The sequence below is a fragment of the Ochotona curzoniae genome, unplaced genomic scaffold (assembly GCF_017591425.1).
Source record: "Ochotona curzoniae isolate NIBS_2020 unplaced genomic scaffold, NIBS_Ocur_1.0 scaffold_274, whole genome shotgun sequence".
Classification (NCBI taxonomy): domain Eukaryota; kingdom Metazoa; phylum Chordata; class Mammalia; order Lagomorpha; family Ochotonidae; genus Ochotona; species Ochotona curzoniae.
The window spans coordinates 4308219-4444372 of NW_024467101.1; the positions used below are offsets into that span (position 1 = coordinate 4308219).

The following is a 136154-nucleotide window of genomic DNA, read 5'->3' on the forward strand; positions in this document are numbered from 1 at the left end:
GGGGTGTCATGTGTGGTGTCTGTGTAAGGGGGTGTCATGTGTGTGCCTGTGTGTAAGGGGGTGTCATTGTGTGGTGTGTGTAAGGGGTGTCGTGTGTGTGTAAGGGGGTGTCATGTGTGTAAGGGGTGTCACGAGGGCCGTGTCTGTGTGCGTGTGTGTGTAAGGGGTGTTAGAGGGCCGTGTCTGTGTACGTGTGTGTAAGGAGGTGTCGTGTGTGTGCGTGTGTAAATGTGTGTGTGTAAGGGGTGTCATGTGTGGTGTCTGTGTGTGTGTAAGGGGTGTCATGTGTGGTGTGTAAGGGGTGTCAAGTGTGTGGTGTCTCTGTGTGTAAGGGGGTGTCATGTGTGTGGTGTCTGTGTGTAAGGGGGTGTCGTGTGTGTGTATGTGTGTGTAAGGGGTGTCATGTGTGGTGTGTGTGTGTAAGGGGGTGTCAAGTGTGTGGTGTGTGTGTGTAAGGGGTGTCATGTGTGGTGTGGTGTGTAAGGGGGTGTCAAGTGTGTGGTGTCTGTGTGTGTGTAAGGGGTGTCATGTGTGGTGTGTGTGTGTAAGGGGGTGTCGTGTGTGTGTATGTGTGTGTAAGGGGTGTCGTGTGTGTATGTGTGTGTAAGGGGGTGTCTGTGTGTAAGGGGTGTCGTGTGTGTGTGTAAGGGGGTGTCGTGTGTGTATATGTGTGTCTGTGTGTGTGTGTAAGGGGTGTCATGAGGTGCCAGACGCCCGCGCAGTCCCCAATCTTGGCGCAGCCCTGGGGGCGGGGCGTCGGGAGGGCTGCAGACTCCCCCTCCCCCTGTCTTGGAGCGACAGCGCTTGCAGCGAACCGGGGTCCGAGTCGCTGCGTGCCGCCCCGCCCCTTGCCGCGCGGCCCAATGGCGAGCGCGCCGCCGGCGGGCGGGGCGGGGCTTGGGCTGGCGGCGGTGGCGCGCGGGCGCGGCACCCGGAAGTCGGCGGCGGCGGAGGCGGTGAGTGCGCGGCTGGCTGCCGGGGCTGGCGGACTCGATTCTCGCAGGGGCCAGCCGGGGTTCTGGGGAGCGGGACGCCCCAAAGGCTGAGGGAGCCCGGGTGAACCTAGGCTTGCTGAAGGGCGTAGCGAGCCCGTACTGCCTCGCCCTGCCTCAGTTTCCCCCTGCCGAGGCGGAGAATGGCAGGGCCTGCAACTCTGACGATTCCAGTGGACACGGAGTCGCTGCGTGGGTGGTGGAGGCCGAGACCCCCGGGATGGGGGCACCCTGAGCTGCGTGGTCACTGCGGGGTTGAGTGGGCTGCGGCGAGGCCAGCGGCAGGGACAGCTCTGCAAGCCCAGTCATGCTCGCCCCCTCCCTCCCTGCGGCCTGCGGCGGGCAGCGGCGATGACAGCTGGCGGCTGTCTGCGTGGACAGTGGATGCTGGGTCATCCCTGTGCCCTGATGCGGCCTTCCTGGGGTGGCTTGGGGAACTGGGGGAGGGGACGCTGTTGGGGCAGGACTGCACCGTGGCCAGCCTGGGCTTTTGTTTTCCTCCTGGTGTCATGAGTCCCCCATGCCTCCTGGTGTTCCATGCCCTTGGGTAAGGCCCCGAGCCACAGGTTCCCCCTTCTCTATGGAACTGTCACATGCTGGGCACCTGCTGACCGCCCGTGTTTCCCAGGCGCCACTCTGCCTGGGCTCGGAGCCCTTGTTGGGGTGTGAGGTCTGTGGCCCAGGAGCAGGCTGGCTGAGTAGCCCTGGGCAAGGCTTTTCTTGTGTTGGCCTCCGGGCAGCGGCTTCATCTGGCAGATAGGATAGGACTTCTCCTATCGTGTTCACAGGCAAGAAGAAAACTCAGGGGCGGGGGAGGGGACAGCTGCTGTCCCCAAGGTCGTTCGGGGCCTGTTTGATCCCTGTGGCAGGAGAATGCAGTAGGGGGGCGGGCAGCAGGAGAGGGTGGCCATGTTGGAACGTGGGTGTGTGGGGCCACTGTCCTTCCTCGCCCGGGTTGCAGCCCTCTGCCCCGCACACCTCCTCCACCTGCTCTGCTTAGAGGATCACTGACCTGCAGCTGCCCAGCCCTGGGCTCTGTCTGGGTTGTGAACTGACCTCCCGTGGATCACTTGCAGAGTTGTAGGGGGGTTCTGTCTGGGGGCCCCCCGGTGCCTGCCCATGGCTGCTGCTTCCGGAAATGTCCCCAGAGAGACCTGCCCCAGAGAGAAATAGCACAGGACAGGGGCTAAGATGCACCTAGTTCTGGCTGCGTGTGTCACAGGGGTCACCCCAAGAGCAACCAAGCTGTCCTTCAGGGTTGTCGGTCAGTGCTCTCCCACCCCCTTTGCATTCTCCCCAACTCCCATATTCTCTAAATTGCATGTGTACCAGTGTGATAAAAAAAAAAAAAAGTATTGCTGGTGCACCTGCTGATACGAGGTGGGCAGGGCACAGCTGAAGTCTTCCTGGTGGCAGGCTAACTTCCTTGCTGCCTTTCCCCTCTTTGGCTGGGTTAGCCTGAATGCCCACCTCCCCTCCCCCACCAGCTCACAAGGCTGCAGGGGCACCCCAAGGATGTGAGAAGCCCGTATTGTTAGGAAGGGGCTGAACGCCACCCGCCACCCCCAACAGCCCTGTGTCCAGAGCTTGCCAGTCATGGTCACGTCCCAGGTGTGCTGAGGAGGCAGTGTCACTGTTAGGATTGATTCACAGTAGTGAAAAAAAAAAAAAAGCACCCGGTGGGGAGGGCGTGGCCGGACAGGGCAGAGCCCGCCCTGTTGACCGCTGGCAAAATCTCCTTGCATCTGAGTGAGCTCTCAGCCAAGGCTCCGGGAACAGCGACACCGTGTTCCGTGTGTGTTTGCCTCCTCTGCCGACAGCCAGCCGCTGGGAACCCACGTCCTGCGTCCGTCTGTGTCCCTCCTGCCCTTCAAAAGGCAGCTCCGCCCCTTCCCTCCCCCTCTCCCTTTCCCCACCTCACCAGGGGTTGCCACCACCAGCAGCCAAGGAACCAGTGTGGCTGCTCAGGCGCACTGCCCCAGTTCACCCAGGAGGACCCCTGCTCCCCTCTGTTGGCATGGCCTCATTCAGTGGGCTAGCCGACCGAAGGCCTTAGCGAGCCGCTGGCACCTGTCCCTGGCAGGATCCAGGAGCCTCACCAACCCAGGTGTCTGATGAAAACACCTCCCTGTCTGCTTGTGTGTGTGTGTGTGTGTGTGTGTGTGTGTGTGTGTGAGTGTGTGTGCGTGCACCTGCCCTCGCTGCCTCACAAGGCCTTTTGGCAGAAGCAGTGTGTCCCTCTGAGAGCCTGTCTGCCTCCCCCAACCCCCTGTGTCCCCCAGGGTCACCAGGTGTGATGTTGCTCGCTGTGCAGGGGGACATCCACCTGCCAGGGTTCTGGTTCTTCCTGAACCATGTCCATATGGGACCCCGGCTCTTTGAGATGGAGGATTAGCCACCCCCCACCCTCTGACTGCTTTCCCAGGCCACAAGCAGAGAGCTGGATGGGAAGTAGAGCAGCCGGGACACAAACTGGCATCCATATGGGATCCTGGCACATGCAAGGCAAGAATTTAGCCATTAGGCTACTGCGTTGGGCCCAATAAATAAATCTTACAAAAAAATAAACAAAGATAGAGCCATGTGTCCATCTCCTGCTGAGGCATGGATAGACAGGTTGGCTTCCATTGCCTGCCATGTCACCTCAGGAACCTGCCAGCAGTGCCTGGCATCACCAGCAGGGGGCGGGGAGCAGTGTGTGATACGGGTAGTCCAAGGGACGACAGAACATGGGCTGGAGTCTGCGCTTCTGAGGCCCAGTGACAGGTGCAGGGCCCTGTGGGGCCCACTGCTGGGCTGTGGCTGAGATGGGGCAACCTGAGTGGCAACCTGCACCCCGTGGGTGAGCACATGCGGGCCTGAGACCAGGCCTCAAAGACAGCCAGGAGAAAGGGCTCTTACTGGGGGGGTGGTGGTGGTATTGTTTTTAAAGATGTATGTATTTTTATTTGAAAAGCAAAGTTAGTGAGAGACAGATCTGTCCACTGGTTCACTCCCCAAGTGGCTGCAAAAGCTGGAGCTGAACAGATCCAAAGCTAGGAGCTTCTTCCGGGCTTCCCACATGGTTTCAGTATCCCAAGCACTCAGGCCGTCCCCAGGCACATTAGCAGGAGGTTCAAGTAGAACAGTCTGGACTCAAACTGGTGCCCATATGGCATACTGTTGCCACAGGCAGAGGCTTAACCTTGATATACCACTGGGCTGTGAGATAAGGAGAGGTTTTTCAGCAAGATGGAAGCACAGGTGCCATGCAGTAATGGCGTGGAAATTGCTCCAAGAACGGGCAACCCACTTGGCAGCTCCACAGGCAGAGCTGAGAGACGTGAGGCAAACAGAAGCCTCAGTGGCAGGTCCTGAGGTAGGTGTGGGGATGACCACACCTGGCCAGCTGTGTCACTGCCCAGGGAGACAGGCATAGGAGTTGATAAACATTGGGCAGGGCAGATGGGTGGCCTGCAAGGGGCATAGCTGTTCAGCCACCGGGTGGTGTCAGAGAAGTGCTGTCCCCACATGCCAGCCCCGAGCTGGGGGCAGTGCTGTCAGCTTCCCCTGCTGGATAGTTGTCATCTATTACAGAGCCGAGTACCTCCTGGACCTGGCCAAGGAAGGCCCTCTTCGGCCTGTTGGCAGAGCATGTGCCGGGCCAGACGCTAGCCAAGCAGGGCAGCAAGGTGGCAGGGACACAGCACAGCCAGTCGGGGAACTCAGGACGTTGGAGTCATGTGGCCTGTGCACACTGGCGTGTAAGTATGTGCACACCAGTTTGCCAAACAAGCTCCCACAGCCCTCCGGATGGACATCGGCAGAGATGTTTGCGTGATCGTGATAGCAGGAGACGCCTGGGGTGGAGCTGGGAGCCTGGGCTGCGACATTAAATGGGAGAGGACCACTGGGGAGAGGACATAGTCAGGGCCGGAGGGCACAGGTGGGGACAGGCTCCTGGTGGATGTGGTCATCAGTGCCTGGTGCCAGTGAGCTCCCACCCGACAGGGCAGAGTTGGCAAGGGGTGGGGTCTACAATGGGCAGGAGGTGGCCGGGAGAAAAAGGCTGGCGATGTGAGCTCCACCGGCAGCTAGGTTTGTCTAGGTTAGCTGGAACAGTGAGCCCGTTGGCTTGGGCTTCTGTGAGGTCACTGGCCCAACCTCCATTTCACCCACTTGTCCTTATGACAGGTGCTGATGCCTAGTGAGGCAGTTGCTTGTCGCTGGTCAGAGTGTGCCAAGCCTTGTGCAAGCCTCGTCCTCACACAGCCCTCATTGGAGTCATTGCCGTGATTACCATGTGGCCTTGGCCTGTGGCTCTGGACTGTCTTTGGCCAAGCCAGACTATATCTTTCTATGTCATTTTTTTTTTTTGGTCCTTTTTTTTTTTTGTCCCCAAGATTTAATTGTTTGTTTGAAAAACAGAATTGCAAAGAGAGAGAGAGAAATTCTATCCATTGACTAACTTCCCAGATGGCCCTGACGGCCAGGGCTGGGCCATGTCAACACAAGGAACCATTATCTTCTGGGTCTCCAATGTGGGTACAGGGACCCAAACACTTGTGCCAACCTCGGCTGCTTTTCCAGGCCATTAGCAGGGAGCTAAATTGAAAGTGGAGCAGCAGACTGGCTCCTGTGTGGGATGCTGGCACCACAGGTGGAGTCTTAGCCTCATGTTCTTAATGAAAGGGGCTGCTGGCTCTTTGGGGAAATCAGGAGAGGAATGGGGAGCCCAGGCTGGAGAGGGGCTGCCTGGAGGGGCAGGGGCTGGACATCACAGGCAAAAAAGCGGGCAGAGAAGCCAACGCATGCTGAGAGAGAGTTCTCGAAAGCATTATCAGCAGATGGGCTGGGAGTACCTAGAAAGCTTCTGCGCTTCCCAGCCAGCGCCCAGGCTAAGAATAACTGAGCCAAATCCAGGGCGCTTTCTTCCTGTTTTGTAGAATTCCCAGGGTTGTGAGGCGGGGTGGGAGGAGCGGGAGCCATGAACCTTGAGCAGTCCCTGGTGGCCGAGTGAAAGCTCTCTCTTTGTTTCTAGCTTGACCGGGGGTCCAGGTGTGCCACGGGCCAGCAGGTGCGTGCAGAAAGCACTAGGGGCCATCCTGTGGGGGAGCAGCCTGCGCCGTGTCCCCGGGGGGAGCTGGGTGTGTCCTTGGTCTGCTGCAGAGAGCTTTCTGATGGCAGGGTAGGCATAGGCAGCACATGTGCCCCCTGGGCATTCACTCCAGCCATGGCTGCGGGGCACCGGAAGGCAGAATGCCCAGCCGAGCTTCCACTTGCCAGAGCCAAGTGGAACCCGGTCAGTGGTGAGGCTGGTGGAAATAGGGTGAACACTGCCTGTCACAGGGCCCTGAGGTCCACTTTTCCTCAGATGCAGACACAGTTGACCTGTGTGTGTGTGTGTGTGTGTGTGTGTGTCCTTTGCACACTTTGCAGGGTCCCGGATCTGGCGTGTAGCAGGTAGCTATGCATGACGGGCACAGGGGTCCTGCATCTCTTCTACAGGACACACCTGGGCTCTTGAGAAGGCAGAGCAGGTAATGCCAAAAGGCTTCCCCCACATCCCCACGTGCCTGGAGGGGGTTCCTGGGGCGGCCCCCGCCCCCTCCCAGAGCCACAACCAAGTGGTGCCTGCCAGGCACTTTGGCAGGATGATGGCACAAAGCAGTTGTGGCTTCACTTGGGCCTGGCTCATTCTGCCAGCCCAGGGTTAAAAGCAAGTCCCAGGGCCTGGTGGTGTGGTGGGTTAAGCTACCACCTGCGATACTTACAACGCATATCAGAGTGCTGGTTTCACTTCAGATCCAGCTCCCTGTTTCTGCACCCAGGAAACCAGCAGATGTTTGCCCAAAGACTTGGATCCCTAACACCCCATGAGTAGACTCAGGCACTCCTGGCTCCTGGCTCCAGCCTGGCCCAGACTGTTGTTGGCCATTTGGTAAGCTAGCAAGCATCTGCACTGATGCTCTGCCTTTCAAATAAATAAATACATCTTTTTTTAAAGATCTTTTTAAAAAGATGTATTTATTTATTTATTTTTAAAGATTTATTTATTTTTATTACAAAGTCAGATATACAGAGAGGAAGAGAGACAGAGAGGAAGAACTTCCAACCGATGATTTATTTCCCAAGTGACCGCAATGGCCAGTGCTGGACCAATCTGAAGCCGGGAGCCTGGAGCCTCCTGGAGCCTGGAGCTTTGGGCCATCCTTGACCGCTTTCCCAGGCCACAAGCAGGGAGCTGGATGGGAAGCAGGGCTGCCGGGATTAGAACCGGTGCCCATATGGGATCCCAGCACATTCAAGGCGAGGACTTTAGCCACTAGGCCACCGCGCCGGGCCCTCAAATAAATAAATACATCCTTTAGGGCCCGGCGCGGTGGCGCAGTGGTTAAGGTCCTCGCCTTGCACGCCCCGGGATCCCATATGGGCACCGGTTCTAATCCCAGCAGCCCCGCTTCCCTTCCAGCTCCCTGCTTGTGGCCCGGGAAAGCAGTCGAGGACGGCCCAAAGCTTTGGGACCCTGCACCCGCGTGGGAGACCCGGAAGAGGCTCCTGGCTTTGGATCGGCATAGCATCAGCCGTTGCGCTCACTTGGGGAGTGAGTCATCGGACGGAAGATCTTCCTCTCTGTCTCTCCTCTCTGTATATCTGGCCTTTCCAATAAAAATTAAAAAAATACATCTTTAAAAAAAAATAAATACACCTTTTAAAAAATAATAATAGAATGAATAAGGGGAGTTCAGCCACAGAGCATGTCTCACATGTCTGAGGCTCTGTGAGGGCCTTGAGGGTGCTGATTTCTGCAGCAGACGTGCAGGTGTGAGGGGTCCAGTGGGCTGTTCCTGGGGAGTGACCCCTGCTCCGTGGAGCCCCATAGCCCACAGGGACCGTGGTGAAGCCAGCGGCGCCAGAGGCGGACAGTGACCACAGCCAAAATGGCTGGTTTGTTTTTTTTTTTTTTCCTCTCCATGGAAGCCTCCTGGCACAGAATTGGTTTGTGGCAGTAGACTCGCTAGGGTTGCCTAGATGAGCATGGAGCTCCCCAGCTCCCTGGGCTCAGGGCCCTTGGCACAGGTTTTTTTTCTTATTGATTTATTTATTTATTTTTGGCACAGTCGTCATGCTTTCTGGGGCTTACATCCTTAACAGTGGTCAGCTTTGCGACGTATCGTCTAGGGTCGTGGTAGAGATTGTGTAGTTGTTGTCGCGTGCGGCAGAGCCGAGGTGGGGACCCGGCATCACAAGGAATGAGGCTGCTCGGCAGGGAGCCTGCGTGACCTCTGCGGCTGACCACCGGCCAGCCGAGCACCCTGACTTTCCATGCAGAGCTGTGTGGGCTGTGGTAAGAGGTGATGTGTTCCTATGTGGCCGTTCTCTTCCCTGTCATGACTCACGCCACGCCACGCTACCATGGGGTCTCGGGCACACGGCGGATGCTGAAACCCTACCCCTCACAGAATCTTGAGTTGAACCTGTGTGTGTGTGTGTGACTATGCCCACGGCCTCTCCTCCTTAACCTGGGGCCCCATTTCTGTACCTCTGGGCCTGCCGAAGACGTGGCTGTCCCATGTTGTGTGGCAGTCACCTTCAACGCATGCTGTCCGTGGGACCACATGAGAGCACAGTGACCAAGACAGCTTGGGAGGATGCCGGCTGGCTCCTCAGCCCTGGGGAGGGCCAGCAGGGGACATGGCAACTTCTGGATGTTTCCGTGGGCAGGGGTGGAGAGGGCCCCTCACCTGTGAAGCTCTGAGTGTGGGGAATGGAGCCCTTCGGGTGTCCACGCACCTGCCCTGAGTCCCAGCACTCTCCAGGTCTGGACCCAACTCTCCTGGGCACCTGCCCCCGTTGGGGTTGGTTAGGACATCCTGCCTATCATCCAGTGACCTGACTTGACCAGGTGAGGGGATGAAAAGGAGAGTGGTCGCTTGACACCTGGAGAGAAAGGCGTGGGACAATCTGATCATGCACACCCATGGGCAAACCTGGCTGTGCGTGCACATGGCTGTCATGGCCTCCTCGGCCTCTCCTGGGGCAGGCAGCACCTGGCAAAGGACATAGGCAGAGACCCATCGTCAAGACTTCCACGTCATCTCTGGTTTGCTGTGGCCACAGCCACTTGGGCCTCAGGGCCCCTCTGTGACCCTGGGCACTCCAGTCATCTTAGGTCAAGTTGGACATATGCAGCTGCTGCCAGGACAGTGTGGAGTGGGCAGGGCGGACGTGTTGGAACACCACCCTCTCCTACACAGCCCTGCCTTACCTGCTGCTATGGAACCTGTTGAAATCCCTGGAGGCCAGAGAAGCCACAGGAGACAGCTCTAAGGGACTGGGTGCGCAGGCACACAGCAGCATGAGGAGGACCCAGGGCCTGTCCATGGCCTGATTCCAGCCACCTGCGAGCCACTTGCTCATCGGCACAGGTCACAGTGCTGTGCCAGGCTGCATCCAGGGCTGGCTTTCAGAGTCCAGCAGAAGCGAGAGAGTGGCCCAGTGGACAAGGGGGTCAGAGAAGGCCTCACCAAGCACCAAAGGGGGCAGTAGGAGGCCCAAGTGTGGGCTAGGCTGGGCTCAGGGCGACTCTTGCGCCAGTAGTTCGCTTAGGGGTTGCATGGGCTCTTAGAAGGAAGGGGCTGTGGTGGAGGGAAGTGACGCAGGATGGAGAGGGGCTGGCCAGAGCTGGCAGTGGGCAGTGGGCCTGACTCGACTGGGGGGCGAGGGATTGGAGAGAAAGGCAGTTCCTGATGGTGCCTTCCCCAGGGGCTGGCTTTCCTCTGGTTCTTCCCTCCCAATGACTGCGTCTGTCTTCGTTGAGGCTGCAGCCCCAGGCGTCCACATCCACGTCCAGAGCCTTCAGCACCAGGCTGCCCGGAAATCCAGCGGGGTGGCCTTTCCAGGACCACACAGCCCTCCTTGCCGCTGCTGTCCTAGCTGGGGGGAGCAGGTCCCACAGCTGAATCTGGGTGGTCGAGGGAGGGAGGACTTTGTATGCGACCTGTGTACATCCGTGTCCAGCCAGGCCCACAGCCGAGGGACCACTGAGGCTGATGCAACAGCTGCTCGGATCCCAGTGTTGCTGAGGACAGCCATCAGAAGAGTTCTGGGGCTCCCGGCTATTGGAACTCCTGCAGGGACTCGGACCAGCGTGTGGGAGGAACCCCGGGGCAGGGGACACACCGCAGGTGCTGGGATGCCCCCCAGCCACAACACCTGGATGTGTTACTCCCATCCCAGGCTCTGCATGCTTCCTGTGGCTCCACACTATTGTGTCTAACCTGCTTCTAATTCCAGGCTTGAGGTTCCTCCCATAAACTGGTTTCCGAAAGGACCTTTTAGAAACTTTGACTTTGGTGCTCTGGGACCCTGCTGCATCTCTCTCTCTCTCTCTCTCTCTCTCTCTCTCTCTCTCTCTCTCTCTCTCTCTCTCTCGTACACACACACACACACACACACACACAACACGCACACACAGCATCCTGAAGACAGTGTTCGCAACTTGTGCCTTCCTCCAGGGTTGGGTCAACCTGCTTCTCGTCCATAGAAGTGACTTTGATGAGTGATTCTTCCTGCCACAGCTGCTCCCTCCCGCCCCCCCACATCTTTGAACTTATGAGACCTCTCTCAGATCCAGGGTCCAGTCACCAGGGGTACCTGTCTATCACTTCTCTACTCCCCTCACCCCATGGGCTTTTTGATTTCCTCTTAGAGCTTTCCTGCAGAGAACATTCTGGCTCACTACTGCTGTAGGTCCTAGAACCTTCCTACTACCACCCAGACACAGGAGCCTTCAAAGGCATCCCTGGATGCCCCAGTGTGGACACAGCTGCTCTGGGACCATCCCCCCCCCCATTTCTGTGCAATGCTGTCATTGTCCCCAGGGTTGGCTTGTGGCTATGGGCTCATCCTGCTGGTATTTTGGGGTTTCAGCTGAATGGGGGAGTCACTCTTGCTAGAGTCCCCATCTCAGTGAGGGGTTCTTGTTGCTGCTACCACTTGAGCTCCTCATGGGCTGAGCTCATTTTAGCAAGCAGCCTTTCCACCACAGTACCAGGGCTAGGAGCCACTCCTGGAGTGAAGACCTGCCTGGGTATTGGCAGGGTGACCTCTGGGCCCAGGGTGGGGACCGTGTCCACTCCTGAGCTCTGGGTGCCTTGATTGCACTGTTCCTTTAAGACAAAAAGAAGGGAGGGAGGAAGGGAGGGAGGGAAGGAAAGAAGGGAGATAGAAAACATAGGGGCCTGCATGGAGGTATAGCCGCTAATTTCCACCGGCAGCACTGACATCCCATAATGGCACTGCTTCATGTCCCAGTTGCTTTACTTCCAAACCATTTCCCTGCTTATGGCCTAGGAAAACAATGGAGTCCTTGAACTCCTGCATCCTGAGACCCTGAAGAAGCTCCTGGCTTCTGATCCACTCAGCTCCAGCCATTGCAGCTGTTTTGGAAATGATCCAGCAGGTGGAAGATCTCTGTCTCTCCCTTTCTCTGTCAATCTGCCTTTCAAATAAAAATAAAAATATGTTTTTTAAAGATAATCATTTGCAGGCCCAGTGCAGTAGCCTAATAGCTTAAGTCCTCACCTTGAACATGCCAGGATCCCATATGGGTGCCTATTCTGATCCTGGTGGCCCCGTTTCCCATCCAGCTCCCTGCTTGTGGCCTGGAAAGGCAGTCAAGGATGGCCCAAGGCCTTGGAACCCTGCACCTGTGTGAGAGACCTGGAAGAGCTCCTGGCTCCTGGCTTTGGATCCGCTCAGCTCCAGGCCATTTTAGTCACTTGGGGAGTGAATCATTGGATGGAAGATCTTCCTCTCCCACTCTCCTCCTCTCTGTGTATCTGACTCTCCAATAAAACTAAATAAACCTTTTTCAAAAAAAAAGATAATCAGGCCTGGCGCGGTGGCGCAGTGGTTAAGGTCCTCGCCTTGCATGCCCCGGGATCCCACATGGGCACCGATTCTAATCCCGGCAGCCCCGCTTCCATCCAGCTCCCCGCCTGTGGCCCAGGAAAGCAGTCGAGGACAGCCCAAAGCTTTGGGACCCTGCACCCGCGTGGGAGACCCGGAAGAGGCTCCTGGCTTCGGATCGGCATAGCATTAGCCGTTGGCGCTCACTTGGGGAGTGAATCATCAGACGGAAGATCTTCCTCTCTGTCTCTCCTCCTCTCTGTATATCCGCCTTTCCAATAAAAATAAAATAAATCTTTAAAAAGAAAAAAAGATAATCATTTGCAAGTCAGAGTTACAAAGAGACTGGGAGAGAGAGATTTTATCTGCTGGGTTTACTCCCCAGATGGCTGCAACAGCCAAGGTTGGGCAGACTGAAGCTGGGAAACAGAAACTACAGGGGTCCAAGCACTTGGGCCATCCTTGACTGCTTTCCCAGGCCACTAGAAGGGAGCTGGATTGAAAGTGAAGCAGCTGGGACCTGAACTTGCACCCATATGGGATGCCAGGATTGTAAATAGCACCTTGAGTCACTAAGCCAGTGGCTCCCCAACCCTGCAGGGTCAGGGCCAGAGGCCCATCTCCAATGGCTGTATCCCTCCCCTACTGAGCTCCTTGTGCCATGGCAGTGCCTCACCCACTCTGCCACTGGCTCCTTCCTCAGATGAAAGGTGGGTCCCTGCCAAGCTGATTCCTGAGGGAGTCCCTCCAAGGGCACGTGGGCCTGACCTCAGGGTGGTGCCAGGGTGCGGCCTGAGCTCAGGAATGGGCTTTAAAACATCTCTGGATCAGGCCACCGCACAGACCCCTTACCAAGCGTGACCCTCAGTTACCTTCTGCTAGTACGTGTAGCACTTAGAGTCCCTTGCTAGACACATGTGTCCCAGGGACACACACATGATTTTTACACACTTGGCAGCCTCATATGGCCACATACACACTGCACACACCTGTCACTCATGCACATGCCGGCTCATTGGACTCAAAACTTCCTCTTCTGCTCCTGTCAGTATTTGAACTGCTTCAGGGACCCTCTCCCTCTCCCCCCACCTCCTCCTAACTCCCCACTTCCCCGCTGCTAGCTGCCAGCACTGGTTCTGCCCTGGAGCAATGTCCCAAATGCTGTCACAGGGGCACCTTCTGGGGACTTTCCAGTCACCTTGTCCAGGACTGGTGGCCTCGGGAGCTATCTCATTTCTCAGCTCCCTCCTGGAGAGACACCAGCTGTCTCCCCCAACCCCATAGACTCCCAGCCCAGGGTTGGAGGTGTGGGGACCAGGTGGCATATGGGTCTGCACTCAACTTGGCACCTAGGCATGTGTGCCTGGGCCGGGGATGGGAGGCTCAAGGGAGACGGCACACGCACACCTGGGGAAGCACGCGCGGCTCCTGTTTTTGTGGCTGCTGCGTGCACACATATGCACACAGCACAAGGATCACGGGACAGGTGGTTCTGCCCCAGGCCGCCTCCTGTTCAGAGAGGCAGCCATGTGGCCTGCCACTTCACTGAAGTGTTATTTTCCTTTTCCTGCAGACTTGGTGAGCCACACGTGTGAGCAAAAACCACCTCTTGGGCCAGCCATGTGTATCATCTTCTTTAAGTTTGATCCGCGCCCTGTGTCCAAAAACGCGTACAGGTAACAACCCCCCTGGGCTCTGCACCTGCGCCCTGGCTCTGCCCGGCTTGCTCCACAGGGTGTCAGTTGCGGCCGGGGTGGGACCCATGATGGCGCTGGGCTGGCGGTGTCCTGGCTGCACACTCCTGATTATAGAAGGCAGATCACAGCCGAGTTTCACTCCCTGCAGACCAGGGAGTGGAGGAAATAAAGAGAGTGTGGCATTTTCTCTCCCTTGAAGAAGTAAGCAACATCAGGGCTAGGCTAGGGTCCCAGGGCTGACCCTGTACAGCCCTAGGACCATGAGCCCGCCGGTGAGTCAGGATCTGCCCTGCACCCCAAGTCTTGAGTGGAAGGTATAGCATAAAGAGCTCAATCTTAGCAGGGAATAGAGCTTGGACCTCAGCCAGGGACTGGCTGGTAAGATGCCAACAGGATACTAAAAAAATAATAATAATAAAATATAGGAATCAGTTGGGTGTTGTGACCCAGTCACTGCTTGCCACACCCATACCACACAGTCAGAGTGGCTGGTTCAAGTCCTGTCTGCTCCGCTCCTGACCCAGCTTCTTGCCAGGGCGCATCCTGGGAGGCAGTAGGTGATGGCTGGAGGACTTGAGTCCCTGCCACCTGCCCGGGGGGCATGAGCAGAGTTCTGGGCTCTTGACTTAGGTCTGGCTCAGCCCTGGCTATCGTGAGCTTTTGGGAATTGGGCTAGTGAATAGAGATCTCCTTCTCCCTGCCTCTATGGCCCTCTAGTTTTCCAATACAAATAATAATAATAGAAGTATCAGGGCCGGCAGACCTGAGTTGCAGATAGTCCCCCCTGGCTGAGATGGAGTACCCAGGTAAGAAGCCCTCTGCCCAACTCCCTAGGCCAAGATCCAACCCAGACCTCTGGAAGAGGCTGGACAGGGCACAGCCGTGGCTCACGGGATGGGCTGAGAAGTGCCCTGGGGTTTTACTCTTAGAACCTGCTGGACCTGGGAAGGGGCTGAACTGTGGTAGGTACCATACGCTGATTGGTGGGGTGGAAGCTTCTGTGATGAGCCTCAGCTGAAACCCAGTTACAGCAGCTTCAAGATACCCTGCTCAGAAGGCACCCTTCCCCCCCCCCCCATAGCTGGGCCTGGACTCCTGTCCCACAGTGTATGGTGCTGAAAGCCACCACATTTATGCTGGTGGCATTCCCCGGAGAAAATCAAGGCACCTCAGCAGGATGCCACTGTCACATTACCTCTACTTTCTTGCCAACTCAAAACTGAGGCCTCCTGTAGGTTCCGGCCTGCACAGGCTGCCAGGCAGGGCAGGGCACTCCCGTGGCGGCTTCGTGGGGTCATCATTGAGCATCTCTGATGGCTGGGTCATGACGCAGAGCACCTGCCGCTAAACCCACTAGGTGGGTACACATGCTAATCACCCCCCAGAGAGAATGCATACTCCCATAGTGCAAATACTTGTGCTTGGCTTGCACACTCAACTTAGAGTTCCAGCTCACCCTTAGATTGCCCACCCACCTTTAGAGTGCACACTCACCCTTATAATACACACTCACCCTTAGAGTGTACACTCACCCTTAGAGTGCACACTGACCCTTAGACTGCATACTCACCCTTAGACTGCACACTCACCCTTATAATACACACTCACACTTTTATGCATTCCACAGGGGGAACACAATCACCCTAGAACAGTTCACTCCTCCACGGTGTATGCCCTCCCTCAGCAGGGTGGGTCTTACTGGTGACAGATGATTGATGGCCCCAGTAACAGATCAGGATGAAGTGTGATGAGGGTGTCACCTGCCATCCTCAGGGCGCCTGCCCTGGCACCGCCTCCCAGGGCTCCAGGCAGTGCAGGTCCTCATCCTGCCTGCGCACGCCTGAATCAGGCGTTTTATGAAATCCCTGGCAATCCTCATTGCCTTGCAGCCGAGCCGAAGCCACTGCAGCATCAGACTCCCGTGACAAAAATAACCCACCAATTAACGTGGCTGAGGGACGAGACGAGCACATTCCTTGTTTAAAAATAGGCAGTTGGGCACCTTGGGGGGGTGGCTGTGCTAACTCAGCTTTCCTCCTGGCTTTCCCCTTCCCTCCTCCTCCTTGATTTTCTCTGTACTGGAAGCTTCCCCAGGAGTTGGAGGGACCCATCCCCCACTCACACTGTGGCTCTGAGCAGAAGAGGAATGTTTGGTATTTAAGGGAGGAGGCTGGGGCTTGGCCCTTGAGCCCTGCCTGCTAGCTCTCCGGACCCCTGCCTCCCAGGGCCTCCCTGTAACAGCTCCTTGGACCCGCTCCATCTTCCTGACCCCTGTCTACTATCCAGGTCACAGGACAACAGGCACTGTGTTACCTTTTTTTTTCTTTCTTTCTTTTTATGATTTGTTTCTATTAGAAAGTCTGAGTTACACACAGAGAGAAAGAGAGACAGAAAGCAAGAGATATCTGAGTTACACAGAGAGAGAAAGAGAGACAGAAAGCAAGAGAGATCATCCATCCACTGATTCACTTCCCGAATGGCCGCAATAGCCAAAGCTGGCCCAGGAACCAGGAGTTTCTTCTAGAATTCCCACACGGGTAGCAGGGGACCACACACCTGGATCATCTTCTGTTGTTTTTCCAGGGATATTAGCAGGTAGGGAAGTGGGGCAGCCGGGACTCAAACCTGTATTTGTATGGGATGCTGGCACTGCAGGCAGAAGCTTAAGCTACTATTCCACAGTGCAGGCCCAGAGTAGGTACCCGGTACCCAGCATGGTCTTTGTGGCCCTAGGGGAAGCTGTGGGCTGCTGGTTGGAACAGTGCCAGTCAGGGAGGCATCAATGCCATCTGCAGGTGGCACAGACAGGGCACTTCCACACATACTGGACAGAGCAGCTGTAGCGGGAGACTCTCGGCACTGAGGTGCACATGGGATCCGAGCAATGGATTGTGTCTGGGAACTTCCTGAGGAGGTACTGGCAGCCCATGGGTACTGTCACGGGTTTCACTTTGGAGTTCTTTTTTGTTTTCCTTTTAAGATTTATTTCTTTTTGTTGGAAATTCAGATTTATAGAAAAGAGAGACAGACAGCTCTTCCATCAGCTGGTTTGTGTCCCGGCTTCCCATCTAGCTCCCTGCTTGTGGCCTGGGAAAGTGGACGAGGTTGGCCCAAAGCCTTGGGATCCTGCACCCGTGTGGGAGACCTGGAAGAGGCTCCAGGTTCCTAGCTTTGGATCAGCTCAGCTCTGGCTGTTGCAGCCACTTGGGGAGTAAATCAGCGGACGGAAAATCTTCCTCTGTCTTTCCTCCTCTCTATATATCTGATTTTCCAATAAACAACAACAACAACAACAACAACAATAGAGGCAGAGAGAGAGAGTGAATGAGAGAGCTTGTCTTTCCTCTGCTGGTTTGCTCCCCAAATGGCCACAACCATGGGCCACGCCGAAGCCAGGAGCTTAGAATTCTGAGTCTGCAGCGTAGGTGGCAGGTTGCTTGGGCCGTCTTCCACTGCTCTCCCAGGCACCTTGGCAGGGAGCTGGATTGGAAGAAGAGCAGCTGGGATTTGAACCGTGTTATGATATGGGATACCAGCTTTGCAAGTGACACCTTAACCCACCATGCTACAACACTGATGACTTCCTTTTGGGTTTTATCTGCATCTTTATTATTTTATACTTCACCTTCACAGAAGCAACATAATCACTATGGAAGTTTTTTGTTTGTTTTGTTTTGTTTTATTTTTGGTAAAGATTTATTTATTTATTGGGGTGGCAGGGTAGCGGAAAGAAGAAGAGAAACAGATCTTCCATCCTCTGGTTCACTCCTCAAATGGCCACAGAGGCCAGGGCTGGGCCAGGCCAAAGCCAGGAAAAAGGAGCTTTTTTCTGGTTTCACACGAGTACGAGAGCCCAAGCACTTGAGCCATCGACCGCTGCTTTCCCAGGCACATAAGCAGGGAGCTGGATTGGAGGTAGATCAGTGGGGACTTGAACCAGTGCCTGGTATGGGATGTTAATACCACAGGTGGCAGCTTTACCCGTTACGCCACAACACTGGCCTGGGACTTTTTTTTTTTTTTCATCATTATTATTATTTCATTATGTGTTCTTTGTCTTATTCCAGGGGCCAGCATTGTGGTATAGTAGGTAAAGCTGCCACTTGCAACTCTGACATCCCGTACAGATGCCAGTTCGTGTCCCATCTGCCCCATTTCCCATCCATCTCCCTGCTAGTGGCCTAGGAAAGATGCAGAATATGGTCCAAAGTGTTTGGGCCCCTGTGCTCACCTGGGAGATCTGAATGAAGCTCTTGGCTCCTGGCTTCAGCCTGACACAACCCTGGCCACTGCTGCCATTTGGGAAATACCAGCAGATAGGAGGTCTGCCTGTCTGTCCCTTTAATTTTGACCCTCAAATCAATTAGTGAGTTGATTTGCTTTTAAATGCTAGTTATGCTGTCACCAGCACCACTTGGCTTCAGACCAGGTGTGACCAGCAGCCCTCTGAGCCCCTGCTTGCAGAGGCCATCACACCTGCTCATGGCGCACTGTCTGAGGCTCTTCCAGCCATCACGGCTTCAATCCTGGGGACCCCTTACACTCACACAGGCTGTTCTGTTTGTTCGTTCGTTCTTTCTTTCTTTTTTCCTTTCTTTCTTATAGTTTTTATTTTTTAATTCAAAAGGCAGAAATTAGAGAGAAGAGAGAGAGAAAGATCTTCTGTTCACCTCAGGGCTGCATCGGCCAGAGCTGCACTGATCCAAGGCCAGAAGTCTGGAGCTTCTTTGTGTGCAGGGTGCCAAGGCTTTGGGCCATCCCCTACTGCTTTCCCAGACCACAGCAGGGAGCTGGAAGGGAAGTGGAGCAGCCAGGACACGAACCAGTACCCTTTATAGAGTCCCAAGGCTAGAAGGAGGAGGATTAGCCAATGGAGACATTGTGCTGAGCCCTAGGCTATTATTTTCCATCACAAAGCTGTGGCTTTAAATTCTTTTTTCTTCCCTTGAAACCAGGGCTGTTAGAATTTTGACCACAAATGGGCCCGGTGCAGTGGCCTAGCAGTTAAAGTCCTGTCTTGAATGCGCCAGGATCCCATACAGGTGCCAGTTCTTATCCTGGCAGTTCCACTTCCCATCCAGCTCCCTGCTTGTGGCCTGGGAAAGCAGTAGAAAATGGCTTGGGACCCTGTACCTGTGTGGGAGACCTGGAAGAAGTTCCTGGATCCTGGCTTTGGATTGGCACAGCACTGGCCATTGCGGTCACTTGGGGAGTGAATCATCGGATGGAAGATCTTCCTCTCTGCCTCTCCTCCTCTCTGTATATCTGACTTTCCAATAAAAATAAAAATAAATATTAAAGGCCCGGCAGCGTGGCCTAGCAGCTAAAGTCCTTGCCTTGAACACGCCAGGATCCCATATGAGCGCCGGTTCTAATCCCGGCAGCTCCACTTCTCATCCAGCTCCCTGCTTGTGGCCTGGGAAAGCAGTGGAGAGCAGTCCAAAGCTTTGGGACCCTGCACCCGTGTGGGACACCCGGAAGAAGTTCCTGGATCCTGGGTTTGGATCAGCATAGTATTGGCCGTTGCGCTCACTTGGGAAGTGAATCATCGGATGGAAGATCTTCCTCTCTGTCTCTCCTCCTCTCTGTATATCTGACTTTCCAATAAATAAATAAATCTTTAAAAAATAAATAAATATTAAAAAAAAAGAATTTCAACCACAACTTTCTTAAAAAAACAAAAACAAAAACAAAACGACAGAGATACAAATGAACAGAGGCAGGGGAGAACTCTCACTTGTGGGCTCACACCCCAAAAGCCTGAAGCTGGGGGCTCAGCCCAGGTCCCTCACCTGGGTGGCCAGGGACCCAGGTACCCAGGGACCTGTTGCCTCCCGGGTGTGTGTTAGCAGGCAGCAGAAGCTGGAGCTGGGCAGGAAACCTTGGCATTCCGAGGTAGGACACAGTAGGCCTGCCTTCATCATTGTGCAGTTGCCAGAGAAACACATGTTTGATTCATCATGCGAAGAATGAGTAAAACACAGGGAAAAACGCAAAACAACAACAAAACCCACAAAAAACCGTGGCAGATGTCCATACACCATAGGCATTCCATGAGTGTCCTTGAGCACCTGGGGCAGGCATGGTCACACAAGGCCCACCATGGGTATTCTCAGAGCATGGGACAAGGCTTAAGGGTGGCCCAGTCTCCCTGCCAGGACATGCTTAATGCCAAGCCCAGCCTTTGCCAGCAGCTGAACCTCTTTGGGACAGGGAAGAGGTGAGTGCCAGGTGGGATGAGGCCATGCGGGCCTCGCCTCCCTATGCTGAGCAGCATCTCACCTGTTCCCTGGGGCAGGAGCTCCAGGTACGGTGCTGGCTGCCTGGCAGGTGCAGCAAGGCTGATACGGGTCCTGGTCCTCTTTGGGTCTTGCTAGGCCAAGTGCTACTGCTGCTGCTGCTCAGGCACCTCCCAGACAAGAACAAGAGAGGAGAGAAAGGGTGGTGCTTTGGTTTGCATGGGAGACAGCCACACTCATGTGCTTCCCCCAGGCTCATCCTGGCTGCCAACAGGGACGAGTTCTACCACAGGCCTTCCAAGTTAGCCGACTTCTGGGGGAGCAACCATGAGATCCTCAGCGGTGAGTCCTCCTGGGGTGGCCTGCAGTGTGCACCACAGGCCTTAGGATGGGAACTGGGGACTGTCCAGGACCTGGTTGGTCAGTGCTGGGCCTCCCCAGAAGAGTGCACTCAGTCCCGTCCACGTGGCCGTGGCTTCATGTGCCGTCGGAAGACATGGTCACAGGGGCCAAGCTGGGTGAAAGGCCCAGTTGGTGTTTCACAGAATCTCCCTGTCCCTGAGACACAGGGGCGTGCTGGGTCACTCTGGGAGACCTAGTCATGTGTGCCTTCATCTCTACATTTGCATTCCTGTGGGGGGGATGGTGGGTGAATGTGGGGAGCACAGGCACGGGGAGCTCTGACAGTGACTCCTGTCACATACCTGTGCAGTACAGAAGTAGAGGGGACAGCTGTGTCCCCTGTCCTCCCAGAGGCCACTTGTCTGGACATGGGCCGGAGTCCACTCGGAGGGTGTGGACATGGTGGATCTACCCCTGGCCCTGCCCTCTGCCCAAGTGCCAGGCTTCCCATCCAGGCTGGAGGTGTAGGGCAGCCTGTGGCCCAGGACATGTCATGTGTGAAACACACACACACACACACACACACACACACACACACACACACACACACAGAGGTGTCCATCTGTTGGTTCATTCCCCAAATAATTGCATCAGCCAAGTCTGGGACTGGCTGAAGCCAGGCCTAGAACTCCATCCTGGTCTCCTATGTGATTTATTTTTATTTATTTGAAGGGCAGTGTTAGAGAGGAAGAGAAGAAGAGAGAGATTTTTTTAAACATTTTTTTAAATATTTATTTTTATTTTTATTGGAAAGTCAGATATACAGAGAGGAGGAGAGACAGAGAGAAAGATCTTCCATCTGATGAATCACTCCCCAAGTGGCCGCAATGGCCAGTGCTATGCCGATCCAAGGCCAGGATTCAGGAACTTCTTCCAGGTCTCCCACATAGGTGCAGAATCCCAAGGCTTTGGGCCGTCCTCCACTGCTTTCCCAGGCCACAAGCAGGGAGCTGGATGGGAAGTGGAGCTGCCGGGATTAGAACTGGCGTCCATATGGGATCCCGGCACATTCAATGTGAGGGCTTTAGCTGCTAGGCCAGTGTGCCAGGCCTGAGAGAGAGATTTTTCTTCTGCTGGTTCACTCCCCTGCAGCAGCCAGGGCTGGGCCAAGCTGAAGCCAGAACACCAGCTTCTCCGGAGGCTCCCACGTGGGTGCAAGGTGTCCAAGGGCTTTCCCAGGCACATTAGCAGGGAGCTGGGTGATCAGAGGGCTGGGGCTGGATCACAGGCTTTGCAAGCAGCAGGGAGCCTGTTGCAGCCCAGTGCTTACCCTGCAATGTTTCCACTGGGTCTTGAGTCCTCCTCCTCTCTGTACCTTCCCAGGACAAGCAGTCAGCCAGTTGGCCTCTGTAAAAAAGCTGCTGGTTGCTTTTTGTCTGTTTTCAGATGCACTTACTCATCTGAAAGGCAGAGTAAGGGAGAGAAATCTTCCATCTGCTGGTTCACTCTCCCTCCCCCAGATGACCACAATGGACTGGGCGAAGCTCCAGCCTGGAGCTCCAAGTCTCTCCCAGGATTTTAGCAGGGAACAGAGCACCTGTATTGGCTGTGGGGCAGCAGCTACAGGCACCAGCACATTCTTTGAAATTCTGGCATAACCAGCTACATGACAACAGCGCCTTCTGCTGGCGGATTAATGGGGATTGTGCAACCCTGGTTCCTGGAGTGGACAGTGTCACCTTAACAGTTAACAGTTTTGCAATTTTCCTGCACCGCACCCCACTTCTTAACCAGGCTAGCTCACTTCTCTCCACAGTTTTCCATGGGTTCAGTCTTTAGGTATCACCCATTCCTTTTAAAAATGTCCCTAAAATAGGGCCCGGTGGCATGGCCTAGTGGCTAAAGTCCTTGCCTTGAATGCACTGGGATCCCATATGGGCGCCAGTTTTAATCCCAGCTGCTTCAGTTCACATCCAGCTCCCTGCCTGTGGCCTGGGAAAGCAATCGAGGATGGCCCAAAGCCTTGGGACCCTGTACCCGTGTGGGAGACCTGGAAGAAGTTCCTGGATCTTGGCACAGCACTGGCCGTTGCGCTCACTTGGGGAGTGATTCATTGACTGGAAGATCTTCCTCTCTGTCTCTCCTCTCTGTATATCTGACTTTCCAATTAAAGAAAAATAATAAATCTTAAAAAGAAAAAAAGAATCTGGAATATGTCACTCCATTCTTTCTGGCCTGTAGAGTTTCCTGTGAAAGGTCTCCTGTGAATTTAATTGGCATTCCTTTATATGTCAGTTGATTTTTTTCATGTGCACATCTTTTCCTTATGTTCTATGGAAGAGAGCTTGATTATCATGTGTCTTGGTGAAGATTGCTTTTGGTCAACCCTGTTGGGAGTTCTGTGCCCCTCCTGGATGTTTCTCTATATTAGGGGAATTATTTCTCTATATTGGGAATTTTCCCTTATTTAATTCAATACACCTTAAAGCGCAGCTTCTTTTTCTGCACCTTCTGGGCCTCCCATAACTCTTATATTTGGCCTTTTAATAGTGTATTTCAATTCTTGAACACTTTATTTAGCCTGATCCAGCTCTGCTTCCAGCTTTTTGTTTGTTTCCCCCTGGTGACAGGAAATATCTTCTAATTGTGAAATTCTTTTTTGTTTTAAGATTTTTTTTTTTTAATTGAAAAGGCAGATATACAGAGAGGAGGAAAGACAGCGAGGAAGGTCTTTCATCCAGTGGTTCACTCCCCAAGCTGCTGCAATGGCTGGAGTTGAGCCAGTCTGAAGCCAGAAGCCACGAGCTTCTTCCAGGTCTCCCATGTGGGTACAGGGTCCCAAGGCTTTGGGCCATCCTCGATTGCTTTCCCAGGCCACAAGCAGGGAGCTGGATGGGAAGTGGGGCCACCAGGATTAGATCCAGAAACCATATGGGATCCCAGTGTTTTCAAAGTGAGGACTTTTAACCACTATGCTTTCGTGCCGGGCCCTGGGGCAGGTTTCTAAGCTGTGTCACCCACAAGTCTACAATTCAGTTTTACTTATTGTAGTTGGTATATGGCTCTTCTTCGCAGTCACTTGTGCCACTCCCTCCCGCGAGTTCCAGGTCTGGTTTCTTATGTTAGATTTCCACCATGATCTCCATAGTCCCAGCTCCTGTCACCAGTCTCCACCTCCTGTGGTGCTGAGGCTGCACCCTTATCTGTACAACCTTTCTCCCACTACCGGTTGGAGCAGTTCCCAGGATTAGGGATACACCACGTATCCTATATAGCTAGTGGTTGGTGGTGCTGATCTTGCCGGAACCTATTGGCTGTTAGGTCTGAGGGCCACACGGACCTATTTTGACTTGTACGATGCCATCATCGGTATTATTTTCCCTGTGGGACCAGTGCAGTGCACTGAGCTGAGTTCTCACGGAGCTCAGCACTTGCGCAGCTCACTGTTGTCCCTGCAGTTTTAAATTCTTTACCACACTGTACAAAATGACGCCTGATGTGCCACTTGTAGAGTTCTTGATTTGCTGGCAATCAGGTCTGAGGGCTACCGGGACCTATATTGGGTGGAATCTCTAGAATGCCATGTTGTTGCAGTTCGCTGAGCCAGAAATGAGTTCACTCCCAGCTCAGTGCATGCGCAATGCTGTCCATAACCCTTGTCTCCTCCTTAAGCAAAATGGCACCGAATTCGGCTCTAGGGAATGGACTGGGTTGTGAAATCCACCCTGTTCCTGCACTGCCCATCTGGGATCTGCCGCTCTGTCTCTACTCCTGGTCAAATCAAACAGACCAGTAGGATGAGAAGTTGTTTATGTTCACCTCCTGAGCTCCCGGAGAATGTCCGTCCCACCGGGTTGCTGGTGGAATTTTGGCTGCCTGTGTGATTCGGCTCGCCATTTGCTAAATGTCACTAAGGTATCGGTCACAGTAACACCACACCGTTGTGTCCACTGCTTTCCTGTGTCTGTCAGTCTCCAGGGACCCCTCTGCTGTTGTTCTGTCCTCTCCTATTTGCTGGAATGTGCCCTCTCTGCTTCACACTAGCTAATAGTTCTCTGTCTGTTTAAGTGTGTCCTTGCCCTATTCCGCCATCTTTATTCTCCCGGAGGTCATATTTCTAAAATTACACATGAAGGACTTAGTTGACCTCTGCTCTTGGAAGGCATCCCCTTCCCTCCCCCCCACCCCCCGTAGCTTTAAGGATCTCCCTGATCTCACATGGTGTACCTGGGTGGAAGCCTAGGAGATGATGGGAGGATGAAGTTTGCCCAGAGGAGCTGGCAGTGCCCTCATCTCCTACGCTATCTGTCGGCTTGATAACAGGCATCCTTGAGCTGTGTGTCCCAGTACTCTGAGGACACGTGTGTGTGTGTGTGTGGTGGGGGGAGGCGGGGATCCCATCGTGCTGGGCACTGTCCGTGGTAATGCTGTGGTCCATGGTAGGGCTGGACATGGAGGAAGGCAGGGAAGGCGGCACATGGCTGGGCATCAGCACACGGGGCAAGCTGGCGGCGCTTACCAACTACCTGCAACCACGATTGGATCCGGAAGCCCGAGGCCGAGGTAGGGTGAGCTTGGGGCAGCACCCAGGAGCAGAGGCTGGGGGCAGGGCTGAGGCTAGAGTGGGGGGACAACTGGGGGGCGGAGCTGAGGTTGGAGGGGTAGGGTCGAGATATGCAGATATTGGACCGGATGAAGCTGAAGGGGTGGAGGGTTCAGGTAGGGCCCTTCCTGGTTTACTCTAGATGCTGGAGAGCAGGAGAGTGGGCGTCAGTTGGAAGAGAAGGGAGCGGAAGGAAGAAACATGGACCTTGTTTGGAGCCACCCCTCCCTGGCCCAGTTGGCATGGGCATACTTTTCACTTGCTTGTCCACCTCACACCGTGGTGTCCCTTCCCACCACTGCCTCCTTGCTGCCTGGTGCCAAAGGACAGCTCTGTGGGCACACACTGCCCCTCATTGCAGCCTCCTTCTACCACCCACCCCACCTTCATGCTGAACTTCCCTGTGGAGAATTAAAGCTCTCAGCGATGGGGCATGGCTGACTCTAGGCGAGAGGCTGCAGTGGAATCCCTTCCTTCTGCTCCTCCCATCAGCCTTCATCCTGCCCGGGGTCCCATGTTAGTCTTCCCTTGGAGACGGGCTCTTGCTGCCTGCTACGGCCACAGACGCCTCACCCCTGTCTGCAGGTGAACTCGTGACCCAGTTTCTGACAGCGGACATGGACAGCTTGTCCTACCTGAAGAAGGTCTCTGTCGAGGGCCACCTGTACAACGGCTTCAACCTCCTGGCAGCTGACTTGAGGTGGGTTACTTAATGGCAGGGGGCAGCTGCTCTCTGTCTGCTGCGGCCTGGGAACAGTTGTCACACATTGGGAAGGGATAGGGATGGGTTCCTGCATGTGGGATCCCACTTACTTGCCAGCTGTGGTGCCTGTGGCTTTCAGCTTCTGCTCCTAGCAGGGTGTGGCAAGCATCCCACCAGCCGAGCCTGCCCCAGATATGCCAGCCCAGGCTAGGAGCAGGACCTGGGGAATATGTGAGGGCTGCTGGCTCCCAGCCTAGACAGCCAACATGACCCGGGGACCCTGGCAGTGGAGGGCTGACCGTACTCTGTGCCCTTGGCTGGGTGTCCATTCCCTCTCTCAGGCAGCCCTGACCAGTAGGCACTGGAAGTGCCTGGACTCTCAGGGACAGCCTCAGGAGTGGGCAGAGGCTTCGTGTTTTTTTCTCAGTCAAGTGAGCACCGCTTCTCCTTCCTCCCCTGGTGCCTCATGGCACCCCAGAAATCAGCCCCCCAGAGCGGTTCTTTCAGGACAGACAAAGCGGCCAGCTGCTAGGTTAGTCTGCTCTCAGGTCCTGAAACCAGTCGCGTGTGAAGCAAAGGGGTTTGCCCAACTCACAACTCAGGAAGCTGCAGTGAAAATGGTGGTGTAAGGCTGACCTTCTGCTGTGGGGGATGGCAGAGTGTGGCAGGGGCACTGCATGGTGAGCTGGGAAGCAGGTGTGGAGGGGTTTCTGTGACAATCTTCTCGGGAGAACTGGTTACTCCCAGGGCCCAGCTCCAATGACCTAAGGATATCCCACTTGGCTCCACTGTTGAAGATTTCACTTAGCCTCCCTGTTAGTGCCACCCTGGGGACCCTGTGAGCTCCCCAAACACATGGCACACCCTCACCTCCACTCTCATGCCCTTGATGTGGATGTGAGCCAGCTGCAGCATCCCAGTGGGAGGTGCTGGCACTAGGTGTGGCTACCCAGAACCATCCTCCCCGTTTAGCACCCTTGGCAGCCTCTGGAAGACTGAGTCCCTCTGCTGTCTGCTCCCCTAAACTCTGGGGTCCCCATCAGGTATCTGAGCAGGCATCCACTTCTGCAGCTTCTTACACCCAAAGTTCAAAAAAGGCCTCCCACCTGCAAACCAAACCTCCTGAAAGCATTAGCCTGGCCCCTTAAGAAATCCATCAGGGGGATGTGAGGGTGATCTGGCTGTGACATCTGTCACCCCATTGATCGCCAGGGTTGATTCGGCTGATCTGGCTGGCTAGGTGGGGGTCCCCTTCCTCCCTCACCGCTCCATGTGCGTCCCTCCCGAAGCAGCACGCACGGTCGAAGAGGACGACCATCCCTGCTAGAGGAGGACCAGTCTTCGGTCAAGGGTATATGAGTAGCTGCGCTCCCCTGCTAGAATCTCCAGACAAGCTCTCAAGAAATCCATCAGGGGCTGTGACTAGGCAGAACACAAACCAGCTATTTGAACATGGGCTGGGGACCCTGGAAGCCTAGTGAGGGCCAGGGTGAACCCTACTTGTGGGCAAGAAAGGACCGTCTGCCCCCATGCACACTCCCACTCCCGCCTCTATATCCAGTGTCCAGTTTGAAGAGATGTCTCCCAGCTTCCAAAGTGGCCCATTTCAGTTAAAAAAAAAAGTATACATATACTTTATATGTATATACATATGGCATGATGGCCATATATATATATTCCAGCTTCTAGCAGTGGAACTGACTGTGGTATTGAGTGACTTGATCATTGCAAATGGTGCGTGAAAGTAGGAGAATGTGGTCTTTGTTCAGTCCCTCACCCCGCCCTGGTTGGGGCTGCTGCCGACAGGGGAAGGGAGCTGGTATTGGCAGGTGCAGAGCTCATACCAGTGGCTGTCACCATGGGTGGTGTCCTCATATTCCTGCCAAGGGCATCCAGGGATGCCAGGGGTGCTGACCGGTAGCCGGGGTCTCTATGACCCTACCTGCCAGACTCCCAACCCACCTGAAGCAAACCTACTACAATTGACCGGCTCTGATCTGGGGTGGGCTGGGACAGGGACAGGGCTAGCTGGGCAGCACCAGAGGCAGGACGCCCTGGGGTGCCCGTCTGACCCCCCTCTCCCATCCATCCACAGCACAACAAAGGGGGATGTTGTCTGCTACTATGGCAACCGTGGGGAGCCAGAGCCTATCGTGCTGGCACCAGGTGAGCCAGGATGGGATGGGGGCTGCTCCTGTGCAGGGGGCATCCTTAGCATTGCATGCTGGGCTTTGTTGGCTGCTGTGTGCCTTGGGATCCGTAAGACTGGCCTGGCCTAGGACACTACAAAGAGTTCCCTAGGCCCCCAGCCTCCTCTCTGCCTCCCCCCCCGCCATCATGCCATGCACCTGCCTATGGTGCTGCCACCACCCAGGGGCCCCATCTGGCACACGTACACACCATACTCTAGCCCCGCACTGATTACACTGCCCTGGGCCCTCACCTCTCCCGGAGCTATGCCTCTGTCCCAGAGGTGACTCTGCTGCTGTGCCCTTCCATCTTCAGCCCTGCTCCCCAAAGCAAGCTGAGCAAGACAGCATCCAGTCTCACATACGCCAACCTCACTTTGTGAGCCACTTTAGGATGGACTCCGTGTCTGTTCCCAGGCACGATGCTGGGACCCAGTGAATGGGGGTGGGGTTTGGTGTGGTGCTCTGAGCGCAGGACACCGTGGGGGGTGCCCTGAGCCTGGATCCCCTTCCCACCCCAACATCCCCTCCCCCATTCATGCCCTTGGCCGCACCTGCTGGTGACCCTGTGGGACCCTGCTCTGGTGCCCCCACGCTCGGTTTCTTAGCTTCCACAGGATGTTCTGAGCCCCAGGGTTGGGAGTGGGGGATGGTGTTAGCTCCTGCAGCACCACCCAGCCCTGGCTTCTGCGTAGCCACACCCCTCAGCAGCGCCCCTGTCAGGGGCTTCCTTTGCAGTCACTTAGAGAAGTTGGAGGACGCAGATGCACCCTTCCTCCAGGGGTCAGTTGCAGGACTGAGACCCCGAGTTTCAGACCCCTGGTCCCCTCTGCACCTTGTAAGGGCAGGGCACTGTGGAGTTGCCCATTGCCCATGCTGGGGTCATGAAGCCTTGTCCTCCGTGTTTTCCTTCCAACACACACACACACACACACACACACACACACACACAGTGTGATCCTGAGGCTGGAGACTTGGTTTATGGGTGCCCTGAGGGAGCCAGGACTAGAGCCATGTTGGACTCACCTTGGGGCCACACCTGGAGGTCTAAACAGGACAGAGGCTTGGGGTCTGTGGGCCTCCCTAGGACATCCCCCAGCCCTCCAGCCCCCTGTCAGCTGGGCCTTTGGAAAATGGGCACCCACCTGCACATCACATCTGTGCCCCTCCCTCCCACAGCAGGCGAGACCCCCCTTTTCTTGTGAGTCTTATACCTTCTGTCTATCTGCCCTTGGGGAACCACAGTTCACAACTGTTGCTCTGAGACCCTGGGCTGCCTGGCAGCCTGGTTGGTGAGGAGAGGGGAGTAGAGTGTTGAGATGGCGATGGGAAGGCAGAAGGGCAGTGCTGGTCATGCCATATTCCACACCCCTCCGCTGTACCCTGCCTGCTCCTTCTCTGCTCACCACGTGAATCAGGGCCCGTCGTGGTTCTGGGTGCCCTCCTTGTACCCTCTCAGGCAGCTCAGCAGTGGGTGGGGGCAGCACCCTGCTGAGTAGCCCCCTGCTTTCCTCCTTCCCTGGTTTGCCCAGTAGGTCTTTGCTTGCCAATTCCTTTGTAATCCATCCACCCAGCCTGGGGTGCCCTCTCCTCCCCTCACTGCCCAGAAGCAGGGTGTCTGGTGACCAGATGGCTGGCTGGGCCGACAGGTGAGCAGGCAGGAGTTGAGCCTTGGAATCACACAGCAGGGGGACTCTGCATGGCCAGGCTGACCCCCTCCCTGCAGGGACCTACGGGCTGAGCAATGCACTGCTGGATACACCATGGCGCAAGCTGTGCTTTGGGAAGCAGCTCTTCCTGGAAGTCCTGGAGCGGAGCCAGGCACTCCCCAAGGACGCGCTAGTCGCCCAGCTCCTGGACGTGCTCAACAATGAGGAGGCGTGAGTTGTGTGTGTGTGTGTTGTGTGTGTGGGGGGGGGCAGGGGGAGGTGGGCGGGGGGTCTTCCTGGGCTTCTGCTGTCCTCTGTTTCTTCCTCTCCACACACACATACACCCAGATTCTCCCCACTGCTTGCAGAGGGCTGGGATAGCAGCACTTCTAGAAAGTTCCAGGTGCTTAGAAAAGCGAGAGGGGTAGTAAACAGCCATGGTCACAACAGATCTGAAGCTTATGATGCTATCGCTTCTCGGCCTTTTGGCTAAGATCAAGTGAAGCTTATGATGCTGCCCAACTGGTATCCCCCTATAGGTGACTGTGAACTGAGGATTAGCCCACCAGAACCTAAATGGGGGCGGGGCATGAGGGAACGCGGGGCACCATCTCCCTCCTTGTACAAGCTCGGCCTTGGCTGTGGACAGCCTCAGATGCAGGACGCCAAGGTTCCTGCCGCTCATCAAGCTGACCATTATCCCACATGCGTCCTGCCGAGGTCTTCCTTGCCCCGGCCAGCGCACATCCTGCTGGACAACCAGCCCAGTACGCACTCCAGCCCCATCTGCTTGTTCCTCCCAGCAGTCCCTCAGAGGGACCCCCACAGCTTGCCCCTTCCTCCCCTTTCTTCTGGGTCTCTGAGCCAGCAGATCATCCTCCAGTCCCCATTCTGGCCGGGATGCCTGGCTGGGTCCACCCAGCTGTCCCCTGTTCAGCTCCCAGTCCCCAGGGTCCCTCTGTGTCATGCTGGGCAAGCTGTGATGAACCCTGGGTGCAGTGAGTGGCATCTGGAGCCCTGGGCCAGTTGTGGGAGCTGGTACGTCTCAGGGCTTGAATGGACAGATACCCACGGGGAAGGCAGGGAGTGTGGAGATGCTGTCTGGAACCCTAAGCACAAGAGAGATGAGAGCAGGAAGACACACAAAAAGCTTTGCCAGTCCCAGCACCCGTCCCAGCCCTTCTCCAAGGCCCGCAGGTCCCTTGGAAGCACCTAGGTCATCAGGACAGTAAGCAGAGCCAGTGGTCCCTGTCCTGCCCCCACAACCCAGACACTGACAGCCACCTCCTCCTCCATCCTTTCAGACAGCTGCCTGACCCGGCCATTGAGGACCAGGGCCGCGAGTACATTCAGCCCATACTGAGCAAGTACGCGGCCGTGTGCGTGCGCTGCCCGAACTACGGCACCAGGTGCGGTGGGAGTGGGATGAGGGTGGGCATCTTCCCAGCTTCCCAGCTGCCCCACCTCAGCCAGCTTTTGTGTGTGACTCCTGGGAAGTTCTGAAGGAAGGCGATTCACAAAAGGGAAAAAACAAAAAGACCTGACTGAGCTCCCTCCCTAATTAGAAGTTCAGGTCTAAGGATGGGGTTGGTCCTAGGTGGGGTGTCACTACTCAGCCCTTCCTGGGTCACGAGCTGACAGGGTTGACTGAGGCATGTGCAGGAAAGGGTGAGGCAAGCACCTGGCACAGTCCTGAGGACAGGTCCCTCTGGAACCCTCAGGCTGCCCCAGGCTGGGCTGGGCTGGAGGGAGAGTGCTGGTGGCAGGGCCAGTTGACCCGGTCTGGGTGGTGGGGAGGTGCAGGACCGGGAAGGGAGTCTGCTAGGTGAACAAGGCCCAGGCCCCAAGGAGCGAAACTTGGCTTCTCAGCCATGGCCACATGTCGGGGTCCTCAGCCTGCTTGCGAGGGGTAATGGGCAACTGAGGCTGATCTGCAGGGTGACAAGAGGGCAGGCTGAGGTGCTTCCATCTTTGTGTATTTCTGTGTGTGTTTTAAGATGTATTTATTTAAAGGCAGAGTTACAGAGAGAGGAAGAGGCAGAGAGACAGAGATCCTCCTTCCTCTGATATGCTGGTTTACTCCCCAGATGGCCACAACAGCTGGGTCTGGGCCAGGCCAAAGCTGGTAGCCAGAAGCTTCTTCCAGGTCTCCCATGTGAGTGGCAGGGGCCCAGCACTTGGGCCGTCTTCTGCTGCTTTCCCAGGTGCATCAGCAGGGAGCTGGATCAGAAGTAGAACAGCAGGACTCAAACCAGCATTCATATGGGATGCCGGTGTTGCAGCCAATGACTTTACCTGCTGTGCTACAATGCTTGCCCTGTGGGGAATGTTTCAGGGGATAGAAAAGCCACATGCCTTACTACAGAGCCGGCCAAGACCCTGATAGGTTTGTGGGTGCCAGGCCCAGCAGGTACATGGTGAACATGGGCTCCTCACTGCCTTCCAGAACCAACACTGTCATCCTGGTGGACGCAGATGGCCATGTGACCTTCACAGAGCGCAGCATGCTGGACCAGGACCCCACTCGCTGGCAGACCAACACCCATGAGTTCACGCTGCAGAGCTAAGCCCTCCCCTGGGCTAGCCCACAGGCACTGGGGAGGCACTGACCAAAGGCCCAGTGTGGACAGGAACCTCCCAGAGTCACCCTGCACTGCCGCCGTGACTTGGCCAGCCGCCCCTCGGACCAGCCCCCTCTGATGTGTGTGTATGTGTCTCCTTGCCTAGCTTGGGATCTACCCTATGCTAGTGGGGAATGACAGAGTCTGTGTGAGGTCTGGGGTTGCCCCACACATTCAGGGAGTATGTTCTTGTGGCCGGACCTGCACAGGCACACACACACATACACATGCAAAGCACACACACAAACTCAGACATGTACAACACATGTACATAAGCACAGGTGTGCAAACACACATGTCAAGCACACACATGTGCACGCAAGCATGTACGTGCACACGCACATGTTTGTGAGCACAGACATGCCTAGGGTGCAGGCATCTCTGTATGTGCTTGCACTCAAGGACTCACCACACAGCCACATGTGACAGGTGTCGCCATACCTGCTCACACATGCTCCCAGCCAGGGTGTCTCTGCTCTGGTCACAAACAGTCGTGGGATTTCTGTTTAAACAAGGCCCTCCTCTCTCCACATCTCAGGACACTGTGCACTTCTGTTCCCCCACAAGGACATATCTGGTCCTTCAGAGAGAGGGAGGGTTCGGAACCGGGCACCAGCAGAACCAGGGACACCCCACTTCTAGGACAGTGGGTCCTGTGGTCCTGCACACATGTGCTGGGGCCAGCAGGTCCATCTCAGCCAGGAGACAGAGCTTGTCACCCTGCTTCTTGGCAAGTTCAGCTTGATAGAAGCCATGTACTTGAATGTGGGCTACTGGGAATAAACTCCGGGGCTGTGGTGAGTTAGTGCCTTCCACGAGTCTTCCTGCTGGGCGACAAAGGGAACAACTGTCCCAGCCAGATGCCCTATACCAGGCTATCCAGAAAGCCACCTGCGCCACAATGGAAGCCTGCATGTCTGGCAATCGCCCATCTGTCCAGGCAGTAGTGGGGAGCCCCACGGGGAAGCCCTGGAGGGAGAGGCGTATGTGGTGCTCAGCGTGTTTCACTCTGCGTGGACGGTGGAGATTAGGACATGGTGGGAAGGTGCAGCTTGTGGGGCAAGAAGAAAATTGAGTTTGCCACTGCCCCCAGGATGCCTTGGATTGGACCAAGCCGTTGCAGTTCTGATCCCTTTTGTTCTGTCCCTGCCAAGCATCAGGGGTTACACATAGCCAGTGCTGTGGGAAATAAGCACCCCCAGACACCCCCATCCTGCCACGGGATGAACTCCGACACCTGACGTCAGCGAAAAGTGAGGCTTTATAATGGCACGGGTGACTCCTGGAGTAGGCGTTCCTGGTGCAAGGAGTGCAAAGGAAGAGTTCCTTAGAGCATCCCTAATGTACCAACCCCTCCCCCGGTCCCTTATTGGCTGAGTACTGTGAGATCACAGTCTTCCCAGACACTGGCTGTCCAGGTCTTGCTTTTAACCTTTCAGGGCCACTTGGTTGTCTGTCTGGCCCCTGCCCTCCAAACAAACAACAAACAAAAATGCATCTGAAGTTTGCATTTCTCAGGTATGTGTCTGTTTCATTAACATCAGGAAAGCATTTGCAAGGAGGATGTGAGTCTTAAGCCAGCTGATCTTTGCTTTTGGAGTTCACAGGTGCTCAGCAGAGGAAGGGTGCAGAAGGCATACTGTGGTGAGGCCGCAGTATTCAGCGTGTGGGGGTCCCCTTGAGGCTGAACCCACATGTGGTGTGCACGCATAGCCTTGGTGCTGTGGCCTAAGTTAGAGTTACACTTGTGACTTTGTGTGATCTGAAGAGAAATCATTAAGTAGTCTCACACTGTGCACTGCTCCAGGCTTCCCTGGACCTGCCATAGCCAACCTCTAACTTAGCCTCATGGGAGGAACAAGAGCAGGGCCTTGCAGGGAGGGCGACCTGCCCTGGGGCTTCCCGACCTGAACAGGATGAGCTGTGGGGTCACACTGAGGAGGAGGGGGTCCTCAGCCTGTCCACCCACTGCCACCATGACTGCACCCATGGTGGGGTTCCATGACCCCATGTCTCACTTTACATTCGGGAAAGTGCTCAGCCAGCTCATGATCAGCAATGCTACTCATGTCCCAGGCCTGAGGGGGCACACTGGGGTCTCATATCCATTACTGTGTCCTCCCCCCCGACCCCGTTTCTGGCTGAATCAGGACAACAGACTCCCACTTCTGTGAGGGAGAGGGTATGCAACCCAGCATCAGGGCTGCCAGCATCTTCCACCTGCCAGCACCCTCCCCGCGCAGGCACAGCTCTTTTGGGGGAGCCTCCCCAGATATCTGCTGCTGGCTCTTGGAAACCAGACCTGCCTAGGGCCCTTGTCCTGGTTCCCTCTGGCTCTGTCCTGCGTGGAACTCTGAGGAAGGGGCAGTCTAGGTCACAGGTCCCTCTCACTGTCATTGTTGAAGGGTGGAGGTGGCCCTTGCCCCATGCCCCTTCCTCCCTTACAAAACTGGAGTCCTCATCTACAGGGCCTCAAAATATTGGGCTGGCTTTGCAGAGGTCCTCAAGATGAAATGAGAGGGATGGGCCTGGCACGATGGCCTAGTGACTAAATCCTTGCCTTGCACACGCTGGGATCCCATAGGGGCACCAGTGCATGTCCTAGCTGCTCCACTTCCCATCCTGCTCCTTGCTTGTATTCTGGGAAAGGATGATCCAAAGCCTTGGGATCCTGAGACACAGAAGAAACTCCTGGCTTCTTCTGGCTTCAGATCGGCTCAGCTCTGGCCATTGTGGCCACTTTGGGGAAGATCTTTTTATATCTCCTTCTCTCCATAAATCTTTTGCTATAAAAATAAGTCTTTTAAAAAAATGAAGAATTATATATAGAGGAGAGACACAGAGAGATCTTCCATCATTGATTCACTCTCCAAATGACCTCAATGGCTAGGAGCCTCTGCCGGGTCTCTCTCATGGTATTCATTTTGAAAGAATAATGGAGATAAAGATCTCCCATCCGCTGGCTTAATGCCCAAATGACCACGATGACTGGCTCTAGTCCAGGCTGAAGCCAGGAGCCCAGCAGGACATCCAGATCTCCAAGCAACTGAGCCATCTTCTGCTTTCCCAGGTGCATCTGGGAGTAGGATCTGAAGTGGAGCAGTAGGGACTCGAACCAGCACTCTAGTACAGAATGGAGTCCCAAGCAGCGGCCCCTGCATTGAGTTCCTGGTTCTCAGCTTTGTCATAGGGATTTAGGGAATGAACCAGCTAATGCACCTGGGCAGGCTGCAGCAAAGGGCCAAAGTCCCTGGGTGCCTGCTGCCCCTGTGGGAGACCAGGATGGATCTCCTGGCTCCTGGCTTCAGATCTGGCTATTGGAGCCATTTGGGGAATGTGTGAGTGGATGGAAGATTTTGATCTCTTTCGCTTTCAAACAAATACATAAATCAATCTTTTGGCTCCACTCCTGACTTCAGCCTCGTGTCAGTGTGCGCCCTGGCAGGGAGCAGACGGTAACTGGAGTACATGGGTGCCTGCCACCCACTTGAAAGACTCAGATTGAGTCCCAGTTTGTTGGCTTCTCCCCAGCCCAGCCCCCTAGCTCCAGCAGGCCTTTGGAGTGGAAGCTTGTTCTCAGTGTGTCTGTCCCTGTCTCTGTCTGCTTTCAAATAAAGTGAAAATTAAAAAAAAAATCAAGTTGCAATCTTTCCTTATTTGTCCCTGTTTTGCTTTCTTAAGAGTTGTGAGTGGGCCTGATGTGTTAGCCTAGTGGCTGAAGTCCTCATCTTACACACGTCAGGATCCCGTAAGGGCGCCAATTCCTGTCCTGGCTGTTCCACTTCCCTTCCAGCTCCCTGCTTGTGGCCTGGGAAAGCAGAAGAGGACGGGCCAAAGCCTTGGGACCCTGCACCCACATGGGAGACCTGAAAGAAGCTCCTGGCTTCAGATCAGCTCAGCTCTGGCCATTGCAGACACCTGGGGAGTGACCCAGCAGATGGAAGATTTTTTTTTTTTTTTGTCTCTCCTCTCTGCTCTGACTTTCCAATAAAAAGAAATTTTTATCTGGAAGGCAGTGATGGAAGTGGGGGATATCTTCCATCTGCTGGGAAATTCTAAGGCCAGGCTGAAGACAGAAGCCACGAACTCCATCCCGGTCTCGCACAGGGGTGGCAAGCAGCCAGGTACCTCAGCTTTCCACTGCTGCCTGCCAGGTGCATTAGTGGGAAGCTGGATGGGAAGTGGAGCAGCTGGGACTCCAAGGGGACACTCCTGTATTGCAAGAGGCAACTTAGGTTGTCACAGTGTCACCATGTGTCATTATTCTGGTGTGCTGTAACATCTTCCACATTTCTGTAAAGGCGTCTAATCAGCATACCACACAACACAGTCATTTAAAGCGCACCATCTTCTTTTTGGTCAGAAACATTGGCTGGCAGCCCTGCTTGCTTGGTCCAGGCCGCATGTGCCACACTTTCCCCGGAAAGCCATCATTTCTCCCCTCTGTAGTGTCTCGGGAAGAAACTTTGCAGCCCTGTAAGTAAACAAGCAAAATCTCTTTTTCCTATTTTCGCCCCCTATTCCTAGCACCCATGACTTTCTGCCACAGCAGGTATTAGCAAAGAAGGCTGCCCAATTGGGAAACCAAGTTCGTTTTTCAGGTAGCTTCCCTCTGTAATTAAGGGCGGCAGGGCTTATTTAAGCTGCTCCTTTCCCCTTTAAATTAAAAAAAAAAAAAAATTGTTTTCTGCATTCTTTCTTGCAGGGATTCTGGACATATTCTGAGCTAATGGAAAAGTGCCAGAAATATGGACATAAGGCTATGAACTTGTTTCTGAGGCTTGTTTCATTAAATTTTCTTTTATTACAAATACAGAAATGAGGAGAGACAGAGAGGAACCCCTTCCGATGATTTACTCCTCAAGTGGCCATGACTGGCCAGAGCTGAGCTGATCTGATCTGAAGCCAGTTTGGAGCCTCTTCGGGGTCTCTCATCTGGGTGCAGGGTCCCAAGGCTTTTGGCTGTCCTTGGCTGCTTTCACAGGCCACGATCAGGAAGCTAGATGGGAAGTGGGCCTGCTGTGATTAGAACTGGTGCTCATATGGGATCCTGGTGCATGCAAAGCGAGAACTTTAACCACTAGTCTACTGTGCCAGGCCTGGCTTGTTTCATTAAAAAAAAAAAATGCATATTTTTAAAATTTGAAGGCCAGGAGTTACAGAGGAAGGATGTACCCTCCCCCAAAGGGTGCAAATGGTCCAGGCTCAGCCAGGACAAAGCCTGGAGATTGTTCCAGGTCTCCCACATGGATGCAAGGGTCTAAGCACCAGAGCCCATGCCCTGTGGGCTTTCTCAAGCCATAAGCAGACAGTTAGATGGGAAGTGGAACAGCCGGGACACGAACCGGCGCCACTATGGGAGGTCGGCACCTCAATCAGAGGCCTAGCGTACTAAGACAAGGCACTGACGCCTTACTAGGTTTTTTTAATGGCGTGGCCACATATGCGCGGCCCCCTAGGTGTCCTTCACGCCAGAGGAGACTCCTCAGTCGCTGCGCCCGCCGCACCCGCCGTACTTAGCAGTAGCTTGGCTCTGCTTGAGGGCAACCGTTCGCGGGGCCTCCGCGTCGGCCTCAGCCTCAGCGCCAGGTCCCGCCCCCGCGCGTCCCGCGCCGCCGATTGGCGGACCCGCGCGGCTCCGCTCCGAGTGCGGGGCGGCGGCGCACAGGGATTGGCCGCGCGCCTCCAAGGCCCGCCCTCCGCTCGCCCGGCGCGTCTGGAGGCTCCCGCCGATCGGGGAGAGCCTGGGCGGCCTTTTTCTCTTAGATGGCGGCGGTGGCCGTGCGGTGAGGGTCTCGCCGCTGTGGCCGGGCGGCGGGCGAGCCTCGATCACCGCAGGTAGGTGCGGGGCGCGAGGGGCGCCCCGCGGGCGGGGAGGGGGCCGGCGCGGCGGCCTGTGTCAGGGCGCGCCCTTCGCTCCGTCCCTGCCGGCCGAGGCCGAGGCCCGGGGCCGGGGCCGGGGCCCGGGCTTGCGGGCGGGGCGCGGGGTGGAGACGCGGGCCGGGCCGGGCCACGCGGAGCCCCGGCCTTTGTGAGGCAACATGGCCGCAAGCAGCGCAGGGCCCTCCGGGGGCCGGGCCTCCGGCTTGGGAGAGCCCCTTGCTCGCTGGGCCCAAAGGCGGGAAAGGTGTGGACAGGGCCCGCGCTTGTCCTGGAGCCTGCCTTGCTTTGTTTTGATACAGTTTGGAAATCCGGTTAATCGTGGGAGATTTTTTATGTTTTCCATCGGTTCGAATGCTCGTGTATTCTGAGTTGTCCCGTCGGCATTGGGGATTGTGGTTTTAGCGTTAACGGGGAGCGTGGTAGAGATGGATGAAACGCGGCAACCTGTTGATGGGCTGGCCCTGTCCCGGGTCACCCGGGGTGGCTCCTGGTAGGAGAGCCCGATTTGCCATGTTTGCATGCATGCATGCACGGACCTTATTTCCTGGCTGCCCGGCAGCCAGCGCCCACCCCTCTTGGAAAGAAGCCGAGCCCTCTCTCCCCTCTTTTAGACTCCATGTCGGCTCTCAGGACCGCAGGCCGAGAGCGACAAAGGTGGAGGATGAGGTCATAACTGCGGCTGGGAGATGACCCCGAGGCAGCTAGCTGCGGCCATGGGCCCTGGCACGTGAGCTTTGTTGGCAGCCCAGCCAGCGGTGGTTTGAGCCAGGGGCCAGGGGAGCTTAGGGTGCATCCTCCACCTCGCCGAAGGGCCTGCGAGCCCCCTTTTTGCTTGAGCCTGACGTGGCGGGGCACTGCGGGGAGTGCTTTCCCTTCTTAGTCTGTGGCAAGGCGACCTTGGATTTGGGAATGTGAGCTCCCCTGTTGCGTGGTCTCTTCCGGCCTCCTGGCTTTAGCCACAGCTTTCCTGGGTGTCTGTTCCCTTCTTTGGCCTGGCTCCCGGTTGAGCTGCAGCCTCTTGTGACTTGGAAAGTTGAGCTGCCCTGTCCGCCATGGCCTCTCCCACACCTAGATGTGTTTCTGCTCCCTGTTCCTCGCGCCTTCACTTGTCCCTTCCTGTAGCGTTAGGCCCCTAGTCTTCTCGCCTCCCGCCTTCAGCCCTACCCTCTCCCTTGGTTGTTGCTGAGTGTTTTTTTCACTACGCAAAGTGACGCTTTATGCCATGTGAATGTACCAGGGTACTTCGTGAGGGGGTTGTAGACAATGGAATCAAAAGATGAGTCTCTTAATCCCTTCCCCAGATTTTGCAATGTCTGCATATGTAGGAGCTTAAAAACAAACAAACAAAAAAAATTGGTGGAAAGTGAGAAACTGTGAATGGACTGCAAAAGTCTCTATTTTGAAATTTTTTAAAAAAAGATGCATTGGAGAAGGGAGAGAAACCCCACCTGTTTGGTTTACTCCCCAGCTGTGTATCTGTGATGGCTGCGTATCTGGCCCGGCTGCAGCTGGGAGCACATGCCGGCCCTCCCCCATCAGTGTAGAAACCCAGCCACATGGACTCCCATTGCTGCCTTCCGGGATCCATGTAATTGGGAAACTGGGACCAGGAGCTGGAGATGGGCAGCAGCCCAGCTACTTTGCTTTGGGACATGTTTGTCCAACCGCTAGGCCAGATACTGCTTTAAAAATTTACTTGAGAGGGAGGGAGACAGAGCTTGTCCCTGCTGGTTCTCTGCAGCACCTCAGGCTGGGGCCAGGAGATGGGTATTTGGTCTGAGTGTCAGAAACCCTGCTACTGTTGTTTCCCAGTTGGTGCATCTGCAGGAACCAGGAACCCCCAAACCCTAATCCCTTGTCAGGGTTGGGGACTGGGAAGGTCCTTAGCCACTGCTCCTGCCCCAGACTTAACCTCTGCTTTTCTGCAAACTTTGTGACGTCCCTTTGTGAACATCTGTGGCTGGACAGACCTAAAGGCCAGCCAGCCTGGGGTGGTGAGGCAGCTCGGCCCCTTCCTAGTTAGCTGTGTGGCCTTTTGTGTGAGAGCTGCTAGGAGTTCAGATATGGGGGCCGTGGGATGCTGTCCTTTGTTCTCTGGCCTGTCTCTCAGGTGGAGACTCCCAAGCCATGCTCACCAGTGCCGGGCCACAGCATGCTGCTGTCCCAGGGCCTTAACTTGTCCTCTTGTTGTCCCTTGGAATGTCTCCTGTCCCTGCAGTACTGCTGCCCCAGCTCCCAGTCCCCCACCTGTGGGGGGCGGCCTCTGGGCCCCCTTTGAGAGCCACCTCCCCTTCCTCAGCCCTTCTCTGCCGTGCTTCACCATGCCTACGCTGCCCTTGCATTCCTCCTGCTTCCTTGGGAGCTGGGTGGGGCAGGGGTGTTAGCTGTCTCACAGCCCCAGGCAGCACACCCTGCTGCCCCCTGGAGCCATCTTTGTTGCCCTTGTTGCTTCATGCTTCTGCACTGGCTGCTTCTCTGGTTTATCTCCAGTCCCTCCACCTCCTTTGTCACTTTTTTTTTTCTATTCCCAAATCACTGAGGGGCTTACCAAGGTCTCAGGGGGTTTGGGTTGCCTTTGTCATTGGTGTATGGGGGTGTGGGGGTGCTGAGCTGCCTATCTTTGGAAGTGACCCCTCTCATTTGCAGAAGACTGGCTTGGCTCTGCCCTGTGGCCCTCGGGGCTAGCCTGGCTGAGCCTCCTCCGCCCCTGCTGCTCTGTCTTCCCTCCATCCCGGGCACCTGTGATTGCCACCCCTTGGCGGGGGGTGGGGGGGAAGTAGAGTGACAGTGTGGCACAGCGCCCTTCCAGCTGTGTCCTGGCCAGTGGGGGAGGGGAGTGGCCCTGCCTCACTGCGAGGGCGCAGTTAGTGGATGGTGGTTGAGTGAATTAAGTAAACCAAAGCGGGGATCTGCCTCTCGTGTTGTGTGCCCTCCAAGTGCAAGCGCCGCGGCCGTCCCCTCACCGTAAACTCATTCAGCGAGCGACGGCTGCTGCCTCCTGTTCTTCCCGGGGTTTTGCGGGGTGTGCGTTGGTCCGCGCCGCCGCTGCTACCGCCGCTGAGGAAGCTGTCCCACGTGGGTGTGGCGTGCACGTGCATCTACACCGGTGCTCATGGCATGTGCATGTGTGTGTTGGTGAGCATGCGTGTGTGGGCGTGCGCCTGCATGTGCTCCTGGTCTGACGACCACCCTCCTTCCTGCCCCACCTCCACCTTGTCCCACCCCCTTTTTTTATGCGTCCTCTCTAGTGAAGTTTCTTAAGGGGGGTGGTCCTTCCCCCTCCGTTCTGGCTGGGTGTTGGAATGTCCGTGTCCCTCCCAGCAGGAGTTTGGTGGCCTCCAGCTCCTTCTTTGCACTGCTGTTGGGTCCCATGATGCCATTCTTTGCACCTGCAGGGCTCCCTCTCATGCTGTGATCCCCATGCCTGACCTGGTACCACCAGCAGGCTGCTGTTTCAAGTGGGACCCTCTGTGCCTTGGTTCCGTCTAAACATCCCCCCCACCCCACTCCCTGCCCCCTACCCCTGCAGGCTCCCTTCCCCCACAGCCACCTGCCCCTCTCCTCTCCTGGGAACAGAACTGTGCCTCCACCTCTGGCGACCTCGGCCGTTGCATCACTGCCCCGTCCACGTGCCGCGCTGGGGTCCCGGGGTGGCCGTGCCTGGCCATGCTCTGAGACCCCCTAGTGCCTGAGGGTCTCGCGCGTGTCCTCTGACCCAGCCCTCGCAGGTGAGTGGATTGATGACCCTGATGGCCAGAGGGAGCCCCTACATGACAGCTGTTCCCGAAAGAAAGGGCGGCCCCTCCACCCCATGCGGGCTCAGGTCGCACGCTGAGTCAGGGGGTGCTGCCCCGAAGGTCAGCATAAATTATTATTTTTTTAATCTCTGTTCAGCTTTAGAATTATGCTCTTTTTGCTTGTTTGAACTAAGAATGTGGGGAATTAATATATTTAGCTTCAGGTGCAAATTACAATTTAGCCTCTGAAGAAGGCAAGAGAAGTTAGCATGTTCCTATGCCTGCGAGTTTCTACCAGGGAGAGCTATTTTAAGCTCCTCATACAGTGAGCAGCGCCTGGTGCTTCACTTGGTGTCAGGGAGGCGCAAGGCGCCTGTCATTTCGTGACGGTATTTTTAAATTTCTTTGCAGGTGGAAGAAGAGAGGTGCCACTTTGGCATGAAGACCGAGTCGCTTAGTCGTCAGTCATTTAAGCTGAGTGCATTGTGATTTCCAATAATTGAGGCAGTGGTTCTAAAAGCTGTCTACATTAATGAAAAGAGCAATGTGGCCAGCTTGACTAAACCGCCAGCGTGCGCAACGCGGCCAGGACGGCCCCGGGTGTCGACGGACTCGTGCATGTTAGCTGTAGGAGATATATGTGAGGTGTTTTAGAACTCTGGTCTCTTAAAGTAGTCTTAAGCGCTTTTACTATGGAGACGTGTGAGAGCGCCTCTCCGCTCGCGCGTGAGGCCGCAGGAGAAGCGGTGACGGAGAACCGAGCTTGCCCCTTCCTGGCGCCGCCCCGTGAACAGTCTCCACCACCTCCCCTGCAAACGTCCAGTGATGCAGAGGTAATGGACGTTGGCTCTGGTGGTGATGGACAGTCCGAACCCCCTGCTGAGGACCCATTCAACTTCCACGGAGCGTCACTTCTCTGCAAAGGATCCTTCTCTAAGGGCCGCCTCCTCATAGACCCGCACTGCAGTGGCCGCAGCCCGCGCACCGCCCGGCACGCACCTGCGGGCCGCAAGTTCTCCCCTGACCTTAAGTTGCTTAAGGATGTAAAGATTAGCGTGAGCTTTACCGAGAGCTGCAGGAGTCAGGACAGGAAGGTGCTGTACACGGGAGTGGAGCGCGACGCTCGGGCCGAGTGCGGCCCACTCCTTAGTCCCGTCCGTGGACACGTGCATGCTTGTGCCTTTGGCGGGGGCGTCGGGAACGGGGTAGGCCTGGGGGGTGAGAGCGCGGATAAGAAGGATGAGGAGAGTGAGCTGGAGCAGGAAAAGAGAGTGGAGTACGCAGTGCTCGATGAGTTAGAAGATTTTACTGACAATTTGGAGCTAGATGAAGAAGGAGCAGGCGGGTTCACGGCCAAAGCGATCGTTCAGAGAGACAGAGCCGACGAAGAGGCCTTGAACTTCTCCTACGAGGTATGTTGGTGGCCCCTCCCTCAGAGGGCTCTGAGGCAAAACCTCAGAAGGAAGGGGGGGGCGGATGGCAGCATTGGGGAATATGGGGAAGTTGAAAACCCAGCAGAGCTCCCCAAGGGAGCCCTGGCTGTGAAGAGCCTGGGGTGCCCCTGCCCAACCTGAGCGTGGCTGGTCTGTGCTGCTGGCACCCCTGATGCTCCCCACTACCAGCACCTTGGCGGGGTGGGCTGGCCTGCTGGTCTGCTACTGTTTGTTATCAGATGGTCATGTGTCCTAAGAGCACAGCTGGGGCCCCCCTTGTTGTGGGGGTCTCCCCTTTTCTGACTATGGTTTCCCTGATGCTGCCAAGCTTGCCGTGGTGCCGGAGCGTGAGTACTGGGTCAGTGGGGTCTGAACGCTGTGTTTTGTAGGATGACTTTGACAACGATGTGGATGCCCTACTGGAGGAAGGCCTCAGTGCTCCCAAGAAGAGGCGGCTGGACGAGAAGTACGCAGGGGACAGTGACCATGCGTCCGATGGCGAGACAAGCGTGCAGCCGATGATGACCAAGATAAAGACAGTGCTCAAAAGTAAGTGGGTCAGGAAGTCATGCCAGTGCGCAGGACCATGGGAGGGCAGCCTCTCCTCAGCCAGAGTGGACAGCTGTCACGGTAGAGGCATAGGTGTGTGTGTGCTGAGGGGAGAGCAGCAGGGCACGGGGCGTGCAGCTCAGGGGCTGACCTGGAGAGGGTGTGCACAGCATGGAGCAGAGGGCACTGTGCAGGGGTGTTGGGGAGGGACTGTCAGGAATGGACCCTGAGGGGAGGATGCTGGTGTGTGCCAGGAGAGAGCCTGAGCAGCAGTCGGGATGTGAGGGACTGAGACCAGAGAGGGGAGCTTGGCGGCCGTGGTCCCAGTGCTGCCTCTGCCTGGTATTACAGTAAGCCACTAGATGCAAAGCAAACCTGGCCCTTATTTTAATTTCGGAAAGCAGTGTTCCTGGAGCCTCAGTGTGGTGAGTATGCTTTAGGTGGCTCCGGATGGAAGCTGGCTCTATGGGCAGGAACAGGTATGGTAGGTTTAGGCCCCGTGGGGAGAGCAATCGGGACAGCATTGTGGTCGGAGCATTGTGGTGGCACGGGTGGGCTCAGTAGAGGGCTGAGGAGATACATGGGTCCCAGGCACAAAGATGGGAGCTCCAAGGCTGAGGGTGAGCTGCGGAAGTAAGGCAGCAGGACGAGTGGGGAGGAAAGGATGGGGTTGGTGATACCCAAGTGCTGCCCTCCAGCCTCAAGGGCACAGGTCAGCAGAGGGTTACAGGGTTGGGCAGTGGCTGATGCCTGGGTCTGTGGCAGCACCTCAGGGCCTCTTCCTGCAGTTTGGACAGTCTCACTCTTAGCAGGTCAGCCATGTCAGTGCAGCGTACCTGGCTGGCCCCAGCCACAGCAGAGCCTCGTCCTGCAGCACAGGCAAGCCAGGTGAACCAGTGGCCACCCCCTTCACTGAGGAGCAGCCCGTGCCTGCCGTGGTCCCATGTTGTGTGGCACTGTGTTCTATTAGCTTTTCTTTTTTTTTTTTTTTTTTTTTGTCTTTAAAAAATAAAAAGCAAAAGAGTCATTTACTTTATTCCAAAGGTAAAACAGCAGATTGAGAGGGAGAGACAGACCTTGCATCTCTGGTTCCTCTGCAAATGGCCACAGTAGCCCAGGCTCAGCCAGGCCGAAGCCAGCAGCCAGGAGTTCCCACCAGGCCTTCCACACGGTGGCAGGTGCTTGGGCACTAGGGCCATCAACTGCTGCTTTCCCAGGAGCCTTTGCAGGAAGCTGGATTGAAAGTGATGTAGCTGGGACTTAAACGGGCACTCCAGTGTGGGACGCTGGCACTGCATACAGCAGCTTCGTACGCTGCACGACTTCAGCCCCTCTGTTAGCTTTCTCTCCTGACAGCGCAGAGTGGCATAGGCCATAGAGAGAGGGCCCCGTGTGTGTGTGCACGCCTAGCCTGCCCTGCTTCCTCCAGGAGTGCCGGCTGATGATGGCTGTGTGCAGGCGTGCAGAGGTGGGGGACTGCTGGGTGAGGAACCAGCTCTGAATGCCTGACACCTTTTTCATCTTTTATGGGCTCCCCCCCCCCTTTGTTACTTAATTATTCCCAATACCTATGAGAAGAATTTTAGCTAAATCTTATTTCAATCAGGTCTTTGAATGGCAGGTGTCAACTCAGTAATGATTAAATACCTTTTCCTCTCGACCCCCTGTAGCAAAACAAGGAACAGTGGAAACAGTGCCTTACAGCTGACCTACATCTGTTAGCTTGGTGCGTGTGCTGGGGAGAACCTGCGGCTCCATTACGAACATGCTTGAGGGCCCAGCACGATAGCCTAGTGGCTAAGTCCTCGCCTTGCCAGGATCCCATATGGTCTCTGGTTTGTATCCTGGCTGCTCCACTTCCCATCCAGCTCCCTACTCGTGGCCTGGGAAAGCAGTTGAGGACGGCCCAAAGCCTTGGGACCCTGTTCCCACGTGGGAGACCTGGAGGAAGCCTCTGGCTCCTGGCTTTGGACTGGCATAGCTCTCTGGCCGTTGTGGCCAGTTGGGGAGTGGAGGATCTTTCTGTCTGTCTTGCCTTCTCTCTGTAGATCTGACTTTCCAGTAAATAAAAATAAATCTTTTTTAAAAAATAAGATAAGCAATACAGGCTGAGGCAGTGGCCAGCAGACATGCGCTGTGTTCCAAGAGCTCATCCGGCCCGCGGGGCCCCTGATCCTGACTGTGGTGCTTGGCAGATGTGGGGGCAGGCGGGAGCTGAGGCTGTGACTGCTTTATTCAGGCATTCCCACCTCACACCACGTGCTGTCCCGGGCCTGCAGTACACGCAGTGGGGAGCAAAGTGGGCAGGGATGTAGATTCTGGGGAGACCCAGGAAAATAAGCATATAGACGCAGAGCAGAGCCATGCATGGAGGCAATGTGGGAGTCAATGTTGAGTGTTTTTGTTTTAAGATTCGTTTTAAAAGTTTACTGAGGGTCCAGGACAATGACTCAGTGGCTAAATTCTCACCTTACACGTGCTGGGATCCCATATGGTTGCCAGTTTGTGTTCTGGATGTTCCACTTCCCATCCAGCTTCCTGCTTGTGGCCTGGGAAAGCAGTGGAGGTCGGCCCAAAGCCTTGGGACCCTGCACCCGCGTGGGAGACCAGGAAGAGCTCCTGGCTCCTGACTTCGGATTGGCTCAGCTCCGGCCATTGCAGTCACTTGGGGAGTGAAGCATCAGAAGGAAGATCTTTTTCTCTGTCTCTCCTCCTCTCTGTATATCTGCCTTTCCAATAAAAAAGTAAATCTTTAAAAAAAAAAAAAAGAAAGAAAGATCTCCCATCTCTTGGTTCAGTTCCTAAATGGCCGTGACAAAGCCAGGAATCCAGAACTGCATTTGTCTCCTCCATGGGTGGCAGGGTCTGAGCACTAGGACCAGGCCATCTTCTCCTGAGAACACACAAGAGCTGGTCTTGTGTCCCCTAGGCACTCTGATAGGGGGCAGGGACTCCCTAAGCCATGTTTGACCTGCTGCCCCGTGTGTGTGTGTGAGTGTGTGTGTGTGTGTGTGTGTGCAAGCTGATCGTGGGATGTCCTCACCTTTCCCGCAGGTCGTGGCCGCCCACCCACAGAGCCGCTCCCTGATGGCTGGATCATGACATTCCACAACTCCGGCGTGCCCGTGTACCTGCACCGCGAGTCCCGGGTGGTCACCTGGTCCAGGCCGTACTTCTTGGGAACGGGAAGCATACGGGTAGGGGAGACATGAATCATGCATTTAGGCTTGTAAGTTCTCAGACTGAGACCTAGGCGCCTATCCCGAGTGCACACAGAGGCCAGTGGAAGGCACCGCAGTGCCAGGCCCATGGGGTCGGCTTCTGTCATTCATGGCGCCATATCACTGTCCACAGAAACACGACCCTCCTCTGAGTAGCATCCCTTGCCTTCACTACAAGAAGATGAAGGACAACGAGGAGCAAGAGCAGAGCCAGGAGCGCAGCCCCAGTGGGGAGGTGTCCCCCACCAAACCCCTGAGCCGATCCGCAGAGCTTGAGTTTGCACCGGAAGAGCCCGACTCGGGGCCCCAGGATGAAAAAGATGGCCTGGGGGCCGAGGCAGCGCCCGGGGCGCTCGGGCAGGTGAAGGCCAAGGTGGAAGTGTGCAAGGATGAGTCGGTGGGTGAGTTCCTGAGAGCCTGCCCATCTCCTTTTCTCCTGTGGTCCTGGGGTGTCTCTGTGGGTCCCAGGCCCGCCCGGATGTGCTGCCCTGCGCATGATGCTGGCAGTGGCCCTAGTGCTCTTGGGCTGTTTGAGAGCTGGTGCCGGGTGCTGTGTCCTGCTTGTCCCGATGGGCTCTGAGAGGCTCGCTACTGACGAAATGCACCTCTCCTTAGACAGTTCCCATCTCAGCCCTGCAGCTGGCTCTCTGAAGGCGCAGTGGTCTCTCATTCTCCCTACCTGCTCTGTCAGCTCAGTACTGTCTGTCCAAATCTGGGTTCCACCTCAGGGCTGGGGGTTTGACTCCCCTTCTCGGGGCGTCTGTTTGGTTCTGGTCTCTGACAGAGTTGTGTGTGGTGGGAACAGGGATGTGCCAAGGCCCTGGGGCAGGGAGCTCCAGGAGGTAGGGGTGTGTGTGTGTTCTTGTTCTTGCTCCAAGTGAAGCAAAAAGGCACCAAAAATGCTTCTGTTAGAAGAGCTTGAACTGAGAGAGTAAACATTTCTGGGCCGCAGGACCCCCCCCCCCCGCCCCCAAAGCATTGAGCTCCCTGGCCAATCCCAACAGATCTGGAGGAATTTCGGAACTACCTGGAGAAGCGTTTTGACTTTGAGCAAGTCACTGTGAAAAAGTTCCGGACCTGGGCCGAGCGGCGGCAGTTCAACCGTGAGATGAAGCGGAAGCAGGCGGAGTCCGAGCGTCCCATCCTGCCGGCCAATCAGAAGCTCATCACTTTGTCAGTGCAGGACGCACCCACCAAGAAAGGTGAGTCCACTCTCCCCCAACACGCAGCTTTTGTTGTTGTTGTTTTTAAGATTTGTTGGGCCCGGCGGCGTGGTCTAGCGGCTAAAGTCCTCGCCTTGAACTTCCGGGATCCCATATGGGCGCCGGTTCTAGTCCCAGCGGCCCCCGCTTCCCATCCAGCTCCCTGCTTGTGGCCTGGGAGGGCAGTCGAGGACAGCCCAAAGCTTTGGGACCCTGCACCCGCGTGGGAGACCCGGAAGAAGTTCCTGGTTCCCGGCTTTGGATCGGCATAGCATCAGCCGTTGCGCTCACTTGGGGAGTGAATCATCGGACGGAAGATCTTCCTCTCTGTCTCTCCTCCTCTTGGTATATCTGACTTTCCAATAAATAAATAAATCTTTAAAAAAAAAAGATTTGTTTATTTTTATTGGAAAGTCAGAAATACAGAGAAGAGGAGAGACAGAAAAAGATCCTCCGTCCACTGTTTCATTCCCCAAGTGGCTGCAATGGCCAGAGCTGACCATGTCAGGAGCCAGCAGCCAGGAGCTTCCTCTGGGTCTCCCATGTTGATGCAGGGTCCTAAGGCTTTGGGCTGTCCTCTACTGCCTTTCCAGGCCACAGGCAGGGAGTTGGATGGGAAGTGGAGCCGCCAGGATTAAAACTGGCACCTATATGGGATCCCAGTGCATGCAAGGCGAGGACTTTAGCTGCCAGGCTACTACACCAGGCCCCACACAACTTTTTTTAAAATGTGTTTTATTTATTTGAAATATTTATATAGAGAGATCTTTATCTGCTGGTTCACTCCTAAAACAGCCACTGTGGCTGGGGCTGGAGCAGGCTGAAGCCAGGAGACAAGAGCTTCCAGCTGGGGACAAAGGCCCAATCCCTTGGGCCAGCCTCCAGTGCTTTGCCAAGCATGTTAGAAGAGAGCTGGCCACACTGGGGACCCCTAGGATGATGTCCCTGGGTACTGGTGCCGTCTGGCAGCTGGTAGCAGCCCTCTTGTCTTCTCCCTCCCTCCAGATACAGAAAGAAAAGAAATACAGAAACAATGGTCTTATCCACTTTTCCTCCATTCCTAGACCCTTCCCACCCTAGTCAGTCATGCACAGGGACATCCATCCCTCTTTAACCAAGTAAGCATCATCAAAAACAGAAAAGGGAGCTGGACTTTTTTGTTTTGTTTTTATTTTTAAAATTTTTAATATTTACGTGGTTGAGCGGGATACATGCCCATGTGGACCTCTGACTACAGTGGGAAGGGATGAGGTATGGAGAAAGGTGGGACAAACGTTTCCATTTTTTTTCTTTGTGTCCCCAGGGGGCAGAAAGGGGAGGAAGCAGTAAGGGGAGGGGGCGTTCCCTGCTGTTTGACTACATCAGCAAGCGGGGGGGGGGGGGGGGAATTGTAAGTGGAGCAGCCAGGACTCCAACAAGCACCCATATGGGATGCTGGCACTGCAGGAGGCAGCCTGAGTTGCAGTGCTGCAGAGGTGGTCCCTTGTGAGTCCCTCGGACAGCTCGTGTCAGCAGCCTGCTTCTGCTGTTAGTGTTATTTTCTTTATCCCAGAGTCAGTGCTCTCATCTCCTGGTTCACTCCAACATGGCTACGACAGCTGGTACGGCGTGCCTAAGCCGGGAGCCAGGAACTTTGTCCAGGTCTCTTACACGGGCAGTAGGGACCCGTGTACTTTAGTTATCATCACTTCCTCCCAGATCTTGCGTGAGCAGCCAGCGCTGGGAAAGGAACCCAGGTGCCCCAGTGTGGGGAGTGGTACCCTCACTGCTCAGCCCTTGCCCGCCCCCTCTTTGCGCGGGATGGGAGGGTGTATTTGGTGAATGAACTCGTGTTTCACCGCAGCTCCTACAGCCCCTAGCCCCTCCATCACCAGGTGGGCACTTGCTGGCCCATCACAGCCCCCTCCATTGCTGTGGGGGGGCGGGGTCTTTGTTGTCACAGAGTTTGTCATCAACCCCAATGGGAAGTCGGAAGTGTGCATCCTGCACGAGTATATGCAGCGTGTACTCAAGGTCCGCCCGGTGTACAATTTCTTTGAATGTGGTAAGTGTGACCCTCCCTGCTGTAGCCCTGAAGAGCTCCCTAGGGTGCTGGCATCTGGGGGGAGGGTGAGGGGAGGCAGAAGCTTACTAGGAGCCCCCCTCCCAAACCTTTAACCCCCTAGCTGGAGGTGCAAACAAAGGCTCGAGGCAAGCATGTTGCTGACAGCTGCACCCGAGGGGAGGTGAGCGCCTCAGCTTTCCTGCCCTGGTCTTGTTGCCTCCTGCTGGCTAATGACTCCAGGTGGCTAGGAGTGGTCCTGAGAGGAAGGTCGCCCCACTGTGTTCTCACAGTCATGCTCGGGGAGGAACTGCCTCGGCCTGCTCTTGCTTGTAGGGCCTGGTCTTCTGTGAGGGGTCTCAGGCTCGTTGCAGGCAACTCCGTGTGTCCCAGGTCCCTAGTTTGTCCCAGCATCCCCCTCTGTGCCCTGAACACCTCTCCCTGCCTCAGGACCCTGCAAGTGTGCATACACTTGCTGCCCCCGGGGCGGCTGCCGGGTGACCAGAGTGTGTGAGTGTGTGTGCGGGTTCACGACTGTGCCTTGGCAAGCATGTTTTAAACAAGTCATTTTGCTTTTAAGAGAACCCAAGTGAGCCTTTTGGTGCCTCAGTGACCATTGATGGTGTGACTTACGGTTCTGGAACTGCAAGCAGCAAGAAACTTGCAAAGAATAAAGCTGGTAAAGCGCCTGCCCAGAGGACAAGAGCCCTGTCCCTTGGTTTGGGGGAGCCAAGCTGCAGCCCCAGCTGCCTGGGGCAGGGTGGGGTGGGGATGCCCCACATCTGTCTTGATGTCTTTACCTACTTTGACTTTTCAAATTACATTGTCACTGGCAAAGACTCCAGTGGAGTGACATGCACGCTGAGTGACATGCACGCTGGGTGACAGTGAGACCAGTGTCTCATGTGTGTCCTTGCACATGTTGGAGCCGGCAGGTGCAGCTGCACCTGACCCGTGTGTGGGCTCATGCCTTCCCAAGTGGTTGACCCCTCTGCACGTGGCCCTCCCCGCACTCGTGGTGCTCCACGCAGCCAGCCGATGTGTTCTGGTCCACGCCCTCGGCTTCTGCTTCCCAGCCCAGCCCTGTGAGCAGCCAGTCTCCTCTCTCTAGAACCTTGTGTCCTCTGAGGGTGGAGCACACTGTTGTGCTGCTCTGAGAGTCCCCCAGGCCCCTGCACCCTCAGCTCCATCCTTGGGGTTTTCTCCTCTTGGTATGTTATCTTCCAGAACTGTCTGCCCTGCTTGGTCTTGCTGGGTCCTAGGGCAGGCAGGGGGTTTTCTGTTCCTGGGAAACCGTTGCTGTCTGAATGATGCATGCTGAGGACTATCAGAGACCTGTCCGTGTCATGCTCACCCCCATCCTTCCTTCTGCACGGCTGGTCTGGGCTCGTAGACCTGCTGCAGGCACCAGGAAGAGCCCCGTCTCTGTTTTGGGGGAGATTCTGCCTAGAAGACTTGAGCTCAGCCCATTGACTGCCAGTGGGGCTTAGTGTGGGGTGGTGACATCTTCAGCATGGCTGTGCCATGGCTCCCCTCTGCGGGGTCGCTTCCCTCCCCGTTGCCATCTTGGTGTGCGGGAATCTGCCTCCTCTTCAGGGGTAGCCTGAGCTGTGAGCCCCTCGTCACCGGGTCAGTGACAGCCTGTGTGCTCAGGTGCTGTCTGCCTGCTGGGCCCCGCAGATGCTGGCCCCCCCACCCCTGGGTCTGGAGCCTTGCAGTAGTAGCCTGCTGTCTGCTGCACTCCTGGAACCAAGTCCTACTGTGCTGTTGCCCCATACATCACCAAAGACCTTCCTATAGGACAGACCCAAGCCTGTTGCAAGGGCCAGTGGGGTGCAGGGGGCTTCCTGCAGCTTGCCCACCCGCCTTCTTCCGAGAGCTGCTGCTGAGCCGTGGGGTGGAAGGCGACGCCTGTGCCCTCACCCTCAGGCTACTTTTTTCTCCACAGCCCGAGCCACACTGGAAATCCTCATCCCTGACTTCGTTAAACAGACCTCCGAGGAGAAGCCCAAAGACAGTGAGGAGCTGGAGGTGAGTGGGGGGCTGTGACCACCCACAGGCTGTGCTGGCACCTGCTGCTGGGCACTCTGCTGGGCGATTCAGCCCTGTGTTGTGCCACACCTAGGTTGGTGGGAACGCGCCTTGGGGTAGAGTGAACAGCAGGTGTGTCTGAGTGCCGCTGGAGAATGCCAGGACGTGGACCCATGGTATTGAGGTTTGTTGGTCCACCAAGGTGTCCAACCTTTTGAGATTATACACACTGGATTTTTATATATTCACAGTGGTCAAGCCATGGCTGCTCGTTCCTTTGAGGAAATTTTTGTCACCCCCAGAAAAGCCCCACACCCCCATGCCTGAGAGCAGCCACTTCCCGTTGCAGTTGGTGCTGGCCACTACTGCGCTGCTCTCTGTCTGACCCTGTGTGCTCAATGATGCTGGATGCTGCGCAAGTGGAATCAGCTACCACATGGTACCTCGTGGCGACCTCCTTCACGGAGCGGCAGCTTCTCATCAGACAGACCAAGTTTTCTTTTATTCTTGCTTTGCTAAGAGGTTTTATTAAGACTTAAGATTTAACTGCTTCCGTCTCTGTTGTGGTGATCCCGTGGCTTTTTGTTTGTCCGTGTGGGTATTTTAATGTCAAACCATCTTTGCTTTCCTGGGATGAATCCTGACACTGGATGTGTATATGTTGCTGGGTTTGGTTTCTTAAGGAGCTTTGCATCGATCCAAGAGTTACGAGGGATGTTGGTCTGCAGTTCTGTTTTCTTCTGATGTCTTTGTCTAGTGTTGCTTTAGGGATATGCTTGCACTGGCTTCATCAATGCACAGTGTATGGAGTAGGTTACAAAGGAGCGGCTTTTTATTCTGAGGATGATTTTGTTTGAAAGGGAGACCTCCCTTCTACTGATGTTTGCAAATGCTCACACCAGCCAGGGCTGGGCAGACTGAAGCTAGGAACTGGGTCTAGATCTCCCAGGTGTATGACACAGACCCAGCTCCTTGAGTGCCACCTGCTGCTCTGACAGGAAGTTAAGTCGGGGGTGGAGCCTGGGCATGCAGTGTGGGACACAGCTGTCCTGAGCAGTGTGCTGCTCTGACCACCAGGGCAGACGTCCATCTCTGCTGGTCGTGAGTTAAATTTCTGGCCCAGGCTTTTCTTCATCTTTTTTTTTTTTTGCCTTTCAGAGCATATTATTGTTGTTGTTTGAGACTTGTGATATTTCCTTATGAACAAAAGAACCTCAAACAGAAAAGTGTTTGAAAACTAGGACCTCAGATTTAACCGGATACCAAACAGGGCTTTGGAAAAGAAATGCACTTGCCAAAAGTCATAGGTCCAAAGGTTAAATTTGATAATGTGGCATTCAATGCCTACTTGCATTACTGTTTCTTACTTGACTTTTTTTTTAAGATTTATTTATTTTTATTGGAAAGTCAGATATATAGAGAGAAGGAGAGACAGAGAGATCTTCTATCTGCTGGTTTACTCCCCAAATGGCCTCAGTGGCTGGAGCTGAGCCAGTCAGGAGCCAGGAGCTTCTTCTGGGTCTCCCACGCAGGTGCAAGGTCCCAAGGCTTTGGGCCGTCCTCCACTGCTTTCCCAGGCCACAAGCAGGGAGCTGGATGGGAAGTGATGCAGCCGGGATTAGACCCGGCGACCATAGGGGATCCCAGCGTGTGCAAGGCGAGGACTTTAGCCACTAGGCTACTACGCCAGGCCTGGTCCAGATTTCTTGACACCAGAGACCATCGGTGAGGGTCCCTTCCAGGACCCTGGCCTCAGGCTCATGGCCCAGTGTGATTGCAGCCACCTAGAATATGTCAAGTACTTGGCCTGCCAGAGGCCATTAGGGCTCCTTCGCCCCCCGCCCCCTCCGCCCAAGGACTGTGGCTTCAAACCCCTGTCCAAGCTGAGTGGTGCCCTGCCAGTGCAGCACACCTGAGGCCCTGGCATCAGGCCCCTGGGCTGCCAATCCCAGGTCCACGTGTTGGTACACTGCAGTACAGCTGGCCGAACACCTGAGGGGAACCCCAACTGCCTGCGCCCCAACCAACGTGGTGGTTCTCCGGGGTGCAAACCTAGGCTTCTGTTTAAAGTCATTTAGTTATGGAGTCTTACTTGTTATAGTCTATTTTTTTTTTCTCTTTAATGTGTGTTTATTTTCATGTACTTGAAAGGCAGAGCAGGAGAGGGACTGGAGGTCTCAGTCTTCCATCTGCTGGTTCACTCCTGAAATACGAGAAGCTGAAAACAGGAACCCACAGCTCTGCATCTCCCTCATCTCCCGCGTGGAAGGGAGTGCAGGCAGTCGCCCACGCTGGCCACGGGCAGGGAGCTGGTGCAGAAGCAGAGCAGCCATCCTGGAGCTGGCGCTGCCGTGTGGGTGCTGGCTTAGCTCGCTGCCCCCACAACACTAGCTGCTGCTTGCCTCAGCCTGCCCAAGTTTTCCATTCAATCTAAGATGTTTCATTCATAGTACTGCCTTGTGATCTTTTTTTGTTTCTGTAAGAAGTTGTAGTTCTTGCTTGTATTATTGATTTTAGCCATGTGAGTCTTTTTTCTTGTTCAGTCTAGCTAAAATGTTATCAGTGTTGATTTTTTTCAAAGAGCCAATTTTTCATTTTATTGTGTTTTTTTCAATATTCCAATTATTTCTACTTTACAAAAATTTTTTTTTTAACATTTAACTTATTTTACTTGAAAATCAAAGTTATAAGGGACAGTGGAAGAGAGCCATCTTTCATCTGCTGGCTCACTGTCCAAATAGGCACGTAGTCGGAGATTGGCCAGTCCAAAGCAGGGAGCCAGGATTTTTATTGTTTTTTTTTTGTTTGTTTGTTTTTTGGAAAGGCAGATATTCAGAGAGGAGAGACAGATCTTCCATCTACTGGTTTACTCCCTAAGTGACTGCAACAGCCAGAACTGAGCTGATCCAAAGCCAGAAGCTTCTTATAGGTCTCCCACATGATGCAGGGTGCCAACACTTTCGGCCGTCCTCGACTGCTTTCCCAGGCCACAAGCAGGGAGCTGGATGGGAAGTGGGGCAGCTGAGACACAAACTGGTACCCATATGGGATCCAGGTGAATGTAAGGTGAGGATTTAGCCACTAGGCTACTGCCCTGGGCCCCAATTCCCTTGTGACTGACATGTGATGTGTGATTTCTTGCTTGTCTTAAGACATTGGTTGTTGTGGTCTGCACAGTGTTCCCCGCTGGACACAGTGCATAGCTGCCCTGATTGGGGAATGTTGCTTTACACTGTTCTTCCTTCTCTTTCCTTATTGATCGTCTGCATATTTTTTTAAAAATTTGTTTTTTAATTTGTATTGGAAAGTCAGATATACAGAGAGGAGGAGAGACAGAGAGGAAGATCTTCTGTCTGATGATTCACTCCCCAGGTGACCACGATGGTCAGAACTGCACCGATTCAAAACCATGAACCAGGAGCTTCTTTTGGGTCTCCCACGCGGTTGCAGGGTCCCAATATTTATTGGAAAGGCAGATCAGATAAACAGAGAGAAGGAGAGCAGAGGAAAAGATCTTCCGCCCACTGATTCACTCCCCCAGTGGCTGCAATAGCCAGAGTTGCTCAGGCCTGAAACCAGGAGCCAGGAGCTGCTTCCTGGTCTCCCTTATGGCTGCAGGGGCCCAAGGCTTTGGATCAACTTCTTCTGCTCTCCCAGGCTACAAGCAGGTTGTTGGATGGGAAGTGGAGCAGCTGGGATTAGAACCGGCTCCCATTTGGGATTCTGGTGTGTTAAAGGTGAGCAGGACTTTAGCCACTGGGCCACCGTGCCGGGCCCTACCTGCCTAGTTTTTTTAGGAAGTCTCACTGTGCAGTTTCTTGCTATTGTTGAGTCTATTTCTTTCTCTAATTAATTCTGATAGTTATTGCTTCCTGTATTTTGGGGCTCTTGCTAGGAGTATATTTGTTTGTGATACTTATGTTGCCTTGATGGATAGATCTTGTTATAAAATATCCTTTGTTGTCCTTTTTTGACTGAGAGCTTAGCATAATCTGGCTACTGTTTGGACAGTGCTTCTAGCCATTCTTCTTTTCCTCTCAACCTGTGTCTCTTGTAGACAATGTGTAATTAATTGGCTTTCTTAAAATCTTTCCGTCAGAGTGTTTAGTTGGGTGGCCAGTGTGGCCCCCAGTGAGGTGCAATTCCTGCGTGATGTTGGGCATGTTTTCCTTGTCTTAGGCTTTGTTTTTGTTGTTCCTTAGTCCCTCCTTCCCATCCATTATGTCTTTTGTGGTAAGTTGATTCTTTCTGATGTATCATCTTTAACTCCCTTGCTTTGTAACTGTATTTTTTGGGTAGGTATTATCTTAGTAGTTGCCCTGGGAATTTGAGTAACATAATGTCAGCTGCCTGCAGAAACTCTGCTGCTCGGTAGTTGTCCATCCCTTTTGCTATTACTGTCTCAGCTTTCATCTGCACATGTCAAGTGTATATTAACATATGCTTGTAGTTAGGACTCTGTGATGTCCTTCTGTCAGGAGAGAAGCTGGTGTTGCAAATAAACAAAGATTTGTTTATTTGAAAATCAAAAGGATCTTCATCGCTGGTTTCCCTCTGAGTAACTGTCACGTCCAGGCCGGGCAGGGCCGGGAGCTGCTCCTGGGTCTCCTACGCGAGTGGCAGTGGCCCAAGCACTAGGGCCATCTTCTGTTGCTCTTCCCACTCCATGGGTAGGGAGCTGGACTGGACTCAGAGCAGCCGGGACACGAACTGGCGCCTATTCAGGATACAGGGCTCCTAGGTGGCAGCTTGACCAGCTAAGCCACAACATTGCCCCCTCATCACTGTCTTTAAAAAAAAAAAATGTGAGTGTGGACTGTGATTTGTGTCTTACTAAGTAGGGCTGCTGCCTTCAAGGCTAAAATCCCATGTGGGTGCTGGTTGGTGTCCTGGTTGTTGTGCTTTATATCTAGCCCTCTGCCAGTCACCTGGGAGAGCAGCGGAGGATGCCTCAAGCCCTTGGGCCCCTGCACCCGGTGAGACACCCAGAGGAAGCTCCTGGCTTTGGCCTGGCCCAGCCCCAGCCATTGGGTCCATCAGTGGGTGGAAGACTTCTCTGTCTTGTCTTTGACTTCCAACTTTAACTTTTAAATGTAAAAATAAATAGGATATATGTAGCTTGTTTTGAGAAGTAGAGAAGGAGCATGCTCCTGTCTGCTCCTGCCCTTCCCAGATGCATGTGATGGCTCAGGCTGTGTCAGGCTGAAGCTAGAAATTAAAAACAAATTCCAAGTCAGGACCCTGAGCCGAGGGACCCCACTGGCAGCGCACTGCTGCTTCCCTGGGTGCACGTTAGCCCGAAGCTGGAGTTGGGGATCAGTTTTTCCTGTCAGGCTATCCGATACAGGATGCGCTGTCCGACCCTCAGCTGGCCACCTGTTGGAGCCTTGTCCTCTGGACCACCGTCAGTGGTTCTGCAGCACTCTGGGTTCTTTGTGTGGATGTCAGCTGCTGCAGTCAGTCTGGAATGCCTTGGTTTTTTTGTTCACGTTGGAAACATAGTTTCCCTGGATACAGAGTTCTTGCGGGGTGGTCTGCCTTGCTCCTGGGGAGTGGTCATCTCATTGCCTTCTAGCCCCAGTTTATGCTGAGAACTTACTGGTAAGACTTTAAGAGTTGTTCATCAGTACTGTGTCTAAGGTTCTCTTTGTAAGCCAGCACCATGGGGTAGTGAGCTAATCCTCCCCCTGGGATCCAGTTCTAGTTCTGGCTGTTCTGCTTCTCGCCCAGCTTCCCCCTGATGCCCCTGGGAAAGCCGCAGAGGATGGCCCAAGTGCCTGGGCTTCTGCACCCACCTGGGAGACCCAGATGAAGCTCCTGGCTCCTACTCTTCTCTGACAGCCCAGCTCTGGCCATTGTAGACATTTTGGGAGTGAACCAGAGGTTGGTGGAAGTTCCATTGGGGCTGGAATTGTGCTGGAGCAGGCTAACCCTCTGCCTGTGGTACTGGTGTCCCCTGTGGGCTCTGATTGCAGTCCCAGGTGCTCCACTTCCCTTCCAGCTCCCTGCTTGTGGCCTGGGAAAGCAAAAGGGGATGGCACAAGTTCCTGGGACCCTGTGCCATGTGGGAGACTCCAAAGAGGCTCCTAGCTCCTGGTTTTGGATTATCTCAGCCCTGACCATTGTGGTCACTTAGGGAGTAAGCCAGCAGATGGAAGATCTTTCTCTATGATTGTCTTTCAAATCAAAATAAATCTTTAAACAGAAGATGAAGTATGTAATGTCTCTTGATCAATTTTAATGAAAAAAATTTTTATCTTAACTCCCACAGATGTATCTACTTTTTATGTTGAAGTCTATTGAGCTTCTTGGATTTATAGATTCAATTTTAAGATTTATTTACTTTGGACCCGGCGCCATTGTGTAGCGGCTAAAGTCCTCGCCTTGAACGTGCCGGGATCCCATATGGGTGCCGGTTCTAATCCCGGCAGCTCCACTTCCCATCTAACTCTCTGATTGTGGCCTGGGAAAGCAGTCAAGGACTGCCCGAAGCTTTAGGACCCTGCACCCTCGTGGGAGACCTGGAGGAAGTTCCTGGCACCTGGCTGAGAATGGTGTAGCACCAGCCATTGCAGTCACTTGGGGAGTGAATTATCGGATGGAAGATCTTCCTCTCTGTCTCTCCTCCTCTCTGTATATCTGACTTTCCAATACAAATAAAAATAAATCTTAAAAAAAGAGATTTATTTATTTTAATGGAAAGTCAGATTTATAGAGAGCAGAGACGGAAAGCTCTTTTGTCCACTGGTTCAGAAGCGGCCACAATGGCTGGAACTGAGTCAATCTGAAGCCAGGAGCTTCCTCCAGGTCTGCCACATCGATGCAGGGTCCCAAGGCTTTGGGCTTTCCTCATCTGCTTTCCCAGGCCACAAGCAGGGAGCTGGATGGGAAGTGGAGCTGCCGGCATATAAACTAACACCCATATGAGGTCCCGGCAAGTGCAAGGCAAGCAGTTAAGCCAGCAGGCTACTGCACCAGGCCGATTTTTTAAAAAACAATTTATTTGAAAGACATAATGACACACCCATTAGGGAAGAGGGAAGTGGAGAGAGACAGAGGGAAAGAGAGGTGTCTTCCCCCACTGCCCTCCTTTGGGAGACCATAGTAGTTATGTTTGACCAAGCCAGGAACCGGAAACTGCATCTGGTCTCCTGCATGGGTGTCAGGGGGCCAAGCAGTTGGGCAGCCTTCTGCTGTGTTTCCAGGAACACAGTAAGCAGGAAGCTGACTGGGGAGCAGGTACCAGGACTTGCACTGGGGTTCCCATAGGGGATGTAACTTAATGCCAACCCCTCATGCTGACATAGCTTCCTGCTGCCTGGCGGTGGCTGGCGGTAAGCTCCTGCAACGGGTGGTCGTTGTTGCTCTACAATGGTTGTTCCTCGGCTTCTCTAGACAGGGAGTTTGCCCTCTGTTCTGTGAGGAGATGAAGCCTTCCTCGGGGCTACTTGCTGTTTGCGGCTTTCCCTCCCCAGCGCAGGCCGCCTCCTCACAGGTCTTTTAACTTTCTCTAACCTCCTTGATAGCTGGACCTATAAGATGGTGGTGGGGAGATTGGCCTCCTCTCCGTCCCCAGAGGACATTGTTCCCAGCCCCTTTCTTCTTCCAGCCGCGTGGGCTTCTCAGTAGCCCAGGCCACTGCAGGGTCAGACAGTGACCACTGCTCACTGTTACTGCCAGAGCCTTCACCAAGGGGCTGGGGAGTCACGGTCAGGGCCTTGGGGGCCAGTTCTGCCTTCCGCAGAGGCCTCCACAGAGGTGGGCCGAGGGGATGGCGTCAGGCAAGGTGAAATGCCACGGAGCCGAGCCCCCTGGTCTCACCAAGACTCGGGGACGCTGCTCTGATGGTTTCGAGCCACCGTTTACTTTCCCCGAGTGCCAACAAAGCTGTGATGAATCTTGCTAGGATTGTGTTTATGCAGGGACAGCTTTGGGGGTTCCTTATTCTGCCAAAAGTGTTTCAGGGTGAATTTTATTTGGTCTTGTTTTTTAAAGATTTATTTATTTTATTGCAAAGTCAGATATACAGAGAAGAGGAGAGACAGAGAGGAAGATCTTTCATCTGATGACTCTCTCCCCCAAATGACCAAAATGGCAGAGCTGAGCTGATCTGGAGCCAGGAACCAGGAGCTTCTTCCAGGTCTCCCATGCGGGAGCAGGGTCCCAAGGCTTTTTGGGCCTTTTTGGCCCCTTTTGTCTCACCGTCCTGGGGAAAGCTGCTTGGTAACTTGGAACTTGGTGCACAAGTGACTCCACTTTGATTTGATTTTTTAAAATTTTGTTTTTGATGATGTCTACATAGTTGATCAGGGTGGGAAGGATTGAGGATCAGGGGAAAGTGGGTGAGACCTTTGTTTTCACATTTCTTTGTATTCCTGTATCTGGGGCAGGGGGTGGCTACAATGGGAAAGACCACACCCAGCCTCCCAGCCGCCTCAATACCCGGGAATCGGGAACAGCCTCCTGGTGTCATCCCAGGGTCCCCATTGTAGAGCGTGTTCTAAGGGTTCTGCTCAAGTAGTTCGATAGTTCTGAGATGCTGTTGATATCACAGCTCCAAGGATGTGGAAATCCTTCCAAGGTCCGTTGGCTGACAGAGTCCACCTCAGAGTTTCTATTCGCCCAAGCTTTCTATTCTACCGTCAAGCTTTGCTGCAGTAGTTGATCCGTTTAATCTATGTTCCTTCTTCTGCAAACCAAATGGGTGCTGTAGCCCATCCTTGCCCTGCCCACCACACACTCGGTCCACATGTATACCAGGGTGACCCCCAATAACCAACATTGGACTGGCCCCCCAGCTCTGGTTCCTGTGCCTGCCAGCACATGTGCAGTGGACTGGTCCAGTCTGTCCCACATCCCATTCAGATCTTGAATATATCATTGGGTCTGAAGTCTTAACTCAGGGAAGGTTCCTTGCCTGTGGTTGGTGAGAGAGCTTCATTCCCCCTCCTTTCTGGGCTACAGTCTCCTTGGGTCTCAGGCCCCTGGGAGCTTGATTTTTTTTCAAGGTCTCGGGCTTGGCTGCAGTCAGTTCGTCAAGGCAGCTCCCTGAAGCTGGTGTGCCTCAGCTCTCTGCCTCATTGTCCCTTGTTAGTGAATGACATTGGGAAGCAGTTAGGAAATGACATTGGGAAGCCCAGATGAGCGGGCAACCAGCTGGTGAGGGCTTCTGGTATGCCCAGGGGCGGGCAGAGGAGGAGAGACCTTGTCGGGGCTGGGGCAGCCTGCTTGGGACTCAGGAGTACCCACTTGGTGTTACAGTATTTTAACCACATCAGTATCGAGGACTCGCGGGTCTACGAGCTGACCAGCAAGGCTGGGCTGTTGTCTCCATATCAAATCCTCCACGAGTGCCTTAAAAGGTAGGGCAGGAGCCCCCGGGCTGTGCTGGGACTGGGGAGGGTGGAGAAGCAGGGGGCAGCGGGTGCTCCCAGAGCAGCTGTCCCTCGAGTTGTCATTCTCTGCTCCCTGTCTCATGATGCCTTGTCTGTTTTCTCTCGAAGAAACCATGGAATGGGTGACACATCCATCAAGTTTGAGGTGGTTCCTGGTAAAAACCAGAAGAGCGAATACGTCATGGCGTGCGGCAAGCACACAGTGCGCGGGTGGTGTAAGGACTCCACCCCTGTCCCTGCTCCCCCCACTTTCCCCTTGCACCTGAGCTCCAGCAGTGTGGGTTGGCTGCCCCATCCTGGCCTCAGGCATGACTGGGGGCGTCCCCGTCCCCTGCAGCTGGAGGGTGGAAACGGGCAACCCATGGGTGAGAGGCCTCAGAGAGAGGTGCTCCTGAGTGGGCTGGCTGGAGCCCCCTCCCCAGGGCACTGACTCCTCCGTGGGTGCTGCTGCTGCAGAAGAGGAGGGAAGAGCATGGTGGAGTGGCACTGCCATGAACCTTGCATGGTACTGGGCCGTGGGGTACTGCACGGTGCCTCTGGGACAGCCTCTCCACGTATGCCCTCCTCTGACAGGCAAGAACAAGAGAGTTGGCAAGCAGTTGGCCTCTCAAAAGATCCTCCAGCTGCTGCATCCCCATGTCAAGAACTGGGGCTCCTTACTGCGCATGTACGGCCGTGAAAGCAGCAAGATGGTCAAACAGGTGACTGACGCCTCCCTCAGCTCTGCCACCACTTCTGTCCCGTAGCTCTGCCGTGCCCAGGGTCACTCCCCAAGTGTGAGTGCTGAGGGGCATGGCCTGCAGAGGTGGCAGGAGATGCTGCCCAACTAGACCTTTCCTGGGCAGCTGTCCTGTGCCTCGTTGGGAACCCCAGAGGTTGCAAGGGAGCAAGGAAAGTAGGGCCTCTCCATGGTGCCACGTTGTGGCCTGCAGAGTGGGTTGATAACCTGCTGTGTGTCCTGTCTTTGCCAACATGGAAGGGGTGCGGGGAAGCACTGGGGGGATGACCCTGAATGTGGAGTGAAACTGGTACCCCCACAAATGGAGGTTTGGGTTGCAGGTAGGGCGAGCTCTAAGATGGCCAGAGGGAAGCCATGTGGGTTAGCGGGCCAGTTAAGGGGACTCTCAGTTCAGGACAGTGAGTTGACATGTAGTCAAAGCTCTTGCCTTCACCATGTGGAGCCTGGCTTCAACCTGTGGCTGAGAGAGAAGGCTGCCTGGGTCAGGAGGCGGGGCTGGGCATGGCTGCCCCCTCGTCTGCCCTTGGGGCCAGCGCCCTGAACAAGGCCTGTGCTCCGCAGGAGACCTCGGACAAGAGCGTGATTGAACTGCAGCAGTACGCCAAGAAGAACAAGCCCAACCTGCATATCCTGAGCAAGCTCCAGGAGGAGATGAAGAGGCTGGCTGAGGAGCGGGTACACACTGCCTTCCCACTCCCCCCCCCCCCAAATGCCTGCTGCCAGGAGCCTCCTTGCACTGGCACTTCAGCTGTGTGATCCCTGCTTTTGTCAGGGGGCATGGGTCTCAGCTGACTCAGTCCTGCTCGGGGCCAGGGTTGGGCTCCAGGGAAGGTTTCTGAAGTCAAGTGTGGATACCCAGCCCAGATGGCCCATCAGGCTGACCATGGTGTCGGTGCTCCAGTGCTGTCCCATTGGCTGCACTTATCTGGGTGAATGTGGCCCTTGTCTGCCTAAAGCTAGCGGGACTGGCCAGCCTGGCTCAGAGTGGAGGGCAGGAGTTGTGGGTTGCTTTCCTTGTGTGTGATGTGTGATTGTGCAGAACACATGGTGGTGAAAGGCCTTGGGAGACGCTGGGCCTAGCCTGCCCAACTTGCTCCTGGTATCCATAGGCTCCCTATCCACCTTCTGAGCCTCTGGCCACACCCTCCTTGCTGACACCGCTAACCTTTGTTTTTGTTGCAGGAGGAGACTCGGAAGAAGCCCAAGATGACGATTGTGGCATCTGCTCAGCCCGGTGGCGAGCCCCTGTGCACCGTGGACGTGTGAGCAGGTGGCATGGGCTGGGGCTGCCAGCCATACTCCCAGCGAGACTACCAGCCTCCGTAGCCGCCGCCGCCTCTGTGGCCAGTGTTGGAGGGCCTGGGCCAGAAGCTGGGGGCTCTGGTGCATGGAACAAGCCAACCCTGTCCGGGAGGGGCTCCAAAGGGAGGATGGACATTTCGGGACCACCTCCTGGCAGCCGCACCTGGAAGCCGGCAGTTCCTAGGTAGCCGTAGAACCTACTATGTGTGCCGCCGCCGCTGCCTGTTTTTAGTGGACATTTTCATGAGTTTTAGTGTAGTGCGCACTGGCAACCCAAGAGACTCGGACAGCAGATGAAATGAGAGCGGACGGCCACGCCCTGCGGCTGTGGCTGGCCCACAGCGCCCGAGCTCCCGCGGAGTCAGATGGCGCCCATGGGCCCTCTCCCCTCCTGTATTTTCTCTGAGAAAGATCGAGTGGTCCAAAATAAATGCAGTTTTAGCCTCAGAATGCTTCTCAGAGATCACAGGCAGGCAGGCCGTCTGGAGGGCACTGGCCTGGCCTCTCCCTGCCCATGTTGCCAGCCACCTGGTGCCCTGGCTGCCTCGGCTGCTTTTCTGGGTCAGTCTTAATGCTCTACAGTCTGCCACAACGCTGAAGCCACTGCGGTCACTGGCCTTGGTGCCAGGTTTTTTTTGTTTTTTGTTTTTTTTTTTTACAAAGATGTGTGCAGTTAAGCCCACCTGTGCAAACCTCAATTTTTAAAGCTTTTATGGCATTTTAGCATTTGGAGAGAAACTTTTGCAGCAAGTAGAAAGGTAGATTTGGAATCTTGCATTTTAGTAAGAGATGATATCGAAGCAGGAAATGGGTCCTCTGCGCAGCCTGGCCTGCTCTCCCATTTCCCGTGCTTGCTGGGTGCCTACAAGTGGCTCCTTTCCCAGCACGTGGCTTGGGCACCGTCAGACACAGTAGCGTTGCAGTGTCACCACACCCGAGGATGCTGATGGGCCATGTGCCAGCCTCGGTGTCTCCCTCCCGCACTGCCTGTGTGACTGAGTTGGCTTCTATGTGGTCCCCAGGGAAAGCTCCGCATCCCACTGCTGTAATCGCTTCTGTCTTGCTTCCTGTCTGCAGCTCTGCATAGTCACTTGACCCTGACTTGCCCTTAAACAGCCAGATGCACCCAGGAGCCAAAGCCCATGCGTCTGATCCCCTGCAGCCAAGGAGCCGCACGGTGACACTAGCACAGTGGGTCGCAGCTACCCCCTACCTCCAGCCACTGTGTGCACAGGCATGCTGGGTACTGGTGCCAGTGCTGCTTGTGTGCCAGCTCTGGTTGCCTGAAGCATAAAGCAAACTGTCCAAGAGGGAGTGGCTGTGTTGCTTTCTTGTGCCCCAGAAGCCTGGGGCTTGTGAGCTACCAACTGGCCAGGCCTCTCCTAGAACTGCTCTCCCACACACACAGAGGACAGACACCAGCTTCCACAGAAGTGGGGCTGGATTCTGGCCTTGCCTCAGCCCTTCCCAAGCCAAGCTTTAGGAAGGACCTGCCTTTAGCCAGGTGCAGGGGTGTTAGGGTCAGCCATTTGCGCTAGCCTGCACCCTGGCACATCCAGTGTCTGCCTCTCTTGGCTGAAGCAGCAAGTCCTAGCACCCTGTTCAACCCAGCCGGGCAGATCCTTATTGGGCTCAGGGCTATGGAGAAGGTGGCCCCCAGAGGCCAGGCATTTCTCATGGGGGGGGGGGGGGAAATGACTAGAGTGTCCTGCTGCTGTACACCCATGGGGTATAAAGGGCCCCTACATGCCAAAGCGATGCATCGTCACAGATATCTTAGTTCAGCGCTTGTTTATTCTGCCCCTCTGAGGTGGTGGCAGGCAGGCCACAGTGGCACACAAGTCCTCCCAACACACACACACACTGCTCCCCACCTAGCACCCTGGGGTGTCACAGGGCTTCTGTCTTCATGAGGCATCCTGCTCCAGTAAGGTTGGCTCTGTGGTGCCCAGGGCCTCTGGGCTGCCATCAGGAGGCCCTGGGGGCAGCTGGGCGGCAGGGTCCCCATGCTCCAGTGCCGCAGTGCCGTTGGGGTGCTCTACCCTCTCAAACAGGATGAGCATCTCACAATGTGGAGTCTGTGGGAACAGGTCCACGGCCACAGCCTTCATGGGCCGGAATGGGGTGCCCTTTACGCGGTTAGATGGAGCCCTGCACAGACTATAGGGGAAAGTGGTTTTGGTCAGCTGCCCAGGGCAGTGGGGGAGCTGTCCGCTTCCTGATCCCTGCCCACACTTACTCCACAAAGTTGCTCATGGCTGCCCGTGGGTTGCATGAGACATAGAGGAGCCGCTTGAGGTTCTCAGCTCTGCGGACCGCCAGTATCACCTTGGAATCTGAGAGGCAGGAGTATGGGTGTGGGACGGGTCTCCAAGTTTGAGCCGGCACCTCAGCCCGACCACCTCCCTAAGCAGCCACTCACGCAGGCCGGCGCGGGGTGGATCCAGGATGGCCACAAGCTGCTGGGAGGCAAGTCTGCTCACCAGGGCAGGCACCAGGTCCTCGGCCTTGCCGCAGTGGAACTCCACATTGCTCAGCTCTAGGAAAAGGCCCCCAGCCCTGTCAGAGGCTCCGCTGCCCACTCCCCAGCTGGGGAAAGCCTCTGGTGCAACCCCCCCCCAGGTCTTGAGGCCTGCCCACCTGCCCGTGACGTGGCTGCCAGCCCTCACCATTGGCACGGGCGTTTGCCCGGGCATCCTCCACAGCCTCTTGGCTCAGCTCTATCCCAATGACCCTCTTCACTTTCTGAAAGGGGGGGGGGGAGGGTGGTTGGTGACCTCCTCCTGTCCCAGAGGCTTCTAGAGGTTTGCAAGGTGGGGCAGGGGGATCACCTGGGCCAGGGCCAGGCCGATGGTGCCAGTGCCACAGCACACGTCCAGCACTGTGCTGCCCTGATCCAACTGTGCCCACTCGCGGATGACTGTGTAGAGCACCTCGGCCGCTGCTGTGTTCACCTGCAGGGCGGGCAGCAGAGCAACAGCAGTAGTCATGACTTCACCTCATCTCATACAGCCCCTGTCCGTCTTTGTGGAGGCCAGGTGCCTGTACCCCCAGTGACCAGAGGGGTCCCTGCCCTGGCCCCTTCCACCCTCACTACATCCAGATGTGGTATGGGGCTACCTGGAAGAAGGCGTGGGGGGAGATGCGGAAGGTGAGGCCCAGCAGGTCCTCATGGATGCAGCGGTCCCCAGCTAGGTGCTCCAGGGGCAGCCCCTCCTGGCTGGGGGTCTTCCTACAGGTGGCAGGGGGACAGGCCTGTCGGTATCACCTAGGGCCCTGCAAGGCCAACCCCAGTCCCAGGATCTGAGTTGCTCACCGCTGTCCCTCCTCTGCAAAGTATAGGGAGGTGACACCGCTGGTCTTGCCGAGCCCCTCGGTGAAGTACTGCGCCAGGGACGCCTTCAGCTCCGCCAGCTCTTCAGAGCCCAGCTTCTGGAGTCAGGGTGGCAGGAGAGGCCCATGAGGCCATGCCAGGAACACACCACCAGCAGGCCGGGCACCCTCCCCCAGCAGGGCTGCTTGCAGAAACCTGGGGATGGAAGTAGGCAGTGGCCATGGCTTGGCCCTGGCGGCTGGTACGCACAGTCAGCTGTTTCCAGTGGCCTGTGTACGTCTCAGGGTCGTAGGCCGAGTAGGGGGTGGATCTGTGGGCAGCCCAATGTAATAATATGACATCTGCTCAGCAGGCTCCCTCCCCCACCTGCCTCCCCAGGAAGGCACCTCACCGGATGAATTCCTGGAAAGCCTTCACCACCCGTTTGGTGGCCTCGGGGATGTGCACCGTGTCAAAGGGGGGTGCCACAGCGCACGTACCACCCTTATACTTGCCAAGCCGGCAGCCCACCGTGTTGTCCTCCCCATCTACCCCAACGCCGACCAGGAACTCACACTTGTTGCGGTACTCGGTCTGCAGGGTGGTGAACAGAGGGGCCGCACAGGTTTAACCCAGCCTGTGCCGCGGGTAGCCAACACAAGGGGCTGTGGACCGGCAGCTCTCTGTGGCACCCCATGCCTGACCTGCTGGGGTGACGGCCGCACCCCCTCCAGCGGGCAGCATGCTTTGTTGTGCTTGTGCCTCTGTGAGAGCAGCCAGGGCAACAGGGCGCGGTTGGTACTTCCGATCTCCCTGTGGGACAGGCGGATGGAGGTGCACTCAGACCTTGCCAGCCACTGCGTCCTCCTGCTGGAATCATTTCGTAGCCCCCGCGGCCTAGCACAGGGAGGCGCTTCTTCCTGGCCTTGCTCCCTGAAGTAGCTGGGACCCTCCTGCAGGTTCTTCCCTAAGCACGCACAGAGGGACGGTCCACTCACTTGGCCAGCTTCTGCAGCACCTGCTCACACTCCAGCCGCTTCCGTTCCAGCTGCTCGGCGTAGGGCACCGTCCACAGCGGAGTGACCACGTCGGCCACTTGTGTGGGCGCCGCTGGAGTCTCGCCCTCGCCCCTGGCCTCACCCTCTAGTCGCCTCTTGCGGGCCATGGGGTCGGCCTTGGGCCGCGCGAGGCGCACGCTGAGCGGCTTGCCTTTCCAGAGCGCGCCGTGCAGCACGCGCAGGGCCTTGTCGCGTTCGGCCGCGCTGCGGAACGTGACGAAGGCGCAGGGCGGCTGCCCGAAGAGCTTGGTCTTGTGCGGCTGCAGGCCGAAGCGGCCCAGGAAGCGCCGCACGTCGCTGAAGCTGGCGTGCCGGGGGACATGCTGCAGCTCCAGCTTGAAGATCTCCGAAGTGAACAGGTCGGCCCGGATGTAGCCGTAGGGTCCGGGCGGGGCCTCCTCAGGCTCCCCGTCTTCCCGGGGCGCTGCGGCTGCAGGGGTCCCCGGGGCGTTGCTGCTCTCCGGGCCGCAGCCTTCCATGGGCTCCAGACTCTGTGTGGGCGCAGGCAAGAAGGGCTGGACACCCTCCCCAAACCCTGGTCCCCCATCAGTGCGCGCGATGCCCCGCCCGCCGCCGCCAGCTCCCGCGAACCCCACACCCCCACGCCACCCCGCTCCGTGTCTGCTTTTTATTGTACTTGATTTTCGAGGGTGTCGCTCATGTCACCGGCTTCAGGAGCCTGCCGCCCTGCGCTCCCACTGCGAGGCCGCCTGAAGCCGCGTTCTGGGCCTGTCTCAGAGCAGATGCTCAGAAATGCAAGCCCGACGCCACGTGTCAGCCCCACACAGACACACCCGCCCCGGGCGCAGGGGCGGGACTCGAACCCTCGATGATCTGGTCCGGGTTTCCGGGCAGGAGCAGCACCGCCCGCCCGGGGCCCGCGACGGACACCGGCCTCGGTCCGCCCAGCCACTCCTCCAGTCGGCCAGCGAGGCACGCCGAGGAGGCTTCGTTTCTATGGTCCTGACTTCCGGTGGCGTCATCGCCTCGCGCCGCTCCGACAGGGGAGGCACTTTGTCGGGAGCGAGGGGCGCGCGCGCGGGGCCGGCGGGGAAACGGAAACGCGCGCGGGGGCCGCCGGGAGTGCGCGCGTTCGCGCCGGCGGGTGGGGGGTGCCGGGCATGCGCCGCGGGGGCGTTTTGGCGGGAAGCGCGGGGCGGGCTGGACAATGAGAGTGTCCGCCGCCTGAGCCAATAAAGCTGCGCTGGTTTTGAATCGCGGCGCGTTTCCCGCCGCCGGGGTCAGGGGTCGGGGTTCGGGTCGCGGGGCGGAGGGAAGAGAAGAGAAGAGCGATCGGCTGGGCGGGAGGCGCCGGCGCCAGAGCGGACGGGGAGTTAAAAAAAAGAAAAAGAGATCTCCGACACGAGCAGCCGCCCAGAGGCCGCGGAGTCCGCGACGCCCGAGCCGCCGCGCCCCCATGGCGGCCACCAAGGTGCGGCCGGGGCCCCGGGCGGGTCGGAGCCGGGGTGGGGGTGGGGAGCCGGGGCCGCTTCCCGGTGGCCACGTGGGCGGCCCCGCGCCGCGGCCTCCAACCCCCGTCCCGGCCTGCGGGAGGCCTCGGGGTGCTGCGAGCCTCCCCGCGTGGCCCTGGGGTGCTGCGAGCCTCCCCGCGTGGCCCTGGGGTGCTGCGAGCCTCCCCGCGTGGCGCTGGGGCTCTGCGACCCTCCCCGCGTGGCCATGGGGGTCCTGCGAGCCTCCCCGCGTGGCCATGGGGGTCCTGCGAGCCTCCTCGCGTGGCCGTGGAGTGCTGCGAGCCTCCTCGCGTGGACCTGGGGTGCTGCGAGCCAACCCGCGTGGCGCTGGGGCTCTGCGACCTTCCCCGCGTGGCCATGGGGGTCCTGCAAGCCTCCTCGCGTGGCCCTGGGGGTGCTGTGAGGCCCTGGGGGTACTCCGTAGCTCCCTACTTGGTCTCGCGGGTTTCTGCGAGGCTCCTCGCGTGGCCCTGGAGGTGCTCCATGGCTCCCCACCTGGTCTCGTGGGGTGCTGTGTGGTCTTGGGGGGCGCTGGGAGGTGCTCCTCGTGGCCTCGGGGTGGTGCGTGGCTCCCCGCGTGACCTTGGGGGGCCCGTGCGCTGCCTCACCACCGTTCTTACTACCGCGTGGCTCCCACGCAAGGCAGTTCTTCCATTCATTCCGGGCTCCCCCCGAGCGGGGCGGGGGCGGCTTTGTGTTTCCCCGCAGCGGAGCCGCAGTGCTGGATGGAGGGGGATCCGGGGCAAGGGCCTGGAAAACCTCGCGCCGGTGTGTCTGGCTTCATGTATTTTTAGAAAATATTTCTTCTTTAGCGGACATTTGGTCCGCCGAGCCACGTGCCTAGCCCTGGTGTGATCGTGCCCTGTAATTAAGAGTTTTAGGAGTTTGCCTGCATGTGATTTTTTTTTCTTATCAGCGTCAAAACCTCAGTTGTCTCAGGGTGGGCCAACCCGAGCTTGGAGTTCGATTTTTTTTTTTTTTTTTTCTTTCCTCAAATCATGAGAAACTGGAGGAGTTGCCTTCAGGGCCTCGGTCCTCGCTGGCCGTTTGATCTTCCCACGCAGGGAGGTACTGGGGTAGGCAGGTTTCGGCCTGGCAGCCCTCACCAGGGACTGCGTGGGGAGGCGGGGATGCTCCGGGTTCCAGTTCCTGCTTTGCTTTGCAGCGAGACCAGGAGCTGCATGGCCACCGTGGGCCAGCAGGGTCACCTGCGAACACCTCTCCTTCTGCAGGACACTCACGAGGACCACGACACCTCCACGGAAAACGCCGACGAGTCCAACCACGACCCCCAGTTTGAACCCATAGTGTCTCTTCCCGAGCAAGAGATCAAAACACTGGAAGAAGATGAAGAGGAACTTTTCAAAATGTAAGCGATTGCTTGCCCTCATGCCCCGCCTCCCCCGGAAGTAGTTGTCTTCCCCCAAGTCTGAGGCTGCAATCTGTGTTATCTGCCTGTCGATTGATTGATAGATTGATTTGGAAGATTGATGTGTCATGTTAAAAGGCAGAGCCCGCGCACAACAGCTCCCTCCCCTGATGGCCACAGTGGCCAGGGCTGTCAGCCTCCTGGCTGCTCCCCCCTAATTTTATGAAGACCTGGATCCGTGTGGTGACAAGTGTGTGGTGTGTTCCAGCTGCCGCAGCACAGGCTAAAAAGTCCCAGACCTGGATGGGGGAAGGGGCAGCAAATGGCTAGCCTGGACCTCCTCATACCAAGTGCTGAATGTCAATTTGGGTTCCTGCCACCTTAGTGACCTCATGTGACCCTAGCACCTCACCCCAGCCTGCATTAGGGGGTGTGGATTCTGGGGCAGGTTGCAGAAAGGGCCTGCAGTATACAAGTAGAAGCTAGTTGGCCACTTTTGGGGACAGGTGTGGGGTGTGAGCACGCAGGGACTGGTTCAGCCCCTGGCTAAGTCCTTAGACCCCATTCCTGCACCCCAAGGTAGTCCAAGAGGCCCAGGTGGGGCCTGGAGCTGAGGGCAGCCCTGTGGCACCAGGGAGCAACAGGCATCCTCTGAGCATGCAGACTGCCCGGGACTGCCCCTTGCCCGTGCCACCAGGGGAAGCCAGTGTCCCATGGAGGGGGGGTCTTGGCATCTTGGTCCTGATGGGGAGCCTGGCGGTGGGGTCCTCGGCCTTGCCTGCTTGCAGAAGTGCTGTCCCTGGCATCTGTTAGATGCAGGCATTCCTGCCGGGGCAGCTTGGGCTCCTGGTTATGGGGCGCAAGTGACTGGTGACAGCAGCTTGCCTGCTCTTGCTGGTGCTGTCGGGTCTGGTTGCTGGGCATCTATCTGCTGGCGCCCGCTCACCTGGTGGCTTTCCCACAGGCGGGCCAAGCTTTTCCGATTTGCTTCTGAGAACGACCTCCCGGAGTGGAAGGAGCGCGGCACGGGTGACGTGAAGCTCCTGAAGCACAAGGAGAAGGGGACCATCCGCTTGCTCATGAGGAGGGACAAGACCCTCAAGATCTGCGCCAACCACTACAGTAGGCACCACCTGGCCTCCGGGAGTGTGTGCTCCCATGTTGGCACACACAACCTGGGCTGGGAGAGAGCAGAGTGTGTGTGCAGCAGTTTTCCTGTCTAGGGCAAGGCGGGAGCTCTGCCACCCTAGAATGATCTGGGGGGCTAAGCAGGATGCAGGCCTGGGGAGAAGATAGCCACTGCACCCTTGAGTGGCCCTCCTGGGTCCCCATGCTTGGGTAGTGGTTAGTGCGGCCGTCCTGCCTCATTTCAAGCCCAATGTATGTCATTTCCTCCCATGTTGGGGTGCTGGTTGTTTGTGAGAACTGGAAGTTGGTCCCCAGCGTCTGGGCGGAGCTATCTGCATGCGGTGTACTTCCTGGGGCGGGCAGGGTGGTGCACCAGTTGTGGTGTGGCCCTAATGGCTCCCTTGGAGAGTGGCTGGGGAGCCTTTCTGGGAGGGTCACAGGCAGGGCTGGCTCTCCAGCCGGGGCAGTGTAGGTATGCTCACCAGAGGCCCCGGTACTGTCGTCCATGACGTAGGAAGATCTGTTGTGGGCTCCTGGTGGCCCTAGGCAGCAGGCGGCTCACCTGAATGGGCGCTGCCCCCATGCAAGGGCACCTTTCATCTGCCTGCCAGGGCTCCCCTGTGAGGTGCGCAAGGGCAGGCACAGCCACGTGTCACATAGCTTGCTTAGCAGGGTCCTGCTCAGTTCACATACACACACCCCGTCCTCTTTTCCAAAGTGGGGGGTCCCCATGCCTAGTATCCCTTAAAGGAAGAAAAAGTGGGAATGCCAGCCTCCTTGTGGCTGGGGAGGAGCCTAATGGTGATGGGGTGTATTCACGGAGTAGGGGTCAAATGCCTGCCGCTTGGCACTTGGTGGAGGCCTGGTGCCCAGTCTGGAGGGGGGCTGGGTGGCATACCATAGGACTGGGCTGGCCTTGGGCCCCACAATCCTCACAGGCTTCTCCCTCTTCCCAGTCACACCGATGATGGAGCTGAAGCCCAACGCAGGCAGTGACCGCGCCTGGGTGTGGAACACCCATGCTGACTTTGCCGACGAGTGCCCGAAGCCGGAGCTGCTTGCCATTCGTTTCCTCAATGCTGAGAGTGAGCAGAGCATGCACAGAGCCCTTTTGCTCAGGGAGGGTTGACCCAGGCCAGAAGTGTGGTCACACTGAAGCACAGGACACTAAGTGTCCCCAGAGCTGTCACTGAGTACCTGCTCTGGCTGGGGGTTCAGTCAGATCAGCAGGCCCCTAGGCTTCCTCAGCACAGCCATGGGCTGACCACCCCACTCCAGGGCTTTCTGATCGGGCCTGTCAAAAGTTGGGGGTCAGTGGTGGACTGACAGGTGTGCTCTGGGAGCAGGCCTGTCTGATCAAGGGCAGAACCTAAAGCAGGGAAGCTTTGGCCAGCTCAGGGCTGTGATCAGATGGCTCAGATCATCAGAAACTCAATGCGACTCTTGCAAGCCAGCTGCAGTCCCAGTTACTTGGGTTCTGATCCAGCAGAGCATCGCTACCCAGCGTGGGAGCCCCTGGCTGAGGATTAACCCGCCATTGCTGCTTGGGCCTCAGGACACTGTCCCTTCTTTCCACAGATGCACAGAAGTTCAAAACAAAGTTTGAGGAGTGCAGGAAAGAGATGGAGGAGCTGGGTGAGAAAGGTGAGCAGGTGTCTCCGGTGGGGAGGGGTCCCCGCAGACGCACTCTGCACCTGCTGCAGCCACTGGCAGGTGCTTTTTCCGTCTGCCAGAGAAGCCTTCCGGGTGCCGTGCCCACCTCGACTGCACCCGTCGGGTGATGCGGCTACTCCGGGGACACAGGGTGCTGGGGGAGGAAGCGCGGAGCGGGGGGTGGCTGCAGCTGCAGTGTCTGACTGTGCCACCCCGCCTTGGACAGGATCCAGCAAGAACGACACCACCGAGAACGTGGCTGAGAAGTTGCAGGCCCTCTCGGTGAAGGAGGAGAGTGGGCAGCCGGCAGGGCAGGCCCAGGAGGCCGCAGCGGAGCCCGCCACAGAGCAGCAATGAGCCACCACCCCGTTTCCTCATTCTTTTCTTCTCCTTCTGCCTTTTTTTCTTTATTTTATTTTTTTTAAAAAAACCCTGGGCGCCCCTCCCATTCTTTTCTGTTTTATTTTTGTTTTTGCAAGGGACTTTATATAAAGAACTGAATTTAAAATTCTGTCCATTCCCCAGTCATGAAAATGTACTGTGCTAACTTTTCTTTTTCCATAGTGGAAACACTTATTTATAGGCATCAAAGATAGCAAATAAAAACACATTTGAAACCTGGACCTGATGCCAGTGCTGCCTGTTGGTGGGGTGGAAGTGGCCTGGGGCTACCCTGACTCCCCCAGGCTCATGCACAGGTCTGTCTGCGTGGCTGCTACATCGCAGGTCAACAATGGCGGTGGGGGGTTCACAGGGCCTGCTGCTTCTAGAGACTTGGCCAGGCTGGCAGCCCTGCCACACTAAGGGGTAACTGCTGGAATGGCAGGGGGGGGGGGGGATCTGTCCAGGGCAGGATGGGAATGGGCTAGGATGCCACCCTTGAGTGGCAGTAAGATCGCTGGGCATGCCCTAGGGTGGCTGACAGGCCTTCTTCTGGGAAACACATCCAGAGGTTGTGTTCCAGACTTAACTGGTCACTATTGCTGTCTGCCCACCTGTGGAAGGTACAAAACTCTCGTGTGCCTGTGACAGAGGTGATGGTGCTGATAGAGGTGGCTGGGCTGCCAATGGAATGATGCTGTGGCCTCTTCCTCCAGGAAGCCCACCCTTCCCACAGAGGGCAGGGGCTGGACTTTCCGTCTGTCCTGGGGGACCATGCTGCAAGGGAACCCTACAGCAGGGAGCAGCCTGCCTTGCACACGGTACAGCCAAGCAAGGATGCGTGTAGGAGCTCGTGCAAACTGTTCAACCTCTGTTTGCAGGCGGGGTCCCCTCTACCTGATTGTGTTTTTGGTTTGTTTGATGTTTATTTGAAATGCAGAGAAAGATCTTTTCCCTGCTTTACTCTCCAGATTGCCAGGACTGGGCCATTTTAAGGCAGGAGCTTCACGCAAGTCTCTCCCACATGGGTGCAGAGATCCAAGCACTCGGTCCGTCCTCTGCTGCTTTCCCAGGCGGATTAGCTGCTGGATCAGAAGTGGAGCAGCAGGAACGCTAACTGGCACTCATAATCTAGCACTACCACAATATCAACTTTCCATCAATTTTGGGACTCCTGTCCCCATGTTAAAATTTAAATTGACAGGCCCGGCACAATAGCATAGTGGTTTAAGTCCTCACCTTGCATGTGCCAGGATCCCATATGGGCGCCGTTTCTAATCCCAGCGGCCCCGCTTCCCATCTAGCTCTGTCTTGTGGCCTTGGGACCCTGTGCCCTTGTGGGAGACCCAGAAGAGGAGGCTCCTGGCTTTAGTTAGGCTCAGTTCCAGCCATTGTGGCCACTTGGGGCTGTTTGTAAATCTGACTTTCCAATAAAAATAAATATAAAAAAATTGGGCTTAAGCAGAGACATACGCTGTAACAAGTAATAACATCACAAATACAAAGTGAATGTGGTGTCTGGATCATGGCAACCTGAGCATATGATGTTTTTTTTCCTAGAAAGTTGAGCACTTTGGCCTTGTCACAAGAAGTGTTTTATGCTGTTGACGGGGCCTGGGGCACAGGTCTCAGTTAACACTGAGGGGGGCTAACACTGGGGGGGGGGGCACACGGTGGTCGTTTGCATGATTTCATGCAACTCAGAAGGGTACTCAAGTTAAAACTGCCTAACTGTTGACTTCCAGAATGTTCCAGCTCACACTTTTGGACAAAGGCTAGGCAGGGGTAACTAGGCCAGTCGTGGAACAGGTTAGGGGTTGTTTTGTGCCTCCTTTTCCTTGTCTGTGGCCGTGGGCTCAGCAGCAGTAGCCTGGTCCAGAACTCTCCCCCACAAGGGAGTCCATGAGTGAGTCCAGGGCTCTGCAAAGGTGTGTGGCACCACTGGTGAGGGGTCTGGGGCTTTCAAGTTCAGGTGCACCAGGGGCAGGAGCATCTTTCAGCTGGGGTGCATTGCTCCATCAGCCTGGCGGGGAGAGGGGTCAGTGTGTGTCCACGTCTGAGGTGTGAAGGCATCCCCAGCCACTCTTGGGGAGGCCGGGGTTTCTTGCTGTGTAGAGGAGTCTATCTCGGAGAGGTCTGGGTGCAGGCCATCCTCAGCCTGCTCCCCTGTTCTCCCAACAGGATCCCCCAGGCCGCATTTGGGGGCGCTCCGCGGCTGGTCCAACTCAAAGCAGCCGCTTTCCAGGCAGCAGCGCCTGAGTGGGATCTCCTCAGGAGGTGGGCCTGTGCTGCCTGGGGGCCCCTGAACCAGCACCGGGTGGCCCACCCAAGGGCACCCCTTTCTCTAGCAGGATGAAGGGGTTTGCCCCACGTGCACTGGAGACAGCACACACACTCTGGCATGTAGAGGGGGGCTGGTGTCCTGCCTGCGGGCCAGCTCAGACCAGCCAGGTGGGCAGGGAAGCGGGCGGGTCACCATCCCCTCCTTATTGCCACAGGAGCTCCATGTGGAGAAACTGGAGCGAGGACCCTCAGCCTGGCCACGACACCCACCACCCGCCTGAAGAGGTTGCAGAGGGGGTCGGCCCACAGGCCCCAGAGGTGACCCGCTTGACCAGTCTTCACGCACCGGGTGGGGAAGGCTATACGGGGGTAATCGCAAAGAGGAAGGTCCCTAGACGAGAGGCGCCCCGCCCCTCCGAGGGTCCCGAAAGCGCCCGGTCCTCGCCGCTCCGCCCCGCCGGCCTGGCGGCCCGGTCCACCTTAAGCGCGCTGACATCAGCGCGCCGCCGCCGCCGCCGCCCGGGGGGTGGGATTTCCTCCGCCGCCGCCGCCGCCGCCGCCGCGGGTCCTGCGCCGCGCGTCCAGCCCGCCCGCCCCGACCCGGCCCGACCCGGCCGGCCCCGCCCGACCCGGCCCCGGGGAGGGATGCGGCGGCGGCGCGGCGCCCAGGATGCCCCGCAGCCCCGGGACGCGCCTCAAACCCGCCAAGTACATCCCGGTGGCCACGGCCGCCGCGCTGCTGGTCGGCTCCAGCACCCTGTTCTTCGTGTTCACGTGAGTGAGCGCCGCCGCCGCTGGCGGCTCGGCCGCGGGCACAGCCTGGGCGCGCGCGGGGCGAGGTGGGCTGGGGGCCCCGGGCCGGGCAGGCCTGGGTCTCGCGCGCGCAACGACGGGGGGCAGGGGCTCGCGCTGGGCCGGGCAGCCCCGGGGGAGGGGGCTGGAGCCAGGTGCGCAGGGAGCGGGTGCCCGGGCAGGTGAGCGGATCCTGGGGCCTGCCTGGCGCCTTGGGAGTGTGCCAGGCTGCCCAGGGCGTGGCTGCAGCCCTGCCCTCTGCCCTCTCCATGGAGCTCGCCAGAGGACCTGGGCTGCCGGGCGCCACTGGGGGTGACCGGTGGGGCGCCCCTCCCGTCCCCTCTTGGCTGCCTCATCAGGACCCCCCCAACCCTCTACACACATGTACACAAACAGGGGTCACAGCCAAATTGTTCCCGCACGCGTAGGTGTGGCCTGGCCTGGTTGCCACATGCCTGCCCCTGTGGGCGCTGTGGAGGAGGGAGACCTGACCCTCCTCCCCAGACAAGGGGCTCTGTGTCTCTGGACAAGGTCTTGTGCAGGCGAGGGCCCAGGCAGGCCTGGCCACACCCAGGGGCACCCAGACATTTGGGCAGAATCGCCTGTGTGGGGAGTTGCCAGGACCCTCGAAGGCCAGGCCTCCCTCCCCTTCTGGGGCACGCGGGGTCATCCATCCAGCCTAGACTTGACCCTGAGACAAGGATAAGCACTGGCAGACCATATGGGGGTAAGCAGGGCTGGCTGTCCCTCAGGGTCACTGGGTCACGCTTTTGGGCTCTGCTCCGTATACATGCACACACACACACACACACACACACACACGTAGCTGGAGCCAGAGCCACTTGTTTAGAGTGAGAAAGGGTCTGAGTAGGGTGGGCACGAACAAGGTTGGCGAGCCCATGGGCAGGTCTACAGTGGACCTGTGTGTGAGTGGAGGCTGGGGAGACGATTGTACCTGGAGGCTGGGGCTGGGCAGGTGGTGTAGGCTGCCAGGCGTGTCTTAAAAAAGACCTATGTGGACAGTTTGTTCCGGGCGCGGGCGAGCTGGCTGGCCACGCTGTTGTCACTCACACGCATAGAGGGGCGAGAGGTGGGCAGCGATGGGGGCTCACACTTCTGGAGGGATGCAACCCCCCCCCCCCGCACGTCCTCCCCCACCAGTTTCTCACTCTCTGTGGTGACTTGACAAGTGGTTCAGTTTGCTCCAAGATGAACCTGGAGGAAGGAAATGGATGGGATGAAAACCAGCCTCCCACTCCCACCCAGTGCACTGCCACGTTTTCCCAGCAGCACCTGGCCGGGTTAGGTGGTCCCTCCCGAGAACTTGAGCCTGCCCCTGGTACCCACCACTGCTGGGGCCATTCCCACACTGTTGGTTCTGGAACAGCCAGGGCTCGAGGTTCAGGAGCACAGGTGCCCTTGGAGGGTGGAGGTGGGTTTCTTTGTGGGGCAGCACCCTGTCCTGTGGCTAGCCCACCCATAGCTGGCCCCCACACCAGTGCAAGCAGCAGAGTGAACGCTACTCTGTACCCTGCGCTGTCCCATAGCACATGGCCCTCTCGTCCCCTCTGCACTCAGAAAACACAAACGGGGTAGGTTCCTTCACACACCAGGTAGCCAGTGGGGGTATCCCAAGTGACGTGGCCCCTCTCCCTTAGCAACTCCCCCAAATGGGTAGGGTGGGGGACCCTCCAGCATCTCCCTGGGAGAGGCTAGGGTGGTGGTTGTAAGGGTGTTATCATCAGCCGGCTTCCTCCCCCCTTCCAAGAAACCTTCTTGGGTTGTTAGTGACTTTGGGGGACAGTGCTGGGCAGGGCCAGGAGAGTTCAAAAATTCAAAACCATTATCTAATAAGGACTCACCACCCATGGCCTGGGGTGCCCCCCACCTCTCCCACAATGGCCTTCTGGCCTCAGGGGTCTCTAAGATGGGCTAGGCACCGGCTAAGCCCCTTGGACCACCACAATCCTCCTGAAGGGCCAGAACGCCAGCAATGTTAAGGAAGAACTTGATTTAAATGAAAACGTCTGAGTTAAAATTTTCCATTCCGCATTTAGCCATGGCAGGATGATCTGCCCCGTGAGCCCCCCTCTTATAGGGCGGGGTCTCCCTGCCTGGGTCTTCCCCCCACCCTCACCCCACCCCATCCATCCATCCATCCCGCCCCACCCTGGGGCTAGAACTGGGGCTTTGACTGGGTGGGGCCCTCCACGGTGGTGGCACACGTCCCAGCCTGTGGCCCTAAGGCTCGCGAGGCGCGTAGGAGGAAGGCCTGGCGCCTCTGAGCTGGGGCCTCTCCACCACTCACAGCATGGCTTGAGCCTGCTGGAAAGGGTTCAGGGGACAGTGTAGACCCATGGCCTGACCACCCAAGGCCACAAGCCCCACCTGTGGCCCAGGGGCCCTTTGGCCTGCCTATCTCTTTCTGGCCCACCCTTGTAAGCTTGGCACTCAAAGATGGAGCCAGCCAGAATGGAGGCGAGCCTGGGGTGCATGTGAGGCCTGGAAGGTGACACTCCTGAAAGGCATGGGGCTCTCCCTGAGTTTGGGGTTCTGCGGAGCCCTGCCCAGAGAGCTCCTGTGTCCTGGCATGTTCTCACTTGTATGTGGGGCGGCGGGGAGGCGCGGAGCAGGGAGCTCAGGAAGGTAGAGTTGAGAAAGGTAGGGAGGTGGGGACAGGGCTGCAGGGGGCGAGAGGAGGAGCAGCAGGTTTGCCCATGCATGATTGTGCACGCATACGTGTAGATCTTGCATGTACACATGTGTGTCTGCACATGTGTGCAAGTGTGCAAACCTGCCTTCTACACAGGAGTAGGTGGCAGCCCCTTGGGGAAGGGAAGTGGAAGGGTGCAGGGCTGTGTCCTCCTAGGCTGGTGATGTCTGGGGTGGGGACAGTGGCTGAGGCCCCAATCAAAAACACCGCGCAAACCCTCCCCCCCCCCAACTTGACACCCAGCCCGTTACAGGTGCGAGCAGGTGCTCCTATGTGGCCAGGGACACCCGTCCATTTCTAGCTTCCAAGGGTGCCCCTGTCACCACCCCATGAGTGGCCTGCCCTCATCCCTGGCCACTGCCTGACCCACCTGGCCTGCAGGTGACTCTCGGTGCTGCCCTGTGTTTCAGAGCCGGACGTGGCATCATCTGAAGTTGTTAGTTTGCTCACAAGGGGTCTGCATTTGCTTGTGGCTCCGATGATGCCATGGGGAGTTGGAGCACAGGGGGCCAAGGGGCTCCCCACCTCTCCCTCGCCTCTTCCCCGGAGGGTTGGGCTGATCTGCCAGGGTCAGGGGTTGGGGGCAGGGGTTGTGCCTCCTGCCCCAAGAGAATGAAGACAGGATCACCTTGCTGTGGCTGGACAGTCTGGTACAGGATTCGGGCTAGTGCCAGCCGACCTTGCTGTATCCCAGCTGTGCTCCCTGTATCCCAGGCGGGTATGGTGGAGGGGGGGAAGGCATTGTGGAAAATTAAGGGCCATCACCAAGGAGATGGCAGCGCGTCCACTCCTTGGGTAGCTCCCGGCCCCCCGGCCAGCCCCGCCGAGGGTGCTGCCGTGGGAAGTGGGCGCTTTAAATAGCCTCTCTCTTTCCCACTAAAAATAGTCCTACTGTCGTGGAGGTGGTTGCCGGAGCGGCCCTGCTGCTGGCGCCCAGCCAAGGCAGGCGTGGGCGTGTCTGTGGGGCCAGCCAGTGCTGCCCCACGCTCAGGGCTGCTGTCAGGTGGGGGGGAACCCCACTGGGCCCCTGACTCACCCTGCAGGGTTTGGGTGCAGGGAGGTGAGTGACTCCCATCCCCAAGGCCCTACAATAGGGGCTGCAGTGGGAAGCTGGGGGGGCGGACCAGAGGCCAGAGGGGCTTCTCAGACTGTGCTGCCGCAGGTGGGGCTGTGGGGGTGTGTACAGGACCCTTCCGGGGAGGGAGCCAGGTGTCTTGGAATGTTTCCTGGGAGAGGGAGGCAGTCTCTGCACGGGTCCAGCAGCCACCTGCCGGAGCTGGTGACAAGCAGGCTTGGAAGGAGCCACCTGGACCCCGTGTATTTTGCTGAGTTGGGCTTGGGGCTCCAATGCTTCATATTTTCCCTGGTGAGAGGGTCTCTGAGGGCCGAAGATGGGCTTGGCTCTGGTCACCCCCTCCCCAGAGGTGGGCCTGTGGCAGCCTGGGGTTCAGACACCCCCCACCCTGGGCCCACCTGCTGGCTGCCATGCCCCACCTCCCTGCCCAGCTGCTCCTCTCAGGTGCCCATGGCTGACCCGAGCTGTGTCCCCGGCCGTCCCCGTCTACAATGGCATCATCTTCCTCTTTGTGCTGGCCAACTTCAGCATGGCCACCTTCATGGACCCTGGCGTCTTCCCCCGAGGTAGGGGTGGAGGGAATGGGGTGGGTGCATGGACTCACTGTGGCTACAGCATGAGTGACTGTCCCTTGAGTTTGTGCACTTTGGCGTTGCTGGCCGTGGGGTAGCCTGGAGGCAGCACGGGGATGGAGCGGGTCCTCTCACTGGGGAAGTGACCACATGCTGTCCCGCTCATCCACAGCGGATGAGGACGAGGACAAGGAGGATGACTTCCGGGCCCCGCTCTACAAGAATGTGGATGTGCGTGGCATCCAGGTCCGCCTCAAGTGGTGTGCCACGTGCCACTTCTACCGCCCTCCTCGCTGCTCCCACTGCAGCGTCTGTGACAACTGTGTGGAGGTGACCGCCCCCACCCCACCCCAGGTCCCCGCCCTGGTCTCTTGCCCTCTCCCGGATACTACACTGTTCCTCCCTTCCCCGCCCTGATGCCCCAGTCCTCCACTTGCCCTGGCCCTTGTGCCTGCCCTCTGCCCAGGGTCCTCTCACCCTGCCTGCCCCTTGCCCTGTGGCCGCTCCCTGCCCTGACACCACTTCTGCCCTGTCCCCCTGCCTTGGCCCTGGCCTTTGCCCCACCCCTACCCCCTTCCAATTCCTACCCTGATGCCTCCCCTGGCCCCCCTCCCCCACCTTGCTCCCACCCAGGACTTTGACCACCACTGCCCGTGGGTCAACAACTGCATTGGGCGGCGCAACTACCGCTACTTCTTCCTGTTCCTGCTGTCACTGAGTGCGCACATGGTGGGCGTGGTGGCCTTCGGCCTGCTCTACGTGCTGAACCATGCCGAGGGGCTGGGTGCCGCCCACACCACCATCACGTATCCTTGCAGTCCCAGAATCCCCTGGCGGACGCAGGGGCTGGGAGGGGGATGGCATGGACCACAGTGCAGGGTGAGGTGGGTCAGCTACCCGTAGGCTGGTAGTGGGACAGCGCACTGCTGGGTGCTTGGCCTTAACAGGCCAGCATGGCGGTCATGTGCGTGGCTGGCCTCTTCTTCATCCCGGTCATCGGCCTCACAGGCTTCCACGTGGTGCTGGTCACGCGGGGGCGTACCACCAACGAGCAGGTGCAGACCCAGCCTATGGGGAATGGGCGGTAGCAAGGACATCCAGGGCTGCACAGGGTCAGAGTGGAGGCGGCAGGGGGCGGAGGGGATCTGGGGCCTGAACAGGGCTCTGGGACCCTAGCACCGCTGTCCACCATGACCTGGGCCCTGGTTGGCTAGGCTGGCTGAGGGCACCTGCCACCCACCTTGTCTGCAGGTAACGGGCAAGTTCCGTGGAGGCGTGAACCCCTTCACTCGTGGCTGCTACGGGAACGTGGAACACGTGCTGTGCAGCCCCCTGGCCCCCCGGTGAGACCCTGCCTGGGGCTGGGGGCGCAGAGTGGGCAGCTATGGACCCTTAGACGTGGCAGATGGGGCTGACCTCGCCCTTGGGGTACGTACATGGCTAGTGGCCCCCGCTGCTGACCCCTCTGCCTGGTTGCAGGTATGTGGGTGAGCCACCACGGCTGCCACTGTCCGTGAGCCTAAAGCCACCCTTCCTCCGGCCAGAACTCTTGGACCGAGCCGCACCACTCAAGGTCAAGCTGAGCGACAATGGGCTGAAAGCAGGCCTGGGCCATAGCAAGGTGGGGTCAGTGGGGTGAGACTCCAGAGGGACTAGGAGCCAGGAAGGATTTCCAGGGAGGGGTCTGGGTGCCCAGTGAAGCCACGTCCCACTCACCGCCGACCCTGCCTTCTCCCAGTCCAAGGGCAGCCTGGACCGGCTGGACGAAAAGCCCCTGGACCTGGGGCCTCCACTGCCCCCTAAGATAGAGAGCAGCGCATTCAGTGGGGACTTGAAGACCCCGCGCCCGGCCAGTGCTGGTGAGGTGGAGGGCCACGCAGGAGTGGTGATGCAGGGGGCCACGGGCTGACCTCCCAGCCTCCCCTCTGTGACTCTGACTTCCTCCCCAGAGAGTGCTCTGTCAGCTCAGAGGACCAGCCCACCTACACCTGCCATGTACAAGTTTCGACCAACCTTCCCCACGGGTCCCAAGGCCTCCTTCTGCGGGCCTGGTGAGCAGGTGAGGAGTACAGGGTTGCATCCTGTCCTGGAAGACCTCCCTCCCCTGAGCCTGCCATGGGTGGCAGAGCGATTCCTGGGTCCTGTCTGGACCCCAGCCTGTGCCACAGCCGGAGTCATTAAATGAGAATGGGGCAGCCAGGCCAGCCCTACTGTGGGGACCCTCTCAGGATTTGCCCTCTTTCATGGGCTGTTGGGTGGGGCAAGGAGTTTAACTCCTCAGCTCCATCCTGTGGGCACTGGTGGTCAGGTGTGTGGGAGCCCCGGTCTGCGGCAGGAAGGTCCATGCTCCACTAGAGGGCGCCAAGTGTCCTCAGTCCGGGTAGGCGGAGGTCCAGGAGTGTGGCGACGCCCCCGCTGGCTGCCCAACTGTCCGAAGAGGGCCATGGTGGCGCTCCTGCCCTGGTGGGTGACTGGGGTTTAAAGAACTCAGTTAACCTTCAGGGGAACACGTGGTGACTTCCTGGTGACCACAGGCAGTAGGGTGGCTGAGCCCTGGCCCCAGGAGCGCGTGTACGTGTGTGTGCGCACGCCACGCGTGTGCGCTTGCTCGCTCGCGCCATGCACAGCTAGTAAGCGCAACCCGATCGGCCCATAGGTCACAGGCCCGGACTCCCTGACCCTGGGGGATGACAGCCTGGACTTCGTGTCAGAGCCCAGTCTGGACCTGCCGGACTACGGACCGGGTGGCGGGGGCGGCTTGCACACAGCTTACCCACCGTCTCCGCCGCTCAGCGCTACCGACGCCTTCTCGGGCGCGCTGCGCTCTCTGAGCCTCAAGGCAGGGAGCCGGAGGGGCGGGGACCATGTGGCCCTGCAGCCCCTGCGCTCCGATGGTGCGAACCCCGCTCCCCACCGTAGCCTCTTCGCTGCGCACGCGCTGCCCAACCGCAACGGCAGCCTGTCCTACGACAGCCTGCTGAACCCAGGCTCGCCAGGTGGCCACGCGTGCCCAGCCCACCCGTCGGTGGGCGGCGGAGGTGGCATGACCAGCTACCGCTCACCCTATCTTCACCCTGGGCCCCTGGGCGACCCCCCCCGGCCTCCGCCCCGCAGCTTCAGCCCAGTGCTGGGCCCGCGGCCGCCGCGGGAGCCGTCACCAGTGCGCTATGACAACCTGTCGCGGACCATCATGGCCTCCATCCAGGAGCGCAAGGACCGGGAGGAGCGGGAGCGGCTGCTGCGCTCTCAGGCCGACTCGCTCTTTGGCGGCGACTCCGGTGTCTACGACGCGCCCAGCTCCTACAGCCTGCAGCAGGCCAGCGCGATGTCAGAGGGCGCCCGAGGTGCAGTGCTACGCTACGGCTCCAGAGACGACCTCGTGGGGGCAGGGCCAGGCTTCGGCGGCGGCGCGCGCAATCCCGCCCTGCAGACGTCGCTGTCCTCGCTGTCCAGCGCCGTGAGCCGGGCAGCCAGGACATCCTCGTCCTCCCTACAAGCTGACCAAGCCAACAGCAGCAGCAGCAGCAGCGGCCCTGGGCCCCGGCCCGGCAGTGGCTCACATAGGTCGCCAGCCCGCCAGGTCCTGCCCTCCCCTCCTGGCACCCCTCGCTCCCCTTCCTATGCAGGCTCCAAAGCTGTCGCCTTCATCCACCCGGATCCCCCGGAGCCGCCACCCTCGCTGGCTGTGCAGAGGTGGGTGCTGAGGGGCGGGGCCTGCAGGAACCCTCAGGGCTGGGCCATTCCTGTGGCCTACAGCTATGTCCAGGGCAGGACAGGGAGGGTGGGGGCTGCCTGAGGTTGGGTCAGCGCCCTGTGGGTACCCTCCCACACTGTGCCCAGTGGTTTACTGTTTGGTGGCTGGCATGGGCCTACCATGTGGGAGGGGCTGGGTTGCAGCCAGGGTCAGACTCAGATTAACCTCCTGACTGTGGAGTCACATGGAGCGGGGTGCTCTCCTACACAGCAGAAACTCTGCTGCTTATAGATTGGGGAACAGGGCAGGGTCGTGCCCCACCCCCCACAATAGGTTAGTGTCTGGGGATGCCAGGGTGCTGGGCACCCCATGGCATCACTGCGATAGCTCTCCGTGCAATCACCTGTGGGATCCTGTGCAGGCCGCTCAGCCCCAAGAGGGCTTGAGCCCAGAGCAAAGCTCCTGCAGGCCACTGGGGAGGGGAGAGGAGGTGGACATGGCAGGCAGAGGGCCAGCCGTACAGTGAAGTGGGAGATTCAGGGACTGTGGCCCATAGGGACGTGGCAGCAGTGTCATCAGAAGTGCTGTCGGCCAGCTCAGGGGACTCTGTCCAGTGTCTGCCTGGCCAGTCCTCTCCGTGCGTGGCCAGTGTCTGTGGGAGGGGACCCAGGAGGGGGCTGACAATGCCACTGCTGTGTCTGTCCTGGTGACAGCACAGCCCCTCCCCCGACCCCACTGTCCTGTGCCATGGTCCCGTGTTCACCTGTGTGCGTGCCTGTGTCTGCTTGTGTTAATGCAGGGACCACCCTCAGTTGAAGACCCCCCCAAGTAAGCTTAACGGGCAGTCCCCGGGCTTGGCTCGGCTGGGGCCCTCGTCCGTCAGCCCCGCCCGGCACACGCTGGTTAAGAAGGTGTCCGGCGTAGGGGGGACCACGTATGAGATCTCGGTGTGACGCCCGGCTGTGCCATCCATCCATCCATCCGCCGTGTTGCCGCGGGGGACCAGGACCCTGCAGTGGCCCTGACCCCAGCTCCGCCCTTGGGAGAGGAGGCCACCCAGCTTGGGGTCAGCAGGAGGGAGGTCTGTGCCTCCAGACCCGGTCCCCTTCTGCTTGTCTGCCCACTCACCAACTCCCCCATGGGAGGCTGGCTGGGGGCTTTCTGCCTGTGCGTCCCGGCCCTTGGCCAGGCTCAGCCCCACCTTCCTGTCCCTCACTGGCCCTATCTGCTCCCTAGAGAGGCCGCCCTGGGGCCCACCCTATAGAGACATGCCCCAGGCCTGCCCTCCCGGTTGCTGCTTCTAACGTGTTGCCTTTCCCGGACCCTGCTTGTGGCTTGGCCAGGCGGTTGCTTCTGCAGGAAGGTCCACCCCTAGATCCATGAGTCCGACAGACAGACCAGCTGTGGTGGGGCTCCCAGCTATGTGTGTCCTGTCTTGCCCTGCCAGTGGGCCTGCGCCCCCGTATGCGTGCGTGCGTGCGTGTGTGTGTGTGTGCGCGCGTGCTATGCTATGTCCCAGCTGGGACTACCGCTGTCCCTTTCATCAAAGCCTTAACCTCTTGCTTTATGCTCTTGTGGGAGGTGACGGAGGCCTGGGGTGGAGTGCAGGCAGAATGAAAGCAAGCTGGCACAGGGTGGTGCCACAACAGGGAGCCCTTCTCCCCTAGTCCCTTCCCTCTCCCCCAGCCCTGCCAAACTGGAGAATCCCCACCCACAGGCTCAGCCAGCCCCCCGTCCCGCTTGCCCCAGGGACCATAGCCCCTGGGAGCTGGGCGGAGGGGCGTGCGGTGGGGGCAGTGCTTTCCCTGGTGTCAGGGACCCGAGAGTAAGCACACTGCCCGCGTCTGCTTGCGTTGTGTCTGTTTTATGTTTTTATATCTACATCTATATATCTATAATTTTATTAAAAAACAAACAAAAAAAGGCATCATCTTGATCTTGTCCTTGAGCAAAGCAAGCTTTGGGGTTGTTGCTGCAGTGTCTTGAGGTGGGGAAGGTTGGAGGTCAGACCAGCAGCTGGGGGCTGGGGACAGTGGCTGGTCATAGGGAGCTCAGCCTGCTCCAGCAGGCACAGGGTCAGGTGTCTAGGCTGGAGTTGAGGAGGTGGGGGGGCTGCTTGGGGCTGGGAGAGGGGTCCCTTCTCCCCAGAAAAGCTGAGGTCCTTGGAGCTGGTGGCGCGGGCAGCACCACCTGCTGGCTGGGGAGCCCTGGTGGTCGGGTGAGTTCCTATGGTTGTTAGGACTTCTGCTGGCCCATTGATCGTGAGGGTAGGTGGGGCTAGGGACAGCCTCACTGGGCATGGCATGCAGGGGGCAGGGCCGGGGTGTCGGCATGCTGGTGGGGGGACCCTGGGGCGCTGGCTGGCCTCATGCTGACTCCACCTTTCTGCTTCTCTCTCACCTCGACAACGCACCCCGGACACACCTGGCGGCTCGCAGGGGGTGGATCGGCACCTGCAGCCGTGGATGGGGGCGGCGTGGCCAGCCCAGGGTGACCCCTGGCCTGCACCTGTGCCACCTGGGCCGCCTTGAGGACCACCCCCCGCTGCGGGCCCCCTGGAGTCCAGCAGAGGGGGGACCCCCACGTGGGGCCACCTCCAGCCTTTTCCCCAGCCTCTCTGGGCGCTAGTGCGACTTGTGACAGCCACCAACCCCATCAAATGGTGGGGTGGGAGAACAGGGCTGCCATGACTTCCAGCCTGCCAGGGCCAGTGACCCTGTATCCAAGTGACCTCAGGAAGTTCCCCACCTGTTGCAGAGGGGGGGTCCCCTGGAGCTGTGTGCTTCCCTCCCCACACACCCTCATCCCAGGTTTGAGGGGGCCAGTGGGGAGCTGCTGGAACCGGAAGGACCTTCACCCCGCCTCCCCGCCCTCTTCCCCACCAAGCACTTTAGGAAAGAGCCACTTACCTACCCCACCCGCACCCCTCACCCCACCCAAGCCCAGGCCTCTGTGGGTTGGGCTGAGGATGGGGGTCTCAGGTTGCACCCTACATCTCTGCACAGCCTCCCCCACCCTGCCCCGTCCGTCCCCGCACATAAACAGATGCCTTAAAGTCAGGAGCCGCCAGCCCCCCAACTGTCGGACACCGGCTTCCTCCCCACCCACCACTTCTCTTAACACGCCACCTCCTTACCCCACCCCTGCAGCCTGCTGGGCCTCGAAGGGTCAGGGTCCTAGTGGGATGGGGTCTTCTCTAGCACAGGGGTGGCTGGTGGCCGTATTCCTCCCATTTGGGGGGCCAGAGGCTTGCTAAGGTTACTAACCCCACCATTAATTTCCCAAAATAAATACTTGGTGTGGACCACCCTGGCAGTCTCCCTGATGAGCCTTGAAGGCTGGCCTTGGTAAGGATAACTGGACTGGGGAAGGCATGATGATGGTGATGATGGTGATGGTGATGGTGCTAACCCAGCCTGTGTGTGTGGGGGGGGGTTGATGTTGAGGCACAGATTCATGGTTCAAGCCCCCGCTAGCCTCTTAGTGGAAACTGTGATGCGACACCCTGGGGTTCAGAGCCCACCTCACTCTATGGTAGGCAGATGGGGCAGGGAGCAAGGAGCCAACCCTGACTTGGGGAAACCCATGTATGTGGTGGGGGGCGTCACCCCAAGAGACCCCTACCCAGGGCCCCACCTCTGCACCACCAGCTAGCCCCAGCGCCTGTGGAAGCACTGGAGCTGCCCAGCCCCGGAGCTGCCCAGCCCCGCCTCCCCGTCTCCATGGAAACAAGATCCCAGACCTTGCTTGTCACGACTCTATGTCCAGCCGCAGGCCCAGCCCTCAGGACAGAACCCGCCTCCACCCTTCTCCGAGGCTCCTGGCGGGGGCGGTGCGCAGCGCCGGTGCTGTGGGCAGGGACCCGCGCGGCCATTGGGCACCGGGGGCCGCGCCGGCCGCCTGGCCTCCTCCTCGCTGGGGCCGCTGGGCCTCCGGCCTAGAAGGGCAGGAAGTCGTCCACCTCGAGGCGCAGGAAGGGGCCCAGCAGGGCCCGGAGCTTCCAGACGGCGGCGCGGCTCAGCAGGGGCGGTACCAGCCCCTCGAAGGGCGCGGGGTCCACCACGTACACGTAGGCGGCGGTGCAGGCCAGCAGGGCGCCCAGCAGCAGCCTCAGGGCCAGCAGCCTGCGGGCGGCGGCGGTCAGGGGGCAGGGGGGCGCCCGGGGCCGGGGGGCGGGGATGGTCCCGGGGATGGGGCAGGGGCATGGGGGTCCGGGGCACTGCCCGCCGAGCTACCTACCAGATCTGGCCCTTGAGGCCCTCGGAGCATGGTAGCGAAGGCCTCCCTCTCTGTCGAGGAGGGACACGGTGAGGGGGCCGGGAGTCCAGCCACGTCCCAATTCCCCATCCCGCCCCTCGCACCTGGCTCCTGGGGGCGGGGTTTGCCATGCTTGACTCCGCCCCCCATCCAGACCCCCCAACCCTGGGTTGGGGAGGAGGTTTTCCAGAGGGCGGAAAGGGAGATCCTTGGTGGGCAGGCGGACGTCGGGGTCGAGAATGCCAGCCTCTCGTCTCCCCCTGGCCGCCCCTGGGCACCTGGTTCCTGGGGGGCTGGGTTTACCATGCTTGACCCCGCCCCTGGCCCAGGGGCGCGTGGAGGAGTGGGGTCCCCGGGGCGCTCACCGCCACGCACGCCAGGTTCTGTTCCTTCCTGGCCTGGGTGCGGCACTGGGCCCGCTCTCTGCGGGTGGAAGCGGGTGGGGAGGAGCCCGGCACAGTCATCACCATGGCGCGTCCTGCCCAGCCGCGAGCCCTGCGCCCCTGCCCCGCGCAAGGCCTGGCCTCACCCCCAACGCCTCAGCCCCTCACCCTAGGATCTCCAACTGGATGCCTTCCATCTGGTCCAGCACACCTCGAATGTCCTTCTTGAGGTTCTGTGGACAGAGAGCAGGGCGGCTGGGTTCTCCCCTGTCACCCGCGACCTTTCTTCCCCCAGCACCGCCCAGTGTAATCACCCCTTTGGGCACCTACCAGGAGCCCGGTGGCCTGGTTGTTGAGGGCCATGTGCACCTCCGCCACGCCGTCCCACACCTGGGAGTGTGTGTGGGGTGGTAACAGGGGAAGCAGAAAGGCCGGGTCAGCCAGGAGACTCACTGACCCCCACTCCCGTCCCCCATCCCGGGAGGGGGCGGGCACCTCGGTGATGGCCATCTTCTTCCTTTCAAAGGACAGGCGGATCTGCTGTAGCTCGTTCTGGGGGAGGTGGGGGAGGAGATGAGCAGGGCATGGGCGGGGTCGGCTCTGTCCCGCCCCCCTCCCCTCTGCCCCCCACCCAGGCCCACCTGCGACTGCTGCACGAAGGCCTCCTCCCCCCGGCACACCTCCTGTCTCAGCAGCTGCAGAGGGGCCCTGTCCTCGGGGGGCCGCGCGGGGCAGGGCTCGGGCGGCTGTGGGAGGGTCCCGATGTCGGCGCCCGGCCGGCGGGCGATGCCCGGGGTCGCGGATGCTCGCTCTCCCGCTCTTATCCAGGTCAGGGCCGTGCAGCTGGAGTGTTCGGGGCACAGGGGCAGAAACTGCTGTCCGGGTCCCAGCAGGGCCCCCAGCTGCTCCCGGAGGTCCTGGTTCTGCCTTTTCTAGGAGGGAAAGAGATGGGGGGTGGGGGAACTGGGTCACGGTCGCTCCTGCCGGGGAGGCCGTTGGTGCGGGCCAGTGCGGCGGGAGAGAGGCCGGCGGCGCTGCTCACCAGGCTGTGGTTCTCCTGCTGCAGCTGCAGGAAGGGCGGTTCTGCAGACCCCAGCGGGTCGGGGGGCGCCCTGGGCGGGGCCCCTCCCCCCGGCGGACACGGGCATGGACAGGACCTGGGCTCTGAGCTGGGCATCCCCCCTTGTCTGGGCGTGCCCTGCTGCAGGGGCCAGCCCCACCCCAGGCCTGCCTCCGAACCAGCATGGCTCGGGCCGGCCACAGGCTCCCGGAGGGCTCTGGGCTGGGGAGGCTCTCCCTCCTCGCTGGAGAGAAAGATCCTGGGGACCTCACCTCCCACCCGGGACCCCGAGACCCCTGCAGGAGGGACTGGGAAGGGCCTGGCCGCCTCCATGGAGTGGGCCGAGGGGAGGGACATCAGGCAGGGCCACCTTACAAATCCCTGGCAGGGCTGCTCCAGGCATCCTCCGTGGCTGCTTGAGGCCGGGGTGGGGGGACATTGGGGGTGGGAGTGGCCGCAGGAGCCCAGGGTTTTCGGCCCCTCCATCCCTCCCTGTGACCCCTTCCTGACCCCGGCTCCAGGCTCTGGCCTGGCCCACCTGCCACCCTCTTACTGAGGCCACTCTAGGGTGTCACGCAGGCCCCCTTCTGGGGATGACAGTCACAAAGGCCTGGGTGGGAGTCCACAGAGGTCATAATGCCATGGGTGTGGGGGGCCCAAGGCCTGAGCCAAGGTTGCAGCGCCCCTCCTGACTGTGCCTATAGCCTCCAGCCCCACCCACCCACCAGGGGGAGCAAAAGCAGATAAGGAACAAAATTCAACTTCTTCTTGCCTGCCCCATTGGCCCCCCCAGCCCTTTCTCGGGGATCTCTCCCTGCTGTTCCTCCTGCTCCTTCCACTTCCATGCTGAGAAGGCCATCAGCCTGTTTTTTGTTTTCAGTAAATTTGGGAGCTGGCGCTGTGGCAAAACTGGTAAAGCCACTGCTTGTAACATCAGTATCCCACATGGGTGCAGATCAGAATCCTAGATGCTCCACTTCTCATCCAGGCTTCCTGCTAAGAGGCCTGGGCAAGCAGCAGAACATGGTCCAAGTGTTTGGGTTCCTGTACCCACTGGGGAGACCAGGATGAAGCTGTAGGGCTCCTGGCTTTAGCTGGGCCCAACCCTGCTGTTGTGGCCATGTGGCACGTGAACGAGCGAATGGAAAGACTTCCCTCTAATGCGTTGGAGAGATCTTCCGCTCATCACTTTGCGAATGCCTGCGGCAGCCAAGGCTAAGCCCAGCTGAAGCTCAGGGAACCCAGGCCCCCCTCTTGGATTACAGGAACCCAGGCTATGGAGCCGCCACCTGCTGCCTCCCCAGGGTGTGCGTGAACAGGAAACCCGATCTTGAACCCAAGCACTCTGATGTGACACATGGGTGCCTTTACTTAGCTAAATGCTGCCTCAAGGTCTGCTTTTTCTATCTAATGTAACTTGGAGATTTTCAAAAATTTCTTCAGCCGATTTTTAAAGAATAGATTTATTTTTGCTGATGTTTACATAGTGAAGAAGGATGCGTACCCATGGGGACCACCAGTTAGGGTGGAAGGGTCGAGGAATGCAGGACAGAGTAGATGAGGCAACTGTCTCCAATCTCTTGTTTTCTTCCTGTGTCTGGGGCGAGGGGGAGAAAGGCAGAAGACCACTCCCAGCATCAAAGCCACATCAGTACCGAGGGACGGCCCCCCAGTGTCATCCCAGAGTCCCTGATGTGGAGCATGTTCCTAGGGCACTGCCTAAGTGGTTTTGATAGTTCTGAGATGCTGTTGATTTCATTGCTCCAAGGTTGAGGAAATCCAAGGTCAGTTGGCTGACATAGTCCACCTTACAGTCTCCACTTAACCAGATACTCACTGTCAAAGCTTGTCCGGGAGAGCTGTCCAGTTTATTCTGCCCTCCATGGAACCAGACGTCCTCTGCAGGCCTCAGTGAACTGGTTGTCATGCACCATGTGCGTCTGGGTGTGCCGTCCACTGCACAGGATTCGACGACCGAGGAGACCCAGTTCTGACACACACACTCCACAGTCAGACCACAGATCCTGTGATTTTCCCGGTAGTTCTGAGCTCTGAGTCCAGTGGTCCAGTTGCAGGTCCCCAAAGAGACCCCACTAGAGGTAACCTCTGGTCTGACTCCTGTATGTGCCAGCCAGTGCGGGCTCCAGCTCAGTCCTTCACCCACAGCAGCCTACGCACACACTGTTGCTTGCATTTTGCTAGGTCAGTTCTGTCTCCAGTTCCATCTCATACACAAACCAATGGATGCTGTGGCCCCACCTGGCTTGTCCCATGCCCCCTCCTGGTTCTCACATCTGTCAGTGGATGCTATGAACTGTCCCAGCCTGGCCCTCTGCCAGACCTGAGCCACATGTGTGCTGACAGGTACTGTAGCCTGACCTGGTTTGGGCTGATCCCAGTCTTGATTCTTGCACTCACCTGCAGGACTGCATCCTAACAGAAGAGTTCCCCAAGCTCCGCTATCAGGTCACCTCCCAATGGCAGATCTCATGCAAACCAGTGGTTCTTTGGCCCAGCCTGACTTGGTCCACCTCCTGTCCTGGCAGGTACAGCGACCTTGCCCAACAGGCCCACACCCATTTTGGCTCTTATGGTTGCATGCTATAGTCCAGCCCTGTCTGGTCCATCTCCAGACCCAGCTCTTGCATGAGTAAGCTGGTCCAAGACCTAACCCAACCCATCCCAATCTAGCCCAACCAGGAACCCTGGTTCCTGCAAGCACTAGCACCTGCTGGAGTCTAGCCCAGTCTGACGCACCCCAGACCCAGTCCACACCCATGCCAAGGTGTACTGCAGCCATGTCCAGCCCAATTTGCCTCCCACATTCCAGCTCTCACACTCACTAATGGGAATAACAATCCAGCTTCCTGACCAGGCCTGCTCCCAGCCACAGATCCTGTGCGTGCCAGCGTTTGCTCTGACCCAGCCCAGCATAACCCATCATCCAGCTTGGCTTTTGCCATCAGATGCTACAGTCTGGCCTGGCCTGGCCCAGCCCCCAGTTCCAACTCTCATAGTCCGCTGCCCCCTCCCCCCGCCCGTGCGCACTGCTAGATGCTGTGACCCGGCCCACACCCAATTGTTGGGTACACCTATGGAGTTGCTGCAGCTTGGGCTAGTCTGTCCTGTCCCCAACCCTGTACCCATGAGTGTTGATGAGTTCCATGGTAATGGCTAGCTTGGTCCATCACCATTCCCAGCCCTTGAGTAAACTGGCTGGCATGGCAGTGCCACAGGGGTGAGCCCACAAATCTCTCACAGAATCTGCCCCCAGACCCAATTATCTTGTGAGCTGGTTACTGTCATGGCCCAGCCTGATGTGGTCCACCCCCTGTTCTGACACTCACTGGCAGGCACTGTGGTCACCCTGCGAGGCAGGGCCCCCAGCCATGGCTTTTGTGTACGTTGTTAAATGGTGGTTGATACCAAGAAACCCAGCAGGTCTCCCATGTGGGCAGGTGAATTGGTTTGGTTCTGAAATATCCTGCAGTTTCCCTCCACCCAACCACCTGGCCTCAGGCCCCTCCCTCATTTAGCTGCAAGTGCAGTAGCCTGGTGGGCAAAACTCCCCAGAAGTCACTCCTCACCTGTCAGACTCACCATCAGCAGTCTTCCCTCCCACACATCCCCACACCCCCCTTCCCTGCTCAGCCCACAACCCCCCATGCCCACGAGCATGCGGATCCCCAAGCCCAGTCTGCTGGCAGTGTCTCATGCCAACCCAGAACCCTGCCCAACTTGCGGGGGCCCACACATGCTGGGGCGCGGGTCCCCAGGCCCTGTCTGTTGGCATCCTGGTGTCTGCCCCCCATCTATCTTAAAAAAAAAAACAAGAGACAACTATGCTGGCACACTGGAATAGTTAACACAAATTTGTCATTAACTGGACCTAGAATGCCTGTCAGCTGTTAGCTGCTTTTCACCCATCAGTGTAACACTTGCCTAGGTACAATGCAACCTAGGCAGTTGCCTTCAACTGGGGCAGCCATTTGTTTAAAAAAAAAAAGGCTTCTGTGTTTGAAAGAGTTGCAGAGAAACACACACACACACACACACACACACGCACGCACACACACACTTATCTTCCATCTGCTAGCTTACTCTCCAAATGATGCATCTGCTAGGGCTGGGTTGAACCGAAACCAGGAGCCTAGGACTTCTTTCTGGTCTCCCACATGAACAGCAGGTGCTCAGACACTTGGGTCATGCTCCACTGCTTTCCCAGGCACAATAGCAGGGAGCCAGATCATCAGTGGAGCAGCCAGGATTCAATCCAATGCCAACGTGGGATGCTGGCACTCTAGGTGGCGACTCTACTTGGTAGACCACAGAGAGGATCTGCTTAAACCATTCATGGAACAGTCATTTGCTGAGAGGCGCTGAGAGAGAGAAAGAGAGAGATCTTGTCCATGGGCTCACTTCTGGCTGCTAGGCAGGGCCAGGCTGAAGCCAGAGTTTGGAACTCAAAGTCTCCCACGTGGAGGGTGGAGGCCCAAGTGTGGCGTCACTGTGTCTCCCTTAGCAGGAAGCCAGCTGGGAGTGGAACAGGGACCTAAATTCTGGTGTGGTCGTGGTATTTGGATACAGGGGCTTAAACTGCTGTGCCAAAACATTTGCCCCATTTTTCACTTTTTTTTTTTAAGATTGATTTTTAACTGGAAAGGCAGATTTACAGAGAGAAGGAGAGAGAAAGATCTTCCAGCTGCTGGTTCACTCCCCAAATGGCTGCAGCAGCCAGAGCTGAGCCGATCTGAAGCCGGGACACATACCAGCTCCCATGTGGAAACCCAGTGCTTGTGGTGGAGGATTAACTAATTGAGCCCTACACTGTTTTCTCTAAGAAACTGGAACTTTTTTTTTTTTTAAACCGTGGCCAGATCTGAGACCAATCCCCAGTAGACACAGAAAAACGCGTGTGCCAGGATGGAGCCCAGAGCAGAAGCCTTGGCCGAGGTAGGGCCTAGGTTGGGGAAGGCACTCCGGGACCTGGCCATTTCCCCTGCATGATACCCAGGAAAGCCAGAGACTGCAAAACTCCGGTGGGCTGCTCCTGCTTGATGCTTCTACGCTGAAAACAGAAGAAATCAGAGATTGGCACCATGGCTCAGGGAGGAAAGCTACTGCCCACAGGGCTGGCATCCCATATGGGCTCTGGTTCAGGTCCCAGCTGCTCCACTTTGGGTTAAGTTTCCTGCTAAGGCACCTGGAAAAAACAGCAGAGGATGGCCCAAGGGCTTGGACCCCATCCCCACTTGAGAGATCCGAAAGAAGCTCCTGGTCCATCCCCAGCCATTGTGGCCATCTGGGGAGTGAACCAGCTGATGGAAGAGCTCTCTCCCTGTCTCTATCTTATTCCTGTAACTTTGTTCCTAAATAAATTTCTATTTAAAAAGGGCCCGGCGCGATAGCCTAGTGGTTAAAGTCCTCACCTTGCATGCGCTGGGATCCCATATGGTCGCCGGCTCTAATCCCGGCGACACTGCTTCCCATCCAGCTTCCTGCTTGTGGCCTGGGAAAGCAGTGGAGGATGGCACAAAGCCTTGGGACCCTGCACCCGAGTGGGAGATCTGGAAGAGCTCCTGGCTCCTGGCTTTGGATCGGCTCAGCTCCAGCCATTGCAGTCACTTGGGGAGTGAATCATTGGATGGAAGATCTTCCTCTCTGTCTCTCCTCCTTTCTGTATATCTGACTTTGCAATGAAAATAAATGAATCTTAAAAAACACACACACACACACACACACAGAAGCATTTGGTTGGCTTCAGGGCCATCTATGGCTTTGTCCTCGCTTCTCCAGGTACCTGGGGCCTGGCTAGGTGAGGCCTGCTCCCTGAGACCTGCCTGAGCCTCCGCTACAGAGGAGGGGTGTCCAGGGTTTACCCTTCTTCACCCCCCAGGCAGGAGCTGGCTCTGGGCATGCAGGAAGGACCTGGCTTCAGGTCACCAAGCAGGAAGGAGCAGCTCCTGCAGATGTCTGTGGGGGATGAGCGTCCTTAGGACACAGAGGGGCCTGACAGTGGGCATGACACAGGGACCGGGGGTGGGCAGTGGGTGTGCAGCGGGCGAGCACAGAGCCTGGGAGATAGCAGGAGGCACTGTACTGTCCGCCCCCTTCCCCCTCACCCCTCCAACATCACTCCTGCCACTTCCAAAGCAAAGCAAGTGCCAGCTCAGGCTGGGTCCTGTCCAGGAGCTTCAAGGGCTTTGTGTCTCAGTTGCCTCACCTGTAGAAAGAGGAGGAGGCGGTGTTAAGAGACAGAGGTAAAGACTGAGCTTCAACAGCTACATCCCATGTAGAGCAGCTTTCAGGCCTCCCACGTGAGTGCAGGGTCCCAAGGCTTTGGGCCGTCCTCGACTGCTTTCCCAGGGAACTGGATGGGAAGTGGGGCCGCCAGGATATGAACCAGTGCCCATATGGAATCCTGGCACATGCAAGGCGAGGACTTTAGCCACTCGGCTATTGTGTCAGGCATGGCCCTGATGTTAACTAGCTCAGCTCAGATCTCCCACGAGACAGGTGCATGGGTCTGCTCCAGAAAAGTCCCTTAGCTTTCCTCCAAACCGCTGGGCCTCAGCCCCCTCACTTACCAGCAAGTATAGTGGCCTTGTCACCAGAAGTCCCCCAGACGTCATTCCTCACCTGTAATATAATCCTTCAACGGTCCCCCTCTCCCACACATCCCCACACCCTCTTCCCTGATCAATCCACAGAGCCGGTCATCCAGCACACATACCAGTCTGGGACTGCACTCTCTGCCCCACCGGGACTTTAAGCATGTTAATGAGTCCCCAAGTCTAGTCCACCAGCACACCATGCCAGCATGTCAGCCTGGGGCCTTAACCCCACAACCCACCCCATCCACCTGGGACCCAGGCCTGCTCCACTCCACCTGTTCTCAGCTCGAATCCCCAGGCCCCACAATGCCACCTAGGGGCCACCAGAAGGAAGGCGTCTAGACACCCGTGAAAATACATTTTAATTTATTTCTAGATAAACGATGAGGCCTAAACCAAGGTCAGTGCCATGAGAGAACCTGCCCAAGGTCAGTACCAACGCCGCTGGAGGGCTGGAGTGGCAGCTGGGGTCCCCACAGGAAGGAGGCAGGGGAGCGGTGGAGGTATTTCTTTGATACAATTTGTTACGCCCTCCTGTTCCCAGCTCCCTGGGCTCAGATCTGGGGCTTTCTCCATTTGTCTACGTGTCTTGTTATTGGCGGCTAGATTTCCTTGAATCCTAGTGCCCTGGCTTTTTCTCTGTTTATTTTACAGGAAGGGTCTTCAAAAAGTGCATGCCAAAATGTATCTGTGTTTTTGTGAAAAACAAAACAAAACCAAAAAAAGCCCGTGTGTAGATTGCACAATTCTTTCTCTCTCTCTCTCTCTTTTTTTTTTTTTTTTTTTTGCACCAAAACCAGCTTACCTTTGAATTCCGTGTTTCTAAGGGTCTTCTCCTTGAAGTACTCTTGTATTTCTTGAGGACGCTTTCCTCCAAGCGGCTTTCATTTCTTTCTAAGAATCCTCCAGCAGCCCGCTCCACTCTGCTCCGCCCTGGGTGAGGCAGGCTTGGGGGAGGACTACTCATTAGCTCCTGCCTGACTCTTGTCTTTGTGGCTCCTCTTTCTTTGTCTTCCACTCTGGTTTGTCTTCCTTCCTTCGTTTATCTGAAACAGGGCGATTCCAGCCACTGGTCCTTGCTCTCCTCAATGCCCGCAAAACAGCCAGAACTGGACCAGGCTGAAGCCAGGAGCCAGAAACTCCCTCAGAATCTCCCACGTGGGCGCAGGAGCCCAAGCACTTGGGCCGTCCTCTGCTGCTTTCCTAGATACATTAGCAAGGAGCTGGATTGGAAGTGGAGTAGCTAGGACTCGAACCGGTGCTTGTATGGGATGCCGGTGTTTTAGGTTGAGACTTAACCTCTAAGCCCCATAACCGACCTCTCAGCCGCTGTGCCACTCGCTCACCTCCAGGCCTATTCTCAAGGGAGACAGGAGCAAGGAGACTGGCACGGATGGGAAACTGAGCCCGTGAGGCCCCCCGGGTGGGGACCTGCTTTCAGACAGTATCCTCCGCTGCGGTTCTGGGGTGTGGGGTGTGGGCAAAGCCATCCCCGACTCCCTGCCCTTCCTGTCCCCTGCCTCTCCTCCATTCCCAGCTTGCTCTGTGAAGTCAACCCCCTTCCTATTCCAGAACATTCCTGTGCAGGTGGCATCTGTTCTCGTTATCTCTGCTACTTTGGGTAGACACACCCGTGGGTTGATGGGACAGAAGGGACTTGTGATGGCAGAGGACACTGCAGTCAAACTGTGCCCAACTGGACATTGCCTGTCCCTCCCCCACCCCCGCCTTACCCTTCAGCTTTAGACAAGTGTATGGAACGCCTGATCCTGCAGCCGCCGCCCCCTGAATTAACTTGGCCTGGCAGCGGCAGGTGCTAGCTGGGCTTAGCTTAGAAGGACCTCCTGCCTGAGCTGGGTCAGGGCACAGCACAGAGCCTGGGTGATGTAGGTGTGCCCAGTAGGGGAGAGGAGAACTTCCTACACGGTGGCCCCTCTGTACCCAGGGCAGGGTCCTTGGCTTGCACCCTGGGGCCCCAGGCTGGGTGCACTTGCACCTGCACCTGTACCCAGCACCCAGCCAGTCTGGGCACCCTAAGTGTATTGGATCCATAGCCTTGTTCTAACAGACCCTGACTCAGTGTGTCCTGGTGGGGCAGGAGGGGTTGGGGTCGGCATCGTCCATGCAAGAGAGGGGCTGGGTCCATTCTGGGCCAGAATTGGTGGCCACACGGGCGGAACGTGGCCAGCCGTGGCTCCTGTTGCCAGGCAGCACGCCTCCCTGGACGCCTGTTACCATGGTAGCCGCTTCCTGCCCGTGTTGCCATGACACCCAGATGGCCTTGGGGAGCCCGAGAGAGAGAAGAGAGAGAGAAAACTGCAGTGTGGAGGATGCCCTGGTCCTTCCTCGGAGGAGGGGAGGAAGAAAGGGGGGACAGGAGGGGCCTGGCCACAGCCCTGACCTGGGGGCACTGTGCCCACACTCCCTGTGACCTTAGCAATTAGTGTCCTGAGTGGATGGGATCTGGGGTCACTGGGCCAGCTGCAACCTCTCACCCAGGTTCCTGGTCCAGGCCCACCTAGGCTGCACATCAGGGTAGACTAGCCCTGGGCCTCCCAGGGACCCCCAGACTCATGGCAAGGGGGCTTCACTGGGGGCTTCACGAGGGGTGGGCTGCCTGCAGAATGACTGTGAACCGGGACCCAGGTTGCTGCAAAGTGGACACTGACTGTTGGGATGGGGAATGGGGTTACTGGCAAAGGAAGAACCCCCAGGGATTCCTGTTTCGGGGGCCAAGACCACCCCGGGCACTACCGACAGGGCTGGCAGGTCCTGGATGCAGACCGACTGGCAAGCCATTCGTCTTTCTCTCCCAGGCGACTGTCTGGACATCTTCTGCTCACATTTTTTATTTAAGAATCACAGTGATAATAAGAATGTCAAGGGGAAATCCTCTCGCAGATGACATAGCTGCATATATCACTGTCAGCCTGGGGTTGTCAGGGGCTCTGGGGCCGGGAGGCTGTGGTCAGGTTGGGGTGGCTATGCCACCTTGCCCTCTGAGATGCTTACCCCTGCCTGGGTCCAGGCAACCCTCCTTGCAGAGGACCCCACACAGGTCAACTCAGTTCCCCATCTCCCGTTGTCCTCTGTGCCCACCTGCCTCTTCCAATCCAGTGGGTGGTGCCTCGTGGTCAACTCAGATGAGTTTGGCAGGTTCTTAACTGGAGTTTAAATCCTGTGGGCTTTGAGCCTCAGGGAACATACCCCTCTAACCCAATGAAAACCTCAAGGGTGGGGCCTGGCCATCTTCCTCCCCACACCTGTACTAGCAGCTGGTGAAGGCGCAGACAGGAACAGCGGGTGCAGTTCCAACGTTTGACGCCAGATGACGCCAGGATGCTGCAGACCGGCTGGGGTTGCTCCTACGGGGGAACAGTGGCCTGTGGTCTGACCGGGCCAGGGATGGTCTGACCGGAAAGGGGTCGGGGTGGAAGAGGAGGGGCCAGGTTGGGGCCAGGGGCTGCGGCTTTTGTGCTCAGGGTCAGGGCTGCGGGAGACATTCCTTGGAGAGGTGCTGGTCACAGTGGCTCCTGCCTGCTGGCATTATCCAGGGCCCCTTACCTTTCCCTTCCCCAGGCACTGGGTTGGCACTTGGACCACCTGGGGGTCCTGTTGTCCTGCTGGTCCTCCGTGGGAAGGTGTGGCTTAGGCCCAGGGGAGCCTTTCTCCAGGCCAGGGCAGTGTGTAAGAACCATTGTGGCCTGAAGTGGATGATAGCTGGACTGGAAAATGGCCCAGATGTTTGTGGGATAACAGCATGGGCAGGGGATAGGGCAGGACCCCCCCCCCAACCTCCCATGGCCTCTCCATCCCAAAGAGGCAATTCTAACCCTGAGGGTCCCCACGAGGCCGCAGCTGGAAGCCTGCTCTGGGGTGCTTCATGTAGGTGAGATGGAAGCCCCAGGGTGAGGGCCAGGGTAGAGGGCTGGGTGTCCATCTTGACTCTGGTGGGTATGGGAGAGGGATGGCTGATGGGTGTGAAAGGGGCAAGGCCAGAGAAGGGGGAGGGGAATAGTTGGAAGCTGGGGTTGGCTGGGGCTCCTGGACTAGAGCATGGGGCTGCCTAAGCCCTGGGCAGTCCGGGGTTTGAGCATGGTGGTGGTGATGATGGTGGTGGTGGTAATGGTGGTGTGGTGGTGATGGTGGTGATAGTGGTGATGGTGTTGGTGGTGATGGTGGTGGTAATGTGGTGGTGGTGGTGTTAGTAATGTGGTGGTGATGGTGGTGGTGATGGTGGTGATGATGATGGTGGTGATGATGGTGGGGGTGGTGGTGATGATGTTAATGATGGTGGTGATGGTAATGGTGGTAGTGATGGTGATGATGATGGTGGTGATGATGGTGGGAGTGGTGGTGATGATATTAATGATGGTGGTGATGGTGATGGCGGTGGTAATGGTGGTGATGTGGTAGTGGCAGCAGTTGCAGTGGCAGTGGTGTTGACAGTAACCGGTCTCTCATCATCCCCGCAGCAGGTGGAATGGTGGCCCCTTCAGCCCCAGTTTTTGGTGAGGCCTGGCGGGCTTGCAGCAGCCCAGTGTTTCGGGGTCCTGCTCTGCTCCCTGGCCCTGTGTGGGGGAAGGCTGAAGAAGCAGTGGGTGCAGGTGCAGAGCTGTACCGGGCCTGGAGGACCTTGGTGCTCAGACTGACGGTGAGCGTCCAGCCCAGCTACGCTAGGAAGCTTTATTTCTTTTTCCTTTCTGTGAATAATCTCCTTGAGTTTGAACCAGCAGGAAACTCCATTCAAGTCTGAGTGCTGCACTCCCCCCAGCCCTGCCCCGCCTGCTGGACGGTGGCCCAGGTGGCTCCCAGGGAGAGATGCGGGGTGGCGGGGGGGCCGGGGAAGAGGGTTAATTTATCTCAAGAGCCAAGCACGAGTTATCAAAATGGTAATTTCTTGGAGATTCAATTACACGTTTTCATTGTAACCCTCGGTAATTAAGGAACCGATTTTTTCTTTTACAGAGAGATGGTGGGATAGTATTGATCCTTGGCTGGGATGGAGTGTGGCTGGGAAGGATGTTGGCTGCTGGGAGGGGTGCCAGGACTGTTGACCTTGGTCCCCACACCCAACCCCTGTGATTCATCCCCAGCTCTGGGTGAGCCCCTGTCTGGGGGGATCTGACAACGTGGAATGCATGCTGGGGCATTGGGAGCTTCTGAAGCAGGTGTCCATCCACGCCCCTCCCTGCCCAGCATGCCCTGACGCATGGGGGAGGGGTGGTACCTGGGCATCCACTTTTTTTTTTTAAGATTTATTTTATTTTTATTGGAAAAGTGGATATACAGAGAGGAGAGACAAAGAGGAAGATCTTCCATCCGATGATTCACTCCCCAAGTGAGCGCAACGGCCGATGCTATGCCAATCCAAAGCCAGGAGCCTCTTCCGGGTCTCCCACACGGGTGCAGGGTCCCAAAGCTTTGGGCCGTCCTCGACTGCTTTCCCAGGCCACAAGCAGGGAGCTGGATGGGAAGCGGGGCCGCCGGGATTAGAACCGGTGCCCATATGGGATCCCGGGCGTGCAAGGCGAGGACCTTAACCACTGTGCCATCGCGCCGGACCTAGATTTATTTTATTTTATTCCAAGGTCAGATATACAGAGAGGAGGAGAGACAGAGAGGAAGACCCTCCATCTGATGATTCACCCCCCAAGTGGCCACAATGGCCGGAGCCGAGCCAATCCAAAGCCAGGAGCCAAGAGTCTCCTCCAGGTCCCCCACGCAGGTGTAGGGTCCCAAGGCCTTGGGCCATCCTCCACTGCCTTCCCAGGCCACAAAGAGGGAGCTGGATGGGAAGCGGGGCCACCAGGACCAGAACTGGCGCCCCCACGGGATCCCAGCTCGCCCAAGCAAGGATTCCAGCCGCCAGGCCACGGCACTGGGCTCCATCCACTTCTTGAGATCCTTGCACTGGGGGTAGATGAGGTCTCCTGGTGAGGCTTTGGACCTGTACCCCACTCCCCCAGCCCAGTCATGTCTTAGACTTAAATAACACCTCCAGGATGTACCTGCTGGCAGCCACCAGTCCAAGGTGATTGGAAAGAGAGTTTCACTGCCCTGTGGGTGAACCTGAACTTGGAACCACCCTGAATTTCCAAGAAGAATTTTTCCTCCCTGGTTGCAACACCAGCTCCTTGGCCATCCACTGGGGGCAATACCACCTGAACATGGGAGTGCACATGGGAGTGGGGAAGGGGGCTGCAATGAAAGGAGGCTCCAGGCTGGGGCTGGGGGTGAGGAACCTCCCAGACCCCCCTTGCTCAGCTGGATCAAGAAGAGCCTAACTCTTGGGTCCAGCGCGATGGCGCAGTGGTTAAGGTCCCAGCCTTGCATGCCCGGGATCCCATATGGGCTCCGGTTCTAATCCCGGCAGCCCCGCTTCCCATCCAGCTCCCTGCCTGTGGCCTGGGAAAGCAGTCGAGGACGGCCCAAAGCTTTGGGACTCTGCACCCGTGTGGAAGACCTGGAAGAGGCTCCTGGCTTCGAATTGGCTCGGCTCCGGCCGTTGCAGCCGCCTGGGGAGTGAATCATCGGACGGAGGATCTTCCTCTCTGTCTCTCCTCTCTGTATATCTGGCCTTTCCAATACAAAAATAAAATAAATCTTAAAAAAAAAAAAAAGAGCCTAACTCCCCACCACCCCCCGTCAAGTTCCTGCCTGCCACCTGCTTGGTGGGGGATGTGGAAGGCTGTGGGGACATGGGGTCCACTACAGGTATGTGAAGGGGAGGGGCTGGGCTGGGGACTGGGGAGCAGAGGAGGACCCCCCCCCCCACTACACACAGAGCTGCTCACCACGTTGCTCGTTTCCTGGGATCATAGATTCAGAGAAGTGCAGAGTTCATCTAAAATTACAGAGCAGATGAGCCACAGAGCCAACGAACGAGGGCCTGGCATGTCCCGCCCGGGGCTGGGGAGCGAGAGTTGAGGGACTCCGAAGGGACAGTGTGACCACTCCCACAGGTCCTGGCCTGGGTACAGCAGGCTGTAGGTGCATCCTGAAAGGAGAAATTTCCCATAGTAATTACCTTCGATTCACTTGTAGTAAATACTAGGCTATTTCTGCTTTCCAATAATTGAGCTTATTTATTTTTAACTAAGACGAAATGTCCTTGGCGAGCTCAAGATATACAGGCTGTCTGTCAGCCTCTGTCACAACTCACACTGTCCTGCCCCCGGGGACAGCCCACCAGGCAGGGAGGGGCCCCAGGGATGGCCCACCAGGCAGGGAGGGGGCCCAGGGATAGCCCACCAGGCAGGGAGGGGGTCCAGGGATAGCCCACCAGGCAGGGAGGGGGTCCAGGGATAGCCCACCAGGCAGGGAGGGGGTCCAGGGATGGTCTACCAGGTGGAGAAAGGCTGAGGTTCTCAGCTTGTGTGGGGGGGGATTCAAAACCCAGAGATTCAGTATTCATCAACACCACTGTCACTGTGAGTGTAGGCATCACCTCCACCTCCATCACCTCCATTTTCATCACCTCATGACCTCCATCACATCCATCACCTCCATCATCAACACATTGGGGGTCCACATCTCCATGGGGCCCCAGGGTAAGGCGATTCCACGTGCTTCCCACACCTGCTGCCCATACACCCCTGTGAGTCATCTGCCCTGCTTGTCCTCACAGAGCTGGCCCGTGTCCAATGTTCTGGTCTCAGGACCAAGTCTAGACCTACAGGGGACACAAGGGACTCCACTGAGGCTAAACGGGATCATGAGGCCTGTGGGCGCATGTGAGCCTAGACCATAGAGGCCATTAGGGCTGATCCAGGATTGGGCTGGGGCTAGTGTTACACCTTCCTCCAGCATTGAGGGGCCACCCCCAACTTCACAGAGGATCACATTGATGTCCTCTGGGGACCCAGGTGGGGTGGCTAGAGGGAGTGCTCCCAAACAGACCCCCGGTGGGAGGGTGACCCTGTGCCTGCATGCCTCAACCCCAGCAGGGAGAGACCCTGGGCAGGGACCCCTGTTTCTGTGTGTGCCGCTACAATTAACTATTAAAAGTCTTAAATCTCAGTGACATCCCCGCTGGCCAGGTAATTAATGCCAGAGCAGGTGATAATTACTTGGTGATTAACAACTACACTTAATTACCTTCAGAGTCCACTGTGATGGGAGAGTGTCTGAAACCCACCCAGGCTGCTGAGGCTCGGGCACCTTGGCCCTGGGGGCCACGGGCTCTTCCGGCCTGAGTACCCAGCATCCCCACCTGACCTCCATCTCCATCCAGGCCCCGCCTGGGCACTCCAGTTCAGCCCCCAGCCAGGTGGATGGAGCCTGCCTCGTTGACTTGCTGTGGTTTTAGTTCTGACACATCTTTCTCTTTCTGTTTAGATTTTTTTTTATTGGAAAGGCAGACCCACAGGAATGATAGCTCCTCCACCTGCTGGTTCATTTCCCAAATGACCACAATGGCCGGAGCTGAGCTGGTCCAACACCAGGAGCCAGGAGCTTCCTCCAAGTCTCCCACATGGGTGCAGGGTCCCAAGGCCTTGGGCTGTCCTCAACTGCTTTCCCAGGCCACAAGCAGGGAGTTGGATGAGAAGTGGAGCTGCTGGGACACGAATCACTGCCCATATGGGATCCCAGCACTTGCAAGGTGAGGATTTAGCCAGTTGAGCCATTGAGCTGCCTCCTCCTCCTCCTCCTCCCTGTCCCCTAGCTCTTAACAGGGGTCTCAGACTTCAAGGCTGAGGGCCAAAGCCTCCACTTCCCCAGCCTTTTCACTGTTTGTGTTCTTGGAGTCTGGGCCTGGGCTGCTGCTCCAATCGCCCCTGCCGCACCCTGATTCTCATTAAAGTGTGAGTGGTTTTGCTTGCTTGGTCCTGCAGGCTGGGAGCCACACATATCAACTGGTGCTGTGATCCTAGTGGCTTCTCAAGCCTCAGAGCCAAATTGTCTCCTTTGGGGCCACTGGACATGCTGGCTATGGGCAGCGAGGCTGAGGGACTGGATGTTCAAGGCTTCCCCGGTGGGGGGAATGGCCTGATGGGATTTGGGGAGGGAGGGCCTCTCCTGTGGCTGCAGGGATGGGAGCTCCAGGCTGTGGCCAGACAGGGGCTGTCCCTGCTCTGGCAGCACCAGCACTCCTGAGATTGGGGCTGTCCTAGTCCCCAAAGATGGGCTGGTGCTAGGGGCTGATGGACGTTGGGGCCCCTCACTCTCCTCCTTAGCCCTGTCCAGCTCCCACCTGACCTCTGGCCTGGGTGGAAGGCAGGGAAATTCTGTTGGTTGTGCCCCATGTCCCACAGCACCACTGAGCGCTTCCAGGACATTGGCCCATCTGTATCGCTGACAGCTGCCCCACCTCCTTAGCTGGTGCAAATAGAGGAACTGGTGGACCTCCCATGTCCTTGGCCTTGGGCAGTGCCAGGGTGTCTGAGGGGCAGGACGGGGGGGCTCTGCCTCCCTCCCACCCATCTTCCTTGTCTCCTCCATCATCACTTTTTTCCCAACCCTCCAGCCCATCGCTCACTACTCGCTACACCCCCACCAGCTTCCACTCCCCCTGTATGGGGCTGGGGACAGCTGATGGTCAGAGTGGGATGGGCAGTGGGGGGCAGAGACATGGGCTCCCTGGACAGCTGGGAGGAGCCTTGGAACAGGCCCTGCTCTGTCCACTGTCCCTTCTCCCAGACTGTTTCCTTATCTGCAGAGTGGGTGAAGGTAAGGGTGGGGTTGCAGGATGTTCATGAGGTCTTTGGAAAGGAGCTTGGGGTCCCCAGGGCTGTGACCCCAGAGCCTCTGAGTTCCAGTCCTGTGGCCTGGATGCCCCAGGTTAGTGCTGCCTTGGCAGCTTGCACCCAGGAAGTCCCCCCCCCCCCGGGGCAGACACCTTTCATGCACCTGTCCTTACGGTCTTGAGGTGAGGCAGTGGTGCAGTGGACTTGAACCCGGCTCTAAATCTCCTTCACCCCGATGTCTCCTTCCCTTCTCTGTGCCCTGGGTTGTCAGGAGCTGGGGTCTCTAAGAGTGGAGGGGGAGGTGGTGCTGGGTGGGAGGGTGTGTGTGTGTGTGAGAGAGAGAGAGAGAGAGAGAGAGACAGAGAGACAGAGAGACAGAGAGAGGCCCATATGGTTCGTGCCAAAGGGGCAAGGTGGAGGGCATGGGCGGGGTCTCCTGGCACCAGCCTAGGAAACAGTTTTTAGGGACCCTCCAGATCCCAGCCCCACGGGACTGAGCGCTGGCCTTGACCCTGGCCTGAGGGTTTGGAGGCGGGTTTATGGGGAGACTGTTGGGTGGATTCCCAGGCCAGGGTCCAAGGACTTCCTGGTGGTGGCTCTGTCTCCGCCTCGCCAGGCCGTGGAGCGTTGGCTGCCCATCGCCCTTGGGCACAGTCAGCGGAGCCAAGCCCTCCGTGGGCTCTGTCTACAGCACTTCTAAGACTTGAACGAAAATCAATCTCCAATGACTCAAATGCCATTGATTGCAATCTTGCATTGGCGGAAGAAAATATGAACGCCGTTATGGGAAGTGTCAATACGGGAGAGCCCAGGGTTTGCCTTGCGCCCCAAGGGAGGGAGGAGGTGTGGGGGAGGGGATGGTCCAGGACCACCACTACATCCAGCTGCGGTGGGGTGGGGGTGTTTCATAGAAACAGTGAGGAACTCTGGGCTGAGGGTAGGGTGGTGGAAGCGACCCCTGGAGCCCACACACCCTGTATGTTTTCTGCTGGAGAGGGGTCTCTTCCCGTGGCAGTGGGCTACTCAGAGGGTTCCTGGGCACAGAACTCAGACCTGCTAGGTAGAGCTTCAGGACTGAGAGACAAGACACGTTATCAGGGGAGAAGGGCTTGGGGTAGTCAGGTGGCCTGGCCCCCAGGGAAGGCCAAGGGCAGACGGGACCCCCAGCAGCTAATCCTGGTGGGAAGGGGTCCTGGGGAACCATCACCTCCTGTTCCATTTCTCCTTGGGAAAAGCAGCAGGAGCAGGAGGCCGTCACAGCCAAGTCACAGGTGCGGATTTGCGCTTGTGCCCTTGGCCTTGCTGACAGGGATGGGAACAGGTGCTGGGAGGTGACCGAGGTCAGGTGGTGCCAGCTGCAGGAGCAGGGAGATGGTGCAGGACAGGTCCTGGCGGCTGGCCCTAGGTGTCCCTGTCCCTTTTTCTTCTGAGACCTCTGCTCTCAGCTGCTGTTGTCCCCTCTGCTCCACACTCCCCATGACCCTGGACCTGAGGCCTTGTGCCTTTTGGGCCGCTGGGCAGGGTGGTATGCAGGGATCTTTCCGGGGTTGGGGGCAGGGAGAGGGGAGGGGTTGAACCTTAATGGAAATTGGGGGAGGTACTTTGGCCAACTGGGCTGGGACAGGTGCAAGGGGGCACAGCTTTAACAGAAGCATTTTGGAAAGTATCTCATTTCTCTGCTGCAGGGGAGTCACCCCTCGGGGCCAGGGAGACCCAGCCCTGGGCTCTGAGAGCTGTGGGATGGGGGAATGTAGGGTGCTGGAGGTAGCGGGGGGGGGGGAGTGATACGGGGATGTGGATACCTGAATTCACAGCTTCCCCAATGCAGTACAACCCTACAGAGCCACGGTGCGGAGCGGGGTGCACGTTTTGCTGAGCCGTTTGTTACTGTAATTAATGCCCAGCTTCCCCACCGCCTAATTAAACTGGAATTGCTCCATGTCCGATAGCAGAATGTCCCCATTAGATACAAGTTAATGTAACTCTCAGCAGCAAGGAAATGAGGCTGTCTTCTACTACCCCATCCCCAGGGAAGGACCCCCAAAGCCTAGCAGAGGACACACAAGGCACATTCTCTCCTCCACGGGAGAACAGTGGGGGGGTGGGCGCGAGAACTGCCTAGCAGCCCTGCTTGGCACATCCTTCTGGAGTCTAGGAGCTGGACTCAGCCTCAGCCTCCAGCCACTGGGCTCCAGCATCCGTGGTACTCCTGTCCGGGAGTGCCTGACTGCTCCTTGTGTGTGTTTTCTGTTCTGACTCCAGGAGAAACCGGGAGAGTGCGTGAGATTGGCACGTGGGGTGCAGTGGTTGAAGCCACTGTTTGTGACACACCCCAGATGAGCCCCAGTTCCAGACCCCACCACCTCACTCCCTGCTAATGCACCTGGGGAAGTAGCTGAAGCTGCCCTAAGAACTTGGACCCCTGCCACCCAGGTGGGAGACCTGGATGGAGCTCCTGGCTCCTGACTTCAACCCGGCCCATGTCCTGGCCGTTCTACTCTTATGGGATTGAGCCAGCAGATAAAAGATCTTTTTCCTTTCCCCGTCTTCCCCGCCCTCCCCGCCCCCCCCCCCGTCACCCTTTCAAATAAAAAAGTAGATAAAAATTTTAAATTGGCTTACTATTGATGCCAGAAGGAGCCCTGGATATTTCCAAGGATGGCAGCACCAGGGGTACCAGGAGGGTGACTGTACTTGCTGATTTGCCCTGATGGTGCCCCCAACCCTGAACAGGCTAGTCTTGGGGTTGGGGTCTGCCAAGAGCCAGGGCCTCAGGCTGGAGTCTTCCCAGAGGACTTGGGTTAAACAGTGGTCCAGGGACAACGAATGAAGACCTGGCCCGTGTCCCCCGAGGCAGAACCAACTCTGGTGCTGGCCACACCGAGTGGTGGGCAAAGCCTGGTATGTCCCAGAGCCAGGGTAGGCCTCTGGGCACCACGGGCACTGAGCATGGTAGGGCCTCGGGTTTGTGGGTCATTGCACCTGGCTCCGTCACCCCAGGTTGTATAGCAGGAGCCGGGCCACGTCCGTCACCCCAGGTTGTATAGCAGGAGCCGGGCCACGTCCATCTTGCACCCCAGGGTCCAGATTGTGAGGGCCAGCATCTGAGCATCTCTCTCACTGTGCCCTCCCCCCAACTGGGTGTCTGTGGGGTCCCTTCCCTGCCCCTGGGGAGCAGGCTGTTAACTGAGTTTGCAGAGCTGCTGTTGACAGAGAAAGCAGATCAGCATCTGTCCATGTTTGTTTAGTGAGATTGCCTAAAGTAGGGGGAGTCGCCTGGAGCGGGCCCAGTGAGAGGACCCTCTCTGGAGGTGACCGTGCTGCAAGCTCTCCTGGGAGGTGTGGGCCAGACAGAACAGCCCCAAGGAACATCTTGAGACCCCACTGCTGCCTGGAGTGGGGGAGGTGTGAGTCCCTTCAGCCTGCTGCGGCCCCATCTTGCCTGGGTGCTGAGCTATCCTCCAGGCACAGGAGCCCAAGGAGGGGCAGAAGTCTTGTCTCTTGGTCCCAAAGGACGGAGTGGCGGATGCCCAAAGCAGGTAGCAGGTACAGTCACAGTTATAAAGATGGGGTGGGGTTATTGGCTGGTGTCAGCTTTATGTTCCTGCTGTGCTGGTCCCCATCATGGTCACCTCAGTGGAGTGTGTCTCCCTCTCCCGGATGACTGCAGTGGGATAAGGAGAAAGATTCTGGGCCCGGCATGATGGCTGAATGGCTAATCCTCCCCCTTGCAAGCACCCACCCAGTATGGCTTCCAGTTCATGTCCCGGCTGCTTCACTTCTCGTCCAGCTCCCCGCTTGCGGCCTGGGAAAGCAGTAGAAGATGGCCCAAAGCCTTGGGACCCGCATGGTAGACCCAGATGATGTTCCTGGTTTCTGGTTTCAGATTGGCTCAGCTCCAGCTGTTGAGGTCATTTATGGACTGAACCAGCAGATGGAAGATCTTTCAGTGTCTCCTCTCTATAAATCTGCCTTTCCAATGGGAGAAAAAAAAAGTGTGTGTGTGTGCGTATGAAGATTTATTTATCCCCATTGGAAAGTCAGATACACAGAGAGAAGAGACAGAAGATCTTCCATCCATTGATTCACTCCCCAAATGGCCACAATGGCCAGAGCTGAGCTGATCCAAAGCCAGGAGCCAGGAGCTTCTTCCAGGTCTCCCACGTGGATGCTAGGTCCCAAGGCTTTGGGTTGTCCTCAACTGCTTTCCCAACTGCAGGCCACAAGCAGGGAGCCGGATGGGAAGTGCAGCTGTCAGGATTAGAACCGGTGCCCATATGGGATCCCAGTACATGCAAGGTGAGGACTTCAGCTGCTAGGCTGCTGCGCCAGGCCCTAATGTATATATATTTAAAGGAGGCAGCTGCCCAACCCCCACATGCTGGCTAGCTGCAAGAAGTGCAGGACAGGTGTTTGGGGCATAGCCATCCATGCAGCCATCTTATTCTATCTCAGCACCTGATGCCCTGCCTTGGCCAGGGGGTCCCGAGCCCACTGCCACCTGCAGCCAGGGGTCTACCATATCACACATCCTGTCACTCGCTTGGAAACATAGCATCTCTTGTGCATCTCCTGCTGGTTTACAGGCATTGTGGTTTCAGTACTTCCTACCGAGCCCAGCCTGAGGGGACCACTCCTCCCTGATCCCCACCCCCACTGCTGATGCAGGCAGGCTGGGGCAGCTTTGGATGCCCGCCCCTGCTGGGGTGGACGTGGCTCTGCAACCAGACCCCATGCCTTTAGAAACGGACCCTGAACTGCCTGGCACTTTGGCTGGTGATCCTTGGGTGATGCTGAGCCTGGCCCTGAGCAGCTTTCAGACTGGGCAGCTGTGGACACTGACAGAGTAGACGAGCCACCTGCAGAGCCCTGCCCCAATTCCAGACTCATCTGGATGGCTGGACACCTGATTCCCCCAGGTCTGCGCCCTGCCCAGAGGTGGCTGGTGAGGAGGTGGAGACCCAGAAGGGACCCAGTGATTAATACTTGAAACCCAACTCCACGGCACCCCACAGCACCCCATCCCACTCCACCCGTGTCTTCCTCCATCTGCAGCATCCCCCCCATGGACATAGTGTGCAAGAGGAAGAGGCTCACAATGGGTGGGGATGGAGACCTTCTGGTCTGTCCCCCCTGTGGCCTTCTAGGCGTGCTCAGGACACACTGCTGGGCATGTGGGGGCAAGGCGGGGGGGATGGTGAAGGAGGCCTGGCGCCCATCCTCCACCTCCCGTTGTTTCAACAGCAACTGAGGAGAGAGAACAAGAAGTGTCAGGAATATTTCATCCTGTGTGTTTTACAGTCCTCCACTGCTGTGCACACAGGGGCTCCTGTCGGGGAGCTGGGAGATTCATAAAACGCATGTGAATTTTTATGTTCCATTATTCCTGCTCGGTGTCCCCCCCCCCCTTTACTCCCCTCCACCACCCCTGCATGGGTCCCGAGAGCTGCCTCAGGCACAACCAGCCCCAGGCCCCGCCCCACACTCACACAGCCCTCCCGCTGGCTCCTGCATAATTGGCTGTACCCCCTGACACATGCCTCCCTATGCTACTGTATCCCTCACCTGTGAGGGAGGGGCAGCCAGCCAGTGCAGGGCTGGGTGATGCCCTGAACCAGAGATCTCCAGAAAGATTGTGTGCCCTCGGTGTGTTTGAGGGGGAGGGGTGGCTGTCTCTCAGAGGTACTGCCCTTGCGTGCCTCAGTTTCCCCTCCTGGAAAAATGGGCTTGCAGCCGTAGCGTCCTAGGTGCAGCTGCTGAGCCAAGCTGGCGCAGAGAGCTCTCCAAGCTGTCACTGTAACTTCGGTGGGGTGGGGCCCGGGGTGGGGGCAGCCAGAGTGGTCGGAGGGCATGCAGGGGTGCGGCCGGCGACCCGGGAGAGCGGCTCATCAGTTGCGGCCTCACGTGCCTTCATTATGGTGCCTGCAGAAGACGCTCTCTGATTAGTCTGCTGAATTATGAATTAGGTTCCGGGTCCCTGTGCAGCTGTTCCCGGCTTGTCGTCCCTACCACTTTATTTCCCCATCTGCTTATAAAACCGGGCGTGCGAGCCCTGCAATAAACACTTCAAACGCTTTTTTTTCGGGGGCTAATTAATTGTGTTGCATTTCTCCGACACAGCATGCCGGCCAGACCTGCCCCGAATTCCCAATGCGTGCGGGTGCAACTCATCCCCGCCTGAGTGACGCTCTGGAGGGGGGCTGGGCGCCTAGCCTGGGGTGGGAGCCTCCCCGGACCCTCGAGGTGGGCTGTGGTCTCTGGGGAAGGCACAGCCCTGAGTGCCTCCATCATCACCCCCAGCTACAGGTCTGCCACTGGAGCTCACGAGGCATCCTCCCAGGATCTGTGAAACAGTTCAAGGTCAAATTCAAGTTCATGTGCAAGCGGATCATCAGCATCCATGGGACACCCTCTGTTCTAGTTCATTTATTCTCTCCCTTTGCCCTCGAGCGACCTCTTCTTTTGGGTGAGCCAGGCTTCCGGGGGAGCCCCAACGCCCCGCTCAGCAGCCTCAGGCTTGGCTCTGTCCCAGGAGACCCAGAGAACCTCCCACAGGGAGCTTAAAACCCCAGCATGAATAAGGAAAACGAATCCCAAGGACCAAGTTACAAAACTGAGAGTTCAGAGACAATTAGTTACACAGCCACTTGACTGTTCCAGGCAAACTCCAGTCTCGCTGAGTCCCAAGGGCGGGTGTCACAGTCCGTCAGATAGAGTTTTTGTTTTGTTTTGTTTTTGGCGTTCAACCCATGTCCCTCACATCACAGTCGCTGGTCCAGCCTCATGTGAAGGGCGGGACCCCAGAGGAGGTGTCCCTCCGAGGCCATAGGGCACCTCCAAGCCATGCAACACTGCCCATGGCATGGGCTGGCAGCTGGGTCTGGGGGCATATGTCCTCTGCTTTCTTAGACTCTGGAGTACGTATGGATCGCCTCCTGTCCCCACAGCCTGGAGAAGCATGGGGTGACAGTGTACACCTCTACTCCTGACTAGCTTGAAGTTTGCTGGGGACCACAGGGAGCCCCAGGATGGAGGCCAGTAGGTGGGCTGCGGAAAGTCAGGACAGGCTATGCTGTGCCTCAGTTCGCTCAGAGGGTGTGGGCCTGTGTGTGCCCTGCCTACTGGGTACAGGGCCCACCTGCTGCCACTGTCAACTGCACCTGCTCCTGTGTGTTCTGAGGCAACATATGCAATGGACCCATCCTGGGGTGGGGGGTGTCCGCCCCAGGGAGGAGTTTAGCGGAACTCGGGGAAACCCCTCTGGGAGCCAGAGGAACACACACTTCCTGGCCCCCTGGTCGCCCTGGCCGACAGGGCTCCGCTGAGAACCAGCTTTTACGGACTGTTAATTGTTAATGCTTCCGTTTAATTCTGGGTGTCACTCCTTGTCAGCCAAGCCCGACAGCCTGGGATTTATGCCTCCAAATTATGGGGCTCAGGCTGCTCAGAGGTAAAACAATTACCCATCAATCAGCCACCAACCAGCGAGGGCTGGGGTTGGCAGTACTGTTAGCGGGTGTGGGCAGCCCCCAGGCCCTGGCCAAACCCACCCCCAACATACATGCATACCACCCAGGGTCTGCATTGGGACCCCAGCTGTTCTGGGCTTGTTTCCTAGCCACTCAGTGAGGCTGAACCTAGGCACCACCCCTCAACAGGGCACTCCACATGTGTGCCCTGTGTCTGAGTCTCCTGCTGTTTTGGGACTCCTCAGTTGGCAACTGAGGCACAGGGCAGGAGGCCAAGTGACAGACAGAAAAAAAGGAAGCAGGTAGGTGGCATTGTCTCACCCTCCATGTGGCTGGGGCTCCGGGTCGCAGTGGCACATATTATGGCAGGGCAATGTCATCTTGGAGTGGGGTCCAGCAGGGTAGTGCCCACTGGGACCTGACTCAGACCCTATTCTGTGCAACTCCTGCTCCCCGCAGATGGGTGGACCCTTCCAGGGCGTGAATACTATGATGGCCCTAGCCTGGCTGGGGAGGGGACCTGGGAGTCTCAGAGCAAGGTGAAGGGGCAAGGTGGGTGGGTACGGGGTGTGGCTACCATCAGTTGCATGGCTGGTCCTTCCAGGTTCCTCCAGACTTAGCGGGGAGCCCAGGCTGGCTGCAGGCTGGCAGGAGCAGGTAGTCAGCCCAACCCCGCAGCTGTCTGGCTCCCAGCAGGGCCGCCCGCCTCTCCCTGCCATGCTTGGGCAGCCATGTGGCACCAGGCGCCTGGGGAGCCGCGGACTCCGACCGATTCTGCTTGCCAGGGAAGCCAGGCTGGGCTGTTCGGAGATGTAAGGCCGAAGGCGGTGGACACGGGCCGTGGCCCCAGTGATGGAGCCTGGGGTTGGGGCAGGGAGGACGCGCCTGACGCTGAGGGGCGAGGGCCTTGTCTGAGCCATCACAGCAGGTGGATTCGGAAGAAGGGGCTCTGCCTGTGGGAGATTCTGGGGCGGACCCCTGGCGAGGGGTTTCTATCAGCTGACGCTGACTTCCCTGGAGGCTGCCACAGCAATCCCCAAGAAATAAGTGTGTCAAGCCCCAGACCTTGTCTCCCCCTGGGCTCTTGGGGGGTGACCATGGAGACAAAGGAGCTGTTGGGGTTGCGGCTAGACCCGAGAAATGGGGCAGAAAGCCAAGCCTCCCAGCAAAAGAGGGTGGGGTGGGGTGGTGGGCACAGGAGGGGAGCCAGAAGAGGTTCCTGGCTTGGGACTGCACCACATCCCTGCTGTCCCTGGCCACTCTGGCCTCCTGCCTGCTTGGCTACTTCTTTCTGATCACATGACATTGCCCCTACACGGACCTGGGCTCTGTCCTGGCCACCAATCTACTTCCCGGTCCAGCCACCCCCTCCCCTCCTGAGCAGGTGCCAATTGAGCCCCCAAGGCAGATAGGACAGGGCCCCAGGTGGCCATGGTTACCAGGGTGCTTCCTGGGGCATCAGGCCTGGCCCAGATTCCTCCTCCCTGTTCCCAAGAGAACCCAGGGATGCTGGGGCAGGAACAGGTGGCCACTTTGAAGTCCCCAGTGGGGGAGCCTGCTTGGGGTGTCTGGGGCGCAGTGGGGACAGATGGCTCTTGGCAGAACACATGCCCCCACCCTGTGGGGCCAGGTGCCCCACGCTGGGCTTGGAGCGAGGCTTCCGGCAACCACCACAGAGCAGCTGGGGCTGGCAGGCCTGAGGTGCTGGCCATTTCTGAGCTTGTGGCTGAAGCTGAGGGTCCATAGCAAGACTGAGACTGGAGCCCACGAGACCCCTTCTCTCACACAGCAGTCGGGGGGGCACAGGGGCTGCAGAGATCAGCTCCTTGCCACTGGTCCCACTGCTGCCTGGCCCAACCTTTCTACCTTTCATTTTCCATTGGGCTGAAAAGCAGCCTACTCCCTCCGAACGTTACAAAGCAGTAAGTCAGAGATAGCAGGCCTCTGCCCACGCCTCCACTGGGAGGCCTTTCCCCACCAGCCCTGTCCCCTATCTCCCCCACATGAGAAGCTTCCAGCATTCAGCAGGTGCCCCAGTTCCTCCTGTCGGATGCTGCTGTGTATCTGGCTCCTTATCCCCCAACCCGACCCTCACTGTCTGCTGTGCTGCCTGTCGCAGCGGCTCCCTCGCTCCTGCACCCTCCTGGGTGCTTGGGCAGGGTCTCCGTCCCAGCTTTGACCTTGAGCATGGATGGAGCCCATGGCCAGGACATGGGCCTCTTAGGCATGGCCCGGCTCATTCACTGTCCAGTGGGTAAGGCGGCTGCTGCCTCGGTCCCAGGGCTCCCAGGCTATGCTGTGGGGAGGGTGGCCACCATGCTGCCTTCTGCTGACCTTGGCTGATACCTTTGACCTTGGCCTTGATACTTTCAGTCCAGCAGTTCTTAGGATAGCACTCATGTTTAGAAGCCCCAGGGACCAGGGACATTTCCTTCCCCAAGCTCCTGCTGATTCAACTCTCTTTTATGATTTATTTTTATTTGTTTGAAAGGCAGAGTGACTGGAGAGGGGAGACAGAGAGAGAGAGAGAGAAAGAGACAGAAAGAGATGAAGGTGGTGAAAATCTAGGCTCAGGTGTGGCCAGGGCCTGTAACTCCCTTGCTGCTCCGAGCCAAGCTGGTGGCCAGGGCAGGGCGTGGGCCTAGTGGGATTCCTGCCCCTGCCATGTTCCCACCCTCTCTTTGCCTCCCCATCCCCGCCATGCTTGTTTTTCATTTCCAGTAGCCCTTCCCGTGCAAGTGACTGCCTGCACCCGGGTCCCAAGCCCAGTGGGGAACCTCCTCCCCCAATACTGGCCCTTTTTCCTCCCACCTCCTCCTTGTCCAGGGTGTCTCAGAGGTCACTGCGTGTGGGAGGAGATGTTTAAGAAGAGCAGGGCTGTGAGCGATGTGGCCTCCACTGCGCTGGGCACTGTCAAAACTGACCTGAGGGGCCATTGTGGTGGCATGGCAAGTTAAACTTCTGCCTGTGGTGTTGACATCACATATGGGTGCTGGTTCAAATCTCCATGCTTCACTTCCTATCCAGCTCCCTGCTAATGTGCCTGGGAAAGCAGCAAAGGATGACCCAAGTCCTTGGGTCCCTACCCCCATATGGAACATCCAGATGGAGCTCCTGGCTCCCTGGATGCAGAAAAGTTGGGAATTGTTGCTCTTTCCCAGGAGCAGTAGCAGGGAGCTGGATCAAAACAGGAGCAGCCAGAGCTCAAACTGGCATCTCCTGCAGGATGCTGGTGCCAGAGGTGGAGAATTAACCTGTTATGCCATTATGCTGGCCCTGAAATGAGTTTCTGGTCAGGGATCAGAGCTGCCTGTCCCCTGGGTTCCCTGTGTCCCCTTGGCTCTGGGCCTGCCCGAGGTTAACTCTCTTCCTGTCCTAGTCCTGAGCCCTGGGTCAACCCTTGAGCTTCCTCTGTGCCTAAAGCTTACACTGCTGGCCCCAGGCACTGGCTACCAGGGAAGGGGCTGCGGCTGGAGCTGAGATGGGTGCACAATGGTACAGGAAGGTTAGGGTGCTGGGGGGAGCCTCATGTCAGGGTCACATCTGAGATTCTCTAACCTCTTTCCTGTGCCCTCCAGTCTCCACTGGCTTCCAAAGAAATTGGATTCCCAGAAGGGGGCAACAAGTTGTTCTTCAGAAATTCACTTCCACGAAATAAGCCAAGCCCCTCCCACTGCCAACGGACCACCAAGTTTCAAGGCCAAGGATGAACAAGGCCCAGCCTGGATGCAGACAAAGCTGGTGGGACTCTGGCCGGGACTGGGAGTGGGGCAGGGGAGGGGCACTCTTGCCACTCAGCTTCATTCATCAGCTGCCACCACCTCCCCAGCCCCAGCCTTTGAAGCTGCAATAAATATTGATTCAGGCAAATCAATGCATTTCCAAGGACTTGGGTCAATGGCGAAGTTACAAGGATCAGGGCAAAGTCATCCATGTGCCCAACTCCCGGGTGGCAGGTGGGATTGGCTTTGTAGCTGGGGCATGGGGGAGAAATATAAGAGGGTGGGGGGATTGCCCAGGGGACATGGAGAGCTGGGATTGGTGGGTGCCAGGAAGGTGGATGGGCAGTGAGGAACACCTGCTGAGTCCCCAGCTGCTCATTTGGTCTCTGTGGTCCCATTGGGGCAGCACCCCAGATAGGTCTACACCTCCAGGCAGCTGCCGCCTCCTTTCCATTTTTGTCCTCTGTCCCAGGAACCCTCCCAGAGGGCAAGATTAGAGTTGGGGAACAGCGGGGCACCACATGGGCTGTGGGTGCCTAAACTGAACCCCCACATCGTGTCTCCCTCCTTCCCTCCTCACTCCAACTGTCATTTTTCCCTCACGACTCCAGCTTACCCTGTCTTCCTCACCTCCAGCTTCAAGGCTGGGTCTGGTATGCCCCGGGTGGAGATGGCTTTATTTATGAGAATTTAGCAAATGCAGATGTGATGTTTCGAGCTAATGGCCCCAAATCACTCGTGCTGGCCCATTAGCGGGGAAGCCAGGCCCCTTGTACATTACATGCTGCCTAAGTGGGAGCCCAGGCAGCGGTTTTACGACCCCATAAAACTTTGGGAGTTTATTGCTATTGAACAAACATGTAATCCGATGCTTCAAGTTCAATATATGTAGCTGGCGGCATCTAGGGAAGGCAGAGCCGGCAGCAGACTCGGCTCTCAAGGCTGGGCCAAGCTGCCGCTTCGATATTCAGGGGGCTTTGGAGCGGATTGGCGATTGATCGGCCTGTAGGACACGGGTAGGATTGATGATGGCCACGAGGGGCTGGTCCTTTTGCATGTTGAAGAGCCCAGGGACAGTCAAAGGGAGGAGCAGTTGGCAAGGGGCTGGCTGGCTGGCAGGACAGAAGCAGAGGCAGAGGGATGGGTTAGCATCTTACCAACAGGGGCTGTAGTCCATTCCTCCACCCTGCCATGTGCCTGCCAACCCATCTTCCCCACCTGCCTGTCCATCCGTCCAGCCCTCTGACTGTTTACTGTCCATCCAGGTATCCATCCATCCACCTGTTCACCCACCTGTTCCTCCACCCTGCTGTGCCTCCATTTACCCATCTGCTCATCCAGTCATCTATCCACCTGCCAGTCAGACAACTCACCTTTCCTCTGTTTATCTTCCTATCCATTCACCCACTTATTCCTCTGTCTACCTACTTGTCAGTCCATCCATCCATCTATCCATCATATGCCTACACACTCATCCACCCATCCACGTATGCGCTTGATCACCCACTATTCCATCTCCATCTACCACCCACCTGGCCATCCATCCATCCACACATTCATTCATCCACCTGGCCTTCCCTCTACCCTACCTGGTCATCCATCCATCCAACCATCCATCCATCCATCCATCCATCCATCCATCCAACCATCCATCCATCCATCCATCCATCCATCCATCCATCCATCCATCTATCCATCATCTGCCTACACACTCACCAACCCATCTACGTATCCATCACCATCGACTAACACCTTGGCCATCCATCCTTCTTCCTTGGGGCTACCCCCACTTCCAAGGACAATGCTGTCTTCCAGCCTCAGAAGTGACCCAAACCTGGGACAGCCTAGGTGACTCAAGTCATGATGAGAAGATGCTGGCATTATTCTGAATGAGGGCACCCTCAGTACCAGCTCCCATCTCTCTTAAGACTTATTTATTTATTTGAATGGTGGAGAGTGACCTTCATTCTCTGGTTAATTCTGTCAGTGTGCACAATGACCAGAAAAAGTCCAGACAAAGCCAGGAGTTGGAAACTCGACCCAAGTCTTCCATGTGGAATGGCAGGGACCCAAGTATTTGAGCCACTGCCTGCTGCTTGCCAAGGTTTACACCACAGGAACAGAATAGACACTTGAACCCAGGCACCCTGAGATGGATTTTAATCAAGGTCTAAGGCCCTGACCCCATGGGCACCATGCAGGGTTGTTGCCACTGTCCGTGGTGCTGAAGATTGCCATTCTGGTGGTGTTGCCACCAATAAAGACTCACCCAGCAGGGATGTTCTCAGGCTGCTATTCACCTCATCTGACTGTGGGCCCCGGCTTCTGGCCCCTGCCAATCTGTGTTGTTCTCAGGGGGCGTCTGCCAGGGCTTGGACTATGGGGAGAGTGGTCTTAGGTGCTGCCGCCCTTAACCTCATCTGCAGTTGGCTCACGTCCCCTAGTCGTTTCTGCTTCAGATTAGCTCTTGCCGTGTTAACGATCTTAATTTTTTGTCACTTTCGTGTCAGAAATTTACCCGACTTGTCGCCTGCCTTTTTAACTGGGCGATTTTTTTTTCCTGAGCGCCAGCCACGTTGAGCTTCCGTGGAAAATGCTTTTTTTATTCTTAGATTGTTGCTAATTGAAAGTTCTTTCCCTCCAGGGGCTTGGTAAATGTCGGCCTCTTTACTTTCTGCTCCTGTCTGGGGTTTTTGCTCTCAGCATCCCTGGCCTGGCTGCACCTCAGCACTGGGCCCTGGAGGCTGCTGGGTGTGGGAGACCCTGTCCCTGCTCCCAGGCTAGGCAAGAGGCCCATGGGGGGGGGGTGTCCCTCCCCACACATAGGTGGGTGGATCTGAGCCGTAACTTCACCCTGACTCATCATGTGCCCCTCCAACTGCTACCACCGCCACTATCAGCCACTGGGCCAGTCAGGGCAGGGACACTAGTGGGCAGTGGCTAGGGTGCAGGCTAGGGTTACAGAAGTCAGCTCCTGTCCTGGGGGCCCTGCAGAGACAGGGCTTGAAGATGCTTCTTGCATGGCCAAGGCTAAAGATTCAGACACGTGCAGCCTTGTCTCAGAGAAGAGGGGGATTTGGCATTAGACGAGACACATGTGGGCAGAGTGAGCAGACAGACTCAACCCACCCCTGGGCAGGCTGCAGGAGCACAGCGCAGTGCTGTGAGCAACACTCACAATTGGATGTGGACTTCAGGGAGCCCGGGGGAGGCAGGGATCTGAGATCAAGGGAGAGGACAGGGAGTCAGTTCTGTTCTGACATAGGGCCTCAGACAACCTAAAGGGAGGGAGGACAGGATGGAGGGTCACCCCGTCCTGCCTGTGGTGGGTGGGAGATGGGTGGGACCAGTCAGCAGGGCAGGGCAGGGCAGGGCAGGGGACAGGAGGAGCTGCAGCTCTCAGCCTGGGGCTGGGCGCGGGTATATCCGCTGTGCTGGTGCCACCTCGGCAGACTAGCTCAAAAGGGACCCAATTACGGGTAGGAACACGGCAGGGCAGGTGCTATTCACAGAGGACTAGGAGGAGCAGAGGGGGAGGGGTCGATCCTCTCCTGACCCCTGACCTGCGGCTGGCACCACTGCTGGATGACTGCAAGAGAGTCAGTGGCCACTCTGTCACCTCTGTCACCCGGGGCATGGCCCCCTTGCCCTGTGTGGTGGGAAATGCGGAGGACTCAGGAGGTGGTGGCAGGAAACACTTGCCAGACCTGAGCTCCCCAGGGTCCCCTGTGGTGTCACAGCAAGATCTGCAAGGGCGGGTGCGGCTTCAGCTGCCAATCTCAGTCTGGTTGCACCCCCTTTTCTGCTGGGACCCTAACACCCAGGTTGCAGTCCCAGCCTGGGTTTGCCTCTTCCATCAGACATGACTAAAGGAGCTACCACAGACAGATACCACTGCCCACCTCCCAGTCCCACGCCCAGGAGTCTCAGTCTCCTGCTTGCCTTGCTCCATCAGCAGCTGCCCTGCTGTGTCCCTGCGAGGCAAGGTGCCCCAGAGATGGGCCCAGGTCTCTCCAGCGCTTTAGATGAAGGAAGGCCCTGAGCCCCAGCCAGTGTTGCAGGGTGCAAGAGAGATCACACGGGACCCAAGTGTGGGATGTTAGGAGGAGTCTTTATTTTCCAACCTTGGTGACACCTTTACTCCCTACACTCCAGGAACTACCGCACCTAGCAGCAAAAGTCAGGGTTTTTTGTTTTGCTTTGTTTTTAAAGATTTATTTATCTTATTGGAAAGGCAGATGTACAGAGAGGAGAGACAGAGAGGAAGATCCTCTGCCCGATGATTCACTCACTCTCCAAGTGGCCACAACGGATCCGAAGCCAGGAGCCAGGAACTTCTTTCCAGGTCTCCTACACGGGTGCAGGGTCCCAAGGCTTCGGGCCATCCTCGACTGCTTTCCCAGGCCACAAGCAGGGAGCTGGATGAGAAGTGGAGCTGCCGGGATTAGAACCGGTACCCACATGGGATCCGGGTGCGTTCAAGGCGAGGACCCCAACCATTACGCTACGGCACCGGGGCCAAGTCAGGGGTTTTTAAGCTCTCATCCTCCAATCAGATTGAGAGCCATGCAGTACAAACAAGGTTTCAGGCAGGAAGGGCGTTACCAGAGCCCAAAGTTACAATTAACTAACCTATAGGAGGCAGGGGAGACAGGTACTCTGAATCTCCCGAGTAATTTGCATGCTGTCAGTTGTGAATGATGTGTGGGGAGGGGTGGGATACACTTTTCGAGCCTTCAATTCACTTGAATGGTGGGAGGGGATGTAGGAAGGGCGGGGTGCAGAAATTCTTTCTTCGTCCTGTTCGCTGTCAATCAATAGCAGTGCCCCACTACACCAGTCCCTGCAAGTCCCTTGCGGGAAGTCAGCCAGTGTCTGCTGGTGTCTGCGCTAGCTAGCCACAGCATCCTCTCCCTGACTCCTGAACCCGGCAGGTGAATAACCTCTCCCGGCCTCTCTGCTGAGTTATGGATTTAATAGTCGAGCAGCTGCGTGGGGTCGCCAGGTTGCTGCTCCCTGCTGGCTGTCTTGGGGAGGTCTTGAGGGGGGGGCAGGGGCTGCCTCCCCTCCTGCCTGGCTGTCTGGGGGAAGTCTGGGGGAGGGGGGTCAGGGGCTGCCTCTGCCTTCTGGGCTGGCTGCCCTGCCTGGAAGCAAGCAGAAGGCTGGGAGGCAGGCGCTGAATCATTAAGAGAGTCTGGCAGCTGAGGCTTATGGGGTGTGGCCCAGAGGCCTGGGGGGGGGGGGTGTCCCAAGGGCGAACCCCACACATCTATCCAGTGGAGCTGAGCTCAGAGAACCCTAGGACTGTCACTCATGCATTTCCTTCTGTCTCCATCACACTGGTGTGCCTGGAAGCGGGGCTCCCCCAGATTCCGGATGCACTCCCGATTCTGCTCCCAGCTGGGATATGAGTGATTGGCAGGGACTAGAGTCAGGTCCCTCTCCTGACATCCTCTGCCTTCCTTCTGGGAGTCCTGACACCTCCTCCCCCTCCTGGCCCCTTCCCCAATCCTCCAGGAGCCCTCCCCATCCTTGGAGCACATCTGTCTCCCTCAACCCCAACCTTAACCTCAACTCTAACTCTAAAAGAAACCTTAACCAAATCTTAACCCTAATCCTCCCCTAATCTGAACTCCAAACCTCAACCCCAACTGTACCTTAACACTAACCACAACCCTAGTCCCTAATCCTAACCTATCCCCAATCCTAACCCTATTAATCTAACAGTGAAGGCCTCAGACAGAGCTTGGCTACCAGGTGAGCAAGGGTTATAGGCCCCAGGGAGCTGGCCACCCAGGGTGGGACGCCTCCTGGGGTTGATCCAGCCATACACCATCCTGCCCCTGCTGACAGCAAAGGAGCTGCCCACCCTCTGCCCCTAAAGCCAGCTGGACCTTAGAACAGGGTGGAGGTGGAAGGGAGGAGTTTGCTTGTCTTGTGGGTGGTACACGCAGGGTCTCCCACACCTGGCACCCCCACACTGCAGCGCAGCCTGGAACCCGCACTCTGTGGGGTTGGTTGGGATGGGAGAAGCCCAGTGTTCCTTGGTGGCTGTTGTAATGGTTGGGGCTTCCCATGCACCTTGCCTAGGCCTCTGGGAGCTGAAGGGGAAGAGGGGCAGGCTTCACGGACCCCCGATGAAGTGCCCTGAGCTTCTTCCCTTGTTGCCCCTGTGCCCCCATGACCTTGTACTTCTTCCAGGCCCTTCACTGTGACTTTGGACTTGACCCTGGGCTGTCCTAAGAGGAGGCAGCAGGAGCCTGGGCTGGGTTGGGAGTGCAGATGGAGCCCCCCCCCCGCCGCCCTGAGTTTGCCTCCAGTGGACTCCTGTTCTTGTCCAGTCTCCCAACACAGGCCAGTCGGGCCCCTCCTGGCTTCGTGTCATGTGCTGAGCCTTTGCTCAAATATAAGCTGCTTTGCCGCTTTCTAAACACAACTAATCCAATTTGGGTTTTGAGGATTGGAGGTGTGGGGGAGAAAGGAGAGCTTCTGTTACACTCTCAGCTCTCAGCGGAATGAGCCGGGGTCCCTCTACCCAGGTCAGGGTGGGATGGCAGCCAAGGACAGCCAGGTCAGGGTCACCACGACATCTTGGTCCCTCCCACCACCTTGTGGCTGTTGCTGGATGGGCAGGGGAGTGGCCAAGATGTTCAGACAGAGACTGGGCAAGCCTTTGGGTGTCTGGGTCTGCCCCGTCCTCCTCCAGCCCTGCCCCATCCATCCCCAGACCCCACCCCAAAGCAATCCCATCTCCATTTCCAGGCTCCGGGGAGGCTGGAGATGGCACTGCATCTTAGAGCAACCCAACCCCACCTCCCAACGTCCCTGTCTGGCCCACAAGGTCGCTGGCACCCCCATCGTGCGTGTCCTGCTGGGCGGGTTCCCACTATGGGGATCGGCATGCTGGGCTTTGCCTGCCGGAGGCAGAACCAGAACACACTCAGCCCCAGTTGACAGATTCAATTCAATTCCGCAAATATTGACCTGGCATCTAATCCACGTGTCCTCCCGCGGCTGCTCAGGCCTCTGAGGGGCTCTGCGTGAGCCCACTTAATCCTGTTCAACAGTGTCACCAGGGAGCTGAGCCAGTCAGCCCCTTCCCCCACTGCCCCCCACTTCACCCTGTGTAACTGGTTAACAGCCATGGCCGGGGCAGGAAGAGGGGTGGGTGGGTAGGAGGAGTGGGGACCCCTGGGTCGGCAGCCTTGGCTGGGTGGGATGCTCTGTTAGCTGTGTTGGAAACCACACTTCCTTCTGAGGCGGATAGGGGCACTGCTGGTGGAGCTGGCTGGAGTACCAGCATCCCCTCACCCTGCCTTGCTGTAGGCCACCTGCATGTCTGTGTGTGGGGGACAGTAAGCCTGTGTGGGTGTGGAGGACAGGTCCAGATGCTTCAGGCAATCGGCAGGTGCTCACAGGAGCTGCTCTGTGCCTCTTTGTGCTCAGGGCAGTCACCGAGAACTGTCAGGCATTGCACAGGGCTGCAAAGCCAGTGCAGGTGAGAACGCCGGGAGCAGGCAGGGGCCAAGGGTCCAACTGCTTGATAGGACCATGTGGGTGCCCAGGAAGGTCATTGCCAGGACCACAGTAGGGGGTCCCGGGTGGGGAGGGTGGCGGGTCATACACTCTGCATTTGCCTCAACAGCGCCCCCTGCTGGAATCAGCCACTGACATTTTAAGGGAGAGTGAGCGGGTGGGTCAGTTGAGGATGGAAAGGGCTGTAGGGGTAGAGGGTGGCCTTGGAGTGGTCCAGGTCTGTGCACGTGTAACGGAGTCTACACTGAGCCAAAGTCCACCCTCACACCTTTCTCAGCTGGTGGGACTCCCCGTGGCCGTCCTGATCCCAGTGGGTGGTTATTGTCCCTCTGGGTCCTGCAGCCTCTTAGTGACCCCTAGCTCAGGGCTGTTGATCAGAACTGAAACTGATGAATTCAAGGAAAATCCAAAGGCTCAATGTTCTCTCCTGGGCATTTCCATGCTGCTCTCAGTCATCCAGTTGGTCAACCCGCAAGTCCCCAGTGAAGTGAGCTGGGCAGCTGTGAGTCAGGCCTGAGGTCTCCCCAACCAGCCCGCCTCTGGCAGGGTGGATCCCAAAAGCAAAGGCCATGACCTCTGGAGGTGGGGGAGTGGTCACTGCTTCTCCCTGAACCTGAGGCAGTTCTGGGGGCGGGATGGGGCAGGAGCCAATGACTCATTCAGTCATTTAGTGGCTCATTCATTCTTTTATTTACGCATGCACATGACAAACACCACAGCCAAGAGGAGGGGGCCAGTCTAGGGAGGCAGGAATGGTGGGAACCCAGGCAGAGCTGGCAAGGGAGGGACCTCAAGGTGTGCAGGATGCTGTCAACACACATCTACCCTGCAGGGCACTGCCGTGGTGTTTTTTTTTTTTTTTTTTTAATTGATGGCTAGAGTTTTGTTCCTTTGAAAGATTGATTTACAGAGGGAAGGAGAGACAGACAGAGATCTTTCTGCTGGCTCACTCCCCAGATGGCTGCAATGGCCAGATCTGGGTCCATCCAAAGCCAGGAACCAGGAGTTTCTTCCAGGTTTCTTAGTTGGGTGCTGAGGCCCAATGATTTGAGCCATCCTACACTGTCTTCCCAGGCCACAAGCAGGGAACTGGATTGAAAAGTGGAGCAGCCAGGACACAAACCAGTGCCCGTATGAGATGCTGACACTGCAATTAGAGGATTAGCTAGTTATGCCACGGTGTTCGCCTCCACCCCACCCCTCCTTTTTTTTTTTAAAAAAATTATTTATTTGAAGGCAAATTGATAGAGAAGGGAGAGATCTTCCATCCTCTGGTTTACTCTCGATATGGCAATGGCTGGAGCTGGGAACCGGGTCTGCCACCTGGGTGCAGCACTTGGGTCATCCTCCACTGCTTTCCCAGCTGCAGCGCAAGGAGCTGGCCGGGAAGTGGAACAGCCAGGACTCAAAGCTGAGTTTTTATGCGGTGCCAGCTTCACAGGTGGCAGCTCAGCCCACTGCCACATGGCCCCAGCTCCGTGCTCCGTGGTTTTAATCTCTCTCCCTCGTTCTGGCTGCTGGAGCCTGAGAATGCGGCAGAGAGCCTCCTGGGCACAGGAGAGCAGCTTAGACCGTGTGGTGTCCTCGCTAGGATGCTGGACCCTATTCGTGGGCTGTGTGCAGCTGTTCCTAGGAGGCCAGGGTAAAGGATAAGGGATCAGGGCTTGGCCCCTAGGACCCCATACTCGGTGTTAGGGGGTTCCCAGCTACAGGCAAGGGCCACTCTGTAGCATGGGGGCCCCTTACCCTTCCTGGCACAGCTTTGATTTCTCAGGGGAGCAGAGTTCATGGAGCCGGTCTCCTGCAGCCACCACTGGGACTGGGGACTCCAGGGAGGAACAGGCCCTGGCCCAGCTGTGCATGTGCCTGTAGGAGCTGAGAAACCACCCGCCCCATGCATACCCAGCATATCTCAGACCACCCCTAGTGCATCTGCATCTGCTCCATCCTCACTGCCCCTCGCCAACCCCCTCATCTTGGTCTGTGGATGCTCCTGTGCACTCCTTCTCCACAACGTGTCTGCTTGGAAAGCAGTGGCTTGCTGATGGTAGATGGTGCTCAGAGAGGGACAGACGCCACACAGACCAGGGAGGCCAGGACCAGCATGGCTGGCGGGGCTGGGGGCTCTTGGAGGGGCCTGTCTGCTGTGTGGGGTGGGCTGAGGGTCTGCAAGGCAACGTGCACACAGCATGACTTTGTGTACCCAGTACTGATCCCTGTGCCCTGGGCCTAGACAGTGTGGGGTCCTATACACATTGCAGAGGGGAGCTGCACTACCCCCTCCCTGGCCAGGATGCCCATAGCTGCTGCCCACCTCATTGGAAATACCTAGGATGCAGAGAGATGGGGTGGGCACCCAGCTCTGGTGTGTGTGTGTGTGTGTGTGTGTGTGTGTGTCCTAGTGGTCCCCAGGGACCCTGGATGTTCAGCCTGACCAGGAGGGAGTCAGAAGGGATGAGAGAAGGAGTACTGGAGCTGGGGTTGGGGGTGGGCTCCCCATCCTGCTGACCCCCATCAGTCAGGTCCTTGGGCTCAGCCTGTTCCGTGAGGCCACCCGAACGAGTCACCCATTTGTCTTCTGTTTCCCAGGTCCTTAGACCCTCGGCCATGGGGAGGAGCTCCACCTCTCCATCCTCACTTTCTGCTCTTCCCTGACCCATTCCCATCAGGCCCTCCCCCAGACCTCCCAGCGTCACCCTTCCAACCAGGGTCCCCTGCACCTTTCACTGCCGCATGGCTGCGGGGAGAACCCAGTGAGGGCCCAGCTCCAGAGGTCAGTACCTGCGGCGTCCAGCAGGTGGCAGCTGCCCCTGCCCTTTGGAAGTCGCTCCTCTGCTCCTTCACTGGTCCGTCCGTCCTGGCTTCCACCCTGACATCCCCCGTGTAAGCCGCCAAGGACAAAAGGGACTGGGAGGGTACCTGTGTGTGGTGAGCGTGTGCCTGGCTGAGTATGTGTGCACCTGCACCTGAGTGAGCCTGTGTGGATGAAGGTACGCACACGTGTGTGTGAAACTTGCTGGTGAGCAAGCATGGGGATGTGAGTGTGCACACGTGTGTAGACGACGTGTGTGCGCCTGTGTGGATGGGTGTGGCAGACACACCCACGAGTGTGAGCATATGGTCCAATTTTTATAGCCACGTGGCCTCCACTCCCCAGGAACGATTTTAATGGCATAGGATGAACAGACTGTCTGGGTACAAACGCATTTTTAAAAATTACTTATTTATCTGTTTTATGTATTTAGGAAAGAGAGAGAGAGAGCAATTCAGAGAGAGCTCCCATCTGCTGGTTTCCCACTACCCAGTGCTCACAACAGCCTCGGCCATGCCAAAGCTGGAAGCCTGGAACTCAGTCTGGGTGTCCCAGGCAGATGACAGGGACCCCCACCACGTGCCTGAGCCATCACACTGTGCCCTAGAGGACACATTAGCTGGAAGCTGGGAATGCGAGCGGTACTGGCACCTGAGCCCAGGCCCTCTGGCCTGGCATGTGCCACTTGCAAGGTACTCCTGTCCTGAACCCCTGTTCGTTGGCTCCCCCGGGGTGATGGCGCCCCCGCACCGCATCCCCTGCCCTGCAGTGTCACCGGGTAGGGGCCTGCCACCTCCACCCCTGCGCATGGATCCGGGCTTCCGCTGCCGCGTGTCCACCATCAGCCGCAGCATATGGGCGTCAGGCACAAGCCTGGTGGTGAGAACAGCCCGCCGGCTGGGGGCGGTTCACACACACACACACGCACACGCGCTCTGCAGCCAGCCCGGAACCTGCCTCCTGCACGGGCCTGCAGGGCTATTTCCAGTCACGCGAAAGTTCCACCCTTCAGGTGCCCAGCTGCCTGTAGCTGAGCATCGGGTGCCCTGGGGAGGGCCAGGAGGAGGGAGGGTCCTGGCCAGGAGGGCGAGGGTCGTGGAAGGGGGTCCCATGCCAGCCTTGACTGCTTCCAGGGAAGCTCACAGCCAAAGCCCTGTTTGTGCATGACTGAATCTGGAGCGGGCAGAGCCACCTGCTTGGTTCTGTACAAGTGTGTGTGTGGGGCGGGGGGCGGGAGGGTGCATGGCGTGGCACAGACCCCCATCCAAGAGCCCACTCCCACCGGGCCTGTGTCGCTGCAACCTTGTTGCCCAAAGCCTGGCTTCTGTGTGAACATTGGCCTCAACCCCACTCTTGGCGTGCCCCTCCCCTCCGCCAAGAGGCTAGGATCTGTACTGCTTTTGGGGAAATCTGGGCGGCAGGCAGAGGGAGGACTCAACCTGGGCTCCCTTAGGGATGAGGTGGGTCCGTGCCCCAGGTTCTGGCCCCTGCCCTGCCATGCATGCGGGCTCACTGTGCCTCCCTCCTCTGGCAGCCTCCCTCCCCACCATCACCACCACCACCACCACCACCACGGGCCGCCCCGCCCCGCCCCGCCCAGGGTGTGAATTCGCAGCGGCGTCCTCCTCGCCAGCTTGTGTCTCACATAAGGGGATGTTTCCATTTTTACAGCAGAAGAGAAACCCTTTCCAAGAGCCTCAGCCGCCGCCGCCACCAGAGCGCGCGCGTGGCCCTCCCCGGGGGAGCTGCTGCGACGTGTCAGGTGCTGGCGTGCAGGGGGAGCGGGGTGGGGGTGCAAGCTGCGGTGCCAGCCTCGGCCCCTAATTGCTGTCACTCACGGACTCGGCTCTAGCCTGGGGCAGGTGGGAGCCTGGAGCGAGGGTCCCCAGGGCTGGCATCAACCCCTGTGTGGGGGGAGGGATTGGGGCTTCCAGCTGGGTCCTTGACAGCCTCCCTTTCCTCCAACAGTAGATCTGGAACCAGTCTGTGGCAGGGCCTGGTGTCCAGGCTGTGCGGGGTCCTCCACGCTCAGTGTCCCAGGGCTGCCTGGAGGACCCACCCAAGTGACTGTCATGCCTGGTGCTGGGCATGGCTCCAATGGGTTACCAGCGTTGTCTGGCCCTGTTATATAGCCGACAGCCCCGTGGACTCCATTGCTGTCCCCTCCACCTCCCAGGACACATGGACCACATTCTCTGTGGACTTAGGAAGGTGGAGGTGGGGGGTTCAAGTGAGCTTGACATTGTGAACTGCCAGTCCGAAGCCAGGAGCCAAGAACTTCTTCCGGATCTCTCACATGGCTGCACGAGCCTCAGGACTTGGGCTATCCTCTGCTGCTTTCCCAGGCAGCATTTAACAGGGACCTTAATCAAAAATGGAGCAATCAGGATTTGAACTGGTGCCTTACGGGGTGCCAGTACTACAGGCAGAAGCTTACCTTGCTGTGGTGCTACAGTACCAGCCTTTTCCTTGTTATCAAAACTGGGCACCTGGAGAAGGAGGATGCCAGTTTGGTTCATCATTTGGCCCAGGGAGTGGGGAGATGCTGGTAAGCATCAGTCCTGCAGGAAATGGGGAGGGGTCCCAGGGCCAAGGTCAAGGCCTGTAGGTGGTCCTGGCTCTCCCAGGGAGGCAAGCAGGACCCTGAGCTCTACCTCCAGAGAAGGTAAGTCAAGGCACACAGGGTTCAAGGGCTATGGGTTATGGGGTCGGCAGGAGGAGAAGTGCCCACTTGCCCCCTCCAGGTGTTTTCAGTGTCCGCTCATCCTAGCAGGGGGGTGACTCAAGTCAATGTCCAGTGGCCTAGGGTCCTGTAAGCCACTGCTTGCTCCAGGAATTCCCTGCTTCCAGTGCAGGCTGTTCCAGGTCCTGCCCTTCCCCCAGGGATAAAAAACGTAGCTTGGGCAGCGTGGGATACTTGCTCTGCCCGAGTTTGGAGGGCCTCCTGCAGCATGGCTCGGCGTGGGGGCAGCCTTGTGGCCAATAGGTATTGACATAAGACAACATGGCGACAGAAGTTCTTTGGGGGCTGTCATCAAGGCAGCCCCCAGGGTTGGGCTGTTTCAGGCACAGGTACATGTGTGTCCACACATGTCCACACATGTCTCATCATTCACACAATGCAGCACACATCCTGTATAGTACACATACATACGACTTCCCACATTGGACACATGCACACACCCACAGTGCTCACATGTACTTACATACATGTAACACACGTGTGTCTGGTATAGTGTCCTCTTTGTGCACACGTGTGCATAAGGCCACATTCGATGGACACATTCTCACAAGCTCACGTATTGGCACAACACGAGAGTGCATCAAGCAGTTCATAGAGGGAGTGGGTATTCGGCATTGGCATACTCGGGTTCAACTCCTGGTGCCAGCTCCTGGCCAGTGCAGATCCTGGGGGACAGCAGTGATGGCTCAGGCAGCTGACCCCTGCCATCTCCATGGGAGACCCGGGTTGAGTTTCCAGGCCTGGCTTCTGCCTGGCCCCATTCAGGCTTTCTGTGGTCATTTGGGGAGTGAACCAGAGGATGAGAACATCTTGTCTTTCAAAAAAAAAAAAAAGCAGAAAGAAAAAGAAAAAGCAGTCCATGGAAAATGGAATGAAAAGAAAGATACATTTATTTTAGGGCAAGATGTTAAAATCCATGCACAGCTTTTCTCTTCGTACTACGCATTTTCCATGAGCTTTTTAAGGCCCTTTTTTGCATGGATTTGATTCTTTTTTTTTTTTTTTTCACCAAAACAAACACATGTTTAATTCGATTTTCTGTGCACTTTTGCAGATAGCTAACCACACAGGCACACACGCATGCGTGTGCACATACATGCTTGCTCATATGCACACACAGAGAGGCAGGGCAGAAGTTTAAGACCAGCACCCTGGGCTGAGCCCCCTCCCATAGGACCTGGGTTCTAAGTCAGGGTCCCTGTTGTGTGTGTGTGTGTGTGTGTGTGTGTGTGTGTGTGTGTGTGTGTGTTGGTGGAGGGGCAGTGCACAAACACATCCTTCACTCTTGTTTGCTCACTGTGAAACATTGCTGGCCTGTGGGGGTCCCTCCCCAAGCCTGGCGGAGTCTCTAGTGGAATGTCTTTGTCATGGCAGCCCAGGATCGGGGAGTCCCCTGGGGAAATCGAAGCCATACATCCAAGAGAGCCATCCGATCCCCTCCCCCAGTCTGTGTCCATCAGGTGCCCTGGGGAGGGGAGGAGGCAAAAGGGGGTATGGAAGCAGCCAGCGCTGCTGGCGGGGGATTTGTGCAGCCCTCCCCCAGGGCTCTGGTCCTCTGGTGGCTGGCCTGGGAGGGATGGGGGAAGAAGACAAGCTGGGGTGTGGTGGCCACAGGAGTGGTGGGCCTGGGCTCTCTGGTGTGGACAGGGGATGTCCTTCACTGTCCCCACAGGAAGACCCCCATAGGCATTAGCTTCAGTAACACAGAGAATCAATCAGGGTGGGTGTTTGGGCTAGTAGCCAACAGACCGGCTAAGAAGTCCCATGTCTTACATTAGAGCGCCTAACTCCAGCTTCCTGCTAACATGCACCTGGCAGGCAGTGGGTGATGGCTCAAGCCCTTAGGTCCCAACCACCCAGACAGGAGATCCGCATGTTTGGGGAATGAACAAATAAAAGAGGAGCGCTCGCTCTCTAAGAAGAAAAGGAGACTGGCATTGTGGCACAGCAGGTGAAGCAGCCTGCAGTGGCAATGAGGTACATTAGATATAAGCATCAATATGAGTCCTGGCTGCTCTACTTTCTGATACAGCTCCCTGCTAAGGTGCTTGGGGAAGCAGCAGAAAACGGCCCAAGGGCTTACGTGGCCCTGCACCCACGTGGGAGACCCTGATGAAGCTTCAGGCTCCTGGTTTTGGCTTGGCCCAGCCTGGACCTTTGTAGCCATTTGGGGAGTGAACCAGCAGATGGAAGATTCTCTCCATATCTTCCTCTCTTTCCGTAACTCTGCCTTTCAAATACATCAAATAAATCGGAAGGAAGGAAGGGAGGAAGCAGAGAGAGGGAAGGAGAAGGGAGGGGAGGGAGTATCTTCCCTGTTGGGTGGCTGTGGACAGAGTGGACAGGGTCACCGCCATGGCTCACCCCTGCTGCCTGTCAGTGGTCCATCCATGTCCCTGCAGCCCAAGCAGCTGCAGTTTGGGGGTGGCATGAACCCCCGAGGGATGGCTCTCCTGCTTTTCCCCCTGGCTCCTCTCCTGCCTCTTCTGGTGGCTGCTGGCCCCCATGTGTGCTTGGAGAGAACCAAGGAGCACAGATTCATCACCAGGGGGATGGAACCTGCTTCTCCCAGGCTCTCTGGGCTCTCCATCCACTCCTCCCACCCCCGGGGCCTCTGCCTTGTCCTGCCCTGCCTGTTACCCACGCCCCAGTGCCACCACGCTCAGGTGGGGCTGGGCACCGGGGAGTGTTCCTCTTCCTGAGGACCTCCTAGAATGTCCCCATCTGTCGTGTTGGCTGCTCTGTCTTTCAGGCCCTGTGTCCTCTGCCCAGTGCCCAGCACTGGCTCTGGGAGACTTCCTTCACACCTCCTCCTCCCCGCGCCCACCAGGATCTCCATCCTGCCCTTTGACCCTGCCCATCCGCTGTCCACCCTCTAAGAGGTGACTTTATACTCGTCCGCCCAGCGTGATGATGCCCGGTCTCGCCTTGGCTGTTGGATTTTATGCATCCCATTTTATGTTCATTTCCTTCTCGTGGTGGTCTCTCTCTCTCTCTTTCTTTTTCCCATTTTAACTGAAAACGATCTATTTATTGACCTCCCAATTGTCTATTCAGGAGGCTCGCCTGGTGGGTGACCGTGCATAGTAAACAGCGGACGCAGCAGAGACCGCGACAAAAATGTCACGGCCTCTGTGTGTGAAACCCGGGGTGCTGCTCCTGTGTGGAGGGACGGAATGGAGTTACCAGTCCTTAGTTGTGGTAGAATAACCCCCGACATCTGATGGACTGATTTAACCATGTTGAAGCCTGTCAGTTGGTTGCACAGCCAGCGCACAACACAGCTCCAGGCCCTGGCCAACCCTCCCTCCCCACCCCACCCACCTGCTCTATTTTCTGTGCATTTCACACGCAGAGCCAGTGGCACCTGCCCCTTTATGGCTGGCCTCTTTGGCCTTCTGGCTTGTGTCTTTTTGCTGCCCGCCAGCGGGAGGCAGCAAAGTGGACGGCCTGCTTTTCATGCCTCTGGCGGCTGATGCTCAGCGTTCAAATAAAACCGCACACATGCTTTTCATCTCTGGTTCCCTGGTCGGTCCAGCGTCCTCTGGGAACCCATCCCAGGCCCACAGTGCCCTAGGAAGGCCGTGGCCACCAATGCCAAGTCAAGTGAAGGTTAAGTCAGGTCCCTTGCATGCTGTACCTGCTTTAGCCCTCTTGCTCCACATAGCAGAGGAGCTGGGTGTGTGCTCCTAGGACAAGGGGGCACCTGGGGTCACCCAGGACCTGGTGCAAACCCCATACAACACCCCCCCCCCGCCCCATCAAGGGAGGTGTTTAGGGCTGCCCTGGCAACCACAGGGGTAGTGGGCAGCCGGAGGGGCCTCCCTTCCTGTTTCAGCTTGTGGGAAGGAATTCCAGAGAAACATTTTGATTGGCTTAGCATGGGGTCACATGACCATTCCCGGAGCCAATCCCTGGGGTCAGGTGCTATCATTGGTCCCGCTAGGTTCAGGTGCCTGCAGGCCTGCTGTTTTAGATGGGGCGGAGGGACTAAAGCATTGCCCTTCTGCTCACCACCTGTGGGATCTGCAATTCCACCTAGGTGAACCCAGTGCAAGGGCAGACCCCCAGGGTGGGGTACACATGGAACCTGGAGGTGCTATTGAGTCTTCTTGTCCATGTTGCATCACCTCCTCTAGGAAGCCTTTCTGGCTTGGCCAAGTCAGATCTGTCATGAGCACATTCCCTGAACTGGCAAGGGGAGAGACCCTGTAATACATCTTTCCCCCGTGCCCAGGGCAGGGGTGATTTTGAAGTACAGTCGCTGTATTGAATGAAGCCAGTGCCCAGGGGTGTGGCACTGGCTTCTCACAGCCCACACAGCATCCGTTTTATGAATGATGAGCTCCTGTGAGTGCTTGAGAGAGTCCTGGCGTGATCTCAGGGGCAGCAGGGCTTGCGGGGAGGGGCACACGGCAGCCAGCAGCTTCTAAAAGGGACCATGTCCAGAGGCCCCATTAGTGAGATGTACCCCGATCCTTAAATAGCGGGGATGATTTTTTTTGGGGGAAAACAGCCATAAAATAAGAAATTTATACCTAAAACTATACCTTACACTGAAAACAATATCGTACAGTGTGACAAAAAGAGATTAGAGTTAATTTATCTGCATATTAATGAAAAAAAATTCCTTTTCATAGGTGGTGTAAGAAAAAGAAAAAAAATACGTACACAACCCATTCTGCGTTTGATTACAAATGATGTGTTCTCCGTATATGGAGATAAATAATTGATCACATTACAAAGACTTAATCTAGAAGATATTTATGGGAAACAAAAAACCCTCTTTTTATGTGTTTTCTTAAGGACAATAGTGCACAGTTTAAAACATTAATGATGATTGTTTGAAGACCCAGAAAAGTTGAACCCCCATCCTAATTCTTTGGCTTTACATCACAGCAAGCC

General features: G+C 57.3%; 6 protein-coding genes and 1 non-coding gene across 13 annotated transcripts; 5 read left to right on the top strand and 2 right to left on the bottom strand.

Moving 5' to 3' along the window:
• Nucleotides 1–938: 938 nt before the first annotated feature.
• TANGO2 (transport and golgi organization 2 homolog) lies at nt 939–32729 on the top strand. Of its 4 annotated transcripts, none has more exons than XM_041003616.1 (9): nt 939–956; nt 13459–13561; nt 20075–20163; nt 24607–24726; nt 25352–25466; nt 27565–27635; nt 29385–29538; nt 30612–30716; nt 31754–32729. In XM_041003616.1, exons 2-9 carry the CDS (start codon nt 13506–13508, stop codon nt 31872–31874), a joined length of 831 nt encoding a protein of 276 aa, XP_040859550.1. In that variant the 5' UTR covers nt 939–956; nt 13459–13505; the 3' UTR covers nt 31875–32729. The 4 variants fall into 4 exon arrangements, with proteins under 4 accessions (XP_040859550.1, XP_040859551.1, XP_040859549.1 ...); XM_041003617.1 differs by lacking the exon at nt 939–956 and adding an exon at nt 1456–1539 and having other exon boundaries at nt 30616–30716; nt 31754–31839; XM_041003615.1 differs by lacking the exon at nt 939–956 and adding an exon at nt 1520–1539.
• Nucleotides 32730–37679: 4950 nt separating this feature from the next.
• Nucleotides 37680–63908, top strand: DGCR8 (DGCR8 microprocessor complex subunit). 2 transcript variants are annotated; one of them, XM_041003719.1, is made up of 14 exons: nt 37680–37766; nt 41960–42960; nt 43371–43530; nt 46585–46727; nt 46885–47152; nt 47756–47953; nt 49896–49997; nt 50575–50673; nt 51943–52025; nt 61287–61387; nt 61529–61635; nt 61994–62121; nt 62721–62834; nt 63342–63908. In XM_041003719.1, the coding sequence occupies exons 2-14, from the start codon at nt 42241–42243 to the stop codon at nt 63423–63425; spliced, it is 2307 nt and encodes a 768-aa protein (XP_040859653.1). In that variant the 5' UTR covers nt 37680–37766; nt 41960–42240; the 3' UTR covers nt 63426–63908. The 2 variants fall into 2 exon arrangements, with proteins under 2 accessions (XP_040859653.1, XP_040859654.1); XM_041003720.1 differs by lacking the exon at nt 37680–37766 and having other exon boundaries at nt 40977–42960.
• Nucleotides 63909–65294: 1386 nt separating this feature from the next.
• On the bottom strand, nt 65295–68755 carry TRMT2A (tRNA methyltransferase 2 homolog A). Its single transcript, XM_041003760.1, has 12 exons — nt 68470–68755; nt 67773–68323; nt 67479–67587; nt 67187–67368; nt 66991–67105; nt 66778–66893; nt 66582–66693; nt 66293–66415; nt 66131–66206; nt 65884–66000; nt 65701–65797; nt 65295–65621 (listed from the first exon to the last, which is right to left on the bottom strand). The coding sequence occupies exons 1-12, from the start codon at nt 68491–68493 to the stop codon at nt 65369–65371; spliced, it is 1875 nt and encodes a 624-aa protein (XP_040859694.1). The 5' UTR covers nt 68494–68755; the 3' UTR covers nt 65295–65368.
• A 222-nt stretch (nt 68756–68977) lies between these two features.
• RANBP1 (RAN binding protein 1) lies at nt 68978–74075 on the top strand. Its single transcript, XM_041003761.1, has 6 exons — nt 68978–69264; nt 70537–70673; nt 71638–71795; nt 72758–72886; nt 73380–73445; nt 73681–74075. The coding sequence occupies exons 1-6, from the start codon at nt 69250–69252 to the stop codon at nt 73809–73811; spliced, it is 636 nt and encodes a 211-aa protein (XP_040859695.1). The 5' UTR covers nt 68978–69249; the 3' UTR covers nt 73812–74075.
• LOC121172125 lies at nt 73479–73606 on the top strand. The gene has a single exon (XR_005886205.1). It is a non-coding gene; the product is annotated as a small nucleolar RNA SNORA77 (small nucleolar RNA).
• Nucleotides 74076–76682: 2607 nt separating the features above from the next.
• ZDHHC8 (zinc finger DHHC-type palmitoyltransferase 8) lies at nt 76683–88132 on the top strand. 3 transcript variants are annotated; one of them, XM_041003795.1, is made up of 11 exons: nt 76683–76892; nt 81143–81264; nt 81443–81600; nt 81904–82076; nt 82223–82325; nt 82522–82613; nt 82750–82891; nt 83009–83129; nt 83220–83329; nt 83927–84963; nt 87403–88132. In XM_041003795.1, the coding sequence occupies exons 1-11, from the start codon at nt 76789–76791 to the stop codon at nt 87590–87592; spliced, it is 2352 nt and encodes a 783-aa protein (XP_040859729.1). In that variant the 5' UTR covers nt 76683–76788; the 3' UTR covers nt 87593–88132. The 3 variants fall into 3 exon arrangements, with proteins under 3 accessions (XP_040859729.1, XP_040859730.1, XP_040859728.1); XM_041003796.1 differs by lacking the exon at nt 87403–88132 and adding an exon at nt 85764–86951; XM_041003794.1 differs by lacking the exons at nt 76683–76892; nt 87403–88132 and adding an exon at nt 85764–86951 and having other exon boundaries at nt 79612–81264.
• A 769-nt stretch (nt 88133–88901) lies between these two features.
• CCDC188 (coiled-coil domain containing 188) lies at nt 88902–91150 on the bottom strand. The gene is made up of 9 exons (XM_041003444.1): nt 90647–91150; nt 90423–90536; nt 90246–90350; nt 90100–90156; nt 89935–89994; nt 89773–89837; nt 89587–89644; nt 89204–89253; nt 88902–89088 (listed from the first exon to the last, which is right to left on the bottom strand). Exons 1-9 carry the CDS (start codon nt 91148–91150, stop codon nt 88902–88904), a joined length of 1200 nt encoding a protein of 399 aa, XP_040859378.1.
• Between the last annotated feature and the right edge of the window lie 45004 nt (nt 91151–136154).

Coding starts and splice junctions, on each gene's coding strand:
- TANGO2 (XM_041003615.1), top strand. Junction 20,164..24,606: donor CAACCATGAGATCCTCAGCG/GTGAGTCCTCCT, acceptor GGTCCATGGTAG/GGCTGGACATGGAGGAAGGC. Junction 30,717..31,753: donor TGCCCGAACTACGGCACCAG/GTGCGGTGGGAG, acceptor ACTGCCTTCCAG/AACCAACACTGTCATCCTGG.
- DGCR8 (XM_041003719.1), top strand. CDS start 42,241: ATGGAGACGTGTGAGAGCGCCTCTCCGCTCGCGCGTGAGGCCGCAGGA. Junction 43,531..46,584: donor GATAAAGACAGTGCTCAAAA/GTAAGTGGGTCA, acceptor CCTTTCCCGCAG/GTCGTGGCCGCCCACCCACA. Junction 50,674..51,942: donor ACTTGCAAAGAATAAAGCTG/GTAAAGCGCCTG, acceptor TTTTCTCCACAG/CCCGAGCCACACTGGAAATC.
- TRMT2A (XM_041003760.1), bottom strand. CDS start 68,493: ATGAGCGACACCCTCGAAAATCAA. Junction 67,369..67,478: donor TGCGGCCGTCACCCCAGCAG/GTCAGGCATGGG, acceptor ACCACCCTGCAG/ACCGAGTACCGCAACAAGTG. Junction 65,622..65,700: donor GCCATGAGCAACTTTGTGGA/GTAAGTGTGGGC, acceptor TTTCCCCTATAG/TCTGTGCAGGGCTCCATCTA.
- RANBP1 (XM_041003761.1), top strand. Junction 71,796..72,757: donor GATCTGCGCCAACCACTACA/GTAGGCACCACC, acceptor CCCTCTTCCCAG/TCACACCGATGATGGAGCTG. Junction 73,446..73,680: donor GGAGGAGCTGGGTGAGAAAG/GTGAGCAGGTGT, acceptor CGCCTTGGACAG/GATCCAGCAAGAACGACACC.
- ZDHHC8 (XM_041003795.1), top strand. CDS start 76,789: ATGCCCCGCAGCCCCGGGACGCGCCTCAAACCCGCCAAGTACATCCCG. Junction 82,326..82,521: donor GGCGTACCACCAACGAGCAG/GTGCAGACCCAG, acceptor CCTTGTCTGCAG/GTAACGGGCAAGTTCCGTGG. Junction 83,330..83,926: donor TCTGCGGGCCTGGTGAGCAG/GTGAGGAGTACA, acceptor ATCGGCCCATAG/GTCACAGGCCCGGACTCCCT.
- CCDC188 (XM_041003444.1), bottom strand. CDS start 91,150: ATGGAGGGGCCGAAAACCCTGGGCTCCTGCGGCCACTCCCACCCCCAA. Junction 89,995..90,099: donor AGAAGATGGCCATCACCGAG/GTGCCCGCCCCC, acceptor ACACACTCCCAG/GTGTGGGACGGCGTGGCGGA. Junction 89,645..89,772: donor ATCCAGTTGGAGATCCTAGG/GTGAGGGGCTGA, acceptor TTCCACCCGCAG/AGAGCGGGCCCAGTGCCGCA.